The 141,648-nt window shown below is 31.7% G+C and overlaps 15 protein-coding genes across 22 annotated transcripts in view; 7 read left to right on the plus strand and 8 right to left on the minus strand.

Moving 5' to 3' along the window:
- Nucleotides 1-2,373: 2,373 nt before the first annotated feature.
- LOC105795612 (uncharacterized) lies at nt 2,374-5,710 on the plus strand. The gene is made up of 3 exons (XM_052628542.1): nt 2,374-2,398; nt 3,592-4,206; nt 4,279-5,710. Exons 1-3 carry the CDS (start codon nt 2,374-2,376, stop codon nt 5,685-5,687), a joined length of 2,049 nt encoding a protein of 682 aa, XP_052484502.1. The 3' UTR covers nt 5,688-5,710.
- A 951-nt stretch (nt 5,711-6,661) lies between these two features.
- Nucleotides 6,662-13,459, minus strand: LOC105796617 (endo-1,3;1,4-beta-D-glucanase). 2 transcript variants are annotated; one of them, XM_052628005.1, is made up of 9 exons: nt 13,319-13,459; nt 12,994-13,148; nt 10,921-11,089; nt 10,457-10,478; nt 9,584-9,710; nt 9,030-9,120; nt 8,776-8,865; nt 7,522-7,619; nt 6,662-7,007 (listed from the first exon to the last, which is right to left on the minus strand). In XM_052628005.1, exons 2-9 carry the CDS (start codon nt 13,120-13,122, stop codon nt 6,867-6,869), a joined length of 867 nt encoding a protein of 288 aa, XP_052483965.1. In that variant the 5' UTR covers nt 13,123-13,148; nt 13,319-13,459; the 3' UTR covers nt 6,662-6,866. The 2 variants fall into 2 exon arrangements, with proteins under 2 accessions (XP_052483965.1, XP_012481821.1); XM_012626367.2 differs by having other exon boundaries at nt 12,994-13,424.
- Nucleotides 13,460-14,738: 1,279 nt separating this feature from the next.
- Nucleotides 14,739-19,591, minus strand: LOC105796618 (endo-1,3;1,4-beta-D-glucanase). The gene is made up of 7 exons (XM_012626368.2): nt 19,381-19,591; nt 18,569-18,590; nt 17,566-17,692; nt 17,151-17,241; nt 16,525-16,614; nt 15,592-15,689; nt 14,739-15,190 (listed from the first exon to the last, which is right to left on the minus strand). The coding sequence occupies exons 1-7, from the start codon at nt 19,526-19,528 to the stop codon at nt 15,050-15,052; spliced, it is 717 nt and encodes a 238-aa protein (XP_012481822.1). The 5' UTR covers nt 19,529-19,591; the 3' UTR covers nt 14,739-15,049.
- Nucleotides 19,592-36,886: 17,295 nt separating this feature from the next.
- On the plus strand, nt 36,887-42,191 carry LOC105796620 (ribonucleoside-diphosphate reductase small chain A). The gene is made up of 9 exons (XM_012626371.2): nt 36,887-37,248; nt 38,037-38,197; nt 38,561-38,609; nt 39,082-39,208; nt 39,636-39,701; nt 39,828-39,944; nt 40,288-40,450; nt 41,104-41,174; nt 41,770-42,191. The coding sequence occupies exons 1-9, from the start codon at nt 37,071-37,073 to the stop codon at nt 41,882-41,884; spliced, it is 1,047 nt and encodes a 348-aa protein (XP_012481825.2). The 5' UTR covers nt 36,887-37,070; the 3' UTR covers nt 41,885-42,191.
- Nucleotides 42,192-48,318: 6,127 nt separating this feature from the next.
- LOC105796621 (mediator of RNA polymerase II transcription subunit 33A) lies at nt 48,319-59,065 on the plus strand. Its single transcript, XM_012626372.2, has 12 exons — nt 48,319-48,750; nt 49,626-49,736; nt 50,843-51,190; nt 51,546-51,865; nt 51,982-52,073; nt 52,518-52,878; nt 53,837-54,047; nt 54,873-54,987; nt 55,216-55,377; nt 56,251-56,911; nt 57,298-57,504; nt 57,662-59,065. The coding sequence occupies exons 1-12, from the start codon at nt 48,473-48,475 to the stop codon at nt 58,777-58,779; spliced, it is 3,984 nt and encodes a 1,327-aa protein (XP_012481826.1). The 5' UTR covers nt 48,319-48,472; the 3' UTR covers nt 58,780-59,065.
- Nucleotides 59,066-61,220: 2,155 nt separating this feature from the next.
- LOC105796622 (uncharacterized) lies at nt 61,221-65,867 on the minus strand. Its single transcript, XM_012626373.2, has 6 exons — nt 65,541-65,867; nt 64,297-64,530; nt 63,462-63,573; nt 63,206-63,380; nt 62,450-62,690; nt 61,221-61,744 (listed from the first exon to the last, which is right to left on the minus strand). Exons 1-6 carry the CDS (start codon nt 65,713-65,715, stop codon nt 61,449-61,451), a joined length of 1,233 nt encoding a protein of 410 aa, XP_012481827.1. The 5' UTR covers nt 65,716-65,867; the 3' UTR covers nt 61,221-61,448.
- Nucleotides 65,868-75,238: 9,371 nt separating this feature from the next.
- Nucleotides 75,239-80,269, minus strand: LOC105796623 (DUF21 domain-containing protein At4g14240). Its single transcript, XM_012626374.2, has 13 exons — nt 79,738-80,269; nt 79,536-79,612; nt 78,480-78,563; nt 78,281-78,394; nt 77,974-78,057; nt 77,807-77,878; nt 77,578-77,645; nt 77,260-77,347; nt 77,081-77,154; nt 76,145-76,499; nt 75,849-75,895; nt 75,673-75,754; nt 75,239-75,577 (listed from the first exon to the last, which is right to left on the minus strand). The coding sequence occupies exons 1-13, from the start codon at nt 79,997-79,999 to the stop codon at nt 75,527-75,529; spliced, it is 1,458 nt and encodes a 485-aa protein (XP_012481828.1). The 5' UTR covers nt 80,000-80,269; the 3' UTR covers nt 75,239-75,526.
- Nucleotides 80,270-80,874: 605 nt separating this feature from the next.
- LOC105796624 (organelle RRM domain-containing protein 2, mitochondrial) lies at nt 80,875-83,896 on the minus strand. 3 transcript variants are annotated; one of them, XR_008194202.1, is made up of 5 exons: nt 83,466-83,864; nt 83,285-83,353; nt 82,334-82,440; nt 82,088-82,252; nt 80,875-81,320 (listed from the first exon to the last, which is right to left on the minus strand). XR_008194202.1 is itself a non-coding variant. In XM_012626376.2 (4 exons), exons 1-4 carry the CDS (start codon nt 83,686-83,688, stop codon nt 82,224-82,226), a joined length of 414 nt encoding a protein of 137 aa, XP_012481830.1. In that variant the 5' UTR covers nt 83,689-83,896; the 3' UTR covers nt 81,706-82,223. The 3 variants fall into 3 exon arrangements, 2 of the variants coding, with proteins under 2 accessions (XP_012481830.1, XP_012481829.1); XM_012626376.2 differs by lacking the exon at nt 80,875-81,320 and having other exon boundaries at nt 81,706-82,238; nt 83,466-83,896; XM_012626375.2 differs by lacking the exon at nt 80,875-81,320 and having other exon boundaries at nt 81,706-82,252; nt 83,466-83,859.
- A 1,027-nt stretch (nt 83,897-84,923) lies between these two features.
- LOC105796625 (stem-specific protein TSJT1) lies at nt 84,924-93,004 on the minus strand. Its single transcript, XM_012626377.2, has 5 exons — nt 92,694-93,004; nt 88,425-88,665; nt 87,050-87,170; nt 86,865-86,974; nt 84,924-85,140 (listed from the first exon to the last, which is right to left on the minus strand). Exons 1-5 carry the CDS (start codon nt 92,894-92,896, stop codon nt 85,090-85,092), a joined length of 726 nt encoding a protein of 241 aa, XP_012481831.1. The 5' UTR covers nt 92,897-93,004; the 3' UTR covers nt 84,924-85,089.
- Nucleotides 93,005-105,558: 12,554 nt separating this feature from the next.
- LOC105796628 (nuclear transcription factor Y subunit C-3) lies at nt 105,559-107,499 on the plus strand. 2 transcript variants are annotated; one of them, XM_012626381.2, is made up of 2 exons: nt 105,559-105,712; nt 106,468-107,499. In XM_012626381.2, the coding sequence occupies exon 2, from the start codon at nt 106,477-106,479 to the stop codon at nt 107,251-107,253; it is 777 nt and encodes a 258-aa protein (XP_012481835.1). In that variant the 5' UTR covers nt 105,559-105,712; nt 106,468-106,476; the 3' UTR covers nt 107,254-107,499. The 2 variants fall into 2 exon arrangements, with proteins under 2 accessions (XP_012481835.1, XP_012481837.1); XM_012626383.2 differs by having other exon boundaries at nt 105,578-105,712; nt 106,450-107,499.
- A 2-nt stretch (nt 107,500-107,501) lies between these two features.
- LOC105796627 (ATP-dependent (S)-NAD(P)H-hydrate dehydratase) lies at nt 107,502-111,589 on the minus strand. 2 transcript variants are annotated; one of them, XM_012626378.2, is made up of 12 exons: nt 111,425-111,589; nt 111,021-111,290; nt 110,792-110,868; nt 110,585-110,694; nt 110,378-110,501; nt 109,586-109,648; nt 109,320-109,483; nt 108,694-108,755; nt 108,473-108,539; nt 108,332-108,397; nt 108,110-108,238; nt 107,502-108,032 (listed from the first exon to the last, which is right to left on the minus strand). In XM_012626378.2, exons 2-12 carry the CDS (start codon nt 111,250-111,252, stop codon nt 108,005-108,007), a joined length of 1,122 nt encoding a protein of 373 aa, XP_012481832.1. In that variant the 5' UTR covers nt 111,253-111,290; nt 111,425-111,589; the 3' UTR covers nt 107,502-108,004. The 2 variants fall into 2 exon arrangements, with proteins under 2 accessions (XP_012481832.1, XP_012481834.1); XM_012626380.2 differs by having other exon boundaries at nt 111,021-111,209; nt 111,425-111,568.
- A 10,744-nt stretch (nt 111,590-122,333) lies between these two features.
- On the plus strand, nt 122,334-126,250 carry LOC105796629 (protein trichome birefringence-like 10). Its single transcript, XM_012626384.2, has 4 exons — nt 122,334-123,338; nt 124,120-124,509; nt 125,295-125,453; nt 125,559-126,250. The coding sequence occupies exons 1-4, from the start codon at nt 122,884-122,886 to the stop codon at nt 125,923-125,925; spliced, it is 1,371 nt and encodes a 456-aa protein (XP_012481838.1). The 5' UTR covers nt 122,334-122,883; the 3' UTR covers nt 125,926-126,250.
- A 5,115-nt stretch (nt 126,251-131,365) lies between these two features.
- LOC105796630 (hypothetical protein) lies at nt 131,366-133,739 on the plus strand. Its single transcript, XM_012626385.2, has 2 exons — nt 131,366-131,568; nt 132,934-133,739. The coding sequence occupies exons 1-2, from the start codon at nt 131,487-131,489 to the stop codon at nt 133,452-133,454; spliced, it is 603 nt and encodes a 200-aa protein (XP_012481839.1). The 5' UTR covers nt 131,366-131,486; the 3' UTR covers nt 133,455-133,739.
- Nucleotides 133,740-134,420: 681 nt separating this feature from the next.
- Nucleotides 134,421-137,266, minus strand: LOC105796631 (peroxisomal adenine nucleotide carrier 1). Its single transcript, XM_012626386.2, has 5 exons — nt 136,876-137,266; nt 136,229-136,460; nt 135,380-135,526; nt 135,038-135,198; nt 134,421-134,962 (listed from the first exon to the last, which is right to left on the minus strand). The coding sequence occupies exons 1-5, from the start codon at nt 137,016-137,018 to the stop codon at nt 134,680-134,682; spliced, it is 966 nt and encodes a 321-aa protein (XP_012481840.1). The 5' UTR covers nt 137,019-137,266; the 3' UTR covers nt 134,421-134,679.
- A 1,444-nt stretch (nt 137,267-138,710) lies between these two features.
- The window catches only part of LOC105796633 (protein phosphatase 2C 70), an 8,186-nt gene continuing 5,248 nt past the window's right edge, over nt 138,711-141,648 (plus strand). The window contains exons 1-5 of one of the 3 annotated variants that reach the window (XM_012626391.2): nt 138,905-139,053; nt 139,920-139,987; nt 140,796-140,985; nt 141,085-141,288; nt 141,387-141,562. In XM_012626391.2, the coding sequence (XP_012481845.1) occupies nt 139,985-139,987; nt 140,796-140,985; nt 141,085-141,288; nt 141,387-141,562 (573 nt within the window). In that variant the 5' untranslated portion in view covers nt 138,905-139,053; nt 139,920-139,984. Of the gene's footprint in view, nt 139,054-139,919; nt 139,988-140,795; nt 140,986-141,084; nt 141,289-141,386; nt 141,563-141,648 lie in introns of all 3 variants that reach the window. The other 2 variants (XM_012626392.2, XM_012626389.2) reach the window with 2 other exon arrangements.

Raw genomic sequence — 141,648 nt, forward strand, 5'->3', positions numbered from 1 at the left:
CTCAATTACTAAAAACTAGGGTAAACAACACATATAGTTAGCCAACTATAAAATTTTTTAGGCACTTAAAATAAAAAGTTTGCAATTTAAGCACCCACGTTATATAGTTATTCTAGCAAGTTCCGACTATTATTATTATATTTGTTCTTCTTTATAAATACGATGAAAATATTATTACTTGGTTATAAACTAATTTTTTTTTCTTTTTAAAATATCGAAGTAATCTTCCATATTCTATAGATCTATTAAGCAGATAGATGTTGACCACGAGTTTTAAAGTTGCTCCTCCATACCCAAGGCGAGAATCGAACCTTCGACCACTGATTAAGGTAAAAAAAAATCATTATCATCTTATTTAAACTCTCGTGATTAATTAAAAAATATTTAATGTAATAAAGTATAAACATTCACCTAAAATAAAGTGAGTAAAAGGTCCTTTTAATTATTTCAATTTTTATAATTTATTCTTCATGCCTTCAATCTTGCTTACTGAACTTGCCCAATTAGCAGTCTGCTATTTCCAATCTCTCAAATCAGTTGAATTGAATAAATTAATAAAAATATTTTAAAAAATCGATTCAATCAGTCTAATCGACCAGTTCAATTCCTTATTTTGAATTGGTATTTCGACTGATTTTTGGTCCAATCGATTCTGAAAAGAGTGAGATTTGTTGCAGTGAATCTACTTGAGAGGTCCCTCTATTATAAGGGTCTAATCAATTTAGTCCATAAATTATTAAAAAGAATCAAATAAGGCCAAATCATAATAGAGTTTATATTTACTCTTTAAAATATATATATATATCATTTCTTGTTAAACAGAGTTAATATTTTTAAAGTTTGTATGATTTTATAAATGAAAGCTTTTATTTGGAATTAAACGCAATTAAAAGAATAATAATTTTCAAAACTTTTTATACAATAACTGTTAACTCTATCACAATTTAAACTTATTTTATTTTTTAATAGTATATGAAATAAATTAACCCATTTAATAATAGTAAAATTAATTCGATTTAATCCCTATTATACATGGACTTCCCAAATACTTTAATCGAACCTATTCTTTGCTTGATGACATGAAGAAATCTTATAACACATGTATCACATCACCATTGATTTTTTTTTTTTTTTGCAGCTAAAAATATAATTAAAAATAGAGAGAAAGGAAAAGAAGAAGAAGAGGAGGAATATAGCTCTTTGGCAAGCTTAAATAATTCAGATATATTTGATCCTTCGGGCAGACACATCTTTGGTGTATTTTTGTTGCTTGACAATGGCATCCCTCTCAACACTGCTTACAAGTAAGTAGAACTATAATTTTACATCTTTGGGTCCATAATTTGACTTTTCTTTTTTGTCATTTTATTTCCATTTATCATAGTAATAATTTAGTAAAAAAGTCTCAAAAAAATTAAAGCAATTTAATTTTATCAATTTCAAAGTGAGCAAATGTTTTCTATCAATTGTATATTATTTTAATTGGTATAATAATAATTTTAGCCCTCAAAGTTTATACATTCTGTTAAACCGGTCTTAATTTAACAAAATTATCCGCAACATTTGTGTAAATGTTAAGGTTTTTAGAATTAAGGCTAGAATAACAAAATATGTAAATATCGAAAGCTAAATTTGTTATTATACCAATCAAAATTATATACAACTGACGGAAGTAATTGTCCTTAATTGTTTACTTTGAAATTGACAAGGATTAAATTGCTCCAACTTTTTTTTTGAGATGGACCAATTTACTCAATTTTAAAATTGAGAGAGACTGAAGAAATCTTTTACCTAATAATTTATATTTGTTTTTTGTTTATTTATTTAAATTTCTTTCAATTTGTTGAGTTATGAAAAGTATTACCATGGGATGCACGTTTTACCTTAAAATAATTATAAAATATGTTTTAGCTTAAATTTTCTTTTTAATTTTTTAAAAATATAAAAATCATAAAAATTAAGAAAATAATAATAATAATCTAAAAATTATAACAAAACATGTTTTCCTAAAATTTATAGAAAATAATTAAAATTAATAAATAATTATAGAAATTTACATAAAAAGTATAGAAAATTATTTTTTAAAACCAGAAAAGTATAAAATTGTAAATAATTATAAAGAAATTAAAAATGATAAATAATTGTAAATAATTATAAAAAGATAAAATTACAAAAAAATTTGTAGAAAATAGAAAATATGGAAATATGGAAATATACAAAATATATAAAATTTTCATTTTTTTCATTTTTTCATTTTCCCAAGACATAATTATTCAAAACAACAATTTACTCTCAAAATTATAGTTCCTTAAACATGTATTATTATAAATTACACTCAAATCCAATTATTAGATCACTTTTCAATTCAGTGCGATGGCCAGGGTGTTCACAACCTCAGGTATGGTCTGGGTTCGAGTCACAATAGTCATGTTGCTGTTAAGCCTTTGCCCTCTTCTTGTAACCCACCAAAAAAGATAGAAATATTTGGTGTCACGGGTTAAACGAGTATCAACTCAATTACCAAAAAAATTAGTGTAATAGTCACCAAATTATAAAAAAATTCATTTTAGGCACTCAAAATAAAAAAAAAAAGTTTGCAATTTAAGCACTCACGTATCATAACTCGGTTATTTTTATTTTTATTTTTATTTTTACATAAATTTTCACCCATAATGATGGGTGTGCCATAATCTAGTACTCAATAAAAGTTTATATAAAAAACACATCAAACTTTAGTTGAAATGGTAAATTTGAAGGTCTAAAATTCATAAAGATCTAAATTTAAATCTCACCATATATGAATCTATATTGATTTTATATAAATATATATTTTAAAAAACACTCACGTAATAATATAACTTATTTTTGTAAAACAAATCTATTTTATAATTTATGAATACTTTTTTCGGGATGCATGGTTATTAGACTTGATGATGGGTTGGGTCACCCACCCAAAAAATGGGTTTGAACAAAAAATAAGGCTAATTTTTTAAACGAGTAGGGCCTTAGGCAGAATTTTTTTAACTCAAACTCCGACTTGAATCACATATCTATACCTTCTTCTTCTTCTTTTTTTTTGCATTTTCAATTTGTTATTTTTAGTGTGTTTAATGTATTATATTTTTTAACATTTATTTTTATATAAAATAATTTATTACATTCGAGCCGAGTCGAGCTCAAATTTAGTATTTTTAATATGGATTAAGCTTCAACCAAAATTTAAACTTATCTTTAAATTGAGTCAAACCCGAAACTAAAATGATCAGCACTGATTCAACCCGAACTTGACTTAACCCTGATTAGTACTCAATCTAAGACATAGATTATTAATGACTAAAAGGAATGTTTGGTGTTAGAATTTGTCCACTCGAGATTCAAATAAACATCAACACTGGCATATCCAATTTTAAGCAAATCAAGCTCCTAGACATGATAGAGAATAAGGTGGAGCAACACGATTTGAATTTGGATAAACAAGTGTCCTTCTTATAACTACGAACTAAATAATTAAAAAGTCTTACACATGCTTAATTCCCGGAATAGATGAAAAATCTTTCAACAGTAATGCTTAACATTTTTGTTGAATTCCAGTTGCAAGTGCAATGCTGTTCCTAGCGGTCAAGGATAAATCGGGTTTGAAAACGGTGTCGAATCATATAATATTGTCTTGGCTGAAATGGGAAATCCGGGTAATGGTAATCCTCAGCCTCACCATTCAATTTATACTGATAAGATTTGGGAATCGGCGGAGATTCAGCGGCAGATATTCAAAGTCGGTCTGCCTTTTGGTTTGGACCCTATACATATCTGCAGATTGGTTGGCCACATTAGCCTTGGGTAGAAAGGATAAAAAAGCCAGTCCTCTGCTTCTATTTTGGGCCTCATTCTTGCTCTTGTATTTGGGTGGCCCAGATACTATCACCGCTTACTCATTGTCGGACAATGAAGTCTGGCCTCTACATTTCTTTGGGTTGTGTTTCCAAATTGGAGTGGCTCTCTATTCATATGCCAATTTCTGGACAATAGCATCAAAATCGCTCATCTTTACGGCCATTCCAATATTCACTGTTGGAATTATCAAGTATGGGGAAAGGGCTTGGGCTCTCTTCAACGCTAGTAGCGTCCGGTTTAGGAAATCTGTGTTTTCTGATGACCAAGGTTCCCCATTGGAAGTTGAGCATTCACAGACGTCGCCATCAGAAAGAGGTATGCGTTTGACGTTGGAAGAATACTTGGAGCCGAAACAAATTAAGGGGAAATACGGAGATCTTTAGCGAGCCTTTCATTTGTTTCAAGTGTTCAAGCCCATGTTTGCAGATCTCAAGCTCAGAATTTACAAAAATTTGAGTTACGTATTTGAGCTGGACCAGACCAAAGTTAATGCAGAAGCGGCCTTCACAATTGTGGAGATTGAGCTTGGATTCCTTTATGATCTGCTGTATACAAAGATTCGTATAGTTATAACTCGACCCGGTGTAATTCTTCGCTTCATTTGCTTATCCTTCACCACCTTCGCACTGCTTGCCTTCATCTTCGTCGTTGGTAAGCATGAACACTCCCGAGTTGACGTTGGCATTAGCTACTTGTTAATGGGTGCTGCCATCTTTCTTGAAATTTATTCCGCCTTCCTGCATCTTAGATCGGATTGGGGAATCTACTGGTTAGCCCAACAAAACAATGGGTTTCTTAGGGGTATTGGTTCTAAGTTGGTTCGTTTCACTAAGTCCAAGGGGGGAATTCAATCCATGGCACAGCGCAGCCTGCTAGATTATTGCCTACCGCCCAGGAAACTGAATCTTGCAGCAGTTTTTAAGTTCCTCTACTCTGAGGATAGTATGGGGAAGTACATAAGGACCGGTTGGAGAGATGTAACTCCCGAATTGCAACAGTTTATCTACTCAGGTCTCCAAGAAAAACGGAAAAAATACGCAGAGACCGAGTTCAAAAATCTCTCAGAGTTATTGCATGATAGAGGTTCAAGTGTGCTTAAAGGAATGGAAGGGTCATCTGAAGACATTCTTTGGAGTGTATGCGAGGTTGAATTCACCCACAGTCTGCTCCTATGGCATGTTGCTACAGAAGTTGTTTTCCATGACGACAATCACCGGCATCGAGCCGTGCAACTCGAGCCGTATTGCCGGATAAGTAAGGCCTTATCTGATTATATGATGTACCTTTTTTCTCGATATCCCGCAATGCTTCCCGAAGGGATTGGTCACATAAGGCTCCGTGATACCTGCACTGAAGCGATGAACTTCACCCTCGACGAAGTCCAATTCAATGAAGCTGTCAGAGGGTTGTTTGGGGTGGACATTAGATCTCGGTCATTCTTAATCCAGATGGGAAGTTCAAGGAAGTCCGCATTCTTTGAAGGGTGCGACATCGCCAAGCATTTGCAGAGTTTGGTATCTGATTTCCGATGGGATAACCAAGATAAATGGAAACTGATAGCTGATCTGTGGCTGGACATGCTGACTTATGCCGCGGCTCACTGTTCGTGGAAAAAGCATGCGAGGCGACTCAAGTATGGTGATGAATTCTTAACCCACGTTGCACTTCTCATGGCACATCTTGGTTTGAGTAAGAAAATTCAAATGGTGCCATTGCCCAAAATGCTTCAAGAAGTCGATTTTGAGCCTAATTTTCATTGGGATAAGCTTAACCGATTGCTTTCTTACTTGGCTTAAATTATATATAGTTGTAATGGTGGACACGTACAAAAGCTTAAGATTTTTATTTTCGAATTACGTTGTACTAAATAAAATTTTATCACAATCATAGTAATAAAGAACATCTTTTTAAAGAATAAAAAGAAAAGAAAAATCATAATTAGCACCAACCAGTTCCCCATTTTTTGTTTACATTCTGTTAATCATAGATTTGGTTAAGTCAAAACAAAATTTTAAATTCACTTTTTAAGTTTGGGCTTATCTTTAAAATGGATTTGAAATTCTACCCAAGCCTAGTCTAAATTAAAATTGTTAAATCTAAGTTTGACTTAGCCTGCCCTTATTGAAATTTTTAAGATTTTTTATATAAAACTAATTTTAAAAAATGATACATCAAATATGGTAGCAAAACAAAAACATAACGGCAGTAAAACAACAACGCAACAGCAGGAAAAAAAATGTCATGCGTCTCTTTTTTTAAATATTTTTTACTATACCCTATATTTTAAAACTTCTCTTTAAATATTATATATAATATTCTAATTTATATTTCTCCTCATGAATTCTATATCGATAAAAGTACTATTGAAGTTCATGTGTTAAGAGTCGGGTTTATATTGTCCATTTTATTTTAAAAATGGTAAATTAGTCTTTGTATATTAGATTAAAGAGCAAACTAATCATTTTATTAAATTTCATTTATTTCTACTATTGAAGAATCGGTGCAGCTGACAAAATAATTAGAAGTTATACGTAATGTACTATGTGTATCTCATCCTGACCTATAAAAACTGTATATTAAAATTTTTAAAATGTGTTTATATTCTTTTTTTTTTTAAAACCGGTTCCCATGTTAAACTTTTGATTTCTAAATTAATCAATTGAATTGAACAGTACTGATTCGTTATTGCTAGGGAGCATTGCTTGCCAAGTAGTGAACACTCTCATCAGGGACGGATGCATATAAGAACTGTGCTTGAATGGCATATTAATAGGCAAAACCGAGATGAATTTATAAAATAAATTTCAATGCATTGGCTAAATGATACAACATAGACACCATTTGTGATCTTGATGCTATAGCATTCCATCTTACATAATAAAGCACAATGCATTAAAATTCACTCTTATTCTACAGAAACACAGACTACAATGCAAACAGAATTCTAAAAAATCCATCATCATAAAATGAGACTCTTACTTGACATACTTCAAAAGCCATTCCAGCATATCTTGATGCGCTTCGTTAGCACGTGCCACAGCAGTTGAATTATTAATATCATATCTGAGCGTCCATCCATGAGAACAATTAGGAAATACCTTCACAAACCTATCAACCTGCAAGAGAAGAGAAGAGAAGAGAAGGATATATTTGATCTTTTTTGTTAGTGTGCTTGGTAAAATAAATAGAAAAAAACTGAAAGAAAAAAGTAATTTTCTTTTCATGCTTCCGTGATAGAGTTGAAATTGAGAAAAAAGAAAATGAAACTTTTGCAAAATGTGTAATTTTGAACTAACATAAATTCCTCTCATTTTATTTGTTCATATCATTCCAATTAAAAATGGTATCTCTCTTTTTTGGGTTCTCACCTCTTTTTTTTTCTTAACAAACACATTCAAAATGTATGTTCTTTTACACTTTTCGTCTTTTACTTTCGATCTCTCACACACTTGAATTATTATATTTGGTGAACCCTTCATTTAAATGAAAAGCATTAAAATCCATTCAAAAATAGAGTTAGTTAAACAAGAATAGTATTGTAATCGACAGAAAATCCAAATTGATCATAGAGAATGCAATTTATAAAGATAACAAGCAGACAGTATGATACAAGGCATGGGGGCTTCTTACCTTATTCGCACTTAAGATGTCATCAAACTGTTTTAAAACTGCTGGGGAAGCCAAATGGTCAAGCTCAGCTCCCAATATCGCAATGGGCAGCTTCACACCTGCAAATATTCCCACACTATCACTGCAGCTTGATGTGTTCAATTTTTAGTGAAACATTTGTCTTAGAACCTTAAAAACAGCTAAGGTTTAATTCTCTAATCTAAGTTTGCTATGGCTAAAGACTCCATAAACTATGAAGTCAAGATAGATTCTAATTAAGTAATGCAAGTAAAACAGGAAAGCTCTCTTAAAGTAATCATCTAATAACTCCAACCATGCCCAAAACTTCAATTTTTGCATTAAGTGTATCATCAAAACAGTTTCATGCTATAGATTATGGAAAAAGCACACTTGGCAATCATCATAGAAGGACAAATTTTCTCATGTCAAGAAAGTTGCATGAATGTGCTAATGGTATTAGGGTATTCAAGGTCATCAATATTGCAATGTTGCTCAAACATGATAACCTACAAAATACAAGTAATATTTTATTAATATAACAAAATTATAATATTAAAATTAAAATACTAAATAACATTTTAATTTGAAAACAGAACTAAATCTATTAAAATTCTGAAAAATAAGAATTATATTATATATAACATTTTTTTTTAAAAGTTAAAAGAAAGCATGGAATTTAGTTTTGAATTTGATTCAAAAATATAATTCTGAGAAGGTAAGATATGATATGAAACAATTAAAATTTTGAGAGGAAATTTTAGTTCCGAAAAAAAATTAGTATAATTTTACAGCTCACTTCATCTTGGCAACAAAAGTTTTTTCACCTTGTGAATGAAAATTAAATCATCTTCTAAGGTGAAGATCTAATCATTCTCTATGACCTAAGATCACTGCTACAAAAGATCGTTCAGTTCTTCTCTAATTTGGTGATTTCACAATATGTAAAAACACCATAGTTTTATAGGTGAACCCCATACCTAAAACAACCTTAGAGTGAAGGAAGAGAGGCAAGAGATTTTTTTTTTTATTAAAATGGTATAAGAACCTTTCCTTTAAAAAACTATGAATCCTAAAATGGTATATGAAACTGAATCCTAATGCAAGAACCTAAGCACATTATTCACAGAGAGTTCAACCAGCCCCAAAGCATAGGAGACCTCACCTTAAACTTAGTCATTAAATCCAAACCAATTTGTAGTGAAATGAACAACAATTTATAACTGACCTAAAAAGAGGAGAGAAGCAGAATCTTACTCTTGATATCAGCCACAGTCACATATGAAGGATGTAATATCACAGCAGCTTGAATAAGTTCAGCCTTTGTCAGTTCAACCACAGCTTTAGCTGAGGTAATCAAAAGACTTGGTATTAGCCATCTAGTAATAAAATGGTCACAAAATTATATGAAAAAAATATCTTGAAACCATAACTGGTGCATAACATGCTTGTATAATCATAGTAAATATCTTATATGAAACCACTTAAGAGTACAGTGCATATAAACTCACCACCCCAACAGAACCCAGCAGCTCCAATTGATGAAAACCCTTTACTTTTCAAAGCATCAATCATTAGCTTTGCATCTTCAAAACCTTTTACCTAAAGGAAGATTTAAATGCACAAGGACATAAACTTCAAAAGAGATTCATCATTAAACATTAAATGCTTCCCTAGATAATGGTGTAGAAATACAGAATGAACGGAACAAATTCAAAATCAAACCTATATCTATTATGAAGAGACTAAAACATTAGCTTTGCATCTTCAAAACCTTTTTCCTAAAGGAAGAATTAAATGCACAAGGACATAAACTTCAAAAGAGGTTCATCATTAAACATTAGATTCTTCCCTAGGTAATGGTGTAGAAATGCAGGATGAACGGCACAAATTCAAAATCAAACCTATACCTATTATGAAGAGACTAAAGCCAGTGTAGAAAATTAGAGTCCATAATACAATACAAAAGGAATAAAAATGAGATAAACAAAGATTGAAAAGTATGCCATTCCTTATAAAATTTGATCGATAACCAATTTCAAGTATTTGTCAGAAGGCCACTAACCGGTGAATGATCCTTCATCCAAGCATCTTTTGGTCTATCAGGATTATTAGGGTCATAGGGTTCTCCATTAAAGAAGTCAGGAACCACCGCATAGAACCCAGCATCTGCAACCTTGTCAGCGATCTTTCTATACAACCAAGAGCAACTGAAATTAGGTTACAGAAGCTGTACAGTTCAACTCAAGATGCTAGATAGAACAAACTATTTAGAGGCATGTCAAATCTTAATTTGTTTCAACTGTGTCACAGTCACCCTTTGACAGACTAATCCATTATATCACAATCTCGAAAAAAAATAATTCAACTGTGTCAAAAATCAGTTAGAGGAATGCCAAATCTTAATTTACTAAGTTGTAATTGTCAGAATCCATATTCTGATATCAAAAGCAATGATTTCAATTTTCAAAATGTTACAGTCATTGGTTTCTCTGTGTTTTAAGCCAAGAATAACTAGTATTTAATAGGAAAAAACTACTCCATATATGAATCCATAAAGCTATTGAGAAAAATGAAGCAAGATAATAAGTCATCTTCTAGAATTTTCCATGGAGTGTGACCACATTGATGGACTGCCAGAAGCACTCTGTATGTCAAGGACCTAGCTAAGTTTGTTTTTCCACAACCTATGGTGTAACTATGAAGCATGAACCCTCCATGCAGGGACAGATGTCCGACAAATGGAAGTACGTATAGTACATGTACGAATAGATAAAGAAAAAAAGAAAAACAAAATTAGAGAAGTCCAAAACATTAGCAAAACACATTTGGATATGCTTTGACGAGCTTGGCATGCAAAGGATAAGAAAGGCATAGAAGAGATAATAAAGGCAAAAAATCAGAAAAAAATTGGTTTCACTAGCACAATTAGCCGTACCTCAAGTTTGGAGCCTCATATCCTGCAGAGCCAAGAGAAGAATAGTGAAATTAGCAGATGATCAAAACAATGGTGATGATCATCATCATGGTGATGATCATCATGGAACAGAGATTAGAAATTGCAGAAAAGTGCTCAATGAAAGCAAATGTATAGTAAACAAAATACCAAAATTAAATCTATAGTGAAATACAAAACCCAGATATAATATGTCAAGAAAAACAGACTGCAAACAAGTAAAGAAAAAAGAAGTAAAATATAATACAGAAAATTGGCGAAAACTAAAGAAGCTCTTTTCTTTTTTTTCTTTGCTTGAATACAGAAAACCTTTAAGCTGCTCAATTCCTAAAGAACTGTTCCTCATTAATTTCACACAAAACCCAAATAGAAAATGACAAAAAAAAAAAAAAGCTCACACTGAAGCAGAAAGATAAAGAAAAGAAAGAGGGTTTATGGATAACTACCATAAACATCAGAGGCAAGAAGAACAGCATGCTTGCACTCAGGAGAGCCAGAGACATAAGTGTTGAAATCAGCAAGTTTTTCAACATGACCACCTCCACTTTCAGGGTCCAATATGGGTGGATTTGAGCCGCAATGAGGAGCTAACGATATCTTTCTCTCTTCTCCTATCTAAACAAAAAAAAAAAAAACTTTCAGTTGCTTTGATTGAACGTACACTAGCACAATGTATAAAAAACAAATACCAACTAGATATCTGATTATGATAGATACCGAGTTTAATAGAAAGAAAATTCAAAAGAAATGTAAAAGGTAAGCAGTTCATAGATTGGAAATCTGAGTTCAAATCAATTACCTGAAAATTAAAAATAAACTCTTAATATTTATATCTATTTTATAATTGAAAAACTAAATCAGAGTTCAACCGGCTAAATCAAAAATTAATTAGTACAATGATTCATTCATATAATTTGAAGTTTGAACTAGAAAATTGAAAAAATGGCCAAAACAGGTAAAATATCAAAATCAATACTAAAAACCGGTTAAAACCAGTAAAACAAATTCATTATTATTTGGATTTTTTTTAAATTAGAGTTTTCATTATGTTCTAATTTATTTTCATTAAAGTTTTCCTAATTTTCTAATGGTTTCTATACATTCCTTATTGTTTGATTTTCTTTATGAATTTCTCATAATTAGTATTAATTTGTTTTAAAATTTTTCTAGATAATTTTATTAGGCCTATATCCAAAAATTCCACCTTTGATTCGATTATTCGACTATATCCATCCTAAAGCTCGGATATTAATTAAAGTATCATATTAATCCACAATATTCAAATCTTCACAAAAGTAGATAAAATATCCAAAAATTTATTCAGATAAAAAATATCCCAAATATTCTTCAGGATTGAGGAAGATATAGTGGACCCTATATTATTGATTGATAAATAATTACTACATCATTTGCTACATAAAGTTGGCCATTATACATTAAACAGTTTCCATCGTGTTTATTACCTAATTATAATTTTGTCATTCATTTTCGAAATGACATGACATTTCAACAACCCATAATGAAACTATCAATTAAATAAATAACACACCTTTATCTAAATCTGCAAGTCAACAAGCATTTTTAAAATATATAAAAATATTTTTATATTTGAAAAGGATTACAAATTTAGAAATTCAAATAAATATGTTTTTCTGCAACTGATAAAAAAATAAAAATTATAAAAACAATAGCAGAATCTGAAACAAGGCTTTTTATTTAAATATTTTTTTCAAACTAGGGATAATTCAAAGATTATTTACAGGAAAAGTACATTGTGGGTGAATTTCGAGAATTCTCGAAAAGTTATTTTTCGAGCTCCCGAGTCCCGACCCATGTCGACGTCACCCATCTTTTTCTTTTTGCTTTTTGCTATCAAAAATTAATGGTCTAATTCGGGTTTTGATCTCTATATTTTACAAAAATTACTGTTTAATCTTTATATTTTAATTTAGTATAATTTGTTCATCCTTTTATAATATTATTAGTTGATCCAAATTTTTCCGATTAACTTAATCAAAAATACATGTTAGCTAAATACTTAAGGAGATTTTAGAGTACTTTTAAAGAAAAATTTTACATCAAAACTTTTATGAAAATAGTTAATCACGTTGACAATTTGGACTAACCGATAAAATTCTAAGATGATCAATTTATACTAAATTAAAATATGACTAAATCATAAAATTTTACATAACAAAAGGACCAAAATGAAATTAGACTATTCCTTTCCCATAAAAGAAAAAACATAGTCAAGTTGAACACTGAGTGTCCATGTCAAAATAGTATTTTACTATTTTTAACGTAAAAAATTTAAATTTAAAAAAAAAAGTCTCTTAAACAACAGGCAGTAAATACTCACTAATTTCCTTCTCCTATGATTCTATTCGAAAACAAACAGAGATTCGATGTGAAAATTTGAAATCATAAACGAAATCAAATAGAAAACAAAGACGATTAAGCAAACAAACGAAGAATTTTTTTTTAAAAAAAACATAATAAAAGAGGAACCGAAATTCGACCTTTTGGAAGATCTCGGTAGCGGTACCAGGAAGGTCGAAGCAGTGGGCGCCGTGTATCAGGAAAAGGAAGATAATCGCCGAGATCACCGCCGAGGCTGATTTGTGCACAGGTGTTGATCGGAATCTCATATTAATGGCGGAGAATCTCTCCTTTTCTGGACAAAGAGAAGGGTGAGATATGGACAAAGGAAAATAAGAAAACGTCAATGGGGAGTGTGATAAGGAGGAAACCAATTGATTTTCCAAATCCTTTTATAAATTTTTCTTGAAATCTTTTATGTATCTTTTGGATTTCGAGAATTTTTTACAAATTTATATATTGTACCGTATGAATCTTTCCCGTTGAAATGCCAGAAATCATGGGTAGGGAGAGGAGGAGGATAAGAAGGTAATGTATGTATGTGTATATATATATATTAAATCTCTCCCGTGAAAATGCCAGAAAATGTGGGTATCGACAGGAGAAGAAGGGAATGCACGTGTGTATATATACATATTTAATTTTGTCCATTGATTATTAACTCGATTTGTATAGGTCCTGACATGTAGGTACTCGATTTGTATAGGCATTATTGTTAGGAGGACGTAAATTCAAGTGTGTTGAAATGTATTAAAAATTTTGATGAGGAAAATTTAATTTGGTTTATTTAGATTTACTGTAATTTGATTTGATTATGAATTAAATTCGAAAGGTATTTATATTTTCTGTCAATTTATTTTTTATTCTTTTAATTAAACTTAACTATCAATATTTCAAAAAGAGTCAAATTATTTTTCTTTCATAGAAATAATTGCTAAAATATTTAATTTTTAACAATCTTTGGTGTGCGATCTCTATGTGCATCAGATATCTTGACATGACATTATTTATTTTATATGATACCTCAATAAATAATTTAAAATTTATAAAATAAATATAAATAAAAGTTCATAAAGAAATATAATAAGTTTTTAAAAATTACATGAAATATATGTGGATTGTCACGTGAGCTGTCATATTTAAAAATTTAAAGTTTTAGTCATTATTTTCATCCAAAACATCAATTAATCGATTTTTTTTAAAGGTTGAGGGTCAAATTTGACTTGTTTTAAAAATTAAAAGTTAAATTTAACTCAAAAAAGGACCAATTTGACAAAAAAATAGAGACTTTAAGGGTTAAATTTGATGAAAGCTTTCATTTAAGTCACTAAGATGTTAAAATCACTATTGTATAGCATTTTCTATTCACACAACTTACACCAATCGAAAGGTTTCATCCCCTTCTCATCCACAATTTTTTTTTTCGTGAAACGACTTTGTAGGTCCAAATCTGTGAACCAAAATTCAAACAGCTTTCTTCTCTGATCTCTAACACAATCCATTAGATTAACTTAGATCTAATATATGTTTTACTCATCGATGAGTACTGATCCACTACACCAATAATTACTTCATTATTTAAAACACACTAGCTGAACTTTTAAAAAAATTTTAACCCAATAACTTTAAACAAAAAATTTCAAACAGTTCAATAACTTGAAGAAAAATTTTCAAATAATTCAATAACTATTTTGTATCTTTTTTAAATTGAATCACTAAAACGTAAACTTACAAAGAGTTTAGTAATTTTGAGAGTAGTTTACCTCTTTTTTTTTAATCATTGGCTACTGCTAAAGAGCATTAATGCTAGAGAGCAACATCACAACGACCTTTGCTTGCCATGGCCATAGAACACTTTCTTCAGGTAGCACAGTTGCAAGGAATATTAATAGGCAAAAACCAAGCTGAATTTATAACACAAATTTATGATTAGCCCTTTCATGATTCTTGGAATTTATAATCAGATTACACAAACCCATAATATTGAACCACATAACCAACAAATTCCAATGCATTGGCTAAATGGTAAAACATAGACACATCTGTTCAAGCTTTTCTATGTGTTACAATGTTCCGTTTTACGCAATAAGGCACAATGCACTAAAATTTAACCTTTATTCTACAGAAACACGACCATATTTTTAGACAGAATTCTAAATAACACGCATAAACTCCCATCACCATCGGATAAGTTTCTCACTTAACGTACTTTGCAAACCACTCCAGCATATCTTGTTGAGCTTCGTTAGCGCTCGACACAGCTGCCAGATCATTGACATCGTATCTCACCGACCATCCATGGGCAACTTTAGGAAATATCTTCACATAGCTATCAACCTGCGAGAGACATTGTTTTGTAATAAATATAAACAAGTACTTGTCGACCGAGTTAAGAAGGAACCCTGAAAAAGCCATACTCAAAGACCGAGTAATTGACATAATATTTTGTTTAGTTGTTAACCGTGACAATTTGACGTGCAAAGCAATAAGCCAAAAAGGCACGCGCAAACCTAATATGGTATATAAGTCACAATCAAGTACAAAAGATAAGCAATGTCGGACTTATAACACTTTATCTCGATAGAATCCTGGCAAAATAAGCATATGATAGGCAACTCAATGGAGCAAACAAGGAACCTAACATTGATACCATGTTAAAGAAAATGCAATCTTTTCCTGAATTCTTAGGCTCAATCAAAAAAGATTACAGTATGAAACCAGGCATCGGGCCTTCTTACCTCACTCGCTTTTAAGATCTCATCAAACTGTTTTAAAAGCTCTGGGGGAGACATATGGTCATGCTCAGCTCCCAATATCGCAATGGGCACCTTCACACCTGCAAAAATTCACACATAATCAATAGTACAAAGGTAGACTTGCCCCTAACACAGACACCACAAAAAAGCACAAGAATGAGTGAAAATGCTCTCTTAAAGAATCAACTGATAACTGCAACCAAACCCAAAACTTCAAATTTTGCGAAGTACCCTAGAAGCAGTTTCATGATATAGATAAAGGGAAAAACACTATAGTAATCATCATAGAAGGCCAAGTTTCTCATCTCAAGACAGTTGCATAATCTTGCTTATTGTATTAGGACACCTAACATTTTGATAGTAAATTGATGAGGTGGCCGTATATGAACTTATTTAGCAAAGTTGTAGTGTTGGTTTATCACGAGAAACGTTTTGTGTTTCTTACTGATTCTTCAAAAAGGGTTTTCCGAAAAAAAAAGAAAAGAGAGAGGATAGTCATAACTTAACATTATTGAAAACAATTAGCATTTTGAGAGGAAATTTTTAATTCACAAACTAACACTTAATACAATTCATTTTACGACCTCCTTCTAAGGCGATGATCTAAGATCACTGCCACATGATATCATAGGATTCTTCTCATGGTGATTTAATTACCATAATTGTTTTATAGGTCAAAAACATACCAAACACCACCTTATAGAGTAACAGGAGAGGCAAGAGAAAGATTTTTAATAAAATGGTATCAGGATCTTTCAATAAAAATGCCATGAATACTTTAGAAACTGCTCACCTAACATGCCTCTTGAAAATAATATGAATCTTAATGCAACAGCCTATGACAAAAAAAATTCACAGAGAATTCAACCAGAAATTTTGCCCCAAAGTACAGCAAAAACCAGGCTCAAATCTTACTTTTGATATCGTCCACAATCACAAATGAAGGATGTAACATTACAGCTGCTTGGATAAGGGGATCCTTAGCCAGTTCAGCCACAACTTTAGCTGCGGTAATCAAAAGACCTAGCATTAGCCATCTAGTAATAAAGTGATACTTAAATGAAAAGATAATATTATTGAAGCCATAAGTGGTGCAGAACATGCTTGTATATAAACATAGTAAATATCTGGGCCCTGTTCTAGGGATTAAATTGCATTTTGCCCTCTCTGTTCAAAAAATAGGCAAATTAGTCATTGTACATTAGTTCAAAGAGCAAACTGGTCCTTTTTGTTAACAATTTCATCCATTTCTACTGTTAAAAACCAGCATGAACAGAATAACCAGATAGTTACACACGGTGTGCCGCGTGTACCTCATGCCGACGTACAGGGATCAGTTTTTAACAGTAGAAATGGATAGGATTTTAACAGAAGGACCAGTTTGCTCTTTGATCTAATGTAATGTAAAGGAACAAATTTGCCCATTTTTAAGAAAAGGGGCAAAATGCAATCCGACTCCTAGTACAAGGGCCTCCATGGTACTTTTACCTAAATATCTGCTATGAAACCACTTAATATATAGTGCATAAATGAAAGCTCACCACCCCAACAGAACCCAGCAGCTCCAATGGATGAAACCCCTTTACTTTTCAAAGCGTCAATTACGAGCTTTGCATCCTCGTAACCTTTATCCTAAACAAGCAATTAAAATGCATAAGGGCATAAAACTTCAAAAGGTGATGAATCATTAAACATTAGACACTTGTCTAGTTAAAATAGATATAGCCGAAAAATGAAGGTTCTGTAATGGTGAACAAAAGTTGAATGAACAGAACAAATTCAAAATCAAACCTACATCTAATTATAAAGAAACTAAAGCCGGTCTAGAGAATCCGTAACACAATACTACCGGAAGAAAAAAATAAAAGAGATAAAATTACAGATTGAAAAAATATCTCCTTGCGTATAAAACTTGATCAATAACCAATTTTAATTATTGGTCAAAAGGCCACTAACCGGTCCATGATCCTTTATCCAAACAGATAGAGGTCTATCAGGGTTATTAGGGTCATAGGGTTCTCCATAAAAGAAGTCAGGAGCCACCACATAGAACCCAGCGGCTGCAACCTTGTCCGCGAGCTTTCTATACAATCAAAAGCAACTCAAATTAGGTTCCAGAAGCTGGTACAGTTCAACTCATGATGCTAGATAGAACAAAATATGTAAGTAAATTAAAATGGCTTCTCACAACCGCCCTATGACAGACTAAACCATTATATCACAACCTCGAACAAATAATTCAACCGTGTAAAAAATCAGTTAGAGGCATGCCAAAATGTTACAATCATAGGTTACTCTGTATTTTTAGGCAAGAATAACTAGTCTTTAATAGGAGAAAACACCTCAGTATAAGAATCCATAAAGCTACTGAAAAACTGAAGCAAGCCATCTGCTAGAGTATTCCTTTGTGCTTGACCACGTTGATGGACTGTCAGAAGCACTTTGTATGTCAAGGGCCACACTTGGTATTAATCAAATTCTTAGGTGGTAACTTCATGGTGTGTAATACTCATTATTGACCTAGGAAGAATATATAAAAAGCTTTTAATGAGGCTAGTAACCGGGGTACATGATTTTCATATAGGCGAGGGCATTTTTCGATGGTAGTGACCTACTTGCCGACTTACTCATTCAAGTTATGAACGGTTCCTTGATAAGCTTGATGGACAATTTCTTTAGCTATACATACTTTCCAGATCATAACAGATAAAGGTGAGGAAACTTTTTGACGACCTTGGAATCACTCTCATCAATACTTGGAGGGACAAAGGAAATTTGATTTGGGGTGTTTTAGTTATGTTTAGGAAATGTTCCACTTTAGTTGTTTTTGACATTTAGGCTCATTTGATACTTGTTTCATATTCGGAGCAAAAACACGACTTCACATTAATCATAGAATAGATAATAAAAGGCAACACAACAGCAAAAACCAGCGTCACAATAGCAGAATTAGTCTTACCTAAAGTTTGGAGCCTCATATCCTGCAAAGGCATGAGAAACAGTGAAATTAGCAGATGATCAAAATTGGTGGTGATGATTATCATAATTTTGATTACAACACTATCTATACCTTATAGCATAGACACAGGCAATTGCATATACAGTGCTCAATGAAAGCAAATGTATAGTAAACAAAATTATAGTACAGATAGTAATATGCTTATATCGTAATGAATACACAACCCAGATATAATATGTTCCAAAAATATCCATAATCAATCCAAAATTCCGTTAACCCCCAACATCCTTTTGAACTAGTTTCAAAGTCAATATGTGCTTAAAAATCCATAATCAAATACAAAACCCATATATAATATGTTGAAAAAACAGACTGCAAAGTGCGAAAAGGTCAACAAAAATGAAGTAAAAAAAGGGCAGAAAATGGGTGAAAACTAAAGAAGCTCTTCTCTTTCTTTCCTTTTTTGTCTATATAAATAAATAAAACTTGAAGCTGGTCAATTCCTAAACACACCGCTCCTCGTGAATTTCACACAAAACCCACAAAAAAATATGACAAAAAATGACAAAATTTCACACTACCGAAGGAGTCGAAAATCCATCAACAACAATCAAATACAAAACCCAGATATAATACGCTCGAAAACAGACTGTAAAGGGCAAACAAGTTAACATAAATAAAGTTAAAGAAATCCTTGAAGTTGCTTAATTCCTAAACAGAGTAATTGCTCATCAATTTCACACAAAACCCAAATCCAAAATAACTCAAAAATCCACAAATGACGACTGTGAAGAGCTTATGGGGATAAGTACCGAAAATATCAGAGATAAGAAAAACAGCAAGCTTAGATTGAAGAGACCCAGAAACATAAGTGTTGAGACCAGCAAGATTCTCAACGTGACCAGCCCCACTTGCGGAATCCAATGTTGGTGGATTCGAACAGCACTGAGGACCTGACATTGTTTTCTTCTCTTTTCTCCTAAGCAATAAAAAAAAAAGTTCCACTTGGTTTGTTTGATCAAACAGGAGCACTATATATATAAAGAAACACCAACCAGAAAGTTGGAAGCGAATAGGAGAGGTTTCGAGAGTATAATAAATAGGTTTTATTCGCAAATTAATCCCTAACTTATATCTTAATTCTCAAATCAGTCTTTAAACTTTTTTTAATCATAAATCGTTCTTACACTATAAATTTTGTTCCCCATTCAATAAAAATATATCACATATCATGTTATTATTAGCCTACATCATTTTTAATAAATCTATATCTATATATCTATCAATTATTGCATGTTGTTTTAATTTTTATTTTTCAAATCAATATTATAATTTACTTTTTCAATGTCAATAACTATTTTTAATTGTTACTAAATATGTTTTTAATTTAATTTAAATATTTTTTATATTTGTCATGATCTATTATTATAATTGTTGTAGGTTGTTTTGCTCTTTTTGTTTCTGTTAGAATTTGTTACCCAAATCCCGCAATTTGTTGAAGAAATAAATATAGCCGCAAAATAAGGAGACCTATGGGGGCGAGAGGCCAAGGGTCTACCACACAAGTTGAGTCCATATAAAACTATACTTCTACTATTTGACTTTCTTGTATCATTCAATTTTCAACATTAGTGAATTTTTACCTTCCTCTACCCATTGTTTTTTTTTTTGAAAGGGTAAAATTTGTGTGTTCTTAATTTTTTTTCTTATTGTTTTCCAATCATTCTACTACCATTATCGCCTTTTATTATAACATTTCTTCAAATTGGCATTATAGTTTACTTTTTATATAGTTAAAATTTTGTATATTAATTAAAAATTAAGAGAAATTATCATTATCAATAATATGTAACAATAATTAAAATATATTATTTTAAAAATAATTAAAAATTAAATGTCTAAAATTAAATGTAATGCACGTAACATTAGAAACTAATTGAGACAAAATTGAGAGTTTAAGGTCACTTTTAATTTAAAAAATTAAAGATTAATCTAAAATTTAGGATTATTTTATGGTATAAAGCAATATTTAGTGTTTAAATTTTTTTTTAAAAATTCTCACATTGATCTCTGAACTTTTTTTTTGTCCGCATTGGTCTCGAAACTTAACAACCTTTTTTTGATTTGATCCCTGAACTTGATTTCTGTTAAGGTACGAGAATGAGACATATTGTGAGTGCTTAGAGTTGTAGGTCAGGTCATCCGATCAAGTCCGAAGGTCCGCCCAAAAAATAGGAAGGTTTATACAAAAATATAGACCCAAAATGGGCTTGGACAAAAAATGATGCATGTTTTCTTGATGGGTCAGGCTTCAGGTAAGCTTTTTTGGCCCAAGCCCGACTTGAACATATGTCTTTAAAATTTGTTGGGAAATATTTATTTTAATGTTTTTGATGTATTTGATATATTATATTTTTTGAATTTGTTTTATATAATAAAATAATTTTAAAAAAATTAATGCGGGTCGGGTTTATATAATAAGCCCATTTTTTTTGCAGATCCGAACCTATCAATCATGCCCAATATTTTGTTAGGGCCTGGTCTGGCCCATGGACAATTCTACGAGTTCTACATCATTACTTGAAAATTTTAAAAAAACTTTATATATTTTATTTTTTAAATTATATATATTTAAATTTTAAACAATGGTATAGTATAATATTAAAGTGTCACGTTACTGTATCTCTAAATTCATAGACTAAATTAAAAAAGGTTTAAGGGTGCAAAAAGTCCTCAAACTTTTTCAAAAAAGTAATTAAGTCCTTGCTTTTTTTATACTCAATTGGGTACTTAAACTTTCAAAATGTATAAAAAAAGACCTCAAACTTAAAAAAATTTAAACCATTAATTTTATTAAAATTATAAAAATTAAAATCAATAAAAACTATCAATATCATTAAAAAATTTACTAAATTTCGAAACTATCATGGACCTAATGACGAAATTGAAAATTTTGAAAAAAAAGTTACTTTTATCTCTTAATTTATTAATAGAAAACTGGGACTATTGAAGTTTGCAGTTGGTAAAATGATTGTCGGTCGAAGATATATAAATTTTTTACGTGAAAAGGTTTGCTCCCTAAAAATATGGGGGCCACCACACATATTTCTTTGCCACATATTTATTTATGCAATTATTTCTGCACGGCACACTGCAAAGCCGCATGTAGGGGTTGACCTTTCAAAAATGTAAACACAGCCTTAAAAATTATTAAATTATAAATTTATATATTTATAAGATAAAATTACACTTTTATAGCTTAAAATGAAAAAAAATATATTTAGTCCTTTTCAAAAAGTGATAAAATTATAAATTAATATATAATAAAATTATATTTTAACCGTTTAAAAATTTATTATTCAATTTCGACTTCCTCCATAAAGAATTTCTAGATTCATCTTTATTTATGGGTTTCGAATTCTCACAATGTCTTGATGTTATGTGTGGGTTTTAGTTCAAGTTCGTCGACTATATCTGAATTTAGTGGTGAAGTCAGGGGACCCCCAAAAAATGATTTTTTTTATTTAGGCTATTTTATAATTTATAAAATTTTGAATTAATAATAATAAATTTGCACTTCAGCCCCTGAAATGATAAAATTTTGATTTAATCATTCTAAAATTATAAAGGTATAGGGTATCAAAATGATGAAATTATATTTTTACTATACAATTTGATTCCAATTCCCCCCAAAAAGTTTTTTGGTTTCACCCTTGTCTAAAATTTTCCATTTCATAATTCGTTTATGCAGTAATAATTTGATTTTACTTGTTCGAACATCTTTATACTCGATTGTGCTGATCTAACATCTAAATGACACGAATTCAAATCTTATCATCTTCTTCCCCTTCACTTATTATAAATAAAAATTGCTTTTTATTATTTTTTAAATTTATAATTTCATTTTATTTGAGTTTATTTTTATCATTGAGTTTTTACAAAAATATATTTTCTTATTTTTTTTATATATTCTTTTTGAATTTTCTTATAAAACTTTCTTAGTTATTTTGAAAATTACTAGATTTTTATTATACATATTTAAGGTTTTCCTTTTTGTGAAATTTTACTTTTAAACATTTTTAATATTTTTATTATTTTTATTATTTGTAAGAGGCATGAAAAATGAACTTTTTGGACCGAACTGCACGTCTTTTAAATGCCGGCGGCGATGCGATTTTGGTAGTTTTCATTTGTGGTTCTAGATTTAACAACAATGTAATCTCAAATATATTTTTATGATTATTATTTGATAAGATTAAAAAAATAGTAATGTGTCTTATTTTTTTTTAAATATTAATAAGAAATTTTTTATTAATTAAAAGAGTTAAAGGAATAAAGTAATAATGTAAAGATTTGATTATGACACATTTACAATATAAGTGAAAATTAGAATTTTGTAGTAAATATGTTTATAAGAAATTGATTAAAAAAATGTTGATACAAGGTATCAATAAATGAAGAGAAAGGAGGAGAAGGTAGTGGTGAAAATGAGGTCGGTTCATCTAGACAAGTAGAGAGTTAGAAATGGATAGGAGTAAGAAGAAAGTGAGGAAGGTCTGAAGGCAAGGGGAGATGAGTGCAGTAGGCAAAGGCTTAAGGTTGCTGAGAAGGTCCAAAAGATCTTTTTTTCATCGTGTTGGGGAAAAGCCCCATGTATGGTAGTGCCATGTCACTGATTGCACGGGTGGTGGCTTGCTTGTGTGGTTGGTGAGGTGGCAAGCCAATTGTCCTCACGTGCGGTACTGCCTTGTCATTCCCTTTGACGAGGTAATACGAGGTTATTACGCCTTGGTGGTCCTTTACTATAGATGAGTTCTCATTAAAAGTCGGTGGCTTAGAGGACAAGGCGTCTGAGGGGCAAGTCATCTAGTGACCAATTAGGTGGTGTACGATGGAGGGCTGCCAAGTGATACAAGGCGGGGGGCCATTCTCGGACATCTCTCAAGTATCTTCTCATAATACCAGGTGTCCACATTGGACACTTGGTAAGGGGTAAATGGTAAAGTGAAATTATTAAAAAATCATAATGTCTTAGGTTCAAATATTATTATGTAAATGTATTTTTCTATTTTCTTATACAAAATATATAAAGAGACAAAAATACTTTTAAAATAACATGATACGAGTCACAAAGGCCCAATCAAGCTCAAGAACGTGATGGGTTCAAATTACCACAAGGCCCAATAACGAGGTCAAAGGCCAGGCAAATGCATACGAAACTAAATGGAACTGTTCAAGACTTCATTAGCAAGGCCTTAGATGCATATAAAAAGGAAAAATAAAATCAAGATTCACTTTCTTGTTTTCAAGAAAATTAAGAAACCGAATCTTGGTCCAATTTTGCTGTTTTGAGCGATTTCAATAATCAAGAAAATCAAGATTTCAAATCTTGGAAATCTTGGTCCAAGAAACTGAATCTTGCAGCTAAGGCGCATTGGATCTCAGTTACGAGCATCAACGAACCAATTTCAAGAGAGAACGGATTACAAGCCCATGTGCTTGAAGATACGGCCCAATAAGATGTTTCAAGCCCAACCAAGAAGTTTAAATTAGACTTAGTTGAAAATCAGGCCAAATTGTCAAAGTGGCCCAATTTGTAAATTTTTAATTCTTTAAATACTTAGTTTTAATTTTTAGGCTTTATGAATAAATTTCTATGTAAAAATTCAGTCCAAGAGGCCCATTAAAAAAGCCTTGGACGGCACTCCTCTTGAAAGGCAACAATTAGGTTTTTTTTTTTTTCCCAATAAGGCTAGGAAAGTAGTTAGGAGGCCTATATATATGGCTTGGTCGGCCACCTTTATACATTAGACATTAAATTTCAGATTTTTGTTGAGTGAAAATTCTCTTAGAGTTTCTCCAAGAATTCTCTATTAAGTTTTCTTTAGAAGTAATTTTAACAATCTTTTTTATTGTGGGAGCCATCTTCGGCCTTCTTTTTGCCGTGTGCTTACATCGGAGGGGAGATTAGAGCCGTTTGAAGGGAGTTGTGAAATCTTTTTCGATTTTAAGGCTTCTTAGGACTTTTCTTATCTTTATTGTTGTTTGTTTTTCTTTAGATTTTTCTGCTTGTGCCGATTCATTGATTAACTTGTTTTATTCATTCTTGTTGCGTTTCCATCCCTTTTCAATCTTCAAGAAGTTGATCGGCACCTTTCTTGGCAGCAAGAAAACGTTTTCTATTCATAATTTGCAATTGATCTTGCCGCCCAATTATCCTATCTCTGATTCAATTCGGTTTGCTGAGTTTTTGAATTGACTTGCTGTTTTGTGTTCAATTGTCAGATTCGGCTGATTGGATTATTTCTTGAAGTTCAATTTCGTGTTCTTGGCTTCCAAGAATCCCCTATTAATAAGTGTTTCGATTCTTGGCTGATTCTTTATTGTTTTGGGGTTTTTGTTTCAGATTTGGAATTCTAAGATTTAACTTTTCTGTTTCGTTTCAGATCTCAGCGTCTAAAGCTTTCGTAGGATTTTCCCATGACTTGACAACTCGATCTTGGTCCACGCGCAACCCTCTATCACAACATAACTTACTTTATAAAGTAATGTACGTTAGTCATTATCCAACTGAATTGATGTTTAGTTAACTCGTGACGTAGGGGCGAAGTCAGAATTTTTTCTAAAGGGGGAAGAGATTAAGTTATATACTTTTATAAGAGTTCAAATGCAATTTAACCCTTATATTGGCTTATATCTTCATGGTTTTCAAAAGGACTAAATTGAAATTCTAGCATTTTTAGGAGGTCAAACTATAATTTATCACATATTGACTTAAAATTTTATAAATTTTGGGGGCCTAAAGAAGTAATTTCTCATTTTAGTTCGCTCATGTCATGACACTAACTTAGTTAATGACTTAATATATAGTATAGATGACATTGTTACTATTTTAATTTATTTTTACGGTTTAACTTAGTTTCACCCTTCAATTTAATTTTAACTCGGTTGTGAAATTACTAAAATGTATTACTTTTAATAAACAAATATTATATTGAGAATATTTTTATTTTAAATAATTTAAAAAACACATAAACATGCAAATTAAAATTTATGTCAAAAATTATTTTCAATGTTTATAGCAATTTCAGCTTTTTATTTATTTATTTAAATTTGCACCAGTCTTAGGACATTATTTGGCGAATAGGAATCTTCTTTCCATAAAATTCAAAGATGGAAAAGAAATATTCCGCAGCTTTTGGGTACCACTTTCTAAATTTCCTAATTTATTGTCGTTTTCACGTGCTCGAAGATTCCGGGGTGCTATCATCTTCCTCTAGTGTAACCGACTTCCGAATTTAGTTTTATTTCAAGTAACCGAGACTTTGAGATTATGATGAGAAAAAAATTTAAAAATTCTCTACTTAATATAATTTCATAAGTAGACAATCATGCCTATCTCAAAAGATTAGTACAGACTCTTTTGCGTAATTGGTTCGTAACTATGGTGTATGTTTGAGATTCATAATATATAGGGTCCTAAAAATATATATAAATTTGAAAATAGATTTGAACAGCAACGTCCGATTTGGTTCTATTAAATTCGATTCTATTCCGATTTGTTTATTTGTTAAAATTTATTCAATTTTGGTTTATTATTCACAAAATAAAAAAGAGTTATATGAATCAAACTTTATTTTCTTTTTAATTTGAAACTTATTTTATAACTTTTATAACTGGAAAATAAACATTTTGTTGGAATATTCATCAATTTAACGAGTCAATGATATAAGTTGAATAGCTTGAGGCGTGTTGGACTAGACCTGATCATGGGTTGGACCGAGTCGGGTTGTTGTAAAATTTTAGGTCCAAGACCTACCCGAAAAATGGGCCTAAAATTCTACCTAAGCCCGTTCCAAATTAAAATGATAAACTTGAGCCTGACCCGGCCCACTCGTATTAAATTTTGTTTAGATTATTTTTATATAAAAATTAAAAAATATAATACATTAAATACACTAAAAATATTAAAATAAATGTTTCCCAACAAATTGAAAATACATTGAAAAAAAATCTTTATACTTAAATGACACTAAAATAATTGTAATTTAGCAAGCAAATACCTCTAAAATAGTAGCAATAATAATAAAACAAAAGTTATACAATATCCAAACAATAATAACAAAATAGTAGCAATATAATAGCGAGATTGTAGTGAAACAACAATAAAATAGTTGATTTGGGCTGGGCCAACAAAATCCTACCTGAGGCTCGGCCTATTTAGAAAATAACATTATTTTTTTATCCAAAATCATTTTTCGGGCCTATATTTTTTCCCAAACCTTACTATTTTTAGGCAAGCCTTTGGACCTAGATAGGTAGCCCGGCCCATAATCAGATCTATGTTGGACACTATCCTTATGAATATTTCACTATATAGTGTATATCTCATGATTCAACAAGCTCTTTTGTTATTAAACAAGAACAGGAATCAACAATAGAATACAATAAAAAAATACTCAACAAACTCATAAAGAGGAATGAGAGGATAATGATTGTTCTTTTTTTTTTTTGGTGAATAAAACATAATCAAACTAAATTAATCTAATATAAATGAATAATTTGTTGCTCTAGCAATCTCAACAACAACTGCTAGCTCTTTTGGGCACTCTTCGAGCACTTACATAGCTGAGTTCCTCTCCGATGTCATAGTGGTTGATTGATCCGCAACTTGATTTCTTTCTCTTGGAATATACTTGATTTCCCATTGCTCAATGGTTTGTAAAGTCATGTGCATCCTTCTAATTAAAACTGAAGTTAATTCAGTCAGATGAATATCTTGAAGGGCCTCAACCGCCTTTAAGTTATTTGTATCGATCAAAACCTTTTTGTGCCCCTCTCTTTGGATGAGAGTCAGATCATATAAAATTCCCCAGAGTTCAGCATAAAAAATTGAGTAAAATCCCAAATACCAATTGTATTCAACGATCCATTGACCAACTTGTTTGTATACCACCCCCGACAACAGTCTACCCTGCATTCAACTTAACAACTCCATCAGTATATAAATGAATCTAGTTACTTGTCTATACAGGCTTATAAGCAGATTTAAAGTGTCCAAACGAATCCTACTTAAGTGCTCAAATATATTGTTTTGCCCAGCTCATCGAATACATAATAGTCTCAATAGAATTCCAAGTTATTCCTTGAAAAATAAAGAGATTCATGTTTTTCTATATGCGTCATGCGATTAAACCAAAAAGACTAGACCAGAGAACCCCACATTCGACAACCATATTGAAGAACACAAATTGGTCTCCATCCACTTGAAAAGATTAAGTTATATACTTTTATAAGTGTTCAAATGCAATTTAACCCTTATATTGGATTATATCTTTATGGTTTTCAAAATGACTAAATTGAAATTCCAGCATTTTTAGGAGGCTAGACTATAATTTATCACATATCAACTTAAAATTTTATAATTTTTTGAGGGCCTAAAGAAGCAACTTCTCATTTTAATTCGCCTCGTCGTGACAACAACTCAGTTAAGGGATTAATATATAGTATAGATGACGTTGTTACTATTTTAATTTATTTTTTACAGTTTAACTAAGTTAGTTTCACCTATCAATCTAGTTTTAACTCAATTGTGAAATTATTAAAAACGCATTATTTTCACAAATAAACAAATATTATATTGAGAATGTTTTTATTTCTATATAATTTTTAAAAATACATAAACATGTAAATTAAAATTTATGTTAAAAATTATTTTCAATGTCTATAGTATTTTCAACTTTTTTTATTTAAATTTGCACCAGTCTTAGGACATTATTTAGCGAATAGGAACCTTCTTTCCATGAAATTCAAAGACGAAAAAGAATATTCCGCAGCTTTTGGGTACCACTTTCTAAATTTCCTAATTTCGGTGAGGAAAAAAATCTAAAAATTCTCTACTTAATATAATTTCGTAAGTAGACGATGATGCTTATCTCAAAAGATTAATACGAACACTTTTGCGTAATTGGTTTGGTGTATCTTCGAGATATGTAAAATTTATAGTTATTGTAGTCATATATGTTACGAATTTCAGCCAATAAATGGGCCTTAATTATTCTAAGTTTTATACAATAAAAATATTTAGATTGAGAGAACTTTGTTATTTGTTTCGAAGGGTTTTTTCTTGTGGGGCTCTGAGTTTTCTTTTAATTCTCTCCGTCTTTTGAACTCTCATTTATTATAATGAAATATCTTTTTACCTGCGGTTTTTTATCCTCTTTTGAGAAGTTTATCTTTTCAATTCTTATTTTCTTCATTTTATTCGTTGTTTAATCGGGTTTATTCCCTACACTTAAGAGTAGTAGAAAAGGAGCAATGAATATTTAAGCAGAAAAAGGTTACTTTTAAATTTAGTTTACTAATTATAGTACTTAGCACGCAAAGGAACGAGAGAAGAGACAATTAAGAAAAAAGGAAAATCAATGGTCAAATAGATGAGAATGAGAGCGTAGACGATAGACCATAAAAATATAAAGAGATGTAATACATTTATTATTAGATTAACAATTTCAATGAAATTAATTTATTAATTGATGAATTTCAATAAAATGCATTTATTATTATAATGTAAAAGTCAAACGAGATGATGTTTCCATTAGAAAAAAAAAGTTGTACAGCATTTATTAATTCGTTGTTATTTTGTTGGCATTTCGCTGCTATTTTATTTTGTTATTTGAATATTATATAATTCTTGTTTTGTTGTTAATTTTATTATTATTTTATTGTTATTAATACTAAGTTGTAATTATATTAGTATTAATTAAGTATAAATAATTTTTAATGCATTTTCAATTTATTAGGATGTGTCTTAATATTTTTGTGTATTTGATGTGTTATATTTTTAAATTTATTTTGTATAAAAAATCTAAAAAAATTAATATAAACATGTCAGGTCGAGCTTAGCATTTTCAATCTGGGTCGGGATTGAATAGAGTTTTAAACTCATTTTTCAAATAAAATCGAGTTCAAACCTAAAAAGCGTATTTAAAATTTTGCATCGATCCGACCCGACCCGACCCAATAAACTTTACTTCCTAGCTTAGAGCATATTGAAATAAAAGATTGCAAAAACATTATATTTACATTGTATTAGTATACTATTAGTTAATACTCTTGTTTGAAATATTATATTAATATAATAATTAAGGTTTTTATAATTTGTATAATTCATGTTTTTCATCACAAGTTAGAAATAATATTTATGATTGTTGAAATATTGGACTTAAAAAAAAAATATTGTTGTATTTTTTTTCATCTGAAATTCTTCGATGTTCGGTAGCTACATTGAGTTCGAATGAATTTTGAGGTAAAATTTAAAATTTTATCGAATTTCGTACCATTTGACCCAATAATGATCCAATAATTAGTGCATTTTCTAATTAATGTTTTGTGAGAAAAAATATAAAAATGATTAGCGAGCTTGAGATTAAATACCAAAACTAAAATTTCTTATCTCTCGACCCAATGGTGAGCGCATTTTTAATTAAAGTTTTTGAGAAAAATATAAATTTTTATATATAAAAAGGAGGTTCCAATTTAATGTTGTTTATTATTTTATAATTAATACTTAAATTTTAAAATTTAAATTAATTAATGAAAAATATTATTTTTCTGTCATCAAGATGTTTATTTTGTGTTTGAATTAAATTTTTATAAAATGATTTTAAGAAATTTATCAAATAGCAAAAAATAATTTACTCAGAATCAATTAAACACTAGAAAATATTAAATTTTCCGAAATCATTTTTCAAGAATTATTTTCAGCGAATTAAACAAGCCCTAGTTTCATATATAAAAATCCAATCATAGTGTGAAAAGAAAAATAGGTCAAATCATGGTTGAAAAATCTAAACCAACCAATTAGACCGGTTCAATATAGAAGCAATCATTTATCCGATTCAATATATATATATATATATATATATATATATATATATTGGCCCTACGAGAGAATAGTTCAACCAATTAAATCATTTACGTGGATTGTCACGTTAGCATCATGATAAGGGACTCAGTGATCATTGAAAGCCACCTCAACAAGACTAAGGATCTGCAAAAATATCTCTCCAATTTTTCTCAGTTTCAAAAATAGCAAATTGGTCCTTTTAAAATTTGTTGGAGCAATTTAATCATTGTCAATTTCGAAAGTGAGCAATTGAGGACAATTAATCACAACATTAACATCTTCACTCAATTGTACATAATTTCAATTGGTATAATAACAAATTTAGCTCCCAATGTTTACATGTTTTGTCAAATTGGTCTAGATTCTTAAAAATTCAACAAATTTAGCCTCAACATTTACACATTTAAATAAATGTTGTTGGTTAAATTTGTTAAATTATTACCAATTTGGTTGAATGTGTATACTTTGACGGCTAAATTTGTTATTATACCAATCAAAATTGTGTTCAATTAAAAATATTAACATTGTGATTAATTAATTGTCCTTAATTACTTCGATTTTTTTGAGAGAAACCAATTTTAAAATTGAGAGGGATTGAAGAAATCTTTTTACCTTTAGGATTTAATGGTCAAAACACTTAACAATTTTGTCGGTGTAAGAACCAGGGGAGAAGCCAATTTTTTTTGGGGGAGCAGAATTAAATTGTATATTTTTACGATAGTAAAAATGCAATTTCACCACTTTAATAACCCATATCTTTATAATTTTTAAAGGATTAAATCAAAATTTTATCATTTTTGGGGAGCCAAAGTGCAATTTTACCATTACTAATTTAAAAATATATAAATTGTAAATGACCTAAATGAAAATTTTTCTATATTAGGGGGCAAGTAGATCTGTTCATGGGTCGGGCTACCCGCCCAGACCTGAAGGCTGCCCTGAAAGTTGAGAGGATTCGAGTAAAAATATTAAGCCTAAAAAATAGGCTTAGACAAAAAAAATAGGCCCGTTTAAACTACGGGCTCGAGCTTCGTCTGTAACAGCCCGATTTTGGGTCTAGTCGGAATAGTGGTTTCGAGACCACAAATCCGACAAGGAAAAAAAAATGTAATAGCCTGAATTTTCAAAGGTGTCGGAATGGTGATTCGAGATCACTAAATTCGACAAATGAGTAGAAAATATTATTAATTTAGTGAGTATAAGTTAAATGTGAAGTTAGGAAAAATTTTGAAATAGTGAATAGTGCACTAGAAATAAATATAAAATAATTAGAATCGAAAATAAGGTATTGAGACCTCAGAGATTTTAAACCGAGCCATAAATATTTATAAAAATATTTATGGAGTGTTAAAAAGTTAGTATTAAAGTTTCGTCAAGAAATTTTAAAGTTCCGATAATTAATTGAACAAAAAGGACTAAATTGTAACAAATGCAAAATTATAGGAAATGATTAAATAGCTTAAATGATAAAAGGAAGAGGGCTTAAAAGGAAAATAGACCCAAGGTCTATTTGGGCTGGACGGCAAATGCAGAAAATCAGGAGAATTGAGGGCAAAATTGGAATATTGCAAAATTTACTTAATAAAGTTAGGACCAAAGTGGAATTATCTAGATTTCTCTTCATTTTTTCTGCATTCTCATCAGCTAAAACACCATGGAAGGGTTTCTTCAAGCTGGTTCTTCATATTTTTACTGCAAGTAAGTTCAATTCTTGATCATTTCTTGAAATTTTGTATTTTTATGACTTTTACAACTAGGCCTACTTGTTGAATTCATTAGTTTTGATTTTATGAAAGAAGTTGAAAGTTGATATGAATATGTGCTGGAAGTATATGATGATTTAGCATGAAATTAGAGCTTTAAATTGTTCATATGCTGATTTTATTGAAAGAATTGAATAGAAAGTGAATGTTTGGGACCTAATAGTAAAAGAGTTTGAAGTTAGAGCTATATGTGGAAATTCTGAATTTCAATAGTTGTGAAATAACTTATAATGTCTAGGTAAAGTATTAATTGAGAGAATTAGATCAATTGAGGGGTGAATTGAGAAAGGACTGAATTGTATAAACTGTGAAATTTGGGGCAAAATGGAAATCAACATTTTGCACTAAAACAGTTTTGGACAGCAGCAGTAGTCTAACTTTGAAAAATCACCAAAAATTGTAGAGATTGAATTAGAGAATAAATAAAATATGAAATTAAAGCTTATTGAGTCTAGTTTCTTATAAAAGAAACGGTGTAAGCAATGAAATTGTAAATCATGAGATATAATGGATTTTGTGAGACAAGGTCAGAATGAATTCAGGTTCCCCTGTTCTGACTTTGGAAAATCATTAAAAATTGTACAAAAACTATTATGAGTTATAATTTATATGGTTAGAATCTTTAATGAGCTATTTTCAGAAGAAATAAACGGAAACATCATCCGAATTCTGTACAGTGAGATAATTAATTTTTAGTGAAGAGTGGTCGGAACTGTCAGACAGCGAAACAGGGGAACTTTAAAGAATAAACTGTACTATTTTGCTAAACCAAAAATTCTGAAAATTTTATGGTAAGAATATATGTGAATATAGTTCCGGGGAAAATTTACGGATCTTAATTTGGAGCTCTGTAGCTCCGGATAAAAATAATTTAGTGACTCTAACTCGGATAAACAGTTTTGAATATACATGTGAGTGAATAGTGAAATTATAGTTAATGTTGTTTAAGTGTATTATACACATTAAGGATGTGGAATGGAGAGGAGGAGGAGGAAAATTGGGAAATGTATGAATGATTTGTGTATAATTGGTCATATGCTTGATTATAATTGATAAACGATAAAATAGAAATGATGATTATATTTGTGCATTATTAGACATGGTTTAAGCTCATGTGTGAAAATAAAGTTTCATAGTATGTGTGAATAATATAATTGGTATATGATTGGGCATGAAGTAATGTCATGAATGGTTTATGAATTAACATCTGTTGGTAAATGTGGCACATTAATAAATGTTGTGCTCATCCATGCTTATAATGCTTATGTTATATGTGTATTTGGCTAACATATTTGGTATACATGCTTAGGCTTTGGCCAAGTAGTGGCTGAATTATGTCACGTTAAATTTATAAGTTATGCATTGAAATGTGATTATTGAATAGAAATTGAAATGGTTTGAATTGAATTATTGAATTAAATTGGAGTATTGAAATTGGTGATTGATATGGATTTTATTGGAATTGAAATTGAGAAAGTGGAAATTGATATGTGAGACGACATCGAATCGAATTACGAATCTTGAATATTGTTATGTATATCGCATTGAACTGTGAAAATGCTGAAATAATGAATTATCGCAATCTGTGAAACCGATTGAAATAAGAAATTATAATTGATCTTGAACTAAGATGGAAATTTATCTTTGAAAGTGAATTAAATACCCTATTAACTAGTCGGGCTAGTCGGATATAGTTGGCATGCCATAGGATATGGAAGAGTACGGGGTATTTGCCGGCTTACTGATTAGGCACTTATGTGCCGACTCATCTTATCATATTGATTCGGCACTTTGTATGTCGAATCGTTATCATATTCTTATCGACTCGGCACTTTGTGTGTCGAATCATCTTATCTTATATTATCGATTGGCACTCGTGTGTCGAATCTTTATTACGATTCTTGTTATGTGTTCAGCACTTTGTGTGTTGAATATCATTATCATTATCGACATCAGATATCTTGGTGTGTTTGGTTGGAATCCTGTATCCGTCGAGTCCGAGTCAAGTTAATAGGGCAAATGAAATAAAGTTCTTGATAAAACTAAATCGAATGATAAGACATATGTGAAAAGTAAAATTTGAAATAAAGAAATAAGAATGATTGTTATATATAATTAGTTGATAATATTAAAAGATTGAATTGTTTATTAGTAGTGATAATTGTAAAGAAAAATATGTGTGTGATTTAATGTCGATAATGATAAATTTTATGAAATAGATTTTGATAATATAAAATGATGTAAAATGAGAAGTGAAAATGAAATAATTTGAAATAGTGAAATAATACTTGAATTTAATTGAATACAAGGTATCGAAAAATATATTTATGGATTTAATGTATGAAGTGAGTATTTAAAGACTTTAATCGTAAATTGATTATATAAAAAAAAACGAATTGACAATGGAAATTGATGATGGATAAATTATTAAAATGGAATGGGAAATTGAAATGAATGGTATAGTCAAAAACATTGAATTAAATGGTAATTACGTATTAGTGTTAAACTTAGTGGCATTGAATTGTACGTGAATTAAATTGGAAAATTGCTAGTGATATGATTCAAATTGTAAGCATGAGAAATTGCAAATTGAATGAAATGGAAATGAAACATTGACTTGCATGAGTATGTATCGGGTCTCATAGGCCATATTTATTAAGATTATAATATTTTGAGGATATATTGTGAAAAGTTATAAAAGCATGTTAATAATTTTGAAGTTTTTAATTTAGATGAAAATTTATAACTCGGTTAAATACATTTACAAGTGTATGTGTTCTGGTAATGCCTCGTACCCTATTCCGGTGTTGGATATGGGTAAGGGGTGTTACATCGTCACTGTTAAGAACTTATTTGGGTATAAAAAATTCAAAGGAATTTAATTGATTTTTTTTCTTAAATAACTTTTCATACCATTAGACCCTAAAAATTAAAGTGATAAATATTAGTTTTATATTTTTCTTTTCAAAATATTTCTTTTAAGTGATGATTATTATAATAAGAAGATTATTGTGATTCTTTTTTACGAAAATCAGTTGATGTAATATTTTTGTATTACATAGTATATTAAGCATGTAAAGTTAAATAAAAATTAAAGTAATTGCAAAGATAAATGTTTAATTAATAAGTCTAGTTGTAAAATTGAATAGAAAAGTTATTTTTGTTCTAAGGTGCTCATGGGCCGTGCCCATAAAAAAATTTCGGCCAGCGTCCTAGGCCCAGGCCCTACCTGGCCCGAAATATGGGCCTAAAATTTTGTCTAGGCCCGACCCGGAAAAAAATTTCTAAGCTCGACCCATTTTTTTAATAAACACCAAAAATTTATTTAAAAAATAAAAAGTATTTTAAAAACATTTTAAAATTAAAAAAATCAAAAATACTTTTTTGACCCAAGCCCGGCCCGTTTTCTAAACGGGCTTCATTTTTTTTGCAAAACGGGCTTCATTTTTTTCCCAAACTCATATTTCGGGCCTATATTTTTACCCGAACCCTCCCACATTTCGAGCGGGCCGTCGGGCCAGGCGGCTTCAACATTTGCAATATTGCGGCTGTTATTTAAAAATAAAAAAATATTAGATTTGACAATATGATATAATAAGTTTATAAATCAAATTTTAAATATGATTATCATTTTATTGTATTACTAAATACTGTCAATAAAATAAAAACGTATATTAAGATTTTAATATCATTAAAGATTGTAATGTATATTTTTTTTAGAAAAAAATTTTGATTTTATTTTATTGAAAAAGTTATGAAAGAAATAGAAAATATTTTAGTATTTTTTTTTATACGAGTAAAAGTTTAATCACTTATTGTGAAGTAATTTATCTCTAAACCCTTACTTATTGTGGTTTGCGGCTAGGGTTGTGAGTGCAAATTCGTCCTTGCTTTGTCAAGTTGCTAGCGAAAGTTATTGTTTTGTTTGATTGGTTCTGTCGCTTCTTGATTCTGTTGTGGATGGATGAGACATTGCAAGGGTTGTCTTTGTACGAGAAAGAGAATTTAACCTGGTGCTTGATGGAGATATTGGGAGTGGAGGATGAAATCAACTATGATATTTACCTTGTGGGTAAGTTTATGGGAGAAAGGGTGGTTAAATTTAATGCCATGGAATGTACTCTCTTTGCGCTATAGCGCCCGTTGAAAGGGGCCACGATTAAATCGATTGGGGGAGGAGTGGCTTGTATTTGATTTAATTCTATCATATCATTTATTTGAAGATGATTTTTTGGGATCCTGGTCATTTAGTAATTATATTCTGGTTGTTCATTAATATCGTGTCTAAGATTCAAATTTATATTTTCTCCATACAAATATAATATATCTTACCATTACACCCGACCACTTATCGGTGTGCACCCATATCTTACTGATATTAAATTTTGCAAAATATAATTTTCATATATTACACTAAATTGTAAGTGATTGTTGGCCAAACAAAAAAATTGTAAATTGTGATAATAAATTTCATATGGTGGCATAAGGCCCACCTTACCATGAAAACCCCAACATCATGCGCCCACCTTACCATGAAAAACCCAATATCATGCACCCAACACCACAACTAGCAGAAAAGCTGCAAACGACTCCGTTTTCTATCTTAACGAATAAATACAAAGCATGCAACCGAAGGACACTCGAAACAAAAAGAAAAGAACGAAAGCCAAAAAGATCTGCTTCTCATACCACCCAATCATACAAAACCTGTCGTTTTCATTTCACAGAAGGGTTTTTGTAGGGTTTTTCATTTTCATTTATATCTTTCTTCTTTTCCTTCATTCAATATCTATAGAAAGTAACGATAAAAAAGGGGAAAAAAAGGGAGAAAATGGGTTCGTTGAGAGATGAGGAACAGAGAGTAATGGGAAAAGAAGAAGAGGAAGAAGAAGAGAAGGAAGAGGAAGAGCCTATACTAAAACAACAAAACCAAAGGTTTTGTATGTTTCCCATTACCTATCAACCACTTTGGGAGATGTACAAGAAGGCTGAGGCTAGTTTTTGGACTGGTACTACCTATTTTCCTCTGTTTTCAGAATTTTATTGGTCATTTTATGTGTTTTTTTTCTTCTCAAACTTGGGTTTTTGATGTTGTTTTTGTTTGTTTGAAGTTGGGTTTGTTTTAGATTTTATGAACTTTGCTTTGTATAAATGGAATGGGAAGTCAAATTAATGGCTGGAGGCAGAGGGTTAAAGAAAAGTGGGTTGTATGCATGGTTGAATTTTGGAATTGACTGTTGCATTGGCAATTTTGGTATCAACATCATTGTTGTTATACTGTTCATATGTTGTAATGGTTTTGAATTTTTTTTTTAAATTTTTGTTGGCTGGCAGTCATGAGAAAAAGCATTCAAACCATTAGTTATCCCTCCAAAGAAGATAACGAAAAGCTACCTTCTGTAAATGTTGATATAGACTTCTTTTCATGTTCTTGGAACTGTTTTCTTTTTCTCGTATCACGCTTCTTCATTGTTATGTTATAATGTAGTCATGCAGGAAGGATTATTGGTTAATTGAAATGAATTTTTATTGCATAGAAGTTGACCTCCAAACTTAAAGAACAATTAATCTGATTGATGTTTCTTAGGAAATTTAACCTTAGCAATCTTGTATAAAAAGTGCAATGAGCCTTTTTTCCACCCTTCTTTGTAAGCTTTTTTACCCCTTAATTTGGATCTTTTATCTGTTTATATCGACTTCCTATTATGTATTACTATTCATATCTTCTTTACCTTGTCTAGTAATTTCCTTCCCCTTGGTTTGACCTCATTCTCATCATTTTTTAATGTTATTGCAGCTGAGGAGGTTGATCTCTCACAAGACGTGCAGCATTGGGAAACCTTGTCTAGCTCAGAAAAACACTTCATAAGCCATGTGCTGGCCTTTTTTGCTGCATCTGATGGGATAGTTTTGGAGAACTTGGCTGCAAGATTCCTAAATGATGTTCAAATTCCAGAGGTAGGTATTCGTTAAGTTGTTTTGCAGGCTATTTTATGAATGCCCGTGAGTACCGATGGGACTAGTATCTTTAATTATACTTTTCATGTCTGGTTTTGCAATTTAGGATAACTTCATTCTTATATGAATGACTAAAATAGGAGAATCATATTGCAACGGTGTTGGGTCTGGTGGGTAATATCAGGATAATGTTCTGTTTAGTTCTTAATGATTTTGCCTGCTTAGCTAGTTGTAGACTTAAAGGCCGTTAATGACCAGTTTGTTTTACATTAAGGTAGGGGATACTTGTTTAGAAACCAGTAATCAGCCTTGTTTTTTCAAGTTTTTTTTTTTAATCTAATATCAGGTTTCCCATTCTCTCAGGCCCGGGCATTCTACGGATTTCAAATTGCTATGGAGAATATTCATTCTGGTAGAAAATTGATCATTTACTAGAATTGTTTATCTTCACATCTAATGTGTGCCCCCATTTAGATGTTACTACAAGAAAGTTCTTGGCCAATTTAGCCTGTCAAGGGCTTGCAGGTTTTGGCATAATCTAGCTTGCAGCCACATTTCAGACTTCTGGAGAAAGCCCTCTCTAATGATTACAAATGACTTTTGGTGCTTGAAAAGTAAAGATGAGTCCAGCCTCTTGTTCAGTCTTGGTCCCAGTTAATCTTTATTGAGGTTGTCAAACTCGTTTTTAGATTATTTTAGGGCTTGGTTTAACCTTCAAGAGTCAGTTGTTGGTTGGGCTAGATTGTCAGACTTATTTGGCCTTAACTGTCAACACAAGACTGCAGCCTAGTAAGCATTTACTAAGTTGTGGTCTTTCTGATGATTTCCCAGTATCTTGAATTAGAGTTACCTGATTGCGAATATTTTCTGCTGCCAATGGTTAGAAATGTACAGCTTGCTTTTGGAGACATATATCAAGGATTCCAAAGAAAAACATCGATTGTTCAATGCTATTGAAAGCATCCCTTGTGTCAGTAAGAAGGCTAAATGGGCTATCGATTGGATTCAGAGGTATTACTTTCATGTCCTGCTCTCTGGGGACTTAATATATTAAGCCAAAGAAGCAATTTGGTTAAAGAATTCTCAACATGTTGGACTAGAAGTTCAATAGAACATTTTTACCAAGGTTTTTCTAACTTTAATTAATCATTCTGCCTATTAGATATACCTAAGGCAGAATTTCTGTCCTAGGTATGGTAGAGCTTGATTTGCAATGATCAATGCATGTATGTCTGCTGTTCTTTATAATCATGTACGGATCAAATATTGAGCTCGGTAGCCTTGGCTCCTTTCTGCACCATTGAATAGCTGGAATTTGTTTGGTCATCATCTTTGTGGTTCTCAAGCGTATTTACAGTTTAAACTAGCTATCGTTAAGTCAAAGCACTGCAGTACCTTTCTTTCTTTAAAAGGTCTCTTTGGTTTTGTCTGTATGCAGTTCCACTTCATTTGCAGAGAGACTTGTGGCTTTTGCATGTATTGAAGGAATCTTCTTTTCTGGAAGGTAATCTTCTTTATCCATTAGGTTCTTCATGTTTCTAGAGTTTGTGTTTCTTATACTTTCCTACTACGAAGTTTGATTTAATTTTTTAACATTTCCTTTTTATTGATTAATCATTGAGTTTTTCAGCTTTTGTGCCATTTTCTGGCTTAAAAAGAGGGGACTGATGCCTGGTTTGACATTCTCAAATGAGCTTATATCTAGAGATGAGGGGCTTCACTGTGACTTTGCTTGCCTTCTTTACGGGTAGCTTTCTATTTTTTATTTTTATTAAAATATATTTGAAAACAATAATAGAACTTTTGCTGCTGCTTTTTTTTTTTTTTGGGGGGGGGGGGATTGGCTGGGGTTTGGCTCCACTTCATTAATTTTTCATTCATTAATATCCAATGCATGTTTAATCACAATTCACAAGTTGATTTTCACATTTAATAGATGGATCTTACATGGGTCCTACACATTTGAATGGTGATGATCATTGTATAGGATGTTAATGCATGAAAAAGTAATGGAGTGGATCTTAACCCCATTGGCTGGATATGTGGGTTGTATTTAAGAAGATATGGAATTTGAATGCACCTGCTTACAGGTTGCTGCAGAAGCAACTTAAATGGCACAAAGTCCATCATATTGTTCATGAAGCAGTGGAAATCGAGACGGAGTTCGTGTGTGAAGCTCTTCCTTGTGCACTTATTGGCATGAACTCGACACTCATGAGCCAGTACATTAAGTTCGTTGCTGATCGTCTTCTGGTATATTTCTGTTAATTTGTTTATATTTTAACAGTTCATTTTGATAATCCTAGCTTGATATCTTGAACCACCTTGAATGAAAAATATTTAACAAATTCATATTTGAATATTATACAGATACACCAAAACACACATTTATATTAATTCCATAAAACTTGTAATCTTATTTCTTAATCCTAAACTGATATGCTTTTATCCGAAATAAGAAGAGATGTTTTAACACGTGACTAATAGATCATCTGACTTTTAAATTTGATCATTCTTTGTTGATGTAATACACTGAAATCCAAAACATATTTTCATGATCATGAAATGTTACTAGTATCACCAATAGGATCATTTGTATATTTGCTTCAAGATTTTCCCTTAAAGTTATATTTCTTCTTGAATGAATTGCTCAAAATTTTAACTTCAAGTGGGTAAAGAAATCTAGTTTACATTTATAAAATCTTTAATCTGTTTTTTAAAGAAAATTTCAGGGATTTGACAGGAAAAAGGTGTATTACCATTCTGAATTATATGATTTTGCAGGATGATTTTCCTGATTAAAAGAAATGATTTTTTGAGAACTTAAAAGATATCTTTCATAGTTGAAGATGGCTTTGTTGGGTGTAAAGAACTAAATTAGTGACTTGTTTCCCACTTATTTGCAGGTTTCATTGGGCTGTCAAAGAAAGTACAGCGTCGAAAATCCCTTTGATTGGATGGAATTTATATCTTTACAGTAAGTATTAATATCCCATATTGCTGCATTTTTTTGGTTTTAAGTTATTGGATTATATAAAAGTAATGTCAATTGCAACATCTTTTATTAAGCTGACGTCCTGAAGTTGGACTCTTCTACACCTAATTAAGACACAGACACCCTTTTGTCAGTGGCATTCTTTCTACCATATTTGGTTCTCTTTTTTGAACTTTTTGATTTGAATGATTGTTGCTCTTGACGGGACCCATCTAACATTGGTCCCAAAGGAATTATTGCAGAAATGAGACATGTATGTGAAATGTGAGTGGCTATATGTGTCTTCCCTTCAAACATCACCATGATAACATATAGGGAAGGAATTTGTGTGGTAAGGGATTGTAACAGTCATTGACTTTTTCTAGTCTTGATTAATCATATAGTTAACACCCCCCCCCCTTTTTTTTGAGAGCTAGTGCTTGTCAAGCTTAGCTGTGTGAGTAATGATAGTAGTCAATTGCTGACTTGCTGCATTTTGTATTCTAGTGTGTGCATAACCTATGGTGATTAGGTCTATATTATCGTTTATGACATATTTAGAGTCTTAATCTTCTTAAACGTGTTTTTGACTTCGCAGAGGAAAAGCGAACTTCTTTGAGAGGAGGGTTGGTGATTATCAGAAAGCATCTGTTATGTCAAGCCTTCAAAACGGAGGTAAAAACTACGTTTTCAAACTAGACGAAGACTTCTAAATCACCCCCATCATTCTAGTTTCCATTTTGTTGCACACTGCAAGTATTATATAGATGCTGCCTGTTATTGGTATCAAAATATTCTTTGTAGTAGGTCTGTTTGTCTATAATATCGTTTCATTATGCCATAAAATCCAAGACATCAGTTCACTGCCTGCAACAATAAAAGCTTAAATCATGTATGTATGTATATTATGCCATGGCATCATTAGGCTTTTACCATGTGCGGTAATAATAATCATTTTGTATGCATATTGTTGTCCCTTATCGAATTTTTTAACTTATCGAATTTTTTAAGTGCCTGTCATATTCCAAGAGGTACTACGTATCTTTTATTCCCTTATTTGCTTTCATATGGTGGAAAGTCTATATTATCATTATCTTGTTTGCACTCTGCAATTGCTTATGTCTTACTTCCTCTTCAATTCACTAAAATATTTATTCAATACATATCAAACTAGGTAAGTTACATAATGCATATATGGCTGCCAATTCCATACAATATGAAACCTAAATAATAATAATAATAAAATAGTATGAGAGTTGAAGAGTTCAAATAATTAATTGAAATGTTATTTTCCTTTTGCCCCTTTTAGTGTGTGGTGCAAGGCACAACTTTGATTTTTAAACTTAAGTATTTGCAGCTTAGCAAGGATGAAAGGTATTGAGGGTTATCCTAGTCAATAATGGTCTTGTTTATTATTATTAAGGGGTAGGGCGAAGGGGAGGGGTTGTCTAGATCTGAACTCAGTGCTTGATGTTAACAGGGACTTAACAAAGCAGGTTATTGGCTACTACATAAGTAGCTAGTAGAGGTAAAAGTATCATGGAGACCTTTGTACTAAGAATTAGATTGCGTTTTACCTCTCTATTAAAAAATTGGACAAATTAGTCCCTATATATTAGATCAAAGAACAAACTGATCATTTCTGTTAAAAATTTCATCCATTTGTACTGTTAAAAACTGACATGTCTTATGGAATAACCAAATAGTGGCATGTCACGTGTACCTCATGTTGATGTACAATAATCAATTTTTAACAGTAGACATGAATGAAATTCTCAACTGAATGATCAATTTGCTCTTTGATATAAAGGACTAATTTACCTATTTTTTAAATAGAGGGGGTAAAATATAATCTGATTTTTAGTATAAAGGTATTCATAGTACTTTTACTGTTAGTAAACACGTAATAATGGTATTGTTTACTATTATTATTAGTATTAAGGGGTAGGGGAAGGTGAGGGGATGTCAATAAACACTTAAGCAATGTAAGTTATTTGTCTCTACATCGGTGATTAGTCTTGTTAGTAATGCTAATAAAATAGAAGAAATTTAAGTTATGAAACATCACAGGCACTAAAAATAGGAAAAACCAATTAATGATGGGTCTGAATGCATTTAATTTACTGAATTTGGAGTTGGGGCAGTCACTCCAGTTTTTGTTTTTTTTTCCCTACATTGAGTAAAAGAATGAATTTGTAATAAAAAAAGTGTAAAGAGGTTGGAGAATTGACAGCTGAGCTGCAAAGAACAGTGATGTAATTATACATTTAGAGCCTTTTTGTTTAATATTACAGGGTTTCATCATTATGAACATAATTGTTTCTCAATTATGTTTGCTTGGCGTTGCCGTCTTGGTTTTTTGGTGGTGTGGTGTGTGGGTTAGGCACCCCCTTTTCTATTATATAAATATCAAAATTTAACAAATTATATTAAAGGACGTGGATCCTCATCATCATCTCAAATAGTTGGAATTCTCTGATATTTATTCTTTTTACCACTTTTAACAACCCTGCTTCATTTTATCTATCCTGATGAGATCAGATAGTGGTGAGTGGACCATTTCACCTAACTTATTCTTTGAGTTGGTGTTGGTTTTGGTGTGTTGAAATTGGGTTTTGAAATTTTTAGATCAATTCGGTTTAAAATATAATTGTTTGAATCAAAATGTTTAGATAAGGAACTGATCGGGTATTAATCTGAAGAGAGATGTTAGATCGATTGATTTATAAATCAATACGGACTGGTTGAATCGGGTTAAAAAAATCAGTTGAAATAAATTTTTTTAAATTTATTTTTTATGAATTTATTTAATTGAACCGGTGGCTTGATTAGTTTGGCCACCAATCTAATTATGAAAATCTTGTTTTGGAGTTTTTGAGTTCGGGTTATTTTAGATTCGATTCAATTTTAGATTTGTGTAATTTTCGATCGAGTCATTTTGAGTTTGGTTCATATGTGTTGGAGAGTTTATTTTTTTTTTTAGTTTAATCATTATAGATTCTTCAGATTGATCATTTTAAATTATTTGTTCAAATCATTTTAATAATTAAATCAAGATAGATGAATTCTGAATTTATATTTATCAAATTTTCAACTTCAGATCAAAATCGATAGGTGTAAATCATAAACTTGTAGTTTAGCAGATGATTGGTGCTGAGTTAGCCAAAAACGGTGTCTTAGATTCCTTTTTCTGGCATTAAATATGCAGGTCCTTGTATTGTTATATAATTAATTTTTTCCCGAGAAACAAACAAAAACAAAACAACATATTCTCTTCTTCCTTAAACAAAAAGCGCAGTCTCACAAAGCATCAAAGTGGAGGATTTTATGGATCTACCACTGTCTTATTTATTTCTCATATTAATTAAATACTTATTTTCTGTGAATGTCAATGTCAATGGTGAAGGTGGAGGGGGTTGAACCGTATTTGTTGAGACTTCGAGGATAATGATAGGGTTGCCCCAATACATCACTTTCCCCTAACTAATAATCCCTAACAGATTAAAGTCACCTCCACTTCATCCTTTACCTACCACTTTCATCATGCTTGAATCAGAGGCGGAGTTAGAGAGGTTCGCAGGATCCCAATCTCTCCTAAAATATTTTTTTTGAAATATTATAATTTATAAAATTTTAAATTAATAATGGTAAAATTTTATTTTTATCATATTTATTAAAAATTATAAGGATATGAATTTTTTTAAATAATTTCATTATAAGCTCTGAGCATATCTGCTCTTTTTGATCCATAACTCATCTCAATTCATAAATAAGAGGATAATGCGTTTCAATGTACTTAAACTCATTTTCTCTTACATTGAGAACAATACTTATACCAATCGAGTTAAGACTCTATCGACAAATATATAAACTATTAAAATAATAAAATTATATTTTTATTATCATAAAAATATACAATCTAGCTGATGATATGAATATACAAATATAATAATAAGCGGAAATTTATATATTTTATATAAAAAAATATATTTCAAAGTAAAAAATGTGCCAATATTATAATTATCACTTAAGGAGTAGGAAATGGGGGGCCAATTCTCATCCCCCTGTCATCATCTTTACCTACCCTAACCACTAGAGTTTTTTTTTTTAAAGTACACTTTATACTCCAATTGAGGTTTAATTACACTCTAAGTCCTTATCTTCTTCAAACTCTTAGGAATTTAGTCTCTCGTGTAATAAATTAAACTCTGATTGATAACATTGATAATGGATTTTCGTTGAATTGAATTTGAAATTATAACAGGTTAAAATATGTCATATACTCTTTTTAAATTTGAAATTTGATACTTATACTTTTCATATTTTAAAATTTAGGTTAAATTGTTAATATTGTTAAAATTATTTTGTTAAATTCGTGTTCATTACAATGTCATTTTCTTAATTGCTACACAATGAGTTTTTAATAAAAAATAAATAGTACTAATAATTGGACTTGAAATTTGAAAAATAAATAACTAAATTCCTAGAATTAGAACCAGAACCAGAAGAGATTAAAATTTGAAATGTTTGAAGAGCACAGGGACTTAACGCATAATTAGACCTCCAAATGATTTTTTCCTTCCCATTTCCTCCATTGAAAAAGACACCATATTTGGGTGTTACTGTGAAGTATACATAATAATATTTTTTTGGTATCAAACATATACAGGAGTTTGGATGTTTGTAAGTGTTCCATTTTGTGCGGTGAGTGGTGGGTTCTTTTTTCTTTCTTTTTTTTTGAGTTTTTTTATGATTCCTTAAACTTAATTTTATCCAATAAAGAAATGTTTAACCCTACAATATCTCTTCATGCAAATTCCAACCTAACCCCTACCTTTTCCCTTTCATTTTCCTTCCATTATAATTATATATATATTGTCGATTGAATCATAGCTTAATTAGTATAAATATTGTTGTTAATATAGAAGAACGTAGGTTCAAGTGCGTAGAAGCGTATTATTCTCTTATTTATGGGTTAGGGAGAGACTATGGATAATTCTAGGTATTGAGCAAAAACAAAACAGATATAATTAGAACTTATAATGATATTATTAAAAAATACATTATGTTAATTTTATTTAATTAAATCTTAGCTTGTTGTGTTTATTATATTATTTTTGGTAAGATCGATAGAGAATCAAACTCGAGATCTGTGTCAACTAAAGATTTAAATTCAAATGATTTAGTCGATTATGTATTTATATTATATTTAAATATCTAATTAAGTTATTATCACGAGTCAATTAAATACTAATTCAATTGTAAAATAATTAAAAGAATCATTCACTTAAAAATAACCAATATTATTATAAAGATGTTTTTGCTCTGTAGGACATTTTCTTAATATTATTTATAGATTTTAACAAAATTTACTATTAATGAAATCTGATTTTATATTTTTAGGGGTTGGTCCAAAATTACTTAGCGGACGATTTTACCCTCCTAAATACCAATTTTAATTAAAAGAACTATTCTTATTTAAATTTCCTCAAAAAAAAAGAGATAAAATATTCTTTATTTAAATCTGTAATACAGTCATACCATGTGGGCACTGCTCCAATGATTTAAGCAATGAAATTAAAACATTATTAAAATAACAGATATTTGACCTAATTATTATTATTATTATTATTATTATTATTATTATTATTATTATTATTTGATATTAACATAAAATATTGCAAACTAAGAGATCCACTAATTGCTAATTTATATATATATATATATATATATATACATATCTTGACATGGAGGGGGGCTAAAACTCATTTCTAATTACTATTTAATATAAATTAAATTATCTTGAAATTGTATAAAAATATATTTATATGATTATATGTAAAAAAATTATCCAATATTACAAATATTTATTATTAAATTTCATTTATCAAATACATAGAATAATATTAAAAGATAAAATCAGTTATTATTAACTGAATTTTAATAGCTTTAACTCAAAAATATATTTTGAATAAAATTATGGAAAATATAAATTATCATGAAAGAAAAACTATTAAAATGGTGGAAAATATATTTTGAAGCGTATTATCTTCATTTTAAAGGTTAGAGAGGATTATAAATAGTTCTAAACATTGTATCGAGCGGATATATACTATAAAAATTGTTTTAAACAAAATGACATTATCAAATGCTTAAATTATTGGTTATGTCCTTATAAAAAATTTATTAGTAATGTTTATAGGGTTAATTTTCTCTCGACAACCCCAAATCGTGGCTAAGATTTTGAATTGGTCCTCCAACTTTAAATCATTTTAATTGAGTCTTTAAAAGATCAAATTTTGTATCGATTAGTCCTTTTATCAACCCAATCATCAATTCAAATATTAAATGAGACCTCAAAATGACATTAAGTACATTTAAAACACAAAATCAAAATGTAAGCATGTATGTATTAATTACCTATGGCACATACAATTATGAATTTGATTTGTTGAAAAAAGGAAACAATCATAAATTTTAAGAACATTGTCGATTTTAGCAAGTTAGATATAAATTATCGATGCAGAAGGTACATATATATTTTAAAAGGTACAATAACTTATTTGGTCCTCAAACTTTATAAAAAAATATTTTAGCCAATCATTTTAATTTTTTTGCCGTTTCTGACATTTAAACTTACTTTGGTTGTCAAATTACCCAAAATGAAAGGAAAAGTTAATGTATGTTAACTTTGCTGATGTGACATACACTTGGATTGCCACGTGGATGCTACATCAACAATTAAAAACTTTTTAAAATTTAAATTTTTTTTAAAAAAGTAAAATATATTTTTTATATTTAAAAAATAATTAATTGCTAACGTGGCATACATGTGGATGCCACATCAGCAATGTTAAAAGAAGTTAACTTTTTCATTTATTTTAGGGTAATTTGATTGTAAAGTTGGAGGGTCCAAAAAGTCATTATGTCTTTTGGGAATTTAATTAGAATGATTTGAAGTTAGGACCAATGTAACGTATAAACTGTAAGGGACTCATTATGGAAATAACCCATTTAAGAAATGTCTTTATCTAAAATAACAACCACTGCCCTTCTCCATTTTTGACTTTCTCAAATTATGCCAGATTTATTGCTCAAAATCCAAAAATAAAAGGAAAAACAAAAAAAGACAAAGTAAAATAACTTCCAAAATAATTATAAAAAAAAGGGGCCTCCATTCTTAATCCTTTTCCCTCAAACTCCATCACTCCTTTCCTCAAAACTGTGATTTTTATTATTTTTTTGCATTACAAAAATAGAAAGGAAACAAAGGTGGCTGCTTATTGTGGAGCTTTAGACCAATGGAGTTTAGCTTGCAAAGCAGCAGGCTGTGGGAAGAGGTGGTGGAACAAACAAAGTTGGCAAAAGAGAAGGGTATTGATCCTTTGCTTTGGGCTTTACAAGTGTCTTCAAGTTTGGGTACCTCAGGGATTGCTTTGCCTTCAACTGAGTTGGCCCACGTGCTGGTTAACTACATTTGTTGGGATAACAATATCCCAATTCTATGGAAGTTTTTGGATAAAGCTTTGATGATGAAGATCATTCCTCCTTTGCTTGTTATTGCTCTGCTTTCACAAAGGTTGTGTATTTTTTCCTTTACTTTCTTGGGTGTTCCTGGTTTTTGAGAGGTTTTAGATTCTGGGTTTTTGTTGAAGTTGTGAGATATTTGCTGATGGATGATGAATAGTTCGATGTGTGTTAATGGTAAATTTGATTCATTTCAAGTCCCTCACTTGTCCCCCCCTTCTAGAGTTTTAATTGGATATTTCAGTTTCTTGGAGATTTAGAGAGATTTGAAAAATAATTTAAAAAATAAAAGATTTATCGTTTTATATTTCTTTAAATACAATCTGAAGATGATCTTCGTAGTAATCTATTTTCTATAGGTTTTTTTTTCTTTATTTGTGATTATGTAGCTTCCTTATTTGTTATTCAGGGTAATGAGAGATTTGATAAGAAAAGGGGAAAGGTATGATAAGTGGAGAACAAAGCATTGGTCTTAAAGTCAAATTCCATTAACTATAGTGGAAAAAGAAAAGTCAGCAACTAGAAAGTCAAATAGTTTATTTAACTGTTCTTAAGCTTTTACTTAAATAATTTTGGATTCTAATGGCCTCTATTTTCATTCTTTTCCTTTTAGTTTTTTCAACTATTGGATGCTTGCCATTGTGATGCCTGATTAATTAAAATGTCTAGTACTTCAAAAGAAAAGAAATACATTAGCCACTAGGAAACTCTATTGAAGCTTAGTTTTTTCTTTATATGTATTTATTCAACTTATTTTCTTATATTTTGGATAAGGGATGTAAATTTGAGTTTCAGGTGGGCAATGCAAATAATATTGTCTTCTAATCTCAATCTGCTATTAGTTAGTGATGGAGTTCTTATGGTTCCGATGCTATCATTTTTTACATATCTAGTTCTCTCACTTTGTTGGTATATTTCTTTCTACAGAGTAATTCCGAGTCGGCGTTCCCATCCAGCTGCTTATAGGCTTTACTTGGAACTTCTTAAAAGACATGCTTTTGCATTCAAGTGTCAAATTAATGGACTTGATTACCAAGAGTGAGTTCCTCGAGTTCTTATTGCATGTATTATTTGACACACTCCTACACACACACACTCACACACAAACAATATAAAAAAAAAATCAAACATATATAAATTCAGCTAGCAAAAGATGGTATAGAGAAGAAAATAGGAAAAAATGTTTAGTTTGCAGCTTTGAATATTACATCACAGAAAAGGTCTTTGCGAATGAGTATGAGCTCTACGGTTTTTGTTATAATGTATTATTGCATATCACTTTATCTTTATCAGAACTAACTAATTTTGTTTCACGTGCATTATAATAACCAGATTCTGTCTTCAACATGATCATTGTGCTTCATTTTTAATATCTGAAGATGTGTTAGTATCATAACTAACTCCTAAGTGTTCTTTAGGCTATACTTGCTAGTTTCTTGCTAAACTACACAGAGCCTTTCATGGTTGTTCTGGTAAATCCAAAGGGTTGTTCGCTTAATTTACAAAAGCACTATTTAGATTTTGTTCTCATGACATATTTAAACTATGACATTGTGGAAAATACTTCAACCATGAATACCTTTTACTATCTCATCAACTTTGACCTTTCTAGAACATTTTAGACCATATTATAACGGCTATCAATATTGTATTAGAACAATTAAGGCTCATTGAACCATATAGATTAAGAAAAGAAGAATAGCAGGGGCATGGCAAATGCAGAAGTAGGTTCGCTACCCAATAACTTCATGGTATTGGCTCTTATGATTGCTTAATTTGAACAAAAAAAAAAAAGTTTCGTTATTCTATAATTTTGACGTACATGAACTCAGTTCCCAGACGGAAATTTATATGTTAAAAGTTGTTCCAATCTATGTTAAGTGCAGATTTGACTTTACCCTAATATAACCGTGTTGGACATCGATTAGATGCCTTCAAATCTTTAAAGATATGACTCTTGGACCTTAGTAACCAATGGGGACACTTTTGAAATATTTTATGTTCCTGTGTTGGATATTATTAAGTCCATGATGAGCTTTGATCCTTCAAAACCATTCAAATGCTTTTGATTAAAATGACCATTTTAGATTATACCAATTATTATCAGTTTTTGTTTGTAATTTCTGTGCTTTCTCTTCATACAGGGTCATGGAATCAATAGATGCCACTCTTCATCTTTCCGAGATTTTTGATCTCCAAACAACGGAACCTGCCATTTTGGTGGTTGAGTTCATCTTTTCAATTGTGTGGCAGTTGTTAGATGCATCATTAGATGATGAGGGTTTGCTAGAACTTACTGAGGAAAAGGTGTCCAGATGGGCAATTAAACCTCAAGAAATGGAGATAGATGGTCATGATATGTATGATGAGAAGAATATCGTATATTGTGAGAGGTTGCAGAATTTCAATACTACAATGGCTATTGAGATAATTGGACAATTTCTGCAAAATAAAGCGACTTCTAGGATTCTTTACCTGGCACGGCGAAACATGTATGTATCTTGTTAACTTTCACAATCCCTCTTGACTTTTATGTGTTCTTGTTTGTCCAGTTTAGTTTTCCAAGCATTGGAGCGGTAAGTTTTCTTATCTTAGTTAATCTCAAAGGAATAAACTGGATACTGTTTCCTCATTGTTTTATCTGTAAGTGCATACATTCAACGAGGTGGGTGTGTATGCGTGCATGCTTCTGCATGTGTATCAGAGAAAGTTCTTTAATTATTTGTTTGGTAAATTTAGGTCAGTTATCCTTTCAGGTTCCTTTCTGCTGAGCATGTTCTTTTTGAACAAAACATAACTCTTTTTTTTGGTTTGATTATTGCTTATCAATCTTACACCACTTGTCAGGTCCTCTCATTGGGTAAGCTTCATTCAGAGTTTGCAGCTTCTTGGGGCAAATTCAGCAGCATTGAAAAACTCGAAGGTTTTAACTTCTGAGGCTCTTCAAGAGTTGACATCAGATAGTCGCATTTTTTTGTCTAGAGAATGCAAAACAAGTTCGCGGCAAAAGTTCCATGCTGTTATGGCTTTTGGATCTCTAGCTTCTTCAGTCAGTCTATGCCCTGGAGCTAGTCGCTCTGATCTTTGGCTCCCTCTTGATATGGTATTAGAAGATGCTATGGATGGTTATCTAGTTAACACAACAAGTGCTGTTGAAATTATAACAGGTAAAGTTGGATATCTTCTTTGGTTGAGATGGTATTTTCAGTTCAAAATGGTAGGTAGCCTGTTGTAGCAAAACTGATATGCCAGAATGTAAACAATTAAGTTTCGTACTGTGCAGGTCTTACTAAAACTCTTCAAGCAATAAATGGCACCAACTGGCATGACACCTTTTTAGGCCTTTGGATTGCATCACTTCGGCTTGTTCAAAGGGTTAGAACTTCTTCTAATGTTCAGAAATTTTCTGCACTTTTTTCTCTGAATGGTTACTATGTTCTGAACAGAGAATCTGAAGTCTTCTTAAAGCATTCAAAATTTACGAAGACTTCTGTCCCTGTAACTTTTCAGCTCCGAAATGCCTTAAATTTTAATGCTCTTAAAAGTGTAAAAGTTTTATCTGGTATTGGTGTACTTAAATTCACAATAGTAATATCATAATTTGTTAAAAGATTTATGCTTTCAAGCCTAGAATATATAGAAGGAAAAAAGTTCTCGCTTTGCTTGACCAACTAAGTTTCTTTCTTTTTATAACAAACACTACATTCACTCTGAATCTATTGTAGGTGTATTCTTCAGTGGTATATTATTCTTTAGTTTTCAGGTATATGAAGTAGTCCGTTTGATGTATCTTACCTGTAGTTCTTAATTAACTGTTAGGAAAGAGATCCCATTGAAGGTCCAATGCCCCGGTTAGATACACGTTTGTGCATGCTACTTTCTATTATGACTCTTGTGGTTGCTGATCTTATCGAGGAGGAGGAGGGTGCGCCAACTGATGAAACAGAATATGGCTCCACTAATCACTGGAAAGAAATGAAGTTTCCCAGGAAACGTCGTGCCGATCTGGTCTCCAGCCTACAAGTACTTGGTGATTATCAAGGCTTGTTAGCTCCTCCTAAGTTTGTTGTTTCTGCAGCAAATCAGGCAGCTGCCAAAGCAATGCTGTTTGTGTCAGGAATCAATGTTGGGAGTGCATACTTTGAGTGCGTCAATATCAAAGACATGCCTTTCAGTTGTTGTAAGTAATATCTTGTTTATTAATCGATATTGCTGACCACTTTTTGTCACAAGTTTGGAGTCTAATCCGTGCGCACATGTTTATAGGCAGTGATTAAATCCGTAGGTGGTTTCCTTTTCTGTTAGACATTGACCGGAGAAGATAAATTGGGAAGCCAAACCTTTTGTAGGGATGGGGGTGGAAAATTCTAGGAATGGTTTCAATGTTGAAAATTTTACCAAGTTAGGTTCAGTTCTTTTAACATTAAACTTATAAAACTTGGAATTTTAAAAATATGTTCTTTTATACATTCTTGTAAGATATATAATTGGTTCAGTCGGAGGTTCCTTTTACTTTCCCAACTGATCTGCCGTAAAATTATTACAAAACCATCTTAATTGCATTCCACTGGACCCAAACCATGGCAAAGCCCTTAGAAAGATGAGACTGAACTTATTAGTTTGGTTCAACTTCTTGCTTCACTGGTACTTATGTTGCAATGTGCATCTGTCTGCACTATTATATGACCAGAAAAAAAAAGAAGAAAAAACATAGCAGAGTATAATCTTGTAACTTAAAATCATCAGAAGTCAAGAAGCATTGGAGCTTCAGGGTAAAGTGATGACTGATGATTCCAAAAGGGTTCCTTAATTCTTGGGGCACTGTGTCAGCTTCTTTTTAAACACTTAAGAGAAAAGAATTAGAAGAAATAATCCTTTTCTCCCCAGAAAAAGTTGTTGCATTGGATGGATGAACATATGTGTAATGCAGTCATTTAAAGAAAATAGTCAAGAATTACCATTGGTTCTGGTTTGTGCTGCACCAGAAACCTTTAATACCTAGAACACATTTTTGAAATTTTCTGAAGTTGATTTCTACCACCAAGTTCCTATCATGAAATTTGATCTTTATTTTTTATTATTCTTCTGGCTTTACATTTTTAGCACTTTCTAATCTTATGTTGTGAACTTGTTTGCAGCTGGAAACTTGCGCCATCTGATTATTGAGGCTTGTATTGCAAGAAATCTACTAGATACGTCAGCATATTATTGGCCAGGTTATGTGAATGGACGGATTAACCAACTACCTTATAGTGTGCCAGCTCAGGCACCTGGTTGGGCATCATTCATGAAGGGGGCCCCACTTACTTCGGTAATGAGTAATGCTCTTGTTTCAAGCCCAGCTTCCAGGTATACATATTTATCTCTCTTAAATCATGCTTTTGTTTTCATACTCTTTTTTTTTTCCCAAAAAGCTTCTATCATATGCTACTTAGTAATGGCAAGGCTTTGTAATGCTTGTTAGGTTAAAGGGAATTATCAACTTTATAGGTATCAATTCCACACACATAAAAAAGGCGACTACTACCAATGTGCAACTTCTAGTTCCCTTACTGTATATGTGAAGGTTGAGGACAGCGTTATAGTGTGCATTAGGTTGGAGGGTGTTATTAGCTTTATGTGTATGGATATTTTTATGGGGATAGATCACAAAATTACACATAAACTTTGATTCAATGTATAATGTGATACAGGAATTTTGGTTTGGTGCAATTGTGATGAAACTTAGAGTGAATATAGTTGTTTGTGCATGTACTGCTAGGTAGGTGATAGTGTTAGTGTTATATGAAAACTGAATCAAAATCAAAGTTTCATGCATACAATTGCAGTAAACCAAAGTCTATGTATCATATTGTGCATTGGATCGAAGTTCATATTTACAGGAAAAGTTTTATATATTACCTGTGTGAGTGATAAAATCTCAAATGTAAGAATCAATAACAGAAGGAAAGATCTGGCATGCAAAACAATATAATAACATTAAACCGGATTCTCAAATGCAAAACTGAGTGATCTTGATACATACAAGTTTTCAAATATCTTTAGTTTTTGTTGATTTGACCTGGTCTTCAGTTATTCCTTTTTCTTTCCTGAAGCCAGGTATATCAGTTGCTCTTTTTTGTAAATTTACCAAGGGTAAAGCAACTGAATTTAAGCTCATGGATTTGATGGAAGCTTAGCAGAGCTGGAGAAAATTTTTGAGATTGCGGTCAATGGATCAGAAGATGAGAAGATATCTGCTGCTACAATTCTTTGTGGAGCTTCTCTAATTCGTGGCTGGAATATACAGGTAATAAGATTAATATTCCTTTTCATTTTAGCATATTTCATTTGTGACCCTTATGCAGATGCCGTAGTCTTTCATGTAACTGCATATTTTGTAACACTGAATGGTTCTTCCCATATCTCCTTTGGGTTTTCTCCTTGTTTTATTTTATTTTATTTTTTATTTTTTGCTTTTTATATTGTCTTTTTATTATCCTCGCTTTCTAATTATGTTGGTTATATATGCATGCAGGAATATACAGTTAAATTTATAACTAGATTGATGTCTCCTCCGGTTCCTGCTGATTTCACTGGAAGTGACAGCCATTTGATAGATTATGCTCCTATGTTGAATGTACTAATCGTGGGAATAGCATCTGTCGATTGTGTCCAGATTTTCTCATTACATGGCTTGGTATGATTTGCTAACTTATGTAAGCATATCCCTTCCACAGTTAATGAGTGATATTGCTTCTAGTTTCACAAACTTTCATGAATGAATAAAATATATCTTTATCTGTCACATTGATATAGTTTCTTTACCTCAGTAATACTTTGAATTCAAAGATATTCTTGACTTCTTTGAGGAAAACCAGCATCTCCTTCGGGAGCTAAATTGTTAAGTGTCTAAGCAGTTCTAATTTAAGTAGAATGCAGGAATGAATTCTTTCGTTCGAACTTAGATTTTAGAAATGACAGCTTATGCTTTAATGAAGAATCAGGGCTCTTTTACTGGCCATGACACATTGTAGCTACTGGTTCAAAATGATCTGAAACTAGAAAGGTTAATTGGTTAAAGTTATGTATATCTTGATGGAAAGTTTTTTATGCAACATATAATGACCATAGTGCTTTTGATTGAAAAATCAATCTAAATTATTTCATACCCCTTGCTCAATGAGAAAATGGGTCAGCATTGGATTGGACTGTTTCCTTATTCAGTGAAAGTATTTTTAAATTCAACCAACCCATTTCAAAATATGAAGTGGATAAATAAAAATTCTGAGAAAGTCTTTCATTTGTCTATCATTACAGGCAGTACCATCTATATTATCAAGGGCATTCTAATCTCAACACTATTTATTCCTTTTAGCTTTACTTACATATAGGAGGATTTGAAGTTTCCTTCCAAGCAAAATTCCCATATATGTAAACTAAATTTTATATAACAAATGTGATTTATATAATTCATATTCTCGTTTGTTCATGAATGTAAGTTGTTTATTGATAAAGACCTTTATTTGAGCTATTAGGTAGATTTGATTGCTTTCTTCTTCTGCCTTGCCAGGTCCCACAGCTTGCTTGTTCATTGATGCCGATATGTGAAGTTTTTGGGTCATGTGTGCCTAATCTCTCATGGACTCTCCCCTCAGGGGAAGAAATCTCTCCTCACGCAGTTTTTTCTAATGCATTTGCTCTTCTTCTGAAGCTATGGAGGTTTAATCATCCTCCTATTGAACATGGAGTTGGTGATGTACCAACAGTTGGATCCCAGCTGACTCCCGAATACCTTTTATTAGTCCGGAACTCCCATTTATTGTCTTCTGAAAACACCCATAAGGACCGAAACAAAAGGAGACTCTCAGAAGTTGCAAGTTCCTCATCCCCAGAGCCTGTATTTCTGGATTCATTTCCTAAGTTAAAGGTCTGGTATCGGCAACATCAAAGATGTATAGCTGCAACACTCTCCGGCCTTGTTCATGGAACTACTGTTCATCAGACAGTGGATAGACTTCTTAACATGATGTTCAGAAAGATTAATAAAGGAAGTCAGTCGATAACTTCTGTTACTTCCGGAAGTAGTAGTTCGTCAGGTGCTGGAATCGAGGATAACTCTCTGAAACCAGAGTTGCCTGCCTGGGATATCCTGGAAGCTGTTCCTTATGTTGTTGATGCTGCTTTAACAGCATGTGCTCATGGAAAACTTTCTCCACGTGAGCTGGCTACAGGTTAGTCTGGTGTGCTTATCTCATTTTGTCTTTATGCACTAATGCATAATGAGGAAGACGAGAGTCATATATATTGCTATTCAGGATAAATGTCTTTTTTCCAGGAGCTGTTTCTCTTGGGGGAAAACGATAATGGTTGAGGTCTTTTGGGCTAAATGCCACCCCTCCATCTATATGTTTTGATGTAGGATGAAATCATAGATTGGTTTCCACATGGCTAAGTAAACTTGACTCGTTGAACCATGTAAAAAGAGGGGGAAGAGGATGTATAGGAAAGGGAAGAAGTGGAAAAGAACTACTTTTATGTGAATTAATGTGACACCTAGATATGATGCCAGCTCTGATAAATAAATATTGTTATAACCAGAATCTTTTTAATGTCTCAGGGCTAAAGGATTTAGCTGATTTTCTTCCTGCATCTTTGGCAACCATTGTTAGCTACTTCTCTGCTGAAGTAAGTCGATGTGTATGGAAACCCGTTGTTATGAACGGTATGGACTGGCCAAGCCCTGCTGCAAATTTGTCCAATGTTGAAGAGCATATCAAAAAAATTCTAGCAGCCACCGGTGTTGATGTCCCTAGACTTTCTGCAGGTTTTTAACGTTGCCATCTTACATTCTGATTGTTTATAACATTAAAGTTTACAGATTGTGATCTGGACTTGCATTTATAGTTACTCATTCCTATGTCTTTACCGAATGGCAATGGCATTTTTTGTGATTGTATGACTGATGCATAATGCAATAACAGGTGGTAGCTCTCCAGCTACTCTTCCACTGCCGTTGGCTGCTTTTGTAAGTGTCACCATTACTTACAAAATCGACAAAGCCTCGGAAAGATTTCTCAATTTGGCTGGCCCAGCTTTGGAGTCCCTTGCAGCAGACTGTCCATGGCCTTGCATGCCAATTGTGGCTTCCCTATGGACTCAAAAGGCAAAGCGGTGGTTTGACTTCCTTGTCTTTTCTGCATCTCGCACTGTTTTTCTCCATAACAGTGATGCTATCGTCCAGCTTCTTAAAAGCTGTTTCACTGCCACACTTGGCTTGAACATCGCACCAATCTCCAGCAACGGTGGTGTTGGAGCTCTTCTTGGCCATGGATTTGGATCACATTTCTGTGGTGGGCTTTCACCTGTTGCTCCAGGGATTCTCTATCTACGTGTTTACCGTTCCATCAGAGATATTGTGTTCATAACAGAAGAGGTGGTTTCTCTCTTGATGCATTCCGTGAGAGAAATAGCATGCAGTGGTCTCCCAAAACAGAAAATAGACAAGCTGAAGAGAAGCAAGAATGGAATGAAATACGGGCAGGTTTCTCTTGCTGCAGCAATGACAAGGGTGAAACTTGCAGCCTCCCTAGCTGCTTCTTTAGTATGGTTGTCCGGTGGCCATGGTCTGGTTCAGTCATTGATAAAGGAAACTTTACCTTCTTGGTTCATATCCGTTCATAGGTCTGACCGGGATCAAGGATCAGGGCTCGTGGCAATGCTCGGTGGATATGCACTTGCATATTTCACAGTGCTTTGTGGTGCTTTTGCTTGGGGAGTTGATTCTTCTTCATCAGCATCAAAGCGGAGACCCAAAATCCTTGGTTCACACATGGAGTTCCTTGCAAGTGCACTAGATGGGAAGATTTCACTCGGTTGTGATGGAGCCACATGGCATGCCTATGTGTCCGGATTCGTAAGTCTAATGGTTGGATGCACCCCAAATTGGGTCCTAGAGGTGGATGTAGATGTGTTAAGGAGGCTAAGCAAGGGATTAAGACAATGGAATGAGGAGGAGCTTGCTCTGGCCTTGCTTGGCATTGGAGGGGTTGGTACAATGGGTGCTGCTGCTGAACTCTTAATTGAACACTTTGACTCCTAACTTAAAGCTCCCACATTTTGTGTAGGATGCCGGTTGTACACTAGTATTTCGTCGACTCAGAATAGTTCTTTTTCGATATAATGGAGGGCGTAGTTTGGAATAGGGGAAGGGATTGCAGATATTAGGATTCGAATCTCAGACTTGTCGCGACTGAATATATTTCTTTTGATGGAAGATGCTTGTAGAGTGATATTGTACATAAAAGACTAGGTTGTATTGGAAGAATATTGTTTTATAAAATTTGTTTAATATGAGGCTGCCTAATATAAATTTGCATTTCACATTACACACTGTTTTCTTCACTCCTTTTTCATCTAAAAATTATATTGTGTTTAAGTCACCGCTGGATTTATGTGTTTAGCATTACATTTCTACATTGCCCTTGCTTAATATAAAGAGTCTGAAACGGTGTCGTCCTCATGTGCGGTTTTCTTTTCTTAGTTTTTATTCTACACATTCTTCAAATTCTCACGTAGCAAAAAGCTTTGGACTTACTTAATTTTAAATCATACTTAAGAGATATCTATTGAATCACAGGTGAAATATCAAAATTTTTGTATTTAAGATTTCTGTTTCGAGTTCGATTTTTAAATAAATTTTTATTTGTTACCCGTTATCAATATTTATATTTAAGATTTCTGTCTCGAGTTTAATTTTTAAATAATTTTTATTTCATAATGAATTATTTATTGTTATATTATATTCCGCTTAATACAATATTATTAGGATAAACTGCATTCAAAATTATTAAACTATTAGTAAGTTTACGTTTTAATTACCTAACTTTCAAAAAGTTATAAAAATGATTACTGAACTATTTAAAATTTTTCATTTAAGTCACTAGGTTGTTAGAACCATTGTTACATGGCCTTCTCTGTTTACACCACTTGCACCAATTGAAAGCTCTCCTTCTCTTTCTCTTCTATAGATCACTTTTTTTTTCATGAAATAACTTTGAACGCCACGGATATATGAACCAAAAGCCAAACATCTTTCTTCTTCAATCTCTAACACTAACTGTCAGATCGACTTGGATCTAAGATTGTTCTTCTACTCATCGATGGGTATTGATCCACTGTACTGATATCTAAATCGTCACTTAGAGCTTGCTAGCCTAACTTTTAAAAAAATAGTAATAATAAAAATTCAATGACTTAAATAAAAACTTTTGAATAGTTTAATGACTTAAATGAAAACTTTCAAATAGCTTAATAACCATTTTGTAACTTTTTAAAGTTGAGTGACCAAAACCTAAACTTACTAATAATTTAGTGACTTATGTATAGTTTACCTATTCGAATTTCGAGTTAATCGAATCAAGTTATTTGAGTCAACTCAAATAAGTATTTCAAGTTTCGAGTTCGAATCGAATTGAATTTTAAAATTCGAATAATTTGAATTGTAAATACCCCTTCGGTCCCTATCAATTTTAAAATGACCAAATTAGTCACTCTTAACAAAAATTTCAAAAAAAATTCAAAATAATTTAAAAATTCAAAATAAATTTTAAAATTCAAAATATTTATAAAAATTTCAAAATTTATATATATTTTTAAAAAGCATAATAATTTTTAAAAAATTCTAAAGAATATATAAAGAAAGTTAATAAATTTTAAAATAATAATATTGAGACCTAAATAAGTTAATTAATGATTCAAGTGTTATATTGCAACAAGATTTTAATTGATATGTTTAATTATTTAATTTAACTCGACTCAATTTAAAAAGAATTTGAAATAGAGTTATAACGATAAAATAGAACTCGCCAACTTGATTAACTCAAAATCTTTTCACTCGATTCGACCAAACGTTCACCTTTAAGAAGAAAACAATTGATATGAACATTTCGATATTTTTGATCCCATGAAATGTAAAGTAAAAAAAAGAGGCAAAAAAGTCTCATAAAAACCAATCATTTAGGCTAAGAAAGTAGCACTTAAGTGATTCTTCATAATGCTTTTTGACAAAATTGCATGATGAATTTTAAAGGGTCAAATTTTTACAACAAAACATTTCTTTGTTAGTTCTCACCATAAATAATAAGTATTATGAACTGAGTTATTAAAAATTTTGCTAGTGGCTGCACAATTTTCAAAAATATAAAAATATTAAAAATTTTAGTACATTTTAAAATTAAATAAAAGTATTATATATCTTAAATTGAGATGAGTCTAAACTTCAAAAATTGATTTCTACCTAATCAATATAATTATATTCAATAATCAATCTTGACTTTAAAAACTTAATTATAATTAGATTCGTTCAAAAGTCAAGCTACCTGCTCAACTTGATTAACAAAGCCCGATTTTTAATTTGAACAGACTAAATAAGCTACCGATTCTTGATTCAACCAATTCAGTAGATGAGACCGGTTTTTTTACCACTGTCCAAACCAATTGAGAGCAAATTTGATTAAAAAGAACAGCTAAAAGAGAGGAATCTAATCTACAATAACAATTTTGTATTTATACATTCATCATGCTGATTTTGTATGCAGGACACAACAAACAAACAAATAAACCTAGCTTCACTATCTACAACCATTGCTTTCCAACAAAAGGAAGGAAAGTCAACAGAACATTTGATAGTTCTAAGAAATGAGTAGCTTTATATACTATTTAGATGCTAATAGCTTCTAGAATAGCTAGATATGTTGCTGAAATAAAAGTCTAGAAGAACTCACGGTCGGGGATAATCAAAGGTGCCACAAGGGTCCAAACGTAGAGTGCAGCAGTGACCCATTCGGTGCAGATTCGTACCCAGACTGATGTCCAGCCAACATCTACAAGATCTGAGCTGTCAGATGAGCTGGTCCATCCGGAAAGAAGCATAGCAGAGTACATGCTTGCCAAGGCAAAGATCAGGTGGAAGAATGAATAGGAATAACTAACTGGTCGAGCTTCTTTCTCCTTTGTTTCCTTGCCTTCTTCAACGTCGTCCCCTTCTAAAAGTGGTTTCTTTGTACCTGCACCACAAGGTTTTAATCTCCTAATTAAAGTGGTTTCTACTTTCTACCTTTTGAAATGCAGAAGCTTATCAAATGGCATTCAAGGTTATAGCCTGTTCAGATAGTATCATCGAGAGGCTGCAGGGAAATTGTTGTTTAATTCATTTTGAAAACAGGGTGGAATCTACCTTCATTCATTGGTTCTACGTTTGAAGCATTATATCTTGTGATAATTACAATTTACAAGAAGCACAGACAAAGAAAATTGTGAATTAATAACTGGTTGAAGTGTAATAAACTGCAGATATAGCCACTTGGTTTTAGTAAATTTGCATTAAATGTCATATGAAAAAAAAAAGAAGCAAAACAACTGGTATTCAGAAAAAGGTACCAGATAAGCAAGTTCAGCAGCCACTTTATTTTATTGTCTCAATACATGGTCAATTGTAGCATAATTAAATGATCTACCAATAGCAGTTTGGCCTTGTTCTCAAGTCTACCTCTGAGTATCACAATATTTCACCCAAGGGAATATAAAACAAAACATAACAGTCAATAAAAAATGAATCATGTAAAAGGAAAATAGAATGCACTAGCTTAGGCATCTGAAAATGTCAGCAGGAAAGTTTCAGGAAATAGATGGGAATACTTGTATAAATATCTTCGACTTATGCAGTTTCAGAGGACTTTAAAAGATTACAAGTATTGCATTATTTTGAGTACCTGCTTTTGGGGAAGATGGTGGTGATAAAAATGTCGTTGAGGATCCAGCACGAAGAGCGGAATAGATAACTGAGAGAACTGTCGTGAGCATCCCAAGAATAAGAGTACTAAGTGAAACAGCTGAGGCTTTATTATGGAGACCATTGCATACATAATCTCTAGGTTCACTGGAGAGACCCGTGTAGCACACATAAGCACAGTAAACTGATATCACAGAAGCAGGCAAAAGACTGCCATTCACCTGTTAAAGATTTTCAATTTCAATTATGTTGTCAGTTGCAAAAATCTAAAATATTTTCATTAATTCAATATCACTAAACACTACAAGCCTGCCAAAGCCCAAGGTTAGACTTATTACACTGTTATGTCTTACATGTATATGCAAATTTTCCAACGGAAGATTTATGCAGCAAGCTTTTCGTATTTATGGTGTGAGCTGTCCCTTGGAGGCTTGGTATAGATAATAATGAATAGCTTTGAGAGTTAAGAAATCTGGGACTTGGTAGTTTTACCAAGAGGATCATAGCTCCAATTTTCTTATTATAAAATTATAAAAGATAAAAGTTTAAAAAACTGAGTAAACTAGCAGATAGCCTAAGGAGCTAACCAGATAATGTCCAATTTTCTTGTCATTCTACAGTAACCTACTCTTTAAATGATTCAATACATAAATATTTGTCTTATCAACTCAAGTTGTTTGCAGCAGGTCAGTTGATCATGTAAAATCAATAAATAGAAAAACAAGCTTATTCTTACCGCAGGATGCAAAGCTATAACTCCAAAAGAAAATGCCAGAACCATTGTCATGACAATAAAGAAGACATTGAGACCACAGTCATGACCAGAAGGGTTGAACCATATAAACAAAATGCCAGAGAACGCAAATGCTACAAGGTAGCAACCAATTGATACAGCAAGTAAAGCAATATACCTGAAGGAACAGAATTTAAACATTAGTAATCAATAACAGAAACAATGGAGAACAATAATGAACCACTGGAATTGAGCCAACCATTTCTGTTCATCTTTTTCAACCCAGGCATCATTCCATGAGTGCGTAAAATCAAGTAATATAATCACTTGAACCAATAAAAACATGCCCGCACCAAATTTTGATAGTATTTCTGAAAGTATAGCAAGTTTACCAGGTTAGTTGCAAATTTCAGTATCATATCTGACGAGAATATTTACACACGCATAAAAGACTAGAAGTCAAGAAATTTAATTCAACATAGCCCCAAGAGAAAGCATCATAATTCAATAAAACGAAGAAGACATGCCTGCCTTCTTCCCTTTCTTTCTGAATCTGGGAATTTAATGGCACATAAGAAATGGCACCTCTTAAATTAATCCTATTGAATTACATTTTTGGTGATTAATTATGCCTTTGAAAACACATATATTCTGGATAATTACTTCATAGACATAATATTTGATCACACTGATAATTCATGTAACATTCCAAAAGAACAGTCTTTTTCTTATGTTGTAATCTTAACCAAATTTATCTTTATAACAGATACACTATGCAAACCTGGGAAATAGTTAGCAGTAAAACCTAAATATTGCTTCATGTAGTTGCATAGAGCAAAAATAAAGTTCTTTGTAACACAAGCTTGCAGCATGTTATTAGGCAGGTTCAATGCAATCCATTGCATGAGCCTCCTGCATTGTTGGGTCTTGGAAGAGTTAGCTATCCTTACTTGGCAGACATGCCATTAGTGTATGAAAATAAGGAACGACAAAGTCCATTTAAAAGAAAAAAGAGTGTCTCCATAACCACGTGAACTTACAGACCTCCAGATTGAGGAAGATTTTAATAATTGAGCTTAAGGAGCAAAACTAACCATAGACTGTGATGACAACATTGGGAAGGAAGAACATAAGGATCACAAGCAAAATCCAGATCACCATCTTTGCAGTCCATCCACCATGATGCCATGAATCACGTCTGTCATTTTGGTCCTTGACACCAATCATTATTAGAGCTAGTATAGCAAAAAACAAGAAATTCCCCAAGCTGACACGAAGTACTGCCTGTTCTTGATACCATGTTTTTGTCTGAGTAGAACTCTTTATCCCTGCCAAGAAAACATGAGAATACATGTGATTATATATTACTTGTACAACACAGAATAGTAAAAGTAGTTAAACGTACCCAAAAATTCATGTATTCAGGAGAAAGCGCATTGATTTGTTATGATCTTTTGGAGCAATAGGGTAATTATTAATACAAAATAGTTTATTAAATGTCAAGAACCCAATAGAACATAAAAGATGAGACCAATTGTACAATATCAGAATATCAACACAATGATGTCCAAATAGTTAGATGGCATAAAAGTATAGTTGATTCTGTCTGGTACTTGAGTTAGAATAAGCAGTGTAATCCAAACTATCTGTTAATTTTTTATATGAAGATGGCTAAATGAACCAAGTGAACCAAGATCCAGGTTCTTCCAAATACTCTGTTATTATTTGTATAAATTTATCATAAAAGCAAAAAAAATAAACAGAGTTCAATGACTCAACTAAAGAATGCTTAGCCAACGTACAGGATACAAACATTAAAGCCCCCATTTAATTCTACCAATATGAACTCACATCCTTAACACTCAAACAGTCATGCTTACAATGGCTTAGATTGGTAATAGCATACAAAGCAATATAAAGAAAACTCAGAAAACTTGTCTACAGATCACAACTCCTATAATTCAGTAAGTAAATTGACTGTTCCTTCACTCCACAATTCAAAACCTACTGAGCAAGCCAAATGCCAATGAGGGGAGAAAATCATTTTTACATCAAAATTTAACTTAGAAGCTAAGGTTCCAATATGTCAATAATTGCATTCATGAATAGCTCAGGTTCCACTTCATTGTTCCAAAATCCAAACTTCTAATAAATATACTTTTATCACCTAACATCAATATTCGAGATACCCAACAAGCAAATTCCAAAAGCTTTGAAGGACCGATTCTTATCTTCAAAAATTAAGGCCAAAATAAAACCCCAAATCCCTGAAAGAAGTAAGAATCAAACATATGGTAAACGTCATATGATCAGAGGACAGAAGAAAGGGAAAAATTACAAGGTAACTTCTCCAAAAGAGGTGCACCAACTTCTCGAAGAATCCATGAAACGATAAGGGAAAGCCCAAAGAGACCACAATAAGCAAGCCTGGCTGATTTTCTGGAGATCCCAGACGCCACCGTTGAGCAAAGGCCGCATGTGGACGCAGCACAGCAAGAAGCTAAGCACGACATCTCTCTCAAACTCCCTCAATCTAAGAATCGGATAAACAGATTGAATTCAAGTAATTATTAGGAAATTAAAAACCAAAGATAAAAAGGAAAATTAAATGATTGACTGGTAGCTGAGGAGATGACAGAGGGGGTGACGAACAGTTGAGAATTCTGGTTTTCTTTTTTAACAACATGGGATTAAACTGTTAAAAAGTTTTTATTTAATTAATGTTAATTTTGTTTTGTAATAAGTTGAATTTTAATTGAAAATTACAAATTCGTTCAATGCATCCTATGGTACGTAAAGTTACAGGTTCGACCACTAGTTAAGGAGTTCCTTATCATCTCATGGTACGTAAAGTTAACTCAAAAAATCCAACTATTTATTTAAATTGATTCAAAAATCAGGATTTTTAAAATGAACGGATGGTTGAATTCATCATGAATTGCCCAATTTAATTAAATAATTATTAAAAATTATTAAAAGAATAATCTTGATTTTTAGTTTGATTCAACCGATCCATATTGGTTCCTAGTCCGATTGATCCGACGACCAATCCATTCGATTCCGAGCCTAGCCCATATTTTAAACGGGCCTAAATTTTTTTAGTCTAATATTTTTACTCAAACATCTCAAATTTTAGACGGGCCTTCAAACCTAGAGAAATAATCCGGCCCATGAACAAGTCTATCGTAATTGGATTGGATTGGATTGAATAATTGGAAATTAATTTTGGAAAGGTATTTTCTCTTATGTTGTTGTATTTTGCTTTATCATTTAAATTGGATTGGATATTCAATGGGCTTTCCTAAAGTAAGCTCTAATGTAGTTGAGCCTATTTTGGGCTTACACCATTTTTGGGCTGTACACCCACTTACAGCAAATACTTGTTAGCACCAAATAGTATTAAATTAATTTTTTAGATAATTACTTAAAAATATTATTAAGATTATACTGAAATTTATCCTTTAGCAAAAAAATAATTTTTATTGGGTTAAAGTATTTTTAGAGCTTGAGTTTTTTTTTAAAATTAAATAATTCTAAATAACCCATTTTCAACCCTTAAATAAGAGGACAATACATTTCAATATACTCGAACTCACATCCTCTTGCATTGATAACAATGTCTATGCCAATCGAGCTAAGACTCAATCAACTACATTTTAGTGAAATCTAATTTGTTTTGAGTGTTGGTTCTAATAAATAGGTTAAAACTCAATTTCACAAGATTGGGTGGTGTAAAATTGTAAAGTTTTACCTCTTTAGGTCAAAGTGTTTAAAGTAAAACTCTTTTGTAAGAATAGTAATTCCAACTTTAGTTCTTAATTATTAATAATTTAACTTAATATTTTTAATGTATTTATTAAAAAATTATATTATTTATCACTTTTAAATTTTAAAAATTCAATTTAAGTCATTTTCACGAGATTGGGCTAAGATTTGTGTCCCTTTTATATTTTTATGTTTTTTAAGCTTTTTAGATTCAAGTTTTTTTTCGATTTTTTGACTATCATGTACAATTTCTTATTTAATGAAAGGCCTTTTTGGATGGACGTAAACACCTTTAGTGTGGTGCGTTTAGCTTTTTGTTTTGTCTCACATTACAATATTGTTATAGTGTCTAACCTTACCGTCATCGCTGCTTTTACACTAATTGTAAATAGATGCACCACCCATTTAAGGGGACATGAAATACATTTTTTCTTTTTGAGAAAAATTGAATGTTGTTATCTTGGGGTCTCACATGGTCACTTTCAACATTTAGGATAAAAACCACTTGCCTCCTATTATTGACTATCCAATCTCCCAACAAAATGGAACACAAATAAGTACTTGGAAATTTTCTCCTTTAGTAAAGCATAATCTCTTGAGTTTTTTTTTCACTAAATGTGTGCTTAAATTGTGATTAAATATATGTCTAACGTGTATTACATTTCTTTGGTCCACATGTATGGTGTCTATTGGCCTAATCACAATAAGGTCCCAACATGGTCTCATTCATTATTAGCTGGACTCAGTTGATCAAATTTCTGTTTAAAAAGGGCCACATTGTTTTATAAGTTAGTATTAAAGATCTTATCTTTGATATACTTTGGGTTTTAAGATAAGGCTTTGGGGTTTTCCTTGCTATCCTTTTGCATGGCAATAGGACATGATTTGACCATCAGGGTGTGACCCTAAATCTTTAGTTGTAATCATTATTGAAGCTTAAGGATAACACTTATTGACCGATTAACTCCAACAAACATGTATCGATCTGAGTTAGTTCGAGTAGTAAGGAGTTTAATTTTTTTAAGTAAAGTTTTAGATTCGAGTTTTATAGATAAAAAAAAGTTATTGCCACATACACTATTAATAAATATTTTTTACGATTTGATTTCATGATATGAGTATAAAAGTGAACACTCTTAATCAATAGGCCAAAAGTTAGGGTCCATCGAATGTAGCTTTCATTATCTTTTATCATGTATAAATAAGATAGGGAAAAAATAGTGTCAACTAACATTGACAATCCACCTTGAGCTTGACATTGGGATATAAAGGAAGTGTGCAGCTTATCAAGGCCTTGATTTGTTATAATGTGATGGAGGACAATCACCCTTCTACAATGCATATCCATATGTGAAATTGGCATTTAGCATATTGCCATTTGATTTTTTTTTTGTCTAATTGCATTACACATCTTTAAAGTATAATCCATTTGATTTTAATTGATTGAGTCATTAAAGTATTAATATTGTATCAATCAAGTTCTTCGTCAACCTAGACACTGATCTAGGCATTCAATGGTAACTCAAATCATAAGCTGCTCGTATTTGATGTGTTGGCATTTTTAAAATCTATTCATAATGTCTTTTTAGACCCAAACTATCAATGCATGTAAGTATACACATGTTTACAATTTGATCCACATTTTTTAAATATGCTTACCTTAAATCCAAACTGACATTTAACACCTAGATTAATAGCTAAGCTGACGAAAGGACTTAACACGATATTGATACTTTGAGGATACTAAGTAAATGCCATATTTTTCACATAAAAATGCATGAATTACCTATGCCAATAAAAATCGGAAGATTGGTCTGAAAGGTAGGAGTCTTGACCCAAAAAATGATAAAATTTTTAATATAATCATTTTAAAAATCATAAAAATATAAGTTAATACATTAATGTTAAAACTTCATTTTAACCCTCCAAAAAAATTATAATTCAATTTTAACCCCAAATTAAAATTTTTTGACTTGACCACTGAACCTTGAGCCAATACATGCATGGAATTAAGCAACCAAACAAAAATATTGTTGTTAAAAATCATGATCTAGTGGTCCAACCAAGAACTCTACAATATAATAAATGTTTCTTTCTCATGGCAGCAGATATTATGAGCCACAATTTGAGTAATTAATTAATTAATTTTGGGGTCAATGGAGTATCCAACAAATCTTGTCTTAGGCCCTGAGGGAGCTTAAAGAAAATGGGGGTCTCACAAAAGGATAAAAAAGAAACTGCAGGGTTTATGGTAACTGTAGGAGATAATGTTTGATGTTTGATAAGCTTAATGTGAGAACTGGTTAAGAAAAGCTTGGCAATCAATTCATCAATGGCCGGCAAGATTTTTGTAATTTGATTAAAATAAAAAAGGTGTATATACTGTTGAAGTTGAATCAAAGCAGCAGTTTGGGAAAATGACAGAGAAACTGCGCACGTGACTCTGTTGTGTTCCAATGGTAGAAACTAGGAAGTGGACCCTTCATTGTCAGTGGAATCTTGGTCTAAAATTTAGGGTTAGCAAAAGAAATCCAACTCGATCCGACTTAATAACATAAGACTGGCTTTGAATTTTAAAAAAAATTCTCTCTGCTACTCTCAATGTTGAGAAAAATAGTTCTTTTAAAAAATATCAAAGCAATTTAATTAAGGAGAATTAGTTCCTCTGAGAGTAGTATTCGAAGTGTTGTTATCGTGGACGCCGATTCAATCCCTCGACAACGGAAGGTATTGTCCCCCAACATGGAGAGTCTCTTGGTGAGTGATCGTACGTCCATGTATGGTCGAGGCGCCTCCCTCCGTGAATCGTACATGGCTCTCCGTAGGGTGGGGGGCGAAACCTTTGACGGAAGACATTAATGTCGTAATTAATTGTCCTTAATTGCTCACGTTCGAAATTGAAAAGGATTATTTTTTTGAGAAGGACCAATTTGCTCGATTTTGAAATTGAAAGGGACTAGAGAGATCTTTTTACCTTTTGAATTTTTATACTCTTCATATATTTGTAATTTTGTTTTTGTGCTTTTATTTTTAGAAATTTAGTTCATTTACATTTCAATTTTAAGAACATAAATCCAATTGTGATAAAAGTACCATAGGAACCGTTGTACTAAAAGTTAGATCACATTTTGCCAATAAAAGTACTATAGAGATCCCTATATTATTAGTCAGATTGCATTTTGTTTCTTTTACTAAAAAATTAAGCAAAGTAGTCTTTGTACGTTAGATTAAAGAGTAAATTGATCATTTCTGTTATAAATTTCATCCATTTCTATTGTTAAAAATTGGCGTGACTAACGGAATAGCCAAACAATTACACGTGGTGTGCCACGTGTATCTCATGTGGACGTAGAAGGACTAGTTTTTAATAGTACAAATTGATGAAATTTTTAACAAAAGGACCCTTTGCTCTTTAACCTAACATACAAAGACTAATTTGCCCCTTTTTTAGTAAACGGGATAGAATGCAATTCAACTCCTAATACAAGGGCTTTCATGGTGCTTTTACCATATTTTTTCTTTCCTACTTAAAAAATGGGTAAACTAGTCTGTATACTTTAGATCAAAGAGCAAGTTGATCCTATGTTAAAAATTTTATCCATTTCTATTGCTAAAAACTGGTTCTATGAGTTAGAATGAGGTACACATGACATGCCATGTGTAATTGTGTGACACTCGTCAACCATAGAGGTGATCATGGACCGGGCCGGGCTGGGCCTAAACAAAATTTTAAGCCCATTTTCTAGGCTCGGGCCCAGTCCGGCCCGAAATATGGGCCTAAAAATTTGTCCAAGCTCGGCCCGAAAGAAAATTGCTAAGCCCGAGCCCGGCCTGGCCCAACCCATATTAAATATATATATATTTAATATATATAAAATATATATTTGATTTAAAATAATATATATTTGATTAAAAATAAATATATATATTTAATATATAATTCGGGCTGGGCCGGGCCCGGGCCAAAAAGTTTTACCCGAGGCCCGACTCGTTTTCTAAACGGGCCTCTTTTTTTGCCCAAACTCATATTTCGAGCCTATATTTTTACCCGAACCCTCCCATTTTTCGGGCGGGCCATTGGGCCGGGCCGGGTAGCCCAACCCATGATCACCTCTAGTCAACCACACCAGTTTTTAACAGTAAAAATAGATGAAATTTTTAACAGAAAGGACCAGTTTGCTTTTTAATCTAACGTAAAATAACTAATTTACCTATTTTTTTAGTAAAAATGGCAAAATGTAATTTAATTCCTAGTATAGAGGCCTCCATGATACTTTTACCTCCAATTGTTAACATGGTTAAACTTCTTCCATCAAATTTAGGTTCATCACCACGTCTTTTTTTTTTCTTACATGACTACCAAGTGATTAATATTTTCTATTTCAAAATGCTACCCTAACAAATTTAATAAAAATTTTTTACTGATGTTAACAATTAAACTTGAATTTTAAATTCAAAAGTAGATGAACTATAAATTCCTAAAAATAAAAGTAGATGAGGTAAATTCCAAATGTATGAAAGGTATACGAACTTAAAGCATATTATAACATTATTTATATTAAGAGTCGAGTCTTAAATTAAATGAGGTAGGTTTTAGAAAATTTCTGACTTCGCCCCTTAGAAGATATAATAAATATTGTTATATTATCTTTATGATAATAATTTTATTTTCATTTTAAATTATTTACTGTGAAACATAAAATAATTATAAAAATTCTATTAATAATAAAAACCAAACTATAAAAAAATGATTAATGGTGGGTCTACTTTTGTTCACTTACAAAACAGTAATTGGGACAAATAATTGTTACACAGACAGGGGGAGGCATAGCTGGAGCCACATGCTCTAGGAGCCATGCCCTTTAACAATTAAATTTTCTTTCAAAATATTTTATTTTAAAAAAATAATTATGAAGTTTAAATTAAAAAATTATAAAAAAAATTTACAAAATATTTTCACTTGTATGTTGTGATTATTTTTTCGATACAATATTAGGGGTAGGAGATAAGGGTAACACAGTTTAAATTCATGCAAAAACGAGTATTTGACAAGAATTTTAACTACCGCTTGTTGAATTGTTTTTGTATTGTGCGTAAGTTGTGAATCTAATCTTTATACTTTAATTTGATCATTTTTAATTCCTATACTTTTTGAATTTTAAAATTTTATGCGGCAAACATATTAACACAAGTGTAATGCAAAGTCAATTTGTTATTTCTATATATAACTCACAAAGGTCGATCAGTGGGTTTAATGGTTGTCACCATTTGCTTCAAGCTTGAAATTTCAAAGTTCGAAAAATATTAAAACTAAGAACGATCACATTGGAGAATATGGACTAAATCTACAAACTTTACGCATAATACATGACTAATAGCAAATTTTAACCAAACGCATAAATTTCAAAATTCAAAACTATAGGGACTAAAATTGATCAGTTCAAAAAAATACAAAGATTAAAATTTGATCAAATTAAAATATATGGACTAAATCCACAACTTATATACACTACAGGGACTAATAGCAGGACTTGACCTTTATTTTATAACCAAACTTCTTATATTCTAAATTGAGAAATCACATAACAAAGAGGAATGCAACAATTAAGTCAAACTGTGATATCCATTTTTAGTTGTCTATCATTAAATGTCAAATCTATATTTAAATATATATATATGTTTATTAAAATATTTAATAAAAATATAAATCATGATACAAGTATTTTAATTTAAATTCAATTTAGTTTTATTTAATCACAAAAAAATACCGATCAAGTTTTAAAATGACTTGAATCCAAGATAACATGATAAAATATATAAATAATATGATATGAATCTAAAATAATTTAAATCCGAAATAACCAAACTCGAAATAATAATTTTTTTTGAAGATCAATCTCATTATATGTTCTTTATCATCTGTTTTTCTATACGATGTCTAAAATTACCTATAACCTCTCCCCAACCCTTAAATAGGAGGATAATACGCTTCAGTGCACTAGAACTCATATCTTCTTGCACTGACAACAATAATGATGCTAATTGAGTTAAGACTCAATTTACAAATAAAAAAAAATTTAAAATTCAAATTAAGGTAAATGATATTTAGAGTGAGTTTGGATATGTGATGCGTTTACCTGTAATTAGTTTAAAAATAACAGTAATAATAAGATTAAATATTGTAGCGTAAGATAAAAAGTAAACTAAACGCACCATACTCTACCAAGACATCCAAACTCTTCTTTAATCAAATTAACTTGAAAACATCAATTTTGCCATTTCATATACAAACAATAGTTTACAGTGTAGGGGCAAAAGAATGCCATTTCATATATAGTACAAGTGAATGCATATTCCAGGGTTGATTTGTCAAGCACAGATTGAAAGGGGCCTTCTCCATCTTAACCCACATTTAGCCAACAATTGTCTCTCTCCAATCACCCAAACTACATGCCATTTCTCTCTCTCTCTCTCTCTCTCTCTCTCTCTCTCTCTCTCACACTCTCTCACACACACACACACACACACACACACACACACACACATCCCCTTCCCTTCCCTTCTCTCTCTATATATAGTTCAATGTTCCCATAAACAAACACACAAAACCCAGCTTCAACAATCATAAAAACACCATAAACCCAAAGTTGTCAAATACCTTTATAATCATATATATATATGTCGAGTCTCTGCTTGAACATGGCAGCATCTGGTTGCAGCCCTAAAGTCACAGGGATCCCTAAGCTTCGGCTATGGCGGAGGTGCTCGAGGTTGGTGAAAGAGCAGCGAACAAGGTTCTACATTATATGGAGATGCACTGTGTTGCTTCTACGTTGGGAGGATTAATAACTACGTATTTCAACAATGGAAAGCTCAAATTACTGTTGTTGTTCTCTTTTTTTCCCTTCCTTACATACTTAAAGGTTGTAGCTTCTAATGAGGTAAGAGGTGAAATTTTTGGCTTAGGCTAGTTAGAAACTAGAATGTACACTGATTTTTGTAAAATATATTGTAAAATTATCAAGCTTTCCCCCTTTTTCTAGCATTTTTCATGTTGGTTTTAATGAATTTTTTTTTTCTTAAACTTAACAATCCCTTTCCAAAAATTAGTAATCTGCTTCACCAATCATCCCTATGGAAAAATTCCTATGTGTTAGCTCTTAGGATTTAAATGATGATCACCTACTTGTACTTTGTTTGTGCATTTAATTAGTTAACTTTTTAACTCTTTACTATTCATTTAAATATAATTTTTTTAATTTATTGAGTATTAGTTCGAATAATATTAATATTATTGTCGGATATTCTTTTATCTCTTTACAAACTGATAAATTGTTAAATGAAAAATTATTAAAAAAGCAATTACAGTGAATCAATCATATCACATCGTTATCATCTAAAATGAAGAGAGGAACCCCCGAACTGAGCCTACTTTACCTCTTTACAAACAAGTTCCTTTTTTTTTTTGGTTGTTTGGATGAGACACTTCCATAAAGAGATAAAGTTGTTGAGTTTAAGGTTTCCTCTCTTCATTTTATGTGATAATGGTTGTTACTGTTTTTTAACTTTTTTCATTCTAACAGACCATGTCATTTTGGTTCCTGTTTTGGTTACCACTCAAATAGTTTTCACCGTAGTGATCACCAACTTAGATACAATTTTTATATGTAGCCACTTCCCTCTCCGATTGTATTGGGAAAAGAAAGTTTAAGAAAGACTTTGTTTTTGCAAGAGGAAAAAAGAATTTTAATGAGTTTATATATAATTATAAGTTTGTAAATTTGGATTTTAAATCAAAAATTTAACTATATTAATTCAAATTCATACTCAATTCAATTAGATATAATCATAGAAAATAAATAATTCGAATCTATTCAACTTAATCTAAAAAATGGGCTAAATCAGAAATAACTCAAACAAAAAATAATTGAATTTGAGTGTTCCCCAATGACAAAACTTAAAATGTCCCAAATCTGAAAAACTTGAATGAGAAACCTGATTCGAAATTGACCTAAATTTAAAATGATCAACTAACTACTGAGTAGTGATAAATGACTTATAAGTCTTGCTGATATGAGATATTGAGTTCAAACTTAGATAACCCTTTTCTCTTGCCTTGGTATATATATATGTGTGGATTGTTAAAGCTTAAACAAGCCTACATGGCAGACCAATATGTAGGCAATATTATGGTTTGAAAGAATGAGTCAATGAGGAGCAATGGAGAAATTCACGCTACAAAAGTAACCCAAGTAAATTCAGCTCATGAAGGAAACCAAAGTAACCCAAGGGCCAATTCCATATATCATCACCCAAAAAATGAATAAATAAATAAAAACTTGGATTTTTAATTACATGTTTCGTGTCCTGCATATAAATTTAGATCAACCATTAAGCACAAGAAATTTATTTCGAGACATAGGAACCAAACTTAATGAACAAGGCTTTTTTATGTTCCTTTTCTTTTTTCCACCCTTGCAGTGTTAGAAACCAAAATTAAAAACAGAACTCCACTTGTTCTCAGCTGGTCCTATTACCCTGTGGGGGTAAGATATCACCTTACACAAGCTTTTTTGGGGCATGTCCTTGTCCTTGTTTACTTTGTATTTCCTATAGAAACACAAGAATCACCCCATCAATGTTTTCTTTTTCTTTTTTTCCTTTTTGAATAATTTGTTTCAAAGCATTTTAATATGTTTCCTTACCACTCCTTTCTGAACGGTCAGCCGCCGGCTTGACGGTGCTCGTGCCACTGATGAAGCAGCAGCTGCTGCAGCAACACGGATTCTGCAATATACATATAGGATATCCATTGTTACACATTTTTATTCTTTTGGAGGTAACCAAAGAGAATATTGGAAGTTGTAGCACACCAATTTACCTTTTATGCACGTCAACATATTCATCTGTTTCATCCACTATCTCCTCCTGTGTTTTGTAAAGAAATTCAACAGCTCATTAACATTAAACACAGTCAAGAATAAAACAAGATAACATTAATTAGACTTATCAATCAGACAAACCAGATTGTTTTGGATCTAATCCATCTAAATTAGGCAGATTGTCATTTGTTGTTCAGGTCATTTCAGATTTGGGTTAGATAAGTTTGAGTTATAAAATCAGATTGAATTGAAAAGATCTAACTTTCGAGTTCGAGTTTAGAAGACTTCAATTTACCTGTAGAAGTTCTTCAAAAACATCTTCTAGGGTGATAATACCAATAACTTCACCATCTTCAATATCCTCTGATGTCATAGACGGTCCATTTGTTGCAGCATTCTTGCATAAAGGAGGCTTGAAAGACTTGTCAATGTCAACAGTTACAGACTCTGGCTTCTCGTCTTGTTTGGGAAGCAAAGGAGTAGTCAGTTGGGATTCTGCTGCATTGGAGAGACTATTATTTTCTTCACTTTTTTCTCCATCAACTGTAGCAGAAGCATTCTTAGATTTGCCTCTAACAACAGCTGCCATATGACTGCTGCCCTTTTGAAACTCATTCAATATATCATACAAAGGCATGTCAGATGGAACCCTGTTGAAAACATCCATTCATGAATTAGATGCCACCTCATTTTTTATTTTTACTTATAATTGGATGAATAGGATTGGTTTTAGGTAATGTAAATCTGAATCAAATCAAACCTTAAAACTTTTTAGATTTAGGTCAATTTCAAGTTCAGATTGTTTTGAGTCAAGACTATTTGAGTTTCTTGGATTTATTAATTCGGCGAGTTGGATTTATTTTGGTTCAAGTTCATCTGTAACAGATCAAAAGTGAAAATTCTTGGGACATTTTATCTCAGGTCAGTTTCAAGTTCGGGTTGTTCTAGATTTGGATGATTTGGGTTTCTCGCCATTCTAGATTCGAGCTCATTCAAATTTTGATAATTTCAAGTTTAAATTATTTGAAGTTCAGGTTGTTTCTAGTTTAGTCATTTCGAGTTTGGATCGTTTCAAGTTTAGGTAATTTAGGTTAGAGTTGGATAGATTCGAATTGTTGACTTTTGTGATCGAATTAAGTTAAGCTGAATTTGAGTTTTTGCTGGTCGGGTGACTTCGATAAAAATTATAAAAAAAAAAAATTAGAAAAGAATCTATGAAAAACTAACAAACCTTGGAATTCTACGGATGGAAACAGCACTGACCGGTGTCTCAGTTTCTGGACGCACAGTTAGAAGGCTTTTCACCTTATTCCAATTTTCAAACAAGACATTTGAGATAAAGAATGAGTAAAAATAACCAACAAGATCAGCCAAGCTTTCGATGAGAGACTCCATCAAATTAACACATACCAGCAAAAGTCCAATAATGTTTTTGGGATTCCCCGAGTATACCGGGACTCGGCTATGACCTCGTGCAAGGATCTTACCCATTGCCTCCCTGAGGTAAATTGAACTTGAGGTTAAACATTGAGGAATGCATGAGAAACAAAAGCAATAATCAATGCTAGTAAACACACAACTGCACTTAATGTAGCACTTATAATGATGGATTAATGTTGTTAGAGCATCGTGCTGATAAAAGGACAATATCAACACGTTATCGATGGTCCAACAGATGTATTAATCCTTCTTATATTAACTACAATATGAACTGAGGAGCAAAATTACCAGTCCAACTTTGAATTGACATCTAAAGAGAAAGTTGATTCTATAGGTGTCATAGCCTCCTCAGCCGTCTGTCCAAATAATTACAACAAAACAGGGACCAAAAAGTTAAAAGATGCTGCAATTGATTCAAACAGATCCCAGGCATTAGCATGAAAATTCTATGTTAGTTAATTTTGTCATCAATATTACATATGGCCATCAATGACATTAGTTTCATTGAGGTGCATACCTTTTCAGTCAAATCTAGTGCTCCACTAATAATTGTGGTCTCATCATGAGTGAGCTCACCTCCCTTTCCAGCCTAAATAATTAGTTCAAGAAACAATCTACATCATGATATGAAGAAAGAGACATGGAATGCAATGGAAAATTTCTTCAGTATCATATTGTATTTACCTCCTGGCTGTGGATGGAGACAAGAGCTTTTAGTTGAGCCCGCCTAAATAGTGCTTCATTATGCCCCAACATCCAATCCAGAACCTGGAAAACATACACAAATGAGAAGACAAATCAACTCTTATAGATACTATGTTCAAACTCAACTTTTTTTTTCCTTTCTCTCTTTCCTTCCGCAAAACCCAAGCTGTTGCATGGATTTTGCATCGATCCGCTCCGTGATTTCTAAGAAACTACATAATACTCAAGTCTAGTGTATAATAAAGTTTCTACAGTAGGGAGTTAACAGAGTGCAAACCTATCATACCTTTCCAACGGGATAAGCTATTGGAAAGCAAAGGATCATTAAGACCCGCACCAGTCCTGATAAATTTGCACCAATAGCAAGCCCATATCTGGTGCAAAGTGCTTGTGGTATAACCTTAAAAAGTTAAAAGGAACAGTCATAGTCAAGGATTCACGGATTGATGCCAAATTAATGTAGTACAAAAGTTAGAAGAGCCTACCTCACCAAAAGCTAGAACAAAGGTCACTGAAAGTATGATAGCAACATACTCATTGAAAAGCTTATCCAGGTATATAGGAAGGGCCTGCAAAATGGAAATATCAAAGCTGTCAATGAAAGTCAACCATCTCTTGAACATTATCAATGAATGTAATAGCTACTCATAGAACATCTTCATTATCATTTCCTAGCATCAACCCCCGTTGGAAGCATAAATAAAACAACAATTATATGTTTCTAACAAGCTAATTACTAAGGTCCATCAGTTAAATATCAACATTAGAGAAAGAACCAACTACCAATTCTTAACAACTTTAGGCTAAACCAATCCCATTCTTACAACCAAATTCAAGCAAAAAGTACATGGTGGCGGTGGGCAATCTCGTTGAATCGGATTTAACTGGTTGAACCGGAAATCGACTGATCCCACGATTCAACCAATATAATATAACTACATTGTAAAAACCGATTTGAACTGACAAAAGAACTGGAAACTGAAATTTTGGATTAAAAAATAAGAACTTTGGCTCAAACTTTGGATTAAAAATTTTGGATTAAACCTAAATTTTGGACTTCCTTCTTTTTATTATAAAATTTAACCTAAATGCCGAATCCCACGATTAAACCCATTTAATATTAACTTTAGCCTGACACCATTAACTCTCAGTGTTACACATCAGTCATCACAGATGCCATCTTTGCCATTTCGTTTTTCTCCCCTGTTCATTGCTGTTCCCATCGGCAGCTATTATTGCTATAATTATATTTTTTTACTGTTAAAACCTTTCCATTCAATCACGCCCTTGTTTATTATCACATGGGTTGATGGAGTCCACATGCAAAGTTTGTCTAACTTGCACGTAAAGCAACCACATTATCCTTAATTATCAACTCAAAAATTCACTGTGATTTAAAACATCTAATCCTTCGTATTAGACAACTTTCTTTTAATCAAATACTATTGCATCAGAGAATGAAATAAATTAACAAAAAAAGTCATAATTCGACTTAAATTCTTATTTAATTAAACTAAAAAAGTCGTTAAATCAGTTTTTACCTCCATAGCAACAGCATTGCAAAGAAGCAAAGTCACCAAAAGCTGATGCTGTTTTTGAACCACCGGCAAAATAGCAGCTAAAAACATCATCATCATCATCAACAACAACAAGATCTCAAATCCAATCTAATAATAATCAAAACTTCAAAACGGAACCGTCACATCATTTTCAAATTAAAAAAAAAAAAGTAATGCCTTCTACCAGCTTGTTTTTTCTCAGTGGAAGTGCCGCTTCTTTGTAGAATCTCGAGCTCGACGAGACCGAGGGACATGAGTCCGAGAGTGAGACCCGACATCATCCCCGCAAAGAGTACGAAAAAACAAGAAAAGCCGGCGTATATGAACCACCATAGAGATCCGAACGGCAAACCTCCCCCGACAGATTCCAATCCGTTGACGGATTCCGTCGCCGCCGCCGTCCTCGACAGCATCCTCGACACCAACACCGAATTTATCGGTTGCATTGTGGCTTGTTTTTCAATCACCAGGGAACAACAGTCCAGAAGGGAGAAACGATAAACAGCAAAAACAAAAAACAAAAGAACTCTTTTTTTTCAAATTTATTTCATTTGTGTATATATTCTGAACAAAAAAAAGAGGCAATCAAATGAGAACACGTGGCGGTATGGAGAAGGTTTTACTAGGTCGTTTTCATGGGATTCGGTGAAAATACCGGTGAGAACTGTATCAACGGTGATGCTTGGTTAGTTAGAAACACGTGGGAGAAATAGAACAATTCTACCTAACTTATAAAGCTCTTTATCCCCGCTTTATATTATAAATCAAATTGCAATTTTCCCTTCTACACATAAAATGAGATACACCTGACATGTCAGTTATTTAATTATTACATCAGTTAAAGTCAGTTTTCAAAAATAAAAATAGATAAAATTTTTAATAAAAAAGATTAATTTATTATTTGATCTAATATACAATGATTAATTCACCTTTTGGGAAAATATAAGTTTATTAAATTATTATTAAATTTACCTTTTGGTTACTCAACTTTAAAAAATTACGAAATGATTACTAAATTATTCACAAGTTTTCATTTAAGTCGCTAAACTATTCAAAAGTTTTTATTTAAGTCATTGAGCTTTAAGTTTTATTTTAAAATTTGGTTAGCGAGCTCCAAGCGAGGATTTGAAGATTGGTGCGACGAATCAGTAACATAAACGAGTAACAAGGCATGTCTTATATCCAAATCGATCTAAAGGTTAGTGTTGAAAATTGGAGAAGAAAATTATTTGAATTTTGATTCGTAGATTCATGATGTTCAAAGTTATTTCATGAAAAAAAAAAAAACTTAACTACATAAAAGAAAGAGAAGGAAAGCTTTCGATCGGTACAAGCAGTTATAGCAGTGATTTTAACAGCCTATTGACTTAAATGAAAACTTTCGAATACTTCAATAATCATTTTGTAACTTACAATGACTGAAAAGGTAAATTTTTAGGGTAAATTACACTTAAGGTCATTAGATTTCGAATACTTCAATAAATTATAAGCTAACAATGGGCAAATTCGAAATTGAGGACCAGAGAGGTGATTTTACCAGAACTTTTTGCCTAGGTCAGGCCAAGTTGAGCTGAGCAAGCTACCCAAAATAGGATGATTTATGCGTAGGCGCATAATATTGGTAGCCAAAGCCAGCATAGAACATTACGAGAACAGTCCCATTGTAACCAAGCTTACAATGAAAATGCAAAGCAAACAACAAATCCCCAACCACAGGTTAAATCTCTGAACCCAACCTACCAGGACACTCCATCCATCGTCAAGAGGCTGAGTCAACACCATGATTTTTAAAACCAGATGGAAACGAAAATTAATTGAGGTACTAATCCGAAAAAAAAAAAGCATTAGATTAATTAACTCGCGAACTGGTACATACCCATTAAACCGGTTGAACATGTTTTTGTATTTTTGTAATAATTTTTATGATTTTTAAATAATTTATTTAATTAAACTTGACAAATTGATCGAATCAAGAATAGTAGATAAGAAAGGGACAAAAGACAGAAAAGGAAAGAACATAAAGCAAGAAAAACATATTTTAACCTTATAAATTATAATAAATAACCTAATTTACTATGATAAAATTCCCATGACAAAAATGAAAAATTTTCCTTACCATAAATTAAAAAGTAATTATAAGAAATATTTGGAATTATAAAAGGTAACTCAGATATGAAATTATGAAAAAGAAAATGGAAGTACTACACAAACTATCTCTACAATGGAAAGTCATGATATAGGATTTAACATTTAACTCTCCTTGCTTTAGGGTTATATTACCCCGGGCTTTTTTACTCGTATAATACTCGTGTCCGACACCTATTTCGGACAGATAAACAGATACGAGATTGCTATATGATCTTTCAAATATATGAAAATAACCCGAAATAAATCGAGCATACCCTAATGCAACATTTAGCCCCCTAATCCAACCCTACTCTTTTGCATTTGCGTAATCTGTACACTAAAACATCAAGTGTTCAGAATGGTAAATACTGCATATCACCTCCTTGAGCACTTGATTTAGTTCTTACCTGTCGATGCTATCCATATCTGTCAATAAATCAAGGCCATTTTGCTATTTTGTCGGCACAAAATGATCCATGGAAAGTTTAGAACTTGTACTGTGTTGTCCTTCCCCGTTTCTTCGACAATCCAGGTACAGCAATTTTAACCGAAACGAACCTGCCATCAAAAAACTAAACAATTCGGTAGTGATGAATGTGAGATGGGGGAGGGAACCATGAGATGAGTGTCACCATAATTGCCAGAAATGCTACCTTCCCATTCAACTCGTTAACGGCTAGTTGCACAGACTCTTCGTTATCGAACCAAACGAAAGCGGATCCTAGAGACTGCTTGGATACTCTTTCCCTCACAACATGGACTGCAATATCATACAAAACAATTGAAGAGAGAGCCACGATATAAAAGAACCTGAAGTTCATCACCATCTGGATGAAAAAAACAATGCTTAACATTTAGTCCCTGAACTTGGCAACCTTTACCACCTTGGTCCATGAACTTTTTCTGTCTGCATTAGGCTCAAAACTTAATAACTTTTCTCAATTTGGTCTTTGAACTTGGATCCTATTAAGGTATAATGACGTGACATTTTGATATTATGAATACTTTTTTGTACTTTATGTAGATTTTACAAAAAATTTAAAGCTTCCATGTGATGATCTAGTACAATCTCAAAGTGTCACGTTATCCTTTTAATGAAATCCAAATTTAGGGATCAGATTGGTAAAAGTTCAGAAGTTCCAAGACTAATACAAATAAAAAGAATTCAAGGATTAAAATGGGAAAACTGTCACATTCAGGAACAAAATTATGCTTTATGCCTATACTAAATTCTTTTGCCACTAGTTCTTCTCCATAAATAACATTTTATTCAAGCAATATCTACTACAAAATAATCCTATGTCACTTTGACTCGAGGGTGAGTGTTGGATAAGGGTCCGTGTTCAACATGAATATGTTAAATTTTTTTCTAAGTTTGTCCATATATTTGGAAGATCGTACCCCATATCCATGTCTGGAAATGTATGGACTAACATAGCAACAATCTGTCTCAAGGACATGAGTCTATTCAAAAATATATTTCAAGAATCTTAATTAGATAGAAAAAAAAACACCACCTTTTCCTAGAATTTAGAACTATTCCATGGATGAACATCAAATGATTCAAATTAAGTAACATTCTTAAGAAATTAACAAGTTTTCACCTTGTTTAACCTCCCCAAACTGTGAAAACACTTTCTTGAGACGTCCTTCAGCTGTTGACTGAGGCAATCCTAAGATAACAAAAATGTAGGCAGACAAAAACACAAACAGGTTAGCTGCATGAAATGATTACAACCAAAAATCCAAAAAAAATACACAAATCATGAAACTTTTTTGTTAAACCTTTGATGAAAACCCCAGTGGAAGGAGAAGTAGAAGGTTCTGATTGAGAAGTGGAGTAAGAACAGCAAAGGGGTTGATGGGTCAAATATGGGAAGCCTAGTCTAAAGGTTTTGGGGATATAGGGATTGGAGATTGAGCATTTTGAGGTGATTGTGGAGGGTATTGGAGGTTGAAGGGAGGGAAGTGGTGGTGAAATTGAAGAAGATGACCAAAGTACTGTCATTGGAGAAAAAAAGAAAAAGAAAACTGCAAATGCCCAAAGCCTTGATGGGTTTTTGTTTTGAGAATTTTATAAGACCAAATTGAAACATTTTTTTTCCTATGGCCCTAAAATTTGATGGGTTCATCTTTGTGCCTGGACAAAAGCCTAAAAGGCTAAAACATCCTTTACTATCACGGGATGTGTATTTTCCCTCAAAAAGGGAAAAAGAGTATAAAACTTATTTCTTTATAAAATACAAAGGAAATAATATTTTATAATTATTTTTTCAAGAATTAAGCTATCTGTCGGTCAGATTAGGAAAGCTTCTTAAAAGCATTTTTTGTCCCCAAAGTATTCTTCCAAACAAAATTAAAAATTGGCTTAAAAGCACTTTTTTCAAAAGTTGAAAATTTTAGTTTCTCCTCCTTTTAAGGACCATTTCTAAACTAGGCTTCAGTAAGTTTAGCTCGATCCAATTTGAATAAGGTGATTTTTTTTTTGTATTTGTAGGAATAAATATAGTAGAGTTAGGCTATTTTATCCAAATAACCCAAAAAAATTAATTACGTAAATGACCTTAATTCAAAAACAATCATCTAAATAACTTGAAATGAACAGTAAAATCATATTATGGGACTAGATGGTCGGTGCCACTGTTTTTTTTGTTAAAAAATAATTTTTGGAGTTTTGAACATTAGATGACCAACACCCATGTATTTTTTTCAAACCGTATCATCTTGGTATATATTTATACTAATATTAGACTACTTATCATTTTGTTAATTATTATTGCATCACTCACATTATTATTAAATTTAAATTAATATGCACAATTAATTTAATATGCAAATAAGAAAAGTAAATATAATATTAGTAAAATATAATGTTTTTGAGGTAAATAAAACACTTTACTTAAAGCTTTAATATATTTCCAAGATAAAACAAAACCTTCAACATTAAACAAATTGTGAAAATTTAACCAACGAAAATTTTCTTTATATAAATACTAAATAAATGTATCTTGTCGTAACTTTTTTCATAACAATGTATCTTTTAATGAGATATCCTTTTATAAGGTTATATTGTTTTATATGATAACTTGACATACAAAATTACGTCTATACAACACGATTATTCGTTAATAATTATAATATATTTGACCTTTTCTATAAAATAAGATATTGGGCTAAAGAGAAAAAAGAACAACAAAGTGATATAATATTTTTTTCCATCAAAAGAAAATTAGATCCACAATGTAGAAAATGAAGTCCTTTTGTAGTCTTCTTATTTAATAAGGTCTATATCAAATTTAGGACCCTCAAACTTGTATTACACTACAAGTTAGAGCTGTACAGAAGATCAAAACCTATATATATATATATATATGTTACAAACAGAGTTACTACCATTTTTCACATGGATTTAGAAACTGAGCATAGGAGACTCGGTGCCTGCAACTGTTGGCCCTTCCACCTGCAATTTACAATCCAACACACACAACATTAAATTCATCCATTTGCACCATTAAAAGTTGGTCCTTTTACGCCAGCTTGATATATACATGACACCTCACGTGCCTTTGTCCCATTTACGTTAGATTAAAAAGTAAATTGGTCAGTTTTACTAAAGTTTTCATCCATTTTTATTGTTAAAAGCTAATCTTTGTACGTCAGCATAAAGAACACATGACACGCCGCGTGTCATTGTTTGATTATTCCGTCAGTCATGTCACTTTCTAACAGTACAAATGGATAAATTTTTGAACAAAAAAATCAATTTACTCTTTGATCTAACGTTCAAAGACTAATAAAAAATATAAAATACAATTCACCTCATAATAGTAGGGGTGTGCAAAATTCGGGTAAAACTGAAAAAATTCGGTTAACCAACCGAATTCGGTTAATTGGTCGGTTAACCGAATTTTTTGGGTCGGGGATTGGTTAATTATTTTTTTAATTTTTCGGTTAACGGTTAATTCGGTTCGAAACCGGTCGGTTAACCGAATTTTTCGATTTAACCGAAAATATTAATAAATAAAATTATAATATATAAATAGGCCCACTATTCACCTAAACACAATCCAAAACCAAGTATTCAATCCAACCTAATTATCCAACCCAATTACACAACCCAACCCAATCATAAAATTACAAATAATTTAATAAATAAAAATAAAAATCTAAAACTAAAACTAAAGTATAAAATTCTAAAAATAATTTAATTATGTATGATTCAATTAGGTTAATTCGGGTAATTCGGTTAATTTGGTTAATTCGGCTAATTTTTAACCAAAAATAAAAAACATATAATTTTCGGTTAATTTGGTTAACCAACCGAATTAACCGAAAAAATTTTGGTTCGGTTAATTTTTTTGAAAAAATTTCGGTTCGGTTAACGGTTAAAAATTCTGAAAGGTCGGTTAATGCTATTTCGGGTCGGTTAACGAAATGAACACCCCTACATAATAGAGAGATCTCCATGATACTTTACCATTTTGTTATTTGAAAACAAGTTACTAACTATTTTTCACCACAATCTTAAAATTACTTGCTTATGCCAGTAAATTAATAATTGTAGAAACTATTTATTTTAAAAATCAAGTGATGAGGTGATACACTCTCAAAGTGCCACGACATACTTTAATGAAATTCAAGTTTAAGGATTAATTTTTTAAAATTATTAAATTTCAAATTTAATATAGATAAAAAAATTAATAAGGAGAAAAAATTGCTAAATTCATTACTAAAGGTTCCTTTACGTAGGAATCTATGTGATGCATATAATGATGCAAATAAAGTAAATTTTAGTGGCCTCTTTACTTTTATTCATAGGGTACCATTCTTCTTCTGCTACCAACAAAAGATAAGAAGCTTTAAAGTTTAAACCACCTTTTTTTCTTCTTTTTCCTTTCTTTGTTCAACCTTTAAACCACCTTTTTGGTGAACCAGTTTCTGTTGGTATCACATGTACCATATTCCTATGTAAACCATAAATTTTGGGACCAACTTTTTGTTATTTATATTTAAATATAAGTATCGGATATAAGTGAGACAGATATAATCAAAATATTTTAATTTTTTTATATATAATTTAAAGTATTTTTGAAAGTCATATTTCAATATTAATGCATCAAACACAAGTATTTCATGAAAACCTAAACTCGAGACAATATATGTATATATATAAAATCATGTTACCTTATATGTAGCACCCCACATCTCCTCGTCTTCTGCAGGAACAGCAGTGATTTTGTTCTTAGGGTTTTCATAGCTCATTAGTTCTCCAACTGCTGTGGAGAAGAAACAGCCTGTGGAAAAATGAACTTAATTAGTGAATGTCAAATTCACTGTAAATGAAAAAAAAAAGGTTTTAGGGGAGCCACCTTGAGGGAAAGAAGCAAGAGATTTGCCACAGGCACCTTTCAGCAAATCAACATTATCAGCAAAGGCCACATGTCCGTCAGCCGTGATTCCCCAGTAAAGAGGAACCTTACCAACTTGATCCTGCCAATATCATCCCACCCCCAAACATTTCTCAAATTAATATCCAACTTGTCAACGGATTTAGGAGGAGGACTTTTTTTAGAAAAAATATTTAAATTGTTGTTTGTCCAAAATCAACAAATCTTTCGATCAGTTAGTATTATCTTTGAGCTAAGAGTAACTCTATTGAGAGTCTAAGTGCCAAAGGTAGGGTTTATAAAACAAGAGCGCTTTCTTGGATCCCATTAGTAGGTGACCATGCGCCTTGCATGATCCGATCCAACAAAATGCTCCCACTCTATGAACCTCACCTTTAGCTCGAGCTCTCTATAGAGTCAAGAGATAAAATCTCAACTCGACCTAAGGACAATACTAGCTCATTTAAAGGTCTACTAACTCCAAACGGACAACACTTCGAAAATTATTTTGAAAAAGAGTCAAACTCTCTTCAACAAGATATTAAAAATTATTAGATCATTTTTATTCAAACAGTTTGAAATTCAATCAACTTTAAGGTTTAGGTAAATTTTAAAATCAAGTTCAAACTGAAAACTCTTCTTTCTTACTTAAAGAATTTATGGAATTTCGGGGTTGTTGGAGTCGTCTTTGGGGCCCGGAAAAAATTTTTGGCCCGCCTCCTAGGCCCGGCCCGGCCCGGCCCGAAATATGGGTCTAAAATTTTGCCTAGGCCCGGCCCGGGAAAAATATCATAAGCCCGAGCCCAACCCGGCCCATTTTTAAAATAAACATTAAAAAAGTATTTTAAAAATAAAAAATAAAAAATTTATTTTAAAAGTATTTTAAAATTTAAAAATAAAAATAAAAAATATATATTTATTATATTTGGGCTGGGTCGGGCTGGGCCTGGGCCAACAAAGTGGTGCCCATATTTCGGGCCTATATTTTTACCCGAACCCTTCCATATTTCGGGCGGGCCGTCGGGCCGGGCCGCATGAACAGGTCTAGTTCAAACTACTTGTTTGAGGTTTTAAAGTTTCAAACCAGGTCATTACACATACGAGTCATTAAATGTTCTAATTACTTCAAGTCCATGATTAAATTAATCTAGAACACGGATAAAGATAATGGGCATTTAAAACAATTTTTTGTCTCCACCCCTAATCTAAATTTGGGTTAAAAAAGTTTGGATTGTTGTCAAATTAAGTAAAATCTATATAAATTTGAGTGTATCTATTTTTTTTTTTAAATTTAGATCAAAATTGATAGGTTTAAAACAACATCTAAAGATTAAGGAGAGAGAGTAATTGAACTTACAGAAGCCACAAACAAGGTGGAGGTGGAGTTGTCAAAGACAATGAAAGAAAAGGATCCATTCAGATGGGCAACCATATGGCTGGGAGGGTAAGGTGCTCTGTCACGAAGAGCCTTGTAAGCTTCTATCACCAACACCACCTCTGTTGCTGACTTACCAAGTCCATATTGCTGCTTTAAACTCCCTAAGTTATCAAGTGCCCCCTCAAACATGCAGAATATTTCATCTTTCACCGCGAATGACCTGCCATTAACGTATTTTATGAAATTGAAAAAGTTAGTCCCATTGGATAAAACACTTAAATTTCATCATAAAATTATTTACTTAAAAATCAACAATTTAATAATTTATACTTAATAAATTAATAAAAGTTAGAAGTTCAAATTCATATATTACTGATAATTAGACCAATTTCTCACTTTTTATAAAATAAAATAATTGAATTCTAACATATTAAAATTAAAAGAAAACTAACTTGTCCGAAAAATTAAAAACTAAAATTCTCACTTTTTTATAAAATAAAAGATGAAATTCATAATTAAATATAATTTATTATTATGTTAAAACTTAACCATTATCTTCTCAATGAAAATTTATTTTATAAATGATTCCCACCACATCATTCATGGTTCCTTTCCAATTATTTAATCATATTTCAACAATTTTATTCATGTTATTCATACACAATGTTGATAATTTTTTTGAATCTCGAATCCCAAATCTCAAATTTGAAATCCAAAACCCCAAATATAAACCTCGAACCTAAACTTGAAACTCTAAGGTTATTTTAGGATTTTATGTTTTGAATTTAAAATTCGGGTTCAGGATTCCATATTTAAGTTCGGATTTAGAATTCAAATTAAAAATTTCGAGTTCAAAATAATAAAAAAAATACCAAAATTATATATAAATAACATACAAAAATTACTAAAATATCATTAAATTATTAAAAATAGAACCTAAATAATTTCTCCTTTTCAATAACCTAACAAGCATATCACTGCCCTTTCGGCCTCAAATCACTGTCCACCACGAGGGTCCCAATCCTATTTAGGCAACCTTATATATTTAAAATATAGACGTATATTTAAAAAGGCATAATGATTTATTTGATCCTCCAATTATACAAAACAATCATTTTAGCTTTATATTTAATTTTTCACCTTTTTAACTCTTAAACTGACTTTTTTAATCAAATCACTCAAAAAATGAAAAATTAATTTTCTTTAACTTTGTTGATGTTGCATACATTTGGATGATATGTCAAGATTTAATTACTTTTTAAAATTTTAAAATTCAAAAAATTTATAAAAACTATTTTTTAAATTAATTAAATGTTAATGTGTCACCTATTTGGTAATCCACATATATGACACATCAGCAAAGTTAACAAATGTTAACTTTTCTATCTATTTTAGGGTGATTTGACAAAATACAAATTTAAAAGCTAAAAGAGGTGAAAAATTAAATGGAGGGTTAAAATAATTTTTTTATAAAATTGGAGGACCAAAAATTTATTATGCCGTTTAAAAATAACATATAATTTGAAACTAATTAATAACAACACATGTAATATGTATGATATTAAATAAAAATTATATTATATTATGAATAAAATGAAATTTAAATAAGTAAATACTTTAAAAATATTAAATCGACTATTATTGGTGGAGGTAATAAAGCGTATAAATAAAATTAAAATGTATAAATTATTTTAAAATAAAATTTTGATTAAATGATCAAATTAAAATTTTATTAATCAAATGTCATGAGTTCAATCTAATCATATATCAAATTATTTATTGATTTTTAAAAATAAATTAAATTGAAATAATTTTAATTTATAACACTAATTCAATATTTAAATAATAATATAAATATTTAAAATTAAAATTATGTATCAAATTATTAGTTTTAATTGGGAAATTAAAACACTCTTCCCTTATAGGATACTAATCCAAAATTTATTCCCATCAATATCATATAATAAAGAAATAGCAATTTTATGTACAAAATCATCTGGCCATCCACTAGTACTAGTGGTGACTATACTCATAAGTTACAATCAGATGTCCTGGATGTTAGACACGTGTATGGTTGAAATTAAATCTAAAAAATCCTATTTTGAAAGTCCGTATTTCAATGTCATCAAAATATGGCCACACGTAAACCAATCCCCGGACCCCACCCCACCCACCAATGAAAATGAAAAATCATTATGACTTTACGTTGGACCGAGTTATCTGGTTCTGTGGTCCGCAAAACAAATATAGATGTGATTGTGTCATCTGAGTCTGTAGTGTTACGGAAAAAGGACTTCCACTAAAATGAATTTTTTGTTCACTATAATTTGTTGATATTTTATTTAGTATAAATAAAAGTTAATTAATTAATCTCTATACTTTAAAAATAATTTAAAAATAATTTTTTAGTTAAAATCCACAATTAAATGATGATGTGAAAATAATACCCAAGATGAAATTTATTTTATTTTAGAAAACGTAAAATTCAACATGATGTATTAAAAATTTGGATAAATGGGAAAATGAAAACATATTTTTTAATCCTATTTATCCTTTAATCTATCTTACTGACATAATTTTATTTTGAAAAAATCAAACCATCACTTACAACAAATACAAATAAAATATTTAACAAAATGACCAATTTGTACCTTTTTTTTTTCTATCATACGATGGTTAATTTGCTCATCTTTTTAGTGGAAAGAGCAAAATACAATTCAATTCCTTATACAAGTGCCTCTGCGATATTTTTACCCGTTTTTTCTCTCTTCTTTTATATCTACTTTAATTTTAAGTTCCCAGTTGACATGGGCAAATTCACATATTTTTTTAATGGGCCAAAATTGGATAATAAATTTTTAGATATCAAAGCATAATTTTACAATGTATTAATTTATGATTTCATCATTTTTAAGGGATTAAACATAATTTTCTTTATTTTGGAGGTCAAAATATAATTTTACCATAAATTAATTTTAATTTAATCATTTAATAGTAACTTATATAGTAATTTTTCCATTTGAATGCTCAGATTTGTCTCTACTAATTGAATCGGTATCACAAATGAAATAAACACCAATTCAATTGAAAAATATCTAAACTACTATTCTACCTACAAGATTCTTTATTCAAATCAACACTTGTGATGTTTCTATTCTAGTTATTATAACTTCATATATGTTGAACTAATAGAAAATCTTTTAAATTGTATTATTTTAAAACTTAAAAACTTAAATATTTGTGCACACATAAATAAGTTTTAATTATTAACTTTTTCAAAATCTTTTGAATTATATTTTAATAAGTTCTTAAATTTTAATTTATAAATCTATAACATAAATCAATCTTTCACTTAAAGATACGATTTGAGTTAATCTGTTACTAACTTAATTGAAAAAATTCTAATATATATATATATATATATATATATATATATTACAAATAAAAATATTATTACGATAATATTAATCTCTCTTAATAATTTATATAAAATTATTAAAATAATCTATTTAATGGGTGTGATGTGCAAAATTTAACTAAATGATGAAAGTTTAACTAAATAACAGTAGGTTTTAAATATATATTTTAAAATATTTATAAAAACAATATAATATTTTAATATTTTTAAAATATCTAAATTAAATTAATTTTATTTTTAAATAAATATAATATTCTATATATCAAAATTATTTTTTAACATCTATTACGTGACGTCAATTCAAATTTAAGTTCATACAAAAATATTTAAAAATTATTTATTACAAATTTTATGGAAAAGTACTAAAATTTTAATGTCAAGCATATAATTGGGTGTTGAATCTATTTTAAAAACAGAATAAATTGAACGTCAAGTATTACGTAATACTTATAATTTTCTATTTGTTCATCTAGAAAACAATCGTCAGCCTCCGATTAATTAAATTAATTTCTCAGTTCCTTTAAAAATCTTCAGGGATTACGAAGCTTTAGATCAACTTAAGAAGCTATAGATGAAAATTTTATATGAACAAAATTTTATTAGTAATTATTTGCGTAAATTTATATTGTAAATTATGAAATTTTAATTGAAACAGTTGAACACTGTTTTGATCAACTTAAGAAGCTAGAGATGAAAATTTTAAATTCGGATAATTTTGCTCTTAATCTCACTTAAACATATGAAATAAATGAAAATCACGACGGTTTCTTAGCCTTATCGATCATCAAATGATCCAATGGTTAAGATCCAACGTGATTGATATTTTTTACCTGGGAAGTAAAGCAGACTCGTTACGGTGAGAATACGCGAATTGGACATGATCTCCGATCTGCAAGGACACGGTGGAGGGGTTTGCCTCGATGAACCGTTTCACAAGAGCGTCCGCCGTTATCTTAGGCGACGGCGTCCTGCAACCGGCCGCCACCAGCTCGTCCGGCGGGGACACTATCGCTCCGCTGAATACTCCCAACATTTTTTTTTTCACTCAAAACAAATATTCTCTGAAGGAAAGATGAGCAATTGTTTTTTTGGTCGGAACTAGAAGAATCTATACAGAGCTCGAATATAGGAATGAATAAACAAAAATGGGCGGGGACGCAATTGCATTTATAGGAAATAAATACAAATATATGGGTTAATTTCATTAAATGTCCTTAGTAGTTTGATCTAAATTATATATTAGTCCCTGAACTTCAAAATATCTTAATTAAATCCTCAAAGTCTTTGTGTTAGTCTATGGCTATGCATCAAATTGAACGCTAAATTTTAGCTCAGATTTGCGGGCTATCATATTTAAAAGGTTAATTATATCATTTTATACCTAAATTTGTCTTCAATATTCAATTTGGTGCCTAGACCATACCAAATGATTTCATGTGACCCAATGAACGTTTGACACGTGTGTTTTAGTAAAAAGACCTAGGTACTTAATTGAGACAAAAAAATTGTAGGGTACCAAATAAATATCGAAGCCAAACTCAAGTACCTAGCTAAGACAAAAGGAAAATTTAAGTATCAATTTGAAAAAATCCATGTACCAAATTGAACATTGAAGTCAAGCTTAAGTATCAAATTGGGACAAAAAAATTTCAAATACCAAATAATTTATTAACCTTATTTAAAACATGTGGACCAAATCATAAACATATTTGTATCTATGGTATGAACAATTTAGAATTAACATGTTTAAAAAATTGTAAATATTAATGCCACCGTTCTTTATATTATATCTAAGTTATTTATGTAATAAATAACACGTCTACGTGTTTTAAATATATTCTATGTTAAATTCAAACTAGCATTTAGTACTAGAGTTGCCTATGGGCCGGGCCAAGTAAAAAAATTAGGCCCGTTTTTTAGGCCTTGGCCTAACCCGAAAATTGGGCTTAGATTTTCTTAATATAGGTTTGGATAAAAATGCTAAAACTTGAACTTGGCTCGACCCTTCCGTTTTAAAATTTTTTATATTATTATTTTTATATAAAAATAAATTTAAAAATATATTACATCAAATACACTAAAAACGTTAAAATAAATGTTTCCTTATAAATGATTTTAAAAAATATAAATACTTAAATAATACTAAGATAAGTGCAACTTAACAAGCAAAAATCTCTACAATAGTAGCAAAATTAATAATAAAATAAGAATTATACAATATCCAAACAATAACAGTAAAATGATATCAAAACAGTAAAAAAAATAGCACTTTTTCATTTTTTTTGCAAATTTGGGCTGGGCCCTGGTCAAAAATCTTACCCAATGCCTATCGAAGCTCATTTTTTGAGTCTATATTTTTCCAAACTCTTTCACTTTTTGGGTGAACTTTTTGGTGATCCGGCTCATGGACAAGTCTATTTAGCACTCAAGCTTGCATCATAGTGATTGAAGGACTTAATTTATATTATATTGATATTTAGAGAACTTGCTTTAAACATTTTGAAGTTTAAAAATTAATTTAGAATCTAAGCCCACGTATAGTAAGCCCACGTATAGTTTGGAACTTCGGGGGACGTCTGATGAAATTAAACCATTATACACGACAAGGGCATTATCGTAAACACGTATCTCGTTGATTCTGTTTTTATTTTTATTGGGTTTATTTTTCGTATTAAAAAATAAGGCATACGTTAATAATCTAAAGAATGAATATGGGACACGTGGCAGTAGGTCCTACCAAGCTGGCGATTATTCTTAGCTTAGATGCTCTGGTCGTGACATACGTTATCTTAGGTTGCGGGGGGGCCTATGATAGTATCCTCGTTATATTGGCATTTGGAATATGATTTTTCTTATGAACAATTAGGGAAATGCATTTACTAATTAAAATTAAAGAAAGATATTTCGTAAACCGAATTTTTAGACTTCATATGTAGTATTGTGATGATAATAAGTGTTCAATTGAGCATATTAAAATATTAGACATAAATAAGAATAATATAAATTTTTGCTTTTCAACTTAGCAATTAGGTTCGTTTTGATAAATATACTTTTCTCTGATCCATTTTAGTCCTTGAGCTTGGTATGTAAATTCATTTTTATCCATGAATTTGGATTTTGTCAATATTTGATTATATGACCAGTGTTACTGGAACAGGACTGGATTAGACGGATCGAGAACTGGTTGATATAACAAGTTGGACAAAGGGGTACCAAAATCGAAAACCAAGACAAAAGTCGATAGTTGAACAAGTTGAATTAGCTTAATTTTTTTATAAATTTTTAATTAATTATTTAATTATTGTTGGTCTAATGTCCGAACCGATCAAACTGGTTGAATTGAGAACAAGTGGTTTGATTTGTTCAACCACCAGTCTGGTTATTAAAGTACTAAATGTGACACTCTGAAATTATTTAATTTTCAAGTGATGATGTGGCACGGCCATCAAACTTTTTTATTATTCAAGTTAAGGGACCAAAATCGACTTAGTCGTCAAGTTTAAGTATCAAAGTGGACAAAAAAGTAGAGATACCAAAGTAAACCTAATTGCAAGTTCAAGGACCAAATAATATATTTATCCAAAATAAAAATGTATATAAAATAAATGAGACAGTAGTAATTTTTTAACTCTACTTGTGGAATTAATACAATATTTTTTTTATAGATAAAACTATTAAAATTATTTGTTGGCCAATTAATATCTATTAATTCAATTTTATATGTATTTAATTATTAATTATTATTTTTACAATTTTATTCGAACCTAAATTATCTTTAATATTATTAATATCTTATAAATTATGGATGGAATTTTTAAATTGCATGATAGAATCAAGAATTTGGAGCATATCTAATGTCTTTATATGAGTATATTTAAAGCAAGTTGCTTATCTTCCATCCTGAAACCAATGAAGGAATCATCTTTTGGGGGAAAGTTTACTGTAATAGCGGGTCCGATAACCTTTTTTATTTATTTATTTATAGAAAACAACTGCCTACAATAAGGCTGATGGAAGCTTATATTAACCACTTGTTGATGAGCATTTTCTTCGAACAAAGAATTAGCATGATCAGGTGGGTCTTCAAAAGTCGATAATTTATTAAGATCGCTAAGAATAATTTTAGCTATGCAACTGTCAGTCTATTATATTTTCGCGGGACATGCTGATAAACTTTAATTTATGTAATATCCAAATATAAATATGTATGGTTGTGAAATTTGATTATTGTGTTTGGGTTTTGTAAAAATAGAACGCTGGTAATGACAATATATCGCAAAGAAAAGAGAAATAAAAATAAAGAACACAGAATTTTTATGTGGAAACTCTTTCAGGAAAAAAACCATTGGTAGAGGAGAAGAAAATTTACTATGTCAAATTCGAATGATTACAAGAGGAGTTTCAACTACATCTATTTATAGGTTACTTAATTCTAATCAAAGTCAAATATATTATATTCATAAATACTAAATCTTCTAAAAAGAAGATATATTTTGTTTAGCTTGACTTGCAAGCAATTTCTTAGAATTTGGGTCACACAACTCTAACAATCTCCACCTTGACACGAATTCTCAACAAACAAGTTTTTCACCTCTTCCATAAAACCCCTTAAGGGTTTAACTTTAACAATAAACACCAATCAAGTCTAAGCAATGCTCAAACTTGGTTATAGGAAGTGACTTAGTCATCATATCTACAAGATTTTCATGAGTACTAATTTTGCTTACAACAATATCACCACGAGCAACAATATTACGAACAAAATGATACCGAATATTAATGTGTTTTATTATTTCATGAAACATTTGATCTTTTGTAAGGAATATGACACTCTGACTGTCACAAAATATTGTACTGATTTGAAGGTATTCATTGAGTTCACTAAAGAGTCCCTTCAACCAAATAGCTTCTTTATAAGCCTCAGTAATCGCCATGTACTCAACTTTAGTGGTAGACAAAGCGACTGTAGTTTGCAAAGTGGCTTTCCAACTGATTGCACAACCTCCGATTGTAAAGACATAACCTGTAAGAGATCTTCTTCTATCAAGGTCTCTAGCAAAATCAGCATCAACATACCCAATGACTCCATCTCTAGTTCTTCCAAACTATAAGCAAACATCAGTAGTACTTCGTAAGTATCTTAAAATCCACTGAACTGCTTTCCAATGTTCTTTACCAGGATTCGCCATGTATCTGCTAACTGCACTAACTGCATATGATAAATCTGGACGTGAACAAACCATAGCATACATGAGAGATCCCACAACACTAGAGTATGAAACATGTGACATGTACTAAATCTCATCATCTGATTGTAGAGATAAAGCCAATGAAAGTCTGAAATGGACTGCTAAATGAGTACTAATAGGCTTAGCACTCTGCATATTAAACTTGCAAAGAACTTTCTCAATGTACCCCTTCTGACTTAGGTACAATTTACTTGCTTTTCTATTTCTGAGAATCTCCATGCCAAGTATCTTCTTTATTGGTCCCAAATCTCTTATCTTAAATTCTTCACTTAGTTGGGCTTTGACCTTTCTTATCTCTCATTTATCTTTTGCTGCTATCAACATGTCATCAACATAAAAGACTAGATACACAAAAGAACCATCACTGTTTTTCTTAAAGTAAACACAACTATCAAAACTACTTCTTTTGAAATCATGAGAAATCATAGAGGAATCAAACCTCTTGTACCACTGTCTTGGTGACTGTTTCAAACCGTAAAGGTACTTTTTCAGCAAGCAAACATAGTCCTCTTTTTCTGAGACTGTAAAATCCTCTGGTTGTTGCATGTAAATATCCTCCTCAAGTTCTCCATGCAAAAATGTAGTTTTTACATCTAACTACTCAAGCTCTAAATCATGCATGGCCACAATACCAAGTAAAGCTCGAATCAAACTATGTTTCACAACTGGGGAGAACATATCTGTGAAGTCCACTCTTGGAATTTAACTGTAACCCTTTACAACAAGCCTTGCTTTATATCTGTGTTCTTCAACTCTTGGAGTCCCTTCTTTCTTTTTAAAAACCCATTTACAATGAACAACCTTTTTACCTTTAGGAAGTTTCACAAGATCCCATGTTCTGTTTTTGTGGAGTGATTCCATCTCCTCTTACATAGCAAACATCTAATTTTTTAGTCTTCATAGCTAACCGCCTCAGAATAATTAGATGCCTTTTGGTTTGCATCTATATCTTCACCACATTTAAAGCATAAGCAACTAGATTAGCCTCGGCATACTTCTTTAGAGATTTAATTTCTCTTCTAGTTTTGTTTTTGGCGATAGAGTATTGTGGTAAAAAAACAACTCTATTCTGAATTTTTGTATTGACTTGAAGAGTTCTTATCTATTGTAGATTCTGGATTAATCTAATGCTCCACCTGCTTTTGATTTTCTTTATTGGAAAAGTATTTAAGAGATAAGTTAGGTAGCATAGTAGTTTCATCAAAAACAATATCTCTGTTAATCACAACTTTTCTATTTTCAGGACACCATAATTTATACCCTTTTACACCAGCTTTATAGCCAAGAAAAACATATTTAATAGGTCTCGGTTCTAATTTTCCATTATCAACATGAGCATACGTAGGACACTCAAAGATCTTTAAATCAGAATAGTCAGCAGGATTACCAGACCATATCTGTTGTAGAGTCTTTTTCTCAATGGCAATGAATGGAGATCGGTTGATAAAAAAACATGTAGTAGAGACTGTTTCGGCCCAAAATGACTTTGGTAAGTTGGCATTTGATAACATACATTGAACTTTCTCCATGATTATTCTGTTTATTCATTATGCAACGCTGTTTTGCTGTGGAGTATGACTAACTGTCAAGTGTCTCACGATCCCTTCTGACTTGCATAGTTTATTGAACTCATCAGAACAGAATTCTAAGTCATTGTCTGTACGGAGATATTTTATTTGTTTTCCCATCTATTTTTTAATCATAGTTTTCCAAGACTTAAATGCAGAAAGCACATCACTTTTTTACTTCAGGAAGAACACTCAAACTTTTCTAGAAAAATCATCAATAAAAGTTAACATATAATTAACTCCACCTCCCGAATGCACTCTGGATGGCCCACACAGATCAAAATGAATATATTCTAACGTTCTCTTCGTGTTATGGATTCCTCTAGTGAATCAAACTCTCTTTTGCTTCCCAAAAATGCAGTCCTCACAGAACTTTAGTTTTCCAAGACTTAAATGCAGAAAACACATCGCTTTTCTGCTTTAGGAAGAACGCCTAAACTTTTTTGGAAAAATCATCAATAAAAGTTAGCATATAATTAGCTCCACCTCTTGAAGGCACTCTGGATGGCCCCACAGATCAAAATAAATATACTCCAACGTTCCCTTCGTGTTATGAATTCCTCTAGTGAATCAAACTCTCTTTTACTTCCCAAAAACGCAGTGCTCACAAAACTTTAGTTTGCAAATTCCTTACCCATCAAGAAGTCCTCTTTTGCTCAATTCTGCCATGCCATTCTCACTCATATGCCCTAAGCGCATATGCCAAATTTTAGCAATATCATCATCTGGCAAGGAAGAGGAAGCGACAGCTGCATCACCAGTAACAGTAGAACCCTGCCAAACATATAACTTGGTAATGTTTCTCTGCCCTTTCATCACAACGAGAGAACCTTTGGAAAGCTTCAAAACCCCATTTTCAGTTGTATATCTATACCCTTTTGAATCAAGAGTACTCAACAAAATTAAATTTCTCTTCAATTTTGGAACATGTTGCACGTCACTAAGTGTTTTGACAACTCCGTCGAACATCTTAACTTTAATCATTCCAACACCTACAATTTTACACGAAGCATTATTTCCCATCAAAACAACACCTTCAGACACTGTTTCGTAAGTTGTAAACCAATCTCAATTGGGACTCACGTGGAAGGTGCAGCCCGAATCAAGAATCCACTCATCGCTCACTTTAGAATTGTTGACAGAAGCGACTAGAAGTTTACCATCGCTGTAGTCTTCTATAACATCAGCTTCACCAAAATATTCTGGTTGTTTTCCCTTTTGATTCGCAACCTCCTTTTTAATCTTATTCTGTAGCTTATAACACTTAGATTTAATGTGACTTTTCTTCTTGCAGAAGTTACAAGTTTTACCTATATTTGAAGACTTCGACCTACCCTTAAATTTATCGCGAGGAATTCGTTCTTATGTCCTTCCACGATTATCATCAGCATTCTATTCTTGTCTCCCACGAACAATGAGACTCTCTCCTTTAGAGTCGAATTTAACCATAAGATGCTTCATTTTATCATACGAGGTCAAATAATCATAAACCTTATCAATTGTGAGAGTCTCGCGGCTATATAAAATCGTGTCTCTAAAGGTTGAATAAGACGGAGGCAACGAACAAAATAGAATCAACCCTAGATCTTCCTTATCATCCTAAACCTCTATGGCCTCCAAGTTTGAAAAATTTTCTTTAAAGACTATTAAGTGTTCGTGCACAGACGCACCTTCCTCCAAACGATAAGTATAAAGACGCTGCTTCATATGCAACTTGCTGGTTAGAATTTTTGACATACATATTTGTTCCAGCCTCTTTCATAATGCAGCGGCGGTCTTCTCCTCCATCACATCCTGCAAAATTTCATTAGACAAATGCAGATGTAATTGTGTTAATGTCTTTCGATCCTTATACTTCTTTTCTTCATCTGTTAATGTCGAAGGCATCTTATCTATCCCTAGCAGGGCATTCTCTAGATCCATTTGTGCAAGAACTGCTTGCATCTTAATCTGCCACAACACAAATCTGGCGTTCAACAACAGAATTTCATACTTCAAAGACGCTATTATCGTGATCGAGATGAACAAACTAGAAGCTCTGATACCAATTTGTAAAAATAGAATGTCGGTAATGACAACATATTGTAAAGAAAAGAGAAATAAAAATAAATAACGTACATATTTTTACATGAAAACCCTTTCGAGAAAAAAACCACGGGTAGGGGAAAAGAAAATTCACTATGTCAAATTCGAATTACTACAATAGGAGTTTCAACTACATATATTTATAGGTTAAAAAACCTAATTCTAATTAAAGTCAAATATATTATGCCAATAAATGTTAAATATATTATACTCATAAATACTAAATCTTCTAAAAAGAGGATATATTTTGTTTAATTTGACTTGCAAGCAGTCTCTTAGAATTTGGGTCACACAACTCTAACATGTTTTAAACATTGGCTTGAGAAGGTAATCTCATATTTTCAATAGTGACAATTTTCGAAATATAGGGTAGTCTCAATACTACTTATTCTTTAGGTAATACAATCAACACTCTTTATAAAAACCCCATTTGTTTGTTAAGATTTTACCTGTTATAGAAATATGGTTGTTATACATTCATAACATCATACTGTTATAGAGAGATAATTATTGTAAACCGATCATAAAATTCAAATCGTGAATTCCCATCGAATAAAAAAATGGGAATTATGTTCAAAAAAGGAAAAATGTGGGGATCAAATCAACAAAAATAAAATATAGGACCCGTAGTCCCTCCCTAACTCTTAAATAGGAGGATAAAATACTTCTACGCACTCAAACCCACGTCCTTCTAGACTAGCAACAATGTCGATGCCACTTGAGCTAAGACTCAATCAACATTAGAGAACTTAATAGTTTTTTGAATCGATATCTTTAATTTCACTAATTAAAGATTATTTTCAGTTAATAAAATATGATTAATAGAACTTTTCATCTGAAAATTAAACATTTTATTGAAATAATATTTTAATTAAGATCGTTTTTATTTAAGAAATTATAGTTAATAGGCTTGCTTATATGAAATCACTATAATTTTACTCAAAATTTTAAACAATAAGTTATTATAGAGAACTAATTTAATAAATAATGTACTTCATAACTATGAATGTTGCTGTTATAAGTGGAAATACTATCATGGAGGGTTAAAATAAAATTTAAAAATTGGTTCTACTAGAAACTTGACTATTATAACGAAACGTTATTTTAGCGGATGATTATTACAAAGAGGGTTGGTGTATTACATTTCATGAGAATCTTACATTTTAGACAAATTTACCCTTTACTTTTATTATATTAATCAATTTAATTTTTATTTAAATAAAATATAAGTCTAATAAAATCATTATTCTTAATCTTGTTTATTATTGATTATTACATTATTTTAAATTATTATTTTAAGTTTCATCAATTGTTATACTTGTGATTTATAAATTTATTTCAACACCATATATTTACTTATAAATACATAAATTGTAATAAAACAATAATCATCATAATTTATGATAAATTTTTGGAAATTGAGACTAATAAACATTACAAGAACTAAACTTGTTTAAAAATAAATAAATTTTATTACGAGGAGAGCTTATGAAAATGTGTTTCCTAGATAATCTTACATTTCATCAATCAAATAATAAAATCATAAATTTCAATCAAATGAGCCAAATATGGTAATTAACATATCCAATAATGTGCTAAGTAATCGTACATAATAATTCTAGGGTAAACTACACCCATGGTCATTTTTGTTTACCTTAGGTTACATTTCAGTCACTTATGTTTGAATGTTACGTTTTAGTCACTTACGGTATTGTGTTGTAACATTTTAGTCACTGAGCCGTTAATTGTCGTTAATGGTGTAATGGTAAGCTGCGTGGCACGTTAAATTATCATTTCAAACAAAAACTTTAGGTTAAATTATACAATTGGTCCCCATAATTTTTCATTTTGAGCAATTTAATTCTTTTATGTTCTTTTAACTTTCATTCTTTATTTTCTTTATTTTCCATTCTCTTCTGCTTCTCCCTCTGTTTTCCTACCTTCTTTATTTCTTTTAACATACTAGGAAGTCGAATTGGTAGTGAAGAAAGAAGCATGGTATGAGTTTATGGGTTTTGGTTATAGGGTTTTGGTTATAGGCAAATGATGATAGTCGACTTCCTACTTCTTTTTTCACTGCCAATTCGACTTCCTAATATGTTAAAAGAAATGGGAAAGATATGAAAACAGAGGGAGAAACAAAAGAGAATGGAAAAAGAGGAAAGTTTAAAGAACATAAAATAAAAAATTAAATTACTTAAAAGCGAAAAAATACGGGATCAATTGTATAATTTAACCTAAAATTTTGTTTGAAATGATGATTTAACTTGCCACGTCACCACTGTTACACCATTAACGATTTATTAATGGCTCAATGACTAAAATGTTACAACATGATAACGTAAATGACTAAAACGTAACATTTCAAACATAAGTGACTAAAACGTAACCTAAGGTAAACAAAAGTGACCATGGGTGTAGTTTACCCATAATTCTATTATCAAAGGCAATCTTACATTTATTGAACCAAATGCATTTTTGAATCCATCTTTTATGAGTTTAGGTATAAATTTAGACTTGTTCATGGTCGAGCTACACACCCAAACCCGAATGCTTGTTTGAAATTTGGGAGGACTTGAACAATAATATTAGACCTAAAAAATGGGTTTAGGCAAAAAAATTAAGCTCGTTTAAAATATAGGTCGTGTTACGACTTGAACATTCAAGGGCCGAGCTTGGCTTGACCCAACCCATTTTTTTAGTTTATAATGTTATATATTATGTAAGGGGAAAGATCCACTTACACTGGTGTAAAACTAAAGTCAGTCTTACACTCTTTCGTATATTCCAACCGTCAAATTTCATATTCCATTTATATGGATCATGCCCGCTAATTTTAACATAAAATAAAAAATTGTAACTATTTGTTTTATATAAAAAAATTCAACTATTCAATTAATATTAATATATACAATATTTTAGATTGATATGAAAGACATTGGATCGACTTGAAAATTTACAATAACGACAAGTACAATTATATTGATAAATTTAACGGTTGGATCATTAAAAGATTAATCGTGCAAAAAGATACGGAAGGGTATAAAACTACTTTAGGTTTACATCAATCTAAATCCATCCTATTTTGGAATAATATATAACACATAAAAATTAAATCTATAATAGTATTATAGATTACTATAAATGTAAACATTAAAAAGTGTTAAGATGAATATAAATAAAATTTAATAAATAAAAATATATAAAATTATTAAATCTTAAGTTAAAAATAATATAAATATATCTTTATTTATAAAAACAATATGGGTGAGTCTAAAATAGGATTGGGTTAGCTATTTATAAATATGAGCAGGTTAAGGCAAAATTTTAAGCCCATATTTTAGGCCAGATCAAATTTAGACAAATATAAAATGTATTAATATTATACCTAGAACCGACTTGAACCCAACCTGACCCGACCATAAACACATTTAAGTATAATATATCTTATATCCAATATCAACAAGCATGCTCGCTTTAAATTTTGAATTTGTTTTGAAATTAACCCTTCTAAAACTATCTGTATAAGCCGGTTGAGTCTTAAGGCTAGTTTAGTATTGTTTTTGAAAAGTTTTGTGGAAAAATATTTTTAGAAGTACTTTTGAAAATTTTGGTTTAAGAGTTGACTCTTTAGTAACAAATATGCATTTAAATAATGTCTAAATTAGTTAATATTATTATATTTTAGTAAGAATATAAAAAATAATTTATTATAATTTTTGTTAATATTTTAATATATGAAATATAAATTTTAAATATTTTAAGCAATAAATATTAATTATTTATAAAATCTAATTAGAATATATAAACTATATGTTAAATATTTAAATATAACCATTAAATATTTGTAATTAAATATTAACACATTTGTATTATTTAAAAAAATTTATTTTTAATTAATGATTTTAATACATTCGTAATTAAGAAGAAGGAAAAATACCATGTGGTTGGAGGGGCGAAAAAGTAATTAAAGACAAAGTACTTTTGGGAGAATAAAAGCTAAAAATTTTAGCTTCTGATTCTTCTCAAAAATGCTTTTAAAAACTCAAAAATTTTAATCAAAAGTAGTTTGTTTAGCATTCTTTTTGCTTCAAAAGCACTTTTAATCCCCAAAATACTTTTAAAAAGCAATGCTAAACACACCTTTAGCTCAGTTGGCATTGACATTATTGCCATTGCAATAATATATTGGGTTCAAGTGCGCTGAAACGCATTATTCTTTTATTTAAGAGTTGGGGAAAGACTATCAATAATTATAGGTATTGTATCAAAAAATAAAGACTAATAATCATAATGTTAAACTCATATGAAATGAATTAAATAAAAAATAACATCCGTTTAATTAAATATTTATCAATATTGGTTGAGTAATATAATGGAACATGCACAAGCAGAAAGTGTTTAAGGTAAAACCTAATGATAAAAATTATAAAAATATACAAAAAAATTAAAATTAAAGAATACATAAAAATGAAATACACGTAAATTGTTATGTTGTTAAAAATAATAATTCGACTAAAAATAAATTGATGGCTAAATTAGACTCTTTTAAAAATTAAAATCAAATTTACCTAAAAAATAAATTAATAAAAATATAAATATTGAGGACTAAATTTGACATTACATTTTATAATTCAATCAATTCTTTCAATTCACAAAAAATAAAAGTAAAAAAATAAACTATAATTAAATTAGGAAAGATAAGGAAGGGTAAAAAAGGCAAGACAAAGAAAGTCAAATTGAAAGTCAACGCGCGTTGTGAGTGGGGAGATAGTGAAAGTTGCTCACTTCTTTTAATAATAATAATAATGACACAGTTTTCAGCTTCTTCTCTCCACTAATCGACCAATAATTTCCCTTTCTCTCAATTTTCTTTTTCCCATTTAGGGTTCCAATTTATGAACAAAATCAACTGATCCAAAGCCAAACAACGAGCAGCAGCACAAGGTACAAAATTTTCCTTTTTTTTCTTTACAGTTTTAATTTTATAGCTCAACTTATTTCTTCGATCATCGTTGAATTTTCTGTTGAATTTTTTAGTTTTTTGATGTTTTCTTAAATATAGATTTGTCAAAGCAATTTCATTTGATTTTGATTTTGATTTTATTCATAATTTATACGTTTCTCTGGTTGAACTGCTTTTATTTATGTAGTTATGTATAACTTCTATGCTTGTTTTGGTTTGGTTTTGATGTTTTGGTTCTTGAATGATTTGAATTAATTTCAATGTTATTTTAGAATATTTAGACTGTTTGCCTGATTTGTCCCAAGTGTTTAATTCCGGTATCATGATGCTTTAGGCTTAGGACTTGCAACTAAATATGTTTCAGCCTTCTATTTGTACTAGCTAGACTCGAAGAATAAGCTTGTGAAACATAACTAAACCCAGATCAGCAACTTGACAAATGGTGATGTAGGATTTCTTACTATTGAGTTTTTACCTGTTAAATACCGGAAATCTCTTGATTGTCTGCTATTTTTACCATTTTCTTTCACCATTGAGTATGAATTAGTTAAAAGACATTTTGGTAATTTGATTTCCATCAAAGATCAAAAGTGACTCATATTTGAGTTCTCTAGGTTATGGAAATCCATTTTTATACACTTTATTTTCTTTTAGGATTGTAGTTTGTGGTTATATTGTTGTTAAAGCAATCCTCTGCCATCATTGTTTTTCCAAATAGTTTTGGTTTTCTCTACAGTTTGTGGTTATGGATCAGCAAGGCCATGGGCAGACTTCGGCCATGGGCATAGTTGGTAGTGCAGCGGCAGTTCCTTATGGTATAACCGGCTATCAAGCGAATCAAATGATGGGAACCTCAACTCCTGGATCAGTCGGTTCAGTCCGACCCCCTACTCAGCCTGCGGGCCCCTCTGCTTCATCGGCCCAGCTGGCACAACAGCAACTAGCTTATCAGCATATCCACCAACAACAACAGCAGCAATTGCAACAACAACTCCAGCGCTTTTGGGCGAATCAGTATCAAGAAATTGAGCAGGCTACGGATTTTAAAAACCATAGCTTACCGTTGGCCAGGATTAAGAAGATCATGAAGGCAGATGAGGATGTTAGGATGATATCAGCTGAAGCTCCGGTCGTGTTTGCTAGGGCCTGTGAAATGTTCATTCTCGAGTTGACACTGAGGTCGTGGAATCACACCGAGGAAAACAAGAGGAGGACCCTTCAGAAGAATGACATCGGAGCAGCAATTACAAGGACCGATATATTCGATTTTCTGGTTGATATCGTCCCGAGAGAGGATATAAAAGATGAGGTTCTCGCATCTGTTCCGAGAGTTGAAGGATCGGCTGATGGTCTTCCTTACTATTACATGCCGCCTCAACTTGCTCCCCAGGCTGGTGCTCCGGGTATGACTGTAGGTAAGCCGGTGATGGATCCCACCTTTTATGGCCAAAAGTCTGGCCCTTATGCCGGTCAGCCGGTATGGCCGCCACAGCAGCAGCAGCAACCGCCTCCGGATTCATAAATGTGATCTTAATGTCTACTTAAGAGCTTAAAGGACAGTGCAAGTGAATTAATCATCATATCCGTAGTATATTAATATGTGATTGAATTCTACAACATATCAGTGCATTGCTATATTGCATTACAATTTAGTTTTATATATATAGTGTAACAGTTCAAAGATACTTGCTTTTGTAAATTCGAAGTGACATGTTTTTCATGTATTTGGAAAATCATATCTATAACTATGAATGTTAAATCGGACCAACATAGGTGAATTCAGTAATCTTTATTATTGATGTTTTTGACATGCCTGTACAACCGTCACAACTCGCTGACCAACCTAATACTATCATTTCCCTGGGTAGTTGCACTGTGTTGGCATAGTGATCACAAACTGGTATTGTCTTCTTCAAGTAACCCACCTGCCCTGCCAGACCGAATGGAGGGATCTTGAGAGACTTGCAGGTACTCAAAAGAAGACAATATTGGCTTGTGACGTGACGCTAGAAAGTGAAAGTACCCGAATGGTCAACGGCTTAACCAAGATACTTTAATCACCTCAAGATAAAATAGTAGAGATCTTCATTGCTCTCCACCCTATAATAGAATCCTCTCACCTTTTACATTATGTTCATAAACATTCCATGCAAACACTGAAATATTATTATATTCCATTACATGAAAGAAAAGTTTTTAGCACACTAGACTTTTGTCATCGAAACAGCCTTCCGAGTGTATGCGGGGACAGACATCTGTGTTGGTGTCTATTATCAAGATGCTGGAGAAATCGCTTCCAAACTGCATTGTTCGGAAGTAACTGGTAAGATTGAAATTTTATTTCACTTTAAACTGATACTCATGATAGGTGAGTGTACCTTTGCCCCAAGTGTTCGATGATATCGGTGGTAAGAGTTGACCTTTTTTTATGCTCAAAAGCAAGAGCTGCAGCCTTCCTCAATAAAGCCGATCCAGCAATGCAACCCAACACGGTTGGATTTGTTCGACTGTAGTGACACCATGTTTTAAGAAAACAATCGACGATCATGTAGTAGAAAAGATAAGAGCAATGACAGTGAGTTAGCTGGAGCCAGAACTACCTGATAGTTGATTCCCTTTCGGCGGCCGAATTGCATTGACGAGCCCAAGATAAAAATACCGCAACACTGGTAGAAAAGCTAACATGATCAAATGGAATGTACAATGCACAAACTGAAAGGAAATCGTAATGAACCAATTACCTTCCAGAAAGAATATCACCTTGGCCACCACAGCGCCGTGGAGATCCATAAATGCTTACTGATTGGACTATATAAAACAAAAGGTGTAGCATTAAAAATAGTTCCACACGTTCCAAACAAAAAACATATATAGGGTGCTTCAGAAATCCGTTCCTGACTCATGTTGTAATAAAGAGCATAGTTTTTAGAGAATAATACATTTATGAGTCAGGGTTCCATACCTTTTTCACCATCACTAATGAGGTCAGACTTTCCTTTCCTTAAGATCGTTACATTACCGATCCTAACCAATAGGGGCACTTCAAATTAGAAAAATTTTGGGATATTGCAATAAAATTTATTGCATGAGTACATAGTATAGCAAATGCAACACTACAAATGAAAATACAAAGAAGGTGGTCTCGATATTCTAAGTCCATCATTCGAAAGTGAAAGAATTCTAAAGGGATATACAACGCTGCTTGTATAAATAGCTCTTACTTACATTGACTATACCTAAGAAAAATGCAGAGACGTTCTTTATTGTCACTATATGTTACGGACGTAATCAGTTTTCTTTCCTAACCAATGCGTTGGATAAAAACAATATGCAGAGTGAATCTCAACAGTCCGACAGCTATAAGATAAATCCATAAGCATGCAGTTTTGTTTGAACAATGTCCATATACTGACAGACGATAAAATAATAACTGGAAATCTCCGAGGCTTTCACCAGAAAGGAAAAAAAAAGGTTTAGATCCTATATATTCATGACGAAGAAAATATCTTGACAATAATAAATTATCGTTGCTTTAAATGCATATACGGGGGGAAATGTGAAAAAAGAGAACTTGCAAAAGGAATATACTGTTTCGAAAGAGAGAGCAGTTCCCCATGAGTGTTTTGATCGTTTACATCGCAACCTAGAACTTTCTGAACCAGGCGCTTGTATTCATTCACATTCGGAGTCAAGACAGCTAAGCGATAGCCACTAACAAGCTCGATACTGTTTGTCACAAGGAAGAGTCCGTCCTAGGAAATAACAGTCATTAAAAGGAAATCAAGATAGAAACTGGTATGTAGAATGAAATTTCACCAGACAATGCCGCATACTCGTATTTACTGATTACATACCCCATCTACAACTATTGGAACATTTGATTGCCTTGCACGTGTCATGATTTTGCTCACACATTCCTGAAAAGATTACGCAAAATGAAAGTGATTATGAAAGAGCTATTACTAGGAATCCATGCAGTCACCAAGAACAATTGCAGAATATTTGCATCGAAAATATCTAGCTTGTCAAGGAACAAGTCACTTGCGCTTAGCTCTAATCATATATTCCGAGAAAAAGGTTTATTCATTTCACATTTGGGGGGGGGGGGGGTAGAAACCATTTTTCCTCGAGATTAAAATAAGAATTTTGCATTCTGCAGAGGCTTTGCTTGGGTTTAAAGCATATGCATTCACAATTCTCGGTCAATGAACCAAGCATGGCATTACTAAGTCAGCTACGACCAAAGCCAAACAGTATTATGACCCTTCAGAGCATGATTAAAGCAAAATTGTCATATACATTCCGGTTAATGGTCAGCTAAACAAAAGAACAAACATGTTCACAATCAATGGACGAATGTAACTCCGCAAAAAGATGCATTTTAACAGCATTTGGACCATTAAGTATTGCCATATATCGCATGTTTTTATCCATGAAAGCTAAAAGCTAATTTCTCATAAGTACAAGCTGGAAAAATGACCACAATACTACTCGAACATTCCCCAAATAGAATTAAGGAAAAACCGAAAAGCTTCCATGTAACATGCACATTCCTCGTACACAACTGCAAATTAGATTGAAAAGGTACTCAAAGTATTTAGAAATAAAAAATGCATATGCATGTATCTTAAGTGAGAAAAGCACACCAGAAGAAATGGGTCCCTTCCAAGCCCCGGACCAACAACCAGACAATCAAATCTTTCCATCCATTTATCAAACTCGGAAAGAATCTTCTTTGAGATATCTCTTTTGCCCTCATCATTAACACCACTTTCACATTGAAACAGCACAACAGTCAGAAATTAAACCAATTTTTATCGAAAGATTAATTTGCAAATGGAGACAGAGATCACCTAATATTATATGACTCTTCTAAAATAGGGTGCACTATCAACTCAGGACTGTAACTTTTTATAACTGTGGCAGCCCCTTCTGTACAGAAAACATGCGACAAATCCGCGCCCTGCAAGGGGAAGAAAAAGATATTCACATTCGATTAAACCGAAGGGTCATTTATAGATACAATGCTAGAATGGAAACCAGTATATATATTCACTAACAATCTTCAAAGCTGAAATAGCAGCAAAGTAAGGTGCACCGGTATATTCACGACACCCTCCGATAACAGCTATCTTCCCTGTAAAAGAAATGGGATTCCCATATCAAATCCAATTCAATTAAACACATTCTTAAAACCTCAAGTAACTTCAACCAGCTTGGCCTTAAACCCTAAACCCTAAAACAAATACACAAAAAAAGAGAGGCGACCTATTATTCGAAAGGGCTTACCAGCTTGGCCTTTATGTCTAGTAGGGTCAAGTGATGGGGTAATTGCTCTCAAAACAGACTCAGCATTAGCCTCTAAAGAGGCTCCTCCACTCAAGCATTTCACAGCTTCCATTCTTATTTTGTCACTGACACTGTACCCCTTTAGAGATCTTATAAGAAACTTTTGCCTCCTTAAAACAGCTGATGAAGCTAAAGATGAAAACCCAGAATTCATTCCATGCTTAACAAACATCAGCAATCAAGAAAAGGCTGCAAATTATTTTTCCTAAACTGTGAACCACAATAAACAATATATATACATGCATCAGCTATTAAAATTAACAAATATAAATTCCAATTTTGACGAAGTACTGATCAAAAGCAACTTTAATTAAAAAAAATTGAAACTTTATGCAAAAATTCACCTGAAATTATTGATGTAAATTATGGATGAAAAATGGATCAGCTTCAGCCCTCTTACTCTTCAGCCTTCAGTTATTAGCTGATTGTTTTTTTTTTTCAAATTGGATTTTTAACACGCAATGTATACTTTTTTGTGTATTTGCCGTAGATTGGGTCGGACAAAACAGGGTGCGCCGATAAAAAGAAGGATCAAATTCTAGTGTTGGTTCCTGGTCTAATTCGAAATTTAGTCCCTATTGTTTAATTTAGCATACTATCAAGGGGTCAAGATAAAAATTTAAAATTTTGAGGGGCCAAAATTATAATTTTTTTCATTATTCAAATGACTAAAAAGCTTAAAATGAATAATCTATACTTGAGAGAGACTATTAATTAAAATTTTCCATTTGATCAAAGGGCCAAGACTTACTTACCCAGTCCTGCCTTACCTCATTCCATTTCACTTTAATTTTTCCCTACTTACCTTCAATATTTTTTTCTATAAGTGATCTGTCGTAATTTAATATGTCAAACTAGGCTCTCTCTTACACTTAATGAGCTTATTCTCGAGCAATTTTGATGTCTTTATTGTGTTTTTAATTAGTTTAACCATTCGCATTAATAAGTTATTAGTGTGCATTTTGTGCTTATTATGAGATCCAAATTGGTCGAATGCACCAATTGGACCCTAATGGTTGATTGAGTGTTGTAGAAGCTCGATGGTGGCCCGAACATGAGCGAAAACATCACCAAAGGAAGGGGTATCACGACATCGAAGCATAGAAGTCGTAATACCACCAACAGACCTGAAATGAAGAGAACGAAGCTCCCATGACATGAAACACGCACGACGTCACGACAAGGGCTTTTCCCACATAGCAACGAAATCCAACCCCCAACCCTTACTTTGCAGATTGTCGACGATGTCGTGACATCACTATCTTGAGGGGACAAAAAATGACATCAGGGGTAGTTTTTGTTCACCCGAAGCACCAATCAAATAAAAGACGTCTAAGGACATTTTGATCATAAAAATAAGGTTGTAATCAACTTTAAAAAGCCGAAAATTGACTGAAGAAAGTAGAGCTTTTAGTATAGGTTTCCTCTCATCTTTAGCTTAGGGTTAGAATAGTTTTCTTCTTTATTTTTCTTAAGATTTTAGATATAGATTTAGGGTATTAGTTGTAACTAAGTAGTTGTTAATGTAGCTTAGTTTCATTGACCTTATTTAATGCTTTAAAACTCTTTGTAATTTCAATTCACTCTTTAATTTCAATGTAACTCGGTTTCATTTTAGTTTCACTATTAGAAATCTATTCTTTAGTGTTAGTTTACTTCACCATTGTTACCATCGTTGTTTACTTTTAAGCTTTTTCGAGAAAAACCTAGTTTTATTTTTATTGTATTTTCTATTTATGCACATTTTATGCTATTATTGTGTTTTTGTTTGCTTAAGTAGGAGTATGGGTAACTAAACTTAAAGAGATTGGTTGATGGAAATGAGGATAATCTAACTTTTGGGTCAGGAACTGAATTGTAATAATTTGGACTAAATCGAATTAACATAAAAACTTAGGATTGACGCCCCTAAGGAAAAATTAAGATAAGTGAAACCGAGAGATCTTATTAATAATCAATTTGTTAATCCCAGGTTAGTCGAACAATATCGAGAGATAAATCAGACTAATTTGTCTAACTTGGTAAGATTGAGACCGAAAGGTAAATTTGAGCTATTTTAGGAGTTTAAGTAATTTAGATCCTTAATTCAATTGTTAATCAACCATGTTGAAGTCAACCAACCATTGTTTGCTAATTAAATCGTTAGTTTTATAACTTTGTATATGTTCTACGATTTAATCTTCTTTAGTGCTAGATAATTAATTAGTTTAATTAAAATCCAATTATACATTGTCGTACTATAGAAATTAGTGAGTACATGGCTTGCTAGACCCCTTTCTTACATGCATTTTTGAATAGAAATCGCTGATTCTTTTGAGTTTGATCATTGGAATATTTTGATGTTCCATTGTAACACTATAATTACAATTAACCTATCATACTTGCAGTAAGCTACGATAGTTATATTTGTATTAGTGTTGATTTCCCTCGTTGTTCGCGAGGGCAGTGAGAGGAAGACATTACATTTTTACTCTCTTAATAATTATATATACACAAGAATAACATGGTAATTTCATAAAGTGGAATGGGATAGGGCAGGACGAGACAAACAATTACCATAGTTACTTTATATCCACTGTCTAAAAAAAATCCACCTTACCCCACCCTATATCCACTTTTCAAAAGAAACAAAAAAAACAAAATCAATTCCATTTGGAGCAAATCAGTTCGGGTTTTACAATCCTTACCTTTGACAACAATGTTATGTTTTCGATTTTTTGTATTTATTCTTAATAAGTGTGTTATTTAAAGAAAAATATTATTATGTTATTTGGTTTTAACAAAATTTACAAATAAATAAATTATATTAAGTTATTTTTGGTACATTTGAAAAAAAAATAAGAAAAATAGACTTTACTGAAGGCCAATCAATATTAATTTACACATGCTACTAGAAAAAAAAAATCAAAATTGTGATCTATTGATGAGAAAAAAGATGAGGAAAATGGAGGTGACAATTCACCAGATGACGAGTAGAGAGCTGTGAGTAGAAGATGATAGAGTTTGAGATCTGATTCTTAAGTGGGAGGAGAGGAATAAAAGAGGTCGAAAGAGGGAAAAAAAGAGGAAGATCCCTTCTCTTGGTCGGAGTGAAGTATTTATAGGTGCATGTGACATTCTCTTAACTTGAGGTCTTAACATGTGTATAACACAAGTCTCATCATGGTTCACCATTGAGGAGGCACGATAACTTCTAGGTGAGCAGTGATGTGATGAAAATAGGCTAAGTGAGGTATGTGTAAGTCGTGCAAAGTAAGGCTTAACACCAGTCCTTGGCAAGATAACTCTTAAGGGATCTCAAGTGTCTTGAATATGAGCTCTTGTATTCTTTAACTTTGTTGAGGTATCGTTTTTGGAGAGGTTTAGGTGGTCTCATGGCAAGGTACTTATAATATGATCTTAAACCTAAAAAATATTTTTTAATTAATGTAAAATTCATGTTCGTTTTATTATTCATAAAAATTAACCATTTCAAAGTTCGTACTTGTACAATCAATAACAAAATAATACCAACTACTATGAATTCAATACCCTTAAGCCCCTATTTAAAATTTAACCCGATTCAACTCTAAATTTAATTAAATCTAAATGGTAAAAGATCCATACACTATTTGGAAGCATCTCTTGGAATGTGTTTCCATACTTAAATTAATGAATAATCAATAACATGGCAATGTGAGGAAGGATTTATATATATATATATATATATATATATATATATATATATAATCTGATATTTTTTCTTTCTTAAAATCACTATAAACATAAAATATTCTCTCTGGAAACTCTGCTTCTCAACTCCAATGCTTTGGTATTTTAAAACACTTCCATCAAAGTTCCAGTGCACTGATTTAAGAGTACAAAATTAAATTAAATAATTAAATTAAATTATGTTAGATCACATACTTTGAGTGCAAATTAATTTAGGACTCCATCTAGGGGACAATTTGTGTATGCCATTAAAAAAGGGGATCTCATCAATCAAGTCTATATAATTTAATATTTAGTATTTTATGAACTGATAAAAAAATTTTGATTTAATTTATCCAATTCAATAAAAAAAAAGGGTAAAAGTCGATTGAGTTTTAGCTCAATTGATATAGGTATATCAGTGTAGAAGGATGTGGGTTCGAGTGCATTGAAGCGCATTATCCTCCTATTTAAGGGTTAGAGAGAGGCTATGGGTAGCTCTAGGCACTATGTTAAAAAGAACAGATACGACCAAAGCCTATAATGAGATTGTTCAAAAAATTTGATCAAGTCTTCAACGTTTGACACTGTCTATCATTATTGTTAAAAAATAATTTTCAAAAAATAAAATGTCTATTTTAGGTATAATATTGTAAAGAAGAAAATTTATTAGACTTCTTTAATAAAAACAAGTCAATCATTTCAACTAAAAGCTAAAAATTAACTTTTGAAAAAAAGTTTATTCACCAATTATAAAAATTACAAAATGGTCACCTTACTATTCACTTTTTTTTGTCACCAATTGACTAATGGTGGTAGCTTTTGAAATTTGGTCTTTTTTTTCAGTTTTACTTTTTTGTAACATTAAGGGTTAATTTTAAAAGAATAAGAAAATATAAAATTATTATTTTGGATTTTTGTCTATTTTCAATTTTATTTATTTTTAATCAATTTTAGTTAATAAATTTGTTTTTTTTTTAACTTTTTATGTGAAAAGGTCATAAAGAAAAGCAACTTGAAAAAGAAAAAACTAAAGTACACAATGTTGATGGTTAGATTTTTTAGAATCAAGGCTATTGATATTGGATATCAGTAAATGTAAGATACGGAGGAGATGGTGGTGGTGACAAGGAGGTCTGTTCGCCGTAACTAGCAGAGAGCAAGAGTAAGCAAGGAGGGAGGAGATGAGGAAAATGAGGAGGAGGTCGTGCGTTGCTATAAGATTAAGGTTGTTGAGAAGGAAGGAATATCTTTTATTCATCATGCCTTGGGGTATTTATAGGAGGTGGGTACCCTTTATCGAATAGAGTCACGTCATTGACAAACTCGAGATATGATAAATGTGTGATCGGCCAAGTGGCAAGGCGGTTACATGTTGGTTGTGTATACAACTTTAACATTCCATTTGTAAAGTACCATGTGACATTTTAAATAAGAATATATAAATTTTCTTTTATAAAAATATATAAACTTTAAAATTTTATAAAATAAAATATAAAAATTAGAAATACATATATAATGTAAAATTATATAGTATCAATTTCCTAAAAAATCATACAGAACCAATTAGAATTTCTTTTAATTTAATTTTCCTTTAATTAAAATCAATATTTTTCGTAGCTTCAAACTGAATATAAAAATTTTGAGTAGACAACTATCGTCGGCCACCATGCTCTATCGTCGGTCGCCAATTACTGGTGGCCATTTGAGTTCAAATTTCACCGTTATCTTATTTTTTAACTTCTCTTTTCGTTTTTGACATTCCTTTTTCCTAAAAAAAGACTAGATTTTTTTTCTAGATTTACAAACCAATTTCTAAACTTCAACTTAAAATTCGGGTAACTTTCCCCATTGATTATTTGCGATTTTTTAATGTTATTTCCCTTCATAAGCTTCTCTTTCTCACCATTACATCAACGCGGCAATACACAATACAATTCAAGTTGCTTGAGATGAAAATTAGATTAGTGACTTTCATGTTTTTTTTTCCACAAAAAAAGTGGTGTCGGCCATTGGCAGGTCATCACCAATTTTACTTTTTTTACTTTTTCTCGTATTCTGGTACCGGTCATTGACAGATAAAACTCGAAATTTTTTTTCCGTGTACAAGGGTGCCGACCATTGATAGGCCAGCACCCAAATTCTTTTTTTGTATATCAGTATTATACAATCTAAAAAAAATACACTGGTTCCGGCCATTGACAGGCCAGAACCAAAAAAATCATTTTTTTAAGTCTGACACAATTATCAGGCAATCATGGGTCCAAAAAACGAGTTGGTTCCGACCATTGACAGGCCACAACCCTATTTTACTGTTTATTTCAAGTTATTTTGGTGATTTTTTTTAAACATAGATTATTTTTATAAATATAATATTTTTTTAGACTATTTAGGTAAAATAGCCTTCTCTATCACCATTACATCAACCCGGCAATACACAATACAATTCAAGTTGCTTGAGCTGAAAATTAGATTAGTGACTTTTCATGGTTTTTACTTTTTTATTTTTTATTTTTGGGTGTATTATGGTAATAGTTGCGATATGGATATGACTATGTGGTAGACCTGTCCATGGGCCGGGCGGCCCGGCCCGGCCTGACGGCTCGCCCGAAATATGGGAGGGTTCGGGTAAAAATATAGGCCCGAAATATGGGCTTGGGCAAAAAAATGAGGCCCGTTTAAAAAATGGGCCGGGCTCGGGCTCAACTTTTTGGCCTGCCCTACTGAATATAATAAATATATATTTTTATTTTTATTTTTTAATTTTAAAATACTTTAAAAATATTTTTTTATTTTTTATTTTTAAAATATTTTTTTTGTGTTTATTAAAAATCGGGCCGGGCCGGGCTTACTCTTTTTTTCCCGGGCCGGGCCTGGGCAAAATTTCAGGCCATATTTCGGGCCGAGCCGGGTCGAAAATTTTTCTCGGGCCCAGCCCGGCCCATGGACAGGTCTACTATGTGGTGATCGAGAAGATTTGAGAAATTTTTTATTAATTTAATTTAGTAAATACATTTTAAGTCAAAAGGGAAAAATAATTTATTTTTTATGTACTTCATATTTATTTTATAGTTTATATATTATAATTTCTTTCAATTTTATAATTTTATAAAATTATACGCATTTTTGAATTTTATATATTTATTTTCATTTTAATAATTTTAAGGTCTATATTTTGATAAAAGGAAAAATATTTATTTTTATAAAGGAATCTCATGTGACACTTTTTCATTGGCTAAAATAGCTCAAATGTTTTTTTTTCCGTAATGTCTGTTAAATTAGGGACTAAAAATATAATGTAAGCATACTTCAAGTACTAAATTGAGATAAGAAAAAATTAAATAGTAATATGAGAAAACATGTATACTTCAAGGACTAAATTATGAATTAAGCTAAATTTTAAGAATTTTGAAATTTCCTCTCTAAAATTTATTTTGATTGGTTAGTTGACTTGGATTAAATTGATTTAATTAAATAATTGATTTTATTAAATCTGTTGGAATCTCAAAAATTAATTGCAGAAATGAGGCACCAACACGTGTTTTGCTAGTTACTAATGAAAATTTAGGGTGTTGCGTAGCTGTCACTTTTGCTAATTGCTGGCTTTCAATTATGTTTTAACATGTAAACAAATAAATAAAAATACGAAAGGTATAAAATAGAGATATTATCTCTTTTTAATAATTTAATGATATATCAGTAATTTCATCTTAAATTTTAGGATTTTTATTTGAATTTAATTTTTTCAAGATGAAAATATTGATATGACATTAAATAATTAAAAAATAGATACAAATGACTTGGCGTCACTATTAAAAATCTTAAAGCTGAATTAGATTTTCTCCGCAGTTAAAGGCAATAAAATAAGAAAATAAAAAAAGGGTTAAATTTTAAGTTTAGTCCATGAATTATTGCTAAATCTGAGATCTAATCCATGCACTTTAATTTCACAATTTTTTTTATCTTAGCAATGATGGTAGTTTGAGAAATTAGTCCAAATTGTTGATAGTGTTAGAAACTCGATTAAGCATGAGGTTGACTTACTAATGAGGCTATGGTACAATTGATAAAGGTTGAGGTTGACTTACTAAGATGAAAATGTTGATATGACATTAAATAATTAAAAAATAGATATAAATGACTTGGCGTCACTATTTCATATAATTTTTTTCCGTAAAAATCTTAAAGCTGAATTAGATTTTCTCCGCAGTTAAGGCAATAAAATAAGAAAACAAGAAAAGGGTTAAATTCTAAGTTTAGCCCATGAATTATTGCTAAATCTGAGATCTAATCCATGCACTTTAATTTCACAAATTTTTTTTTTATCTTAGCAATGATGGTAGTTTGAGAAATTAGTCCAAATTGTTGATAGTGTTAGAAACTCGATTAAGCATGACGTTGACTTGATTAAGCATGAGGTTGACTTACTAATGAGGCTATGGTACAATTGATAAAGGTTGAGGTTGGAATTGTGGTTGTCTGGTTTGTATCGTTTAATTAGATTATGAGTTTAGTTCTGTATTATCACTAAATTTGAGATTTAATTTCTTAATCAAGATGATAATTTTCAAAATAAAATAAAAAAAATTTACTACACAATTGAAATTCCTATAACCCATGTAAAAGCTACATTCAAAATTTCTAAATTGTTGTCCAAAAATCTTATATTGTTTTTCGTCCATCAAACATGCCTATCTACCCGATAAAAATATAGGATCAATTTGTTACTACCTAACTATAGCAACTTTAATAGTTAATAGGATGATGGAGATTAAGACACGAATCATGTTGCTCTTTTGAGACAATACATACACATTTTCAGTGATAATAATTTGTGCAAAGAAATTTTATTGCACGAAATCCCCTAAAATATAACAACTCACCCAATGTACACCTTGTTAACTTGTACATGTTAAATGTAAAAACTCTACCAAAACTTCACTTTCTTCACCCAAATAATTAAAAATTTTCAAAACAAAACTTAGGAAAATCTTTAATTGTAATAAAAGCTAGACTTGTCTATGGGTTGGGCTGGGTCTTGTACGAAAAGTGGGAGGGTTTGGACAAAAAAATAAGGCCTGTTCAGAAAATGGATCAGGTCACGAATAAGCTTTTTTTAGCCCGAGCTCAACCCCGGCCCAGCTTGGATACCTTAACAAAATATTGGTACCTTTCACAAAAGTATCGATACCTTGCCTAGTAGCAATATCGTTTTAAGGTTCAATATTTTGAAAATTAAAGAAAATTTGCTTGCGTATCGATACCCTCCCCAGCGTGTTGAAACCTCGTAGCAAGTATCGATACTACAGGGTTTAATCCGAGTCGAGTCGATCTGGACCCATGTTTAGCATATATAATTTGGGTCGGGCTTGGACAAAAATTTAGGCCCAATTTTTAGGTCGGGCCGACCCGAACCTATCAATCAAACTTAAATTTTTATTAAGACCCGACCCGATTCATGAGCAACTTTAATAAAAACAACTAAGTTAAGTTGACTATAAATAATTAAACTTATATTGAAAGCAAAAGTAGGTTAATTAAACATATATTAATGACTTTTTAATTTTTTATTACTAAAGAAACATTTTCATTTTATTAAAATCCTCTAATAGAAACATCCCAATCACAAATGCTTTAATTAGGTTTAAAAGTTTAGGTATTCTTAGTAAAGGTCAAAGTTTTGAGTTTTTAAATGTTTGGGTTCAAATTTTATCATGTGTTAATCTCTAACTTTATCATGCACAATTGTCATGTATGAATTTTATCTGATTTTTTTTTTGTCAATTTGTGTTTTATATCAGTATGATTATACTTTATAGTTGTTCATATATGTATTTATAATTGTATTATACTTGTGATTACATTGTATTTCTTGATATCGAAAAGTTGGGAAGAGGAGACAAGCAACGATTCACCTTCTTTGAGCTGAGAGTTATACAATTTTTAGGAGAGTAGAGGGGTTGAAAGGGAGGGCCAGTTGAGAGGGTGAATAAGATACTGTAGTAAGAGTTCTAGAGTGAGGAGCAAGTATATCCTCAGCTTCGAGTTACGAAGGGTATTTATATAGTTTAGTCTTTCCTTACCACATATCATCTATGACTGGTTGATCCTTTATATAATTCCTTGTTAGGTCGATAGTACAATATAAGGTGACTAGACTACAAGGTATGTGAATGACAAGAGATAAATGTTTTGTTGGAATAATCTAATTGTTTGGGGTAGGTGACTCGTTTGTTCCCTAAGATCTAGCGAAATAGATCCAATAATAGAGGAGATATATTAGGCAGAGGGATGGTTATGACCTATATGTGTACTTATATTTATACTTACAAACTCTCAAAAAATAGTAATAAGAAATTACATAATATTTTTTATAGTAAATGATTGTAAAATTGATTAAGTATTTCAACACTCGAGTGAGTATTAAAGTTTGATTCTCATCAATAATCTTATTTAATTTATAAAAATATTAGTATAGAACTTAATTTCAAATTTAACCCTTAAAATTACACTGAATTTTCAATTAAGGACAAAAAAATCTCAATTTTTTATAAATAAAATTAATAATAGTAAAAGTACTAAAACCATAATTTGAAAGAAAAAGGTAAATATAGGCTAAAGGATACCTAAATATTGTTGACAATGAATAGACAAACAAGATTGAAGATTTCCATTTAGCAAAGAAAATTCTACACTCATTTTTTGCCTTCTTTTCAATGCCAACGTGGCAACCTTTGTTCTCTGTCTCCGTGACTCCGTCCCTCTGACTGTAATTTAACCGACTAACCATCATTGTGATGAGGCCACCACTTGTCACCCTCCTCCACTGCACGTGTGATCCACGAACCAATTAGGATAAATGTTGAGACATAACACGAGAAAGATTGAATGAGGAATAGTTGTCCTCCACGTGCTCAATGGAAACTGGGATTCAATCCTATCCGTTACCCCAGTAAAATGGAAAAAAATAAAGTTTAAATATGCATTTAATCCTTATACTTTAGCAAAATTTAAGATTTAATCCTTATAATCATATTTTTGTATATAAACATTATGGTTAAATTATTAATACTGTTAATATTTTTCATCAAAATATTCAATATTGTAATCTTTCAAGAGGCCTCGGCTCACTTAGTTAAATGATAAAATTACTTTTAACCCTAAATTTTTTAAAACTTTCAATTTTAGTTTTATTTAAATTTTTGGTTTTAATTTTAACCTCGTTAAAATTTTATAAATTTATCTCGACTCTCTAAATAAAAGTCTTTGATTTCCTTCTACGTTACATCATATGAGAGTATCCAAAGTAACATACCAAAATTAGTAAATTTTGATTACAAATTTAACACGATTTTAGTGATTAGACTAAGATTTTCAAATAAAAAGATTTAATTTAATTTTTAAATGTAAGGACTAAGTCTCTAATTATGCCAAAGTACATGGAGTAACGGCATATTTTGAATAAAAGAAATAAAAGTAAATCAAGTCCCCACTCCCCACTCTTTCCCACTACTAATCCTTTCATGGAACATTGAAACTGAAAAAAAGAAAAACTCCATCTTTATTAGACCCCATGTTTTTAAACCAACAATCTCTCTCTCTCTCTCTCTCTCTCTCTCTCTCTCTCTCATTATTTTTTTATGAATTTATTTTCTTGTTTTTAGATTCTTGAATTTCGAATGAATCCATTTTCCCAGTAGCTTACAGGTTCCTGTTTTTATGATTCTCTGAAAAAAAGGAAAGAAAAGAAAACTGATAGAAGATAAAGAAAGTATATTAACTCCACCATGAATGCTTCCTTGCTTCATCGACACCCATTTTTTTAAAATTTTTGATCCTTTTCTCTCTCTCTTTGTTGTTGCCCATCATTTATAACTTAAACAAAACTGACCTACCAAGCAAAGAAAACCCAAAAGCCAAAAAAAAAGAAGAAAAATGGTTCATCACCATTGGACATGAACATGCTCTATTTTGCTTGAAAAGCACACTTCTATGCTCTTTAAACCTTAATCCCCTTTCCTTCCCCTTTTACTGTGCTTTTCTCTCTTTGGGTTTTCATCATTTTTTTCAAATTAAACAATACCCAGATTCAAGTTCCTTTTAGTTTTTTCAAATGTGTAAAGGTCCTTCTCAGCAGCAAGACAATGAACCCATGCCGAGCTTCAAGAGATTACGGCTCTTTGAGCCGTCTGTTGGGGTTCTTGGCTTCTTTCTTGCTGCTGTTTGTGTGATTTGTTGTTTCTTTTACTTGGATTATAGAGCTGTGGTTAAAGGGTACAGGGTTCCAACTCAGTCAGATAGATTCATGTGGCTTAAACTAGATGGGTCTTCTTCTTCTTCTTCTTCTTCTTCTTCAAGTGAGATTGTCAAAAGAGTTGATTTCTTGAGTTTTGAAGGTGAAGGATGTGACGTGTTTGATGGTGATTGGGTCTGGGATGAAACGTACCCCCTTTACGAATCTCGTGATTGTAGCTTTCTTGATGAAGGGTTTAGGTGTACTGAAAATGGACGGCCAGATATGTTCTACACTAAATGGAGATGGCAGCCTAAGCATTGTAACCTCCCCAGGTTCTTATTGTTCTTCATTATTTGATATGCAGTGCTTATTTTCCTTCAATAATTTTATCGGTTTAGTGGCTTAATCATGAAGTATTAGAAACTCTGCACAATGAAAATGACCCCCGTTTCATTTGGTTCCTATTTGATATGCAAAGCAAATTTGATTAAGAAATGGTCGATGGTAAAGCCAATTTGTGATGTGGTTTCCCGTGATTTTTGATAAAGTTTTTGTCTTTTTACATTTATGTCAATATCATCCTTGTTGGTTTCTGATTTGTTCCATTCATGTAGTTTTCATGGCCATTTTATACGGTAGATAAGCCTCAATCGTGGACTTATATGTAGCCTTTTTTAAATTAAACAATTATGACAAAATTGGCTTTCTATTTGTGTAGTAGTTGATTTTGTTGTTTTCTAATAGTAGTTTTGATTACAGTATATCTTGTCGATTATGGAAAGGTATTGTATTGTTGCGTTGAATGCACCCTGAAATGTTTGTCCTCCGCCTCTAAGGAGAGCTTAGGGGCGTCTAGTGTATGGTGTCGAACCTATGACTTGTAAGATACAGACCTCTATAAGCTAGAGGTCTTGGGGTCGAACCGCCCTCCATTTGCTTGGTCTTTAGTGGCCATGAAATTCCTTGTGCTCTCGCTCTTCAATGGCTTTAAGAGGCGCCTTTAAACTCTCTTCAAAGCCGAGAGACAAAACCTTGAGGGTGTGTCGGTTCTTCACCAAGAGTTCCTGGTTAATTGACTGAAGCTCTTTAATGGCATTCTTTTGTAAACTGCAGGTTTGATGGAAAAGTGATGTTAGAGATGTTGCGGAACAAGCGATTGGTTTTCGTGGGTGATTCCATTGGAAGAAACCAATGGGAATCACTCCTCTGCATGCTTGCTTCTGCAGTTGCTAATAAAGATTCAATATATGAAGTGAATGGCAATCCGATTACAAAGCATAAAGGGTTCTTGATATTCAAGTTCAAGGATTACAATTGTACCGTTGAGTACTACCGATCTCCTTTCCTTGTTGTACAAAGCAGGCCACCTGCCGGGTCTCCGCAAAACATCAAGACAACCCTTAAGTTGGATCGAATGGATTGGAATTCATTTAGGTGGAAAGATGCCGATTTGTTGGTCTTCAACACCGGCCATTGGTGGAACTACGAGAAGACCGTTAGAGGGTAAACTATTTTCATTCCTTCCTCTTGATATTCCTTATCGTCTTCTAATCTATATATTGTTATTTATAAGCAGGTTGATTTGATTGAAGACATTATGGGGTTGGTATCCGATTTATGCTTTAATATGTTAGTAAAATTATGCAATGAAAGATGAGTCTTTCTCAAGCATGCTATGGTGAAAATGACTGAATGGGTGCAGCTTTTGTAGATTAGGATAAGTGGAGGGCCCTTATGGTTGATAATTTTGACATTCAGAATGGGAAATTTAGGGTTTTAATTGAAATGATAATGCATGGTATGGTGACAGTTCAACAACTTTGCTTTTGGAAAGAGCTTTTTTTCTTCTATACTTGCAAATGTGAAATCTGCTTCTACCTTAGTAGGACCATGCATGCATGCATGTATGTATTTTAGATGCCAATGTGATATCTAAGAGGGTCCCATATATATTGTAGATGAAACTAAACAGAGAAGGTAGTTTTGAACTGTGGTGGCCTGCATGCATGCATAGGTCCATTTTAAATGACAATTTCAACATTTAACAACAATGGACCCTACATCTTCTCCGTTATTGATTTGGGTTGCATATTAGTTCAATGTATGTTGGTTTGGATTTTGTTTCTTATACCCTACATGAAAGGGAGGAATGGTATGAAGGAGAAGGCCCGATCGTGAATAGAAACTGAGATTCGGTGCTTGTAGTAATCATATGTTCATGTATGGTTGATGTAGGTGGAAGGAACTAACTAATCTGATCTTAAAAACTTCTCATTTGTGTGTGTCAGGGGATGTTACTTTCAAGTCGGGGAAAAAATCGAAACCAAGATGACCATAGAACATGCGTATCAGAGGTCTTTGGAGACTGTGATGCAGTGGCTACGCAACGAGGTGAATATGAGTAAGACCAAGGTCTACTTCCGCACTTTCGCTCCCGTACATTTCAGGTTTGTCGGTTTTATTTATTTTGCATCCTTGTTTTGAAGAATTGAACATTTGAGGTAAAAAATCGACCGTGAAGTTCACGGCGCAATTTCGTATGACTTTTGCAGAGGAGGGGATTGGAGAACCGGGGGAAGCTGCCACCTCGAGACTTTGCCGGAGCTGGGAACAACATTAGTGCCATCGGAAACTTGGGAGCTTCTCGAAATAGTAAAGGATGTGTTATCACCTCACTCAAACACATCCCATGGAATAAAATTCGACATATTAAACATCACTCAAATGACAGCACCAAGGAAAGACGGGCACGCGTCGCTATACTATTTAGGTCCCAAGGAAAGCCCGGCTCCGATTCATCGGCAAGACTGCAGTCACTGGTGCTTACCCGGAGTGCCCGACGCATGGAACGAGCTACTCTATGCTGTGTTCCTCAAGCAATCCACCAATCACACATTCAACTCATCATCAACATTATGAAGCAACAAAGGCGTGTGATTCTCCATTGTTGAAACCTCTTAATTTAAATACACCATCATCACCTATACAGAAAGATAGACGAAATTTTTACAATGAATTTTGGAATAGGATCACAGGTTGTTGGTCCATCATTTTGGCAGTGTTAGAAAATGTAATATTTGATTGAAGGACGCTCAATTTTGGGAATAAAGTTGTATGACAAATTTATACCATTGAATTGGGTATCCTTGGAGAAAAAAAAAATGTAATTATATTTTTCTTTTTAATTTTTTTTCTTATTAATTTTGTATAATAAATGAATAAAAAAAAGGTTAATGATTTGATAGCTGGTGAGCACTAAATATGTGTGCAATGCCTGTGATATTTGGTATGTGATGATTGTGACAGCTTTTGAGTGGGATGTAAATGGGGCATACAGGGGTATGGTTATTTATTTATTTATTTATGAATATATTAATTTATATAATAAATATTTCAATCATTTTAAATAAATGAATTAAAATGATATTAAACCCGTATTTAATAAATTCTTTATCACTACATTAATAATAAATCTTAAATAAATTTTTTTTAAAAACTAACTTTTAATATAAAATATTTTCTCTCACTAAATTTGCATATCTATACTTCTATACTATTAATAGAATCTCTAATTAAGTTGGTGTCACGAGTTAATTAAATATCAATTCTGTTCAGTTTATTAAATGACTATTATTATTATTTTAATGGTCTTTTGTCTTTTCATACTTTACTATAGTTTTTAAATAAAAAACTAAATTAACATATCTACGGATTATATTCGTGTTTAATGGATTTATAAACAAATTCTTTACCATCACACGGATAATCATTAATCTTAAGTAAACTGTTTTAATTTTCTTTTACTTATAAGTTAAACTAATTTTTATTTTAATTTTGTACATATTGCACGTGATATTATTATTAGTTTCAAATCTTACTTCATTATTTATTCTATGTTATTTTTAACACACTGTGTTTTAAATACATGGTTTCCACATGCATTCACGTGTGATAGGATTTCTAATATTAATAATGTTGTTAATTGAGTTGGTGTTACAAGTCAATTCGACACTAACTCACAATTGATGACAAAGCCATTATAAATTATTATAGTGCATTTAGCATTGTTTATCCGATGTATCTATGTGCTTAGATTTCATTTCTCTCATAATTTAATCTATTTTTATTTTAATATAATACATATTTCATGTATTATTATGATTAATTAATTTGAAATAATACGTTTTATTGTTTACTATGTGTTATTTTTAAATATATATCTATACTATAAATTGTGATTTCCATATGTATACACTTACAATAAAATTTCTAGTTATAAAATAAAATAAAATAAAATAAAATAAATAATTTTAGATATATTTTGTTGAAGAATTTAGTGGATAGTTTTTCATAGTAAATAACATATTATTTATTATGAAATGTAAAGTGTTATCAAGTGATTAAATTTGGAATAAATGTAAATTTTATACTTAAATGCAAATATTTTGTGACTCTACTTATAATTTACTTGAGTTAAATAATATATTTATTATTTGATAAATTTTAAAGCTCCTTTCTGTCCCTATAAGATTTTCACATTTTGATTTTTATAGTTTAAATATTATTAATTTTGATCACAATTATTTTAAATATTTTAATTAATTAAATTTTATAAAAAATGTATTTAAAACCCATTTCATTAAAAATATTTATAATATATTTAAAAGGTAAATGATCAAAATTTTAAAAATTCACAAAAATATAAAAATATAATTAAAATTTATTTTATTACGTTATTATCAAATTAACTCAAGTGATTAACTTCAATTATAATCTATTTATATAACACTTAAAGAAATCATACTTTTTTAAATTGTTCGGAAAACAAAAAGTAATCTCATCTTCGAAGGTTCAAATCCATGTCCACTCATAGAATCAAGATAATATCAGAGATTACGCAATCAATCTTCAACTCCTTTCCAAGCAACATTTCTCCCTCTTTTTATCGAAGAACTCGCGTCCCCTCAACGATGAGTGCCTCCACTCAAGCAATGGCCAATAGAAAAAAGAAACTTCCCATTGAAATAAGAGAGTAATGTGTTTTAACGCACTCGAACCTATAATTTTTTTATATTAATAATAATGTCCATTCTAATTGGCTTAAAAAAAAAAGGGACAATATATAATAAAATTTTTGAACCGACCACATCAATCCATCAACAACCTGGAACTTGCCTGTCATCATTGAAGGGAAAAGAAGTTTTTAACTTTTGTCTTTTAAATGATTTTGGTAATTTATTTATTTTGTTTTTTTGTCATTTAATACATTTTTGTACATTTTTCAAACAATAAAATTAATAAAATGTGTTCATTCATAAAAAATATATTAAAAATTGTTCCATCTAAGTTTATTGTTACTGTTTAATGTAAAATCAAGAGTTCCAAAAAGGAAAAAACAAAGAAATTTAAAATAAGCTTTTATTTTTCATAGTTATAGAAAAATAATTTTTGAAAAAAAAGAAGCTAAATAATATGTTCTACCTTATCTTAAAAGAAAACATTATACTACTTCAATTTATTTTTATGTTAATAGTAAGTTGGTGAGGCGAATAAAGAGGTAGGTAGGAAATTTTTATTTTGAAACCTCTTCAAAATTTATAAGTTAATTTATAGTAAAATTATAGTTCGGTTTTTAAAAATATTAAAAGTTCGATTTAACATTTTGAAAATTATAAAGATGTGAGTTAATATTAAGTGAAATACATTTTAGTTACCATAAAATATATAACTTAATCTCGGTCTCTAAAATATTTTTAGCTTCGCTCTTGTGTATGCTATGTTTTATCATGAATTTTGACATTCCATTGGAAATGATTATGTGAACACTTTGGGGATTTAAATAGATCCCCTGTGTATGTTATGTTTTATCATGAATTTTGAAATTTCATTGGAAATGATTATGTGAACATTCTGCGGCTTTAAATAGATCCATTAATTTGTAAGGACTCAATCAAACTTTAATTTTTCTGATTCCGAAGGTTGATAATCTTTGTAACACAACCTGCTTCAAATTTATTAACCTTTGTAACGTGATTTACAAAGCTGTTTCAGAGATTATTGTCAACAAACTTAAATCCATTTTTTCGCGATGCATTAATGAAAATCAAAATACTCTTTTCTAGAGAAGAACAATTATGGATAATGTTATGTTAGCTTATGAACTTACGCACTTTATTAAATCAAAGAAGAAAAGAAAAAAATGATAAATATATCCTTCAAGCTTGATATGAGTAAAGCTTATCATATACAAAATGAGTAAGCTTACTCTATTATCCTTAGCTAGAGGTGCTCATGGGCCGGGCTAGGCCCAAAAAAATTTGGCCTGCGTCCTAGGCCCGGCCCAGCCCTTGGCCTAAAATTTTGTCCAGGCCCGACCCAAGAAAAAATCCTAAGCCCGAGCCCAGCCCGGTCCGGCTTATTTTTTGAATAAACACCAAAAATTTATTTTAAAAATAAAAAATAAAAAATAAAAAAGTATTTTAAAAATATTTTAAAATAAAAAAATAAAAAAATAAATATTTATTATATATTCGGGCCGGCCGGGCCGGGCCTGGGGAAAAAGGTGGTGCTCGAGGCCCAACCCGTTTTCTAAACGGGCCTTATTTTTTGCCCAAATTCATATTTTGGGCCTATATTTTACCCGAACCCTTTCATATTTTAGGCGGGCCATCGGGCCGGGCCGCCCGGCCCATGAGCACCTTTATCCTTAACCACAACATTATTGAAAGGGCTCAAATAAGGAGATACCCTCTCATTGTTTATTATTATTATTTTTTAACTTGTGTATGAGGCCTTTCAACTTTGCTTAAGAAATATTATGATTTGAAGGATGAATTGAGAGTCAAGCATGCCAAAATGGCTTGAAGGTCAATCACTTATTCTTTGCTGATGATAGTCTAAGGTTTGCTAAAGCATATAAGGTTAGTAAGGAAAAACATATGGATATGTTAAAAACTTACTAGGATAACTTAGGATAAAAAATCAACAATGAGAAATTAATATTGTTTTTAAACTCAAAAAAAAAAAAAAACTCATGAAAGATAAGAGATTCAGAATCTATTCGGGTTCAAAGAATCTTTAATCTAGAGAAGTACCTCAGACTCCCAACAGATCATGGAAAGAAAAGTATCTTTAAAAATCTCATTGATAAAGTTAGAGGTAGAGTTGAGGTTGGTTCGACAAATTTCTTTCTTTCAATGGAAGAGAAATTTTTATAAAAGTTGTTTTACAAGCTATCCTTATGTATACTATACAATGCTTCCTCTTCCTTGAAACTCTGAGTCGAGATTACTAGGATGGTGTACAGTTATTGGTGACACAGCAAAAATAAAGGTAAAGGCATCTCTTGGCTCAATAGGTTGGGTTGGAATTTTGTCTCTCGACTTTGATGAGAGCCTAAGTATTTGAGGCTAAGTTCATAAAATGAGAGCGCCTAATCAGATTAGGTCGTATGTGGTGCACAACTACCTACCAAGAGAACGTGTGCACCGTGTCCTTGGTAGGATTTGAACTCTTAATCCTTAAATGACATCTAAGGTCACATATTAACCTTAAGCACTCGAGCTCGCGTTTGTGTCGAGAGACAACATGAGGTGGTCGGTTTTCTAGGTTCATCCACCTCCAGATTCGAGCAAAACTAAGTCTTCCCAATTATATGTATTGGATCGAAGAATGCCCCTTTGAATGAATCACATTACAGTTATTAAATAAATGTTAAAAGAACTATTTCATAGGTTGTTGTAAATCTCTAACAAATGAAATTAAAGTACTGCCCATGTGATCTTTTTAAATAAATATATATATTTTTAATTACATTTAAGATCACTGAATTATTAAAAAGTTTATGTGTTGATCATGAAAGTTTAAAAAATTACAAAATGGTCATTAAATTATTTGAAAGCTTTCATTTTAAGTCATTGAGTTGTTAAAATCATTGTTATATGGCTTCTTTATTCGCATCGTCTGCATCAATCGAAAGCTCCTCTTCCTCTTCTCTTTTACAATTCAACCAATTTTTTTTAATGAAACATCTTTGAACGTCACAAATATGCAAACTGAAATCTAAACAACTTTTTTATCTGATTTCTGACACTAACCATCAAATCGATTTCATTGACGAATCGTCCCTTGGAGCTCACTAGCCGGATTTTGAAAAAAAACTTAACAATCCAATGACTAAAATAAAAATATTCGAATAGTTTAATAATTAAAATTAAAACTTTCGAATAGTTCAATGATGATTTTGTAACTGTTTGAAATTGAATGACCAAACTGTAAACTTATTAATATTTTAGTGATTTGGTTGTAGTTTACCCCAAAAGGAATAGCTAAGGTCTGAAAACTCTGTTGTGATCTCTGTGTCGGTCCCTCTTGGTCATACAACGTCTTTCAGACAAAGCTTCCACCTCAGACACACTCTCCTTTCAGACAAAAACTTCCCATCTCAAATATCTCATCATCATCACCGTCATCATCAAGCAATGGCATTTTCAAAGATCTCTCTTTTCTTCCCAGTGCTCCTTTCCATTCTCTTCATCATCTCCCCTGTTTTCTGTGACAATGGTAACCTTTCTTTCTTTTTTTTTTGCTTCTTTTAACTTTCTGGATCTGGGTACTTTGCTTTGTTGCTTAAGCAGTGTTGTTTGACCATTGACCTTGTTAATTTCTCTGAAATCTGTGTAAATTTTACTCTTCTTAAGTGGTTATTCAATGCAGGTATTAGCTAATTTTTTCCCCTTTTTTCTTATATGTTCTGCTTGCAAATCCATATCTATGAACCCATTTGGATGCATCTTGTAGGGTTTTTTCTTTGTCTAATTATTAACCTAAATGTGTTTCAATTGGTGTTCTGTTATAGCCTTTTTTTTGGTCTTTTGTTGTTTGAAGAACATGGATAGTTGCAATTCATCCTGCTTGTCATTGTTACTTGTTTCTTGTTCTTGGTCGGATTAGAACATAAAGTTACATGACAAACTTGATCTATATCGATAGTGAATAGATCCGGCATTAGAGCTTTATTAGAAATTTACTGGCTTAGCAACTTGTGGAAGTTCGTACTTAGTGTTATCTCAGTCCCTTAAAAGAAGATTTGAGGTAATAGGTTCAAGTATTTACATTCAAAGCTTGGTTTGAACTTACAGTGTAATGCCGTTTTGGGTATGTCCGGTCAGTGAGAAAATCTAGCTAATGAGAACAACCGCAAGGTAATTATCGGCATCATCTTTATAGTTCTCCTGTTTTGTCTGAAACTGAAGTATGTTAAGAGTTACGGATTGTATTTCCGGCAGTTCACGGGAAAACCTACTTCGATCGATAATGTCTTGCCCTTGTTATGATTCTTATCTTGTAATGAACCTTTGATTTACGATATATGTATATGGAGCTTGTCGAAGAGAGCTCCTAATCGGAAATAGGCTAACATGAACTAGCAAATTGGGGTTCATCTAGGCCCCCACTCGAAGGATCTCGAGCAGATCTCCCAGATTGAACTTGTTTTTGTTTTGCCATAATTGATGTGTATGTTAGAGTCTTCGGAAGGTCGGTTCTGCTATTATTGTTCTCTCAGTTACTATCCCTTGATTCGTGTAAAAGTATGTTGTGTGTTGCCATATTGCTAGAATCCGGGTTTGAGATTGTCAGTCCAGTTCCCTTTTGGAACTAGAAGTTTTCGTGTTACTCTCTGACTGCAGAAAATAGTTACTAGTTCCCGCATTCTAAGATGTTGTTCATGAGGAAAGTGTTTGTGAAGTTGAATGAATCATGTTAATATAAGAAATGTTTTTCTCCTATACTGTAACATGATTGGCCTTGTTATGGATTAACAGGTTCGATTTTTGAGTAACTTCATGAGTTGCACTGTCTTGCATTTACTTTGTTAGCATCTGCAATACGTATCTAATCATCGGATTTCGTCTTGACAATCAACAGACGAGGAAGATGATCTTCTTAAAGGCATCAACAGTTACCGAGCTTCGTTAAACTTGACAAGCCTAACAACAAATGAGAACGCCGAGTGCCTTGCTGATGAACTAGCCGAAGAATTCAAGAACCAACCTTGCACAAACTCCACAGGCGCCAACACTGTCCCAGGCACCGAACCACAGTTTGCCAACTATCCAAACCTTCTAGCCAAATGCCATTTGAACGTTTCCGTCACAAGGGACGGAGCAGTAATGCCTGCTTGTGTTCCGAACCTGGCTCCGAGTCTTGTGCTCACTAATTTTACGCAGTCTCAATACTCCGGAAACCTCAATGAAACCAAGTATACAGGAATCGGGATCGGTTCTGAAGGAGACTGGATTGTTGTTGTCCTAACAACCAGTACAACTGAAGGAAACTACGCTACGGCTACTACTGCTGCTACTACTAGTGCGGCCAATTCAGTTTCCAAGATAACCATAATTCATCACCTTCTATTGCTCCTCATGGCTGCTTTCTACATGTTATGAGCAGCTAACCCTTTAAAGACTACACAAAAATCATATGTTTTCATGTACTAATAAGCTTGGATTATTTTTTTCCCTTTTTGGGAAAATTTTCATATGATTCCGGGTTAGATAGGTAATTTCTTATTGTTCTCGGTGTGGGTTTTGTCCGGTTAACAATAATGTGATATTTTAGACCTTGGATTATTTCATGTCCGACCTTAAGCATATTAGTTTGAGACATTTCAGGTTTGTACGTGTTTTACACTTGGATATTTTCAATTTTAAGTTATTTCGAGTTCGTACAAAGTTTTGACAATCATTTTTCATTTGAATCTTTTCGGTCTCGAGTTATTTCAAGTTTATATCCGAAAAAAAAAATTATTAACAAAAACTTTTCACAAAATCATCAACATTAGATGTGGGATACTCATATACTAGGTAAAAGTATCATAGGGGTTCTTGTACTAGGAATTAGATTGCATTTTACCCACCACCCAAAAAATGAGCAAATTAATCTCTACACCCTAAATCAAAGAGCAAACTGGTAATTTCAATTAAAATTTTCACTCATTTGTACTATTAAAAACTAGCATGGCTGACGAAACAATAATACAGCGACATACAACATGCCACATATATTGCATATTGTCATACAAAGACCAATTTTTAATAGAATGGTAAATTTACTCTTAGATTTAACGTACATGTATTAATTTTCTCATTTTTTGAGTAGAGATGACAAAATGTAATCTGACTTCTAGTATAAGGGCCTCTATGGTACTTTTACTGAGATACCCTCAAATTCTTGATTATGAATTTAAAAGTTATAATTACTTGCACTAAAAGCTATCCTTGGATGCACAAGGAAGCTCAAGCTGAAATTTCAAAAAACATCTTTCCCAAAGTTACAACTTATAAAGCACCGAACTGAATAAGTAATTCGTAAAACTAACTCGACTCACTATTAAACATGGTTTGCATAGATGGTACTCGAACATAGGTATATAAGCTCTGAATTGAATAATTAATTCGTAAAACTAATTCAACTCACGATTAATCATGGTTTACATAGATGGTACTCGAACGTAGGTATATAACTTGATAATTGATCGTAAAATCGAAAATAATCCAAGTTGAAGCTATCTAGAAAACGAAATTTACTTCCACGCTGCTTACAATCTTTAAACAATTGTACTGTTTAGAACAACTTATTGTTGTTGAAACATGAATCTTTAAAAAAGTTTCATTAAGCACTCTTTAATCTAGTTTGGGTCATAAAAAGATACCTTCTAAGTGCAAGCAATAAGACCCATGTGCTCTTTGAGATCTTCTCCTTTATCATTAGAAGCAATGCCGAGCTTAGAACGGTCTTCAAGATTTGTGCTTCTATTCCTTTGTAAAAACCGAGCAGCCCTTCCCTTTTCCATATTGTATAGAGTGCCCCCGAAACCGTCTTTTGTTTTTTTGATTCAGCTTCCTCGGTTTCGTTGTTGTCATCCAAGTCTGCAGCCTGAATCGTGATCTTACACCTGCCAAGGAAAGGAGGTCTACATTATCCAGTTCGACATCATGCTAGAGGATGCCAGATAGAATTGACAAAGTACCTTATAGCAGGGTAAGTCACAAAAGTTGCGATACACTTTGCGACTGCACCGAGTACAAATGCAGAGAAAGCTGAAAGAGCCTCGGGAGATGAGTTTGTACTGGTTTTCTCCTTTAGCTGCCTCTTAAGTAGCCTTTGTTTCAATTGATCAAATGCAGTATACTGCAGAAAATTAAGTTTTAAGACATTGTAATGTCATATCCTAATTTTTCCCATCAACTGAAAACAAAATGAAACTAAAACAATACGATATTTGGGATCTTGAAATCGATTTACAATTCAACTACACTCAATATACTTGCTATTAATACAAACCTATATTGCAGAAGGCATGGTCAAGTACCTGAATAGATGGATTTGTAGTGAGGAGAAGAGATATGCCAAGAGCATCAAATGCTTCACTCAAAGAGCTCTCCGAAAGCAACTTCCAAAGTCCTTTGGATTTCCCGAATTTGCTTGTCTGCATTCTCGAGGATGCCGTATCCAAGGGCTGGTGCATATTAAAGTCAGATCCCAATATCCAATAGTAACACAAAATTGGGATGCTCATTAGGCATAGTAAGGGAACCATAAGACATACAAGGAGGATAAGGAAGCTTGCATGGAAATAAGAATTCCCATACATTGTAGCTAAAGAATCTATTATGGATGATAGCCATGTATCCTTTTCCTTTTGAATTCAAGAAATGTGAATGGATTGATTTTTTTCAAGGATTAAGTCCTTTTTCTAGCTAAACAAACAAGACTTTTTTTCGCCCTTTTCGAAGTTACAACTAACTAATTATATCAACAATTCCAATAAGAATCAATCATTACAAGCACTGAACTGAATAACTTAATTCAACTCAAACTAACTAGCTAGTTAGCTTACACATAATTTTCACAAGGTGGCACTCGAACTTGGGCACTCAAGGCCTCAATCTTTGCCACCACAACCAGGCCTCATTGGCAGCTAAACGAACAAGTTTCGACTTCCGGTTTCCAAAAGAAAGCAATGGTTTTAGTATATAATTCCATCTAATATCTGAACAAGATTCATTACATGGTTATCACAGTTCTATTAGTGAATCTAACAATACAAAGTTCTTAAATGGCCCACATGCAAACCAAACTCCCAAGTAATGTTCTGATCATACATACATACATATGCCTATATATATACACATATACACAACAATCAAAACACCAGTACCTGTGTAATTATAACAGTACATGCCCCAGCAGCAACACCAACAATCAAATTTGCTTTAGTCCCAATAGTCTTGTTTCCAGTTTTCTTCAAGTACAGCCTTTTAAAGAAGCTATATCCATAAAAATAGATGAACTGTGAAATAAAAGACTGCAAATTTTTGGTCCCAAGACCTTGGTACAATGAAAGAACTTGACCGTTAGCTATAGCTTCCCACAAAACATCAGCAGTGTTCCTGTATGAACCAATGCATATATATCAAAACACCAAATCAAAGCAGCTCTTTAATTCTAGAACTGCAACAAATTATGATTAAATTACTGAAAACAAGGCAAACCCAAATAAAAAATTCTCAAAAAATTAAACTTCCCCATTCTAAATCATTTAGTCTTCCAATAAAATCCCAAACAATCATTAAAAAAAAGGGTAGTTTAATTCTAGAACTGCAACAAATTATGATTAAATTACTGAAAACAAGTCAAACCCAAATAAAAAAATTCTCAAAAAATTAAACTTCCCAATTCTAAATCATTTAGTCTTCCAATAAAATCCCAAACAATCATTAAAAAAAAAAAAGGTAGTAAATAAAAATATCCAAAAATTTTCAGGTGGGACCCGAAAACAAAAAAAAAAAATCTAAAACAATGGACCTGTATTTTTGTTGATGGTGAGCTCTAACTTCAGCTTGATACTTGGTTTTACAAGTATCAAGTGGGTATAAAATGGAGGTGCTGACAAGAGCTCCAATGGCTCCTGATGTTGCCTCTGCCAAAGATTCTAGATCAAACGCCATTGTTTTTAGCTCTATCTTCTTAGCATCAAAATTTGTACAGCTCTTTTCTTTTTCAATTGGAAAAAAGAAGAAGAAGAGAGAGTATGAAATTCAAGATTTTGGAAAGATGGATATGGATTTATACAGAGTTCCAAGTTGTTCAATTGTAAAAGAAAGAAAGATGTTGAGAAGGAAGTTTTGGGAAAATGAAAGGAGAAATGGAGGCTAATTTTTTATGCCTTTTCTGTGTGTGTGTGTGTGTGTCTTTTTTCTCCTAATTTTGATTCTGCTTACCAAGGTTAAATTTTGTTATCAGTCCTTGTATATATATAAATTGTAGATATAGTCTTTTGTACTTTAATTTGATCATTTTTAATCTTTCTACTTTTCGAATTTTGAAAGTCCAGTCGGACTAAACGATATATGTTAAATTCAATAAGTTAGATTACTTCCAAATGTTGAGGTGGTGAATATATTATTCAATGTGTAACATTATGTTATCTACGTAATACTTTAAGAAAAAGACAGAATTTTGGTCAAATTGTGCTATTAGTTCCTATACTTTGCACAAACTATGGATTTAATTTTTGTATTTTAGTGTGTTACGTTTTACTCTCTCTAGTTTTGGAATTAGTCAATTTTAATCTTTATACTTTACGAATTTCAATGTTTTAGTTCTGACCCACAGTAGCGGCTAAATTCGTTTAGTTAAATTCTTCTATTAATCTTGTACTATATGTAAAGTTGTAAATTTTTCATATTTTTCAATTAGACCGAATTTAATCCCTACAATTTTTGAATCTTAGACAATCGCCCATCCAAACCCAATCTTAGACAAAGGTAATTAGACCAAAACTCAACAGTACATTAGCCACCAGACACCTAGGCAACTAACACCTCGATGGAAAAACATGCTAAGAGAGAACAAACACTTGTATCTAACTTTGTGCTTTTAGAAAAATCACGAAACAATCACAATTAGATATATTAATGAGTCGGGTTAGGTTTGAGTCGATATTAGGTAAGATATTTACACTCATTTTTTTATGACGAAACTCAGTTAGAAATGTAAATGGGACATCGGTATATACAAACTACTTGAGTTTAACTTAAAAAAAATTCAAACTCAACTCAATAATGTTGAAAATATTAAATTGGGTTCCCCAAATGGATTAAAACCCAAACCCATTAATATTTTAAGTTTCCCTACATTATGAAGAATTTAAGTAGTGAAAAGTGGACAATTTTCGTTATGCGATATTGTCTCCGACCAATAAATCAAAACCGGTTCCATATTAAATGATCTTGTAAGTTTATCAAATTAATTTCACATACAAATCATTAGATGTAATAATCATCAAATAATTATTGAGCCGAGCTCAAGTTCTAATTATCGATTGAGTCGCATTTTATATTTTTATATTGTTAAATTATATTAATGCGCTTAATATATATAATTAATTTTAGGCTTAATTTTTGAGTTAGAACTTAAATTTGAGCTTAAATATAAAAATTGGTAAACGAGATTAATCGAGTGAGTTTAAACTTAAAAATATACGTTGGATGGAACTCAAGTAAACCATATTCGAATTCAAATTTACTCAATTACACAGCTATCTCAGCTCAATCTGAAATATTAACTACTCTTTTGAGCAAACGCGAACCAAATAAATAAAGGCCAGCCCTATCCAAATACAAACGTTTTGTGGGGGAAAAAAGCCATATTGATAAATAATTCATAAAATATATCAATTGGATAAATTTCTATTACAGACGTTCAGGGGAAAAACCACAATTAAAGGAAAAAGAAATTGGAGGCAGTGAGGGTAGGAGGCGACCAATTCAAAGCGAGGTTCACGCCAAGAGGGAAGCCCAATCCGAAATCTATGATGAGAGAGAGCGCGAGACGACGATGGCGATGCTACAAAGCATTGTCGTTTTCACCCTCCTTCTCCTTATGTTGATCCTTATCATCATCATCATCATCATCATCATCGTCTTCGCCTTCAAACCATGGCGCTTCTTCTCCTACCCCTCTCGCTGTCGTGCTATCAAGGTACACCTTCTTCTCTCCGTTCATTTCCATTCTCAATATCATCTTCCCTTCTTTTTTTTTTTTCTTTTTTGTTAATATTTTATGATGCGAAGTGTTATTTCTTTGGATCGTAAGAGAAATCTATTTCATCTTTAGTGATTGTAAATTCGAGATTGCGGATCATCGCCTTTGAGCTTAGGTGGAACTGGATTTGTATTTTTCTTTGAGGTCCTATTTGTTAAAATGCATTTTTGATGATTTCTGGTAGTTACAATTTTAAAAAAAAAAAGTTGATTTCGAGACTGATTTGCTGGAAAATCATTAGGTTGATTCGTATATTAGCTGTTTCATGTGCAATGAATCAATGCGGCCTAGTCGTAGATTTTATATTGATGTTAGAGGAGTATATGGTTTTCAAGCGGATCAAAAGATTTATTTCATTTTTTCTGACGCAAAGTTTTCTTTAGATCTTAAGAGAAATCTCTTTAGTTATTGCATCAGCATTGTTTTTGTATGATTGTAAATTCGAGATTGCGGATCTTTCCTTTTGAGCTTAGGTAGAGCTGGATTTTTTTTTTTGAGGTCTTATTTGTTAATACATATTTGATGATTTCTGGTGGTTACAGTTTTTTTTCTTGCAAGTTGATTTTGAGATTGATTTTCTAGAAGATTATTAGGTTGATTCATATGTTAGCTACTTTGTGTGCAATGAATCAATGCAGCCTGTTCGTAGATTTTATATTGATGTTAGAGGAGTATCCACTTTTCAAGTGGATCAAAAGATGATTGATGTGTAAAATGTTATCTGTTTTATATTAGTTGTTTGAAATGTCAATTTGATTCTTGAGTACTGGATATGACGTTTGATATGTACTCTTTTTCACCAGCTGTTTTGAAATTGTAGATTTCAACAATGAATATCAGTTATGGCAAGTAATTTGGTGGATTTAATATGGTAGGTAATATGCTCAGAGATCCATGACATTCATTCTGAGTTTGTTGACAATAACTGACCACTTAATGCGTATTTGCTAAGAATAAATGCCTATCCTAAGGGTACTTTTTAAGTTATCGTTTTTAGAAATATATATGCATCCATTATGGTAGTTTAGGATTTGTGTTTTTCCTTTTCAATGGAACGAATAAATTTTTTATCAAACATTAGTTTTAGTAAGTGACATTCCACACTTTCCATCAATTCCTTTGTTGATTTCTATTGCTTGGATGCAAAAGCTGGCCAGAAGAGAAAAGTGGTTAATTTCATTTTCATTTACAATTTATCTTATAATTCATTTTTGAACTCTCAGTAAGTGAGAAATTTGGATTGGAAGTAATGAAACCAACCAGCCAATAGACTGATTTTCCAATTATATCCTCTTAAGTAAAAGATGGAGCAACAATCCTGATATCATATAATTTACTCATCATCTTCTTCATTTCTTCTGTCATATATCAAAACACAACTTTATTGAAATTAAATTTCACTTTAGTTGATTTCTCTCTGTTTCTCTTTAACTTTTCTCCTATCAATCCAAACACAAAGTGCATGTTATGGAAGGAAGACTTGGGATCTTTCTTTAAACTTGCCGAGTTTTTCCTTACCTAAATCTGAAACTTGTGATAACATTTGTGTCTAGTTATTATTTTCTTTCTGTTTAGTCCATCCTCCCCCCAAAAAATGAAAAACCCAGAAACTTTTATGGTTTGTTTCTGTTTGAAACTCTTATGGTCGTCATATGTTTGACAGTTTACATTTATTCCAGGTTGGTGAGTTGGAGAGACCTCTTGTATCAAATGATGTAGATCTGGCTCAAGATCAAAGCAATGATTTGACAAGAAACTATGATTTAGAAGGAGAGTGTCACCTAAATGCAGCTCTTCTGCGGCCACCTCGTACTGAGGGACTTGTTCACAAACAACGGCTTTCCTCTGCATCTCGCCGTTTGGCTCTGGGTATTAACTTTTATGCCTCCATCTTTTGTTAATTTTCTCTTTATACTTATGACTAGTCGGCTTAGGCAACCACGAATGCTAATGTTTTTCTCTTTACAGGTGATAGCGTGGTTGGAGATGTATCTGATCCTTTAGATGGTATTTTGGTTGGTCAGACACTAAAGCGTCGAGTGGTGACAGAGCACTTAGTTGAACTGCAAAAACATGGTAGACCAGAAAACCAAAGCCAAAACTTGAGATTTGGCACGGAAAATGATAGACCACAAGAGTCTGTGCCCAACACCGACGCTATCAGTGATCAAAGTAATTTTCCTTTTCTATAAGGAGATTAAAATGTTGGTCTATTTCTATTAGACTGAATATGTGAAGCATGTAATTATATCTTTCTGTTAGAAGTGCAGGAAGTTGCCTCTCTCTTCAGGTTGTCTCGGGTCCTTCTTGTGGACTTCATTGTTCTGTACTGTCAACAAGCACTGCAAGGCTACCATTGACCCTTGGAAGAGTTCCTCCAAGTTATTTATTATTGAAGGATTATGAGGTTTCTGGAAAGCATGCAATGATAACTTGGAATTTAAATGTAAACTCCTTATAAGTTGAATGACATGATTTGCATTTTGTTGCATTATGTATGTATGGTTCACTAAGTGTTTTAAATGTGTACAA

The sequence above is a fragment of the Gossypium raimondii genome, chromosome 3 (genome assembly GCF_025698545.1).
Source record: "Gossypium raimondii isolate GPD5lz chromosome 3, ASM2569854v1, whole genome shotgun sequence".
NCBI lineage: Eukaryota > Viridiplantae > Streptophyta > Magnoliopsida > Malvales > Malvaceae > Gossypium > Gossypium raimondii.

Coding starts and splice junctions, on each gene's coding strand:
- LOC105795612 (XM_052628542.1), top strand. CDS start 2,374: ATGGCCAGGGTGTTCACAACCTCAG. Junction 2,399..3,591: donor CAGGGTGTTCACAACCTCAG/GTATGGTCTGGG, acceptor GTTGAATTCCAG/TTGCAAGTGCAATGCTGTTC. Junction 4,207..4,278: donor GACGTCGCCATCAGAAAGAG/GTATGCGTTTGA, acceptor ATCTTTAGCGAG/CCTTTCATTTGTTTCAAGTG.
- LOC105796617 (XM_052628005.1), bottom strand. CDS start 13,122: ATGAGATTCCGATCAACACCTGTGCACAAATCAGCCTCGGCGGTGATC. Junction 8,866..9,029: donor TGCTGGGTTCTGTTGGGGTG/GTGAGTTTATAT, acceptor TGATTACCTCAG/CTAAAGCTGTGGTTGAACTG. Junction 7,620..8,775: donor GACTGTGGCTGATATCAAGA/GTAAGATTCTGC, acceptor GAATATTTGCAG/GTGTGAAGCTGCCCATTGCG.
- LOC105796618 (XM_012626368.2), bottom strand. CDS start 19,528: ATGTCAGGTCCTCAGTGCTGTTCGAATCCACCAACATTGGATTCCGCA. Junction 16,615..17,150: donor TGCTGGGTTCTGTTGGGGTG/GTGAGCTTTCAT, acceptor TGATTACCGCAG/CTAAAGTTGTGGCTGAACTG. Junction 15,690..16,524: donor GATTGTGGACGATATCAAAA/GTAAGATTTGAG, acceptor GAATTTTTGCAG/GTGTGAAGGTGCCCATTGCG.
- LOC105796620 (XM_012626371.2), top strand. CDS start 37,071: ATGGGTTCGTTGAGAGATGAGGAACAGAGAGTAATGGGAAAAGAAGAA. Junction 39,209..39,635: donor GCTATCGATTGGATTCAGAG/GTATTACTTTCA, acceptor GTCTGTATGCAG/TTCCACTTCATTTGCAGAGA. Junction 41,175..41,769: donor ATGGAATTTATATCTTTACA/GTAAGTATTAAT, acceptor TTGACTTCGCAG/AGGAAAAGCGAACTTCTTTG.
- LOC105796621 (XM_012626372.2), top strand. CDS start 48,473: ATGGAGTTTAGCTTGCAAAGCAGCAGGCTGTGGGAAGAGGTGGTGGAA. Junction 51,866..51,981: donor TGCTGTTGAAATTATAACAG/GTAAAGTTGGAT, acceptor CGTACTGTGCAG/GTCTTACTAAAACTCTTCAA. Junction 54,048..54,872: donor GTTTCAAGCCCAGCTTCCAG/GTATACATATTT, acceptor ATTTGATGGAAG/CTTAGCAGAGCTGGAGAAAA.
- LOC105796622 (XM_012626373.2), bottom strand. CDS start 65,715: ATGTCGTGCTTAGCTTCTTGCTGTGCTGCGTCCACATGCGGCCTTTGC. Junction 64,531..65,540: donor TCTTTTGGAGAAGTTACCTT/GTAATTTTTCCC, acceptor TTTTCTTGGCAG/GGATAAAGAGTTCTACTCAG. Junction 61,745..62,449: donor ACCATCTTCCCCAAAAGCAG/GTACTCAAAATA, acceptor CTTGTGGTGCAG/GTACAAAGAAACCACTTTTA.
- LOC105796623 (XM_012626374.2), bottom strand. CDS start 79,999: ATGCAACCGATAAATTCGGTGTTGGTGTCGAGGATGCTGTCGAGGACG. Junction 78,395..78,479: donor TTGTTCTAGCTTTTGGTGAG/GTAGGCTCTTCT, acceptor TAACTTTTTAAG/GTTATACCACAAGCACTTTG. Junction 77,646..77,806: donor CACTAGATTTGACTGAAAAG/GTATGCACCTCA, acceptor TTATTTGGACAG/ACGGCTGAGGAGGCTATGAC.
- LOC105796624 (XM_012626375.2), bottom strand. CDS start 83,688: ATGACAGTACTTTGGTCATCTTCTTCAATTTCACCACCACTTCCCTCC. Junction 83,354..83,465: donor CACTGGGGTTTTCATCAAAG/GTTTAACAAAAA, acceptor TTGTTATCTTAG/GATTGCCTCAGTCAACAGCT. Junction 82,441..83,284: donor GTTTGGGGAGGTTAAACAAG/GTGAAAACTTGT, acceptor ATGATATTGCAG/TCCATGTTGTGAGGGAAAGA.
- LOC105796625 (XM_012626377.2), bottom strand. CDS start 92,896: ATGTTGGGAGTATTCAGCGGAGCGATAGTGTCCCCGCCGGACGAGCTG. Junction 87,171..88,424: donor CCACCTTGTTTGTGGCTTCT/GTAAGTTCAATT, acceptor TGATATTGGCAG/GATCAAGTTGGTAAGGTTCC. Junction 85,141..86,864: donor TGTGGGGTGCTACATATAAG/GTAACATGATTT, acceptor TGTAAATTGCAG/GTGGAAGGGCCAACAGTTGC.
- LOC105796628 (XM_012626381.2), top strand. CDS start 106,477: ATGGATCAGCAAGGCCATGGGCAGACTTCGGCCATGGGCATAGTTGGT.
- LOC105796627 (XM_012626378.2), bottom strand. CDS start 111,252: ATGTTTGTTAAGCATGGAATGAATTCTGGGTTTTCATCTTTAGCTTCA. Junction 108,540..108,693: donor CATTAGTGATGGTGAAAAAG/GTATGGAACCCT, acceptor TGTTTTATATAG/TCCAATCAGTAAGCATTTAT. Junction 108,239..108,331: donor GAAAGGGAATCAACTATCAG/GTAGTTCTGGCT, acceptor GTGTCACTACAG/TCGAACAAATCCAACCGTGT.
- LOC105796629 (XM_012626384.2), top strand. CDS start 122,884: ATGTGTAAAGGTCCTTCTCAGCAGCAAGACAATGAACCCATGCCGAGC. Junction 123,339..124,119: donor AAGCATTGTAACCTCCCCAG/GTTCTTATTGTT, acceptor TGTAAACTGCAG/GTTTGATGGAAAAGTGATGT. Junction 125,454..125,558: donor TTCGCTCCCGTACATTTCAG/GTTTGTCGGTTT, acceptor TGACTTTTGCAG/AGGAGGGGATTGGAGAACCG.
- LOC105796630 (XM_012626385.2), top strand. CDS start 131,487: ATGGCATTTTCAAAGATCTCTCTTTTCTTCCCAGTGCTCCTTTCCATT. Junction 131,569..132,933: donor CCCTGTTTTCTGTGACAATG/GTAACCTTTCTT, acceptor GACAATCAACAG/ACGAGGAAGATGATCTTCTT.
- LOC105796631 (XM_012626386.2), bottom strand. CDS start 137,018: ATGGCGTTTGATCTAGAATCTTTGGCAGAGGCAACATCAGGAGCCATT. Junction 136,461..136,875: donor CACCATCAACAAAAATACAG/GTCCATTGTTTT, acceptor TGGTTCATACAG/GAACACTGCTGATGTTTTGT. Junction 135,199..135,379: donor CTACAAATCCATCTATTCAG/GTACTTGACCAT, acceptor AATTTTCTGCAG/TATACTGCATTTGATCAATT.